The sequence below is a fragment of the Schistocerca piceifrons genome, chromosome 6 (assembly GCF_021461385.2).
Source record: "Schistocerca piceifrons isolate TAMUIC-IGC-003096 chromosome 6, iqSchPice1.1, whole genome shotgun sequence".
Classification (NCBI taxonomy): Eukaryota; Metazoa; Arthropoda; class Insecta; order Orthoptera; family Acrididae; genus Schistocerca; species Schistocerca piceifrons.
In genome coordinates this window covers 489,876,613-490,016,160 of record NC_060143.1, presented here as the reverse complement: position 1 = coordinate 490,016,160, position 139,548 = coordinate 489,876,613, and the positions used below count along the sequence as shown (strand labels likewise).

General features: G+C 39.8%; 2 protein-coding genes across 2 annotated transcripts; one reads left to right on the top strand and one right to left on the bottom strand.

Annotated features, from left to right (window-relative positions):
• Window positions 1–38,064: 38,064 nt before the first annotated feature.
• LOC124802760 (alpha-ketoglutarate-dependent dioxygenase alkB homolog 6) lies at window positions 38,065–55,783 on the top strand. Its single transcript, XM_047263752.1, has 5 exons — window positions 38,065–38,499; window positions 54,707–54,883; window positions 55,036–55,143; window positions 55,227–55,340; window positions 55,430–55,783. Exons 1-5 carry the CDS (start codon window positions 38,470–38,472, stop codon window positions 55,691–55,693), a joined length of 693 nt encoding a protein of 230 aa, XP_047119708.1. The 5' UTR covers window positions 38,065–38,469; the 3' UTR covers window positions 55,694–55,783.
• Window positions 55,784–72,877: 17,094 nt separating this feature from the next.
• LOC124802775 (THO complex subunit 7 homolog) lies at window positions 72,878–129,524 on the bottom strand. Its single transcript, XM_047263771.1, has 4 exons — window positions 129,382–129,524; window positions 107,430–107,553; window positions 77,485–77,797; window positions 72,878–73,526 (listed from the first exon to the last, which is right to left on the bottom strand). The coding sequence occupies exons 1-4, from the start codon at window positions 129,389–129,391 to the stop codon at window positions 73,344–73,346; spliced, it is 630 nt and encodes a 209-aa protein (XP_047119727.1). The 5' UTR covers window positions 129,392–129,524; the 3' UTR covers window positions 72,878–73,343.
• Window positions 129,525–139,548: the final 10,024 nt, after the last annotated feature.

Below are 139,548 nucleotides of genomic sequence, written 5' to 3'. Positions count from 1 at the left end.
AGTGACAATGACATCTGGCTAATAAATTTGCAATAGGTAACAACCTACAGCTCTCCAGCGCCAACATTCACTATACGAACATGCATAAGTGAAACTGGAAGTCTCCTAATGGGTATATTGTCAAATATGTAGCTTAACATTGCTATTCAGAGCTGTTTCGTGAGTAGCAGCACTAATGTCAGAAGTTACGTATCTGAGGACGATGATACATGCACTTTTTAGATTTGGAAATATAGGATAAAAACTTAATGGCGCCAGCAAGCCAGATTTTAGAACAGCTAGATGTTACTAAATTATCCTAAAAATAAAAGTTTAAGCAAAATGTGAAGAGGAAGTAATACATCAACTATTCAAGTAATGACTGCTTAAATACAGCCGTGTGTACTGTAATGAGTTTAATCTTGTCTTCACTGCCTCTCGAGAGAGATACATACGAAGTTGAAGGAGAGATTAGGGTTTAACGTCCGTTCTTCATCGAGGTCGTTAGAGATGGAGCCCACACGTCGAATGTTTCAAGGATGGGGAAGGAAATCGATCGTGTCCTTTCAAACCTACCTGTGAGTTGGTGATGAACTGATAAAGTAATGGTGTTCTGCAGGGTCTGGTGTGATACGTGAGAAACTCTAGTAACGTGTGTGTGTGTGTGTGTGTGTAATTCGAACAATGTTCACAATATAGTGATGTTCAATTAAGTCAGTATGAGAAGACGGATTAAGTCGCAATAGTTGTCACTCACAAGGACGCAAATGCAACACAATACTGAGAATCGATTGACTTGCGGCCAAAACCATCGATTAGAAGAAATACAGGATATTGGCAGAGAATAGTAATTCCGAACTTTGCTCAACTTTATAGATTTTTTGCGAAAAATGTAGTATAGATTTGCAGTGAAAGGGCTAATTAATGAGGATGTCGTTTACCTGTATGAAACATATTACCATATTACCAATAGAGTTAGATCTGAATATATAGAAAGATCTAATACCGATTAGAGGTGATCGAGGTAAGCATTTGTGATCAGATGTCCATGCTGGTAGCGGTTCTGGCAATCTGGAGAGAAATAGAGAGAGAGAGACAGAGAGTATTGCGCATCTACACTAGATAGCTCACTACATGAGTAATTAGAAGTAGGTGAGTTAGCCATTGTTTTAAAGAAATCTGCCGGCCGGGGTGGCCGAGCAGTTCTAGGCGCTACTTTCTGGAACCGCGCGACCGCTACTGTCGCAGGTTCGAATCCTGCCTCGGGCATGGATGTGTGTAATGTCCTTAAGTTAGTTAGGTTTAAGTAGTTCTAAGTTCTAGGGGACTGACGACCTCAGAAGTTAAGTCCCCTAGTGCTCAGAGCCATTTGAACCATTTTTTTTCTTAAGAAATCTAATCTCGCAGCTACTCAGGAACCTACTCGGTCTGCGTCAGTATCTATCAAAAGAGGCTACACTCAGGTCAGTAAATCTGAAAAGGCATAACTATAGGAATAGGGAAAGATGATTCTGAACACTGATGATTAACCTGGGCGCTAACAGAACGTCGGGAAGTGTTTCTGTCGAGAATATGCAGTATTTGACAAACAAAATGAGGTTCAAATTCGAAAGTGGTAAGAACAAGAGATCCACCATGTTATAAATCAAAGTGAGGGAGCAGTTGTTCTTGACATAAGTACACAGATGTACTAAATGGACCGAATGTTGTTAGATTTACACCATGGAACCATGAGCATCTATGCTGTAGCTCTGAAGCAGCATGTGAAGGATAAAGGTGATAAAAGCAACATGTAAAAATCGTGATTATTCGTACATTAACTTTTAATACAGTAGGTAACTACCCCCAAATCTAGTGAGAACAACTTGTTTCTATTTCACTCACACATCTAAATGGCTGCCATATGATCACAACTATTGTGCAACGATACATGTGCATTCGTTTTTCGATATCACAATTCAATAAGAAGATAATGTATGCCACTGTAGTAGTAAGTACTTTTTCAAAGAGATGGAAAATAGCAGTCATTAAATCATTCAGGGGAAGGGAAGTAAAACAACAATCAGAGTGATGCGATTCCTTTAAAGTATTCTAAGCATTAATTCCCTGTTTATTTCAAATGAACGATACGAAATTACACACCCTGTCCAACATCATCAAGTATACTGTCTTACATTTAGTAATACTGAATGTAAAATAAAATGTTTCACTCATAGTAATATTCACTTTATTACAGGAAACCAAATTATATAGCTATGGCTAAGTTTTAGGGGAAGGGACTGTCAGACATTCAGAATCGATACACACAGAATACCATACACCAAAAATACAAAAATGCCAACACAGAGCTCATCAATCTCACACTAGTACAAGTGAAATATATAAAAATAACATGCATTGCCAGTAGCCTGAGCAGCAGTGGGAATGGTTAGCTCACCATTATTAGTTCCAGATCAGCGTTCATTGCTACAGTCTGTTTTCCTATTAGAGTGAAGGTATTAGAAGTGTTTATTCATGTGTGAGATGGTTGGTGCCTTGCCTCACTTAAAAGGATGCGAAATTCAATGCTGCCTCATACGCATCACTACCAAGAAATTGTTATTCTCTTTTTTTTAAATTGTTCACACGTTTTTAATGACTCAGGTAACTCCTCTGAATCACTAATGCTACTGAATTATTGTACAGCTTATCTCATGTGCGAGTACTTCACATACTGTATCTGAATCTTCCGCTGTGTAGTTTCGTTAAGTTTCCTGCTTATGTGCTTCTGATCTACTTGTAGTGATTTATTTTTTGTCGTGGTGCATTGGTGATCTTGGTGAGCGGCAGCAACAGCAGCATATTCTCTGCCGACCTTTCCTTTGATGCTCATGGGTTCTGTTGTAGTGCAGTAGCCAATAATAACATAACAATAACTTTTCAAAAATGTAATATCTTCCTCAGAACGGTATTTAGCAAAACTTGTCATAATTTGTATTAGTTTCCTCTTTTTGTTATAATGGCTGAATGGTATTTGTTGTTTTCGCAACCATACGTATCTGTGTTGGAATAAGTGGTGCTCAAAGGCATGCATGATGGGAGAAGTAGCCAGATTCCTGGTAAGTTATCTGACAGAAGTCCACTTTCCAGCGCTGCCACACACTTGCTTCACAGGTGGTAGCGAGCTCGCTCATAAATTGATTTTTATGGCTGTTTTAACTATGTAAGTTCTTGGACACTAACCTGCACTGTGCAGCAACGGAAGGACATGTGGATGCGGACATACCATATCTACTATATATTCGAGTGGGTTTGCACCATGGGTTTTGCTGTTAGTATCTTGTTGTTAGGTACAAAGTACTTCCTAGCATCATGGTACTAACAGATTACTGATAATTCCTTCAGTGTCATCTTTTGGTCTTAAGGCTCCACTTACATTCATCAGGTTAATATATGATTATACAGGATAGTTTTTAACATTTGAAATTCTTAAATGAATAGTACAGTGCTGCCATAGTGGTATATGGTGAAGCTGTGACGCATTACCCCCGTTGCCAGAGTGCTGGTATGCATAGATCAGCAGTGCCTCACGACACTCCCATGCCAAGTGGTCCATAGCTGCACTCCACTAGCACTTCACTGCACAAACATGAAAAAAATATTTATGATCACGTGGTCATATATCTTGATTATCAAGAAGCACAGAGGCTCACTGCATCACGCGAAAATCGGTTATCATATTCCAAACAATTGTGCATAAATGTATGAAATAAATATTCAATAAAATTAAGGAGGCAATAATTTGTAGTAACTGTGTCTTCACGGTAGGGTATATGGAGATGTCCTTCTGGATGTTCAGGACTCACCAGATTAATATATGAATTGGATTGCTTGAATGTATATCGATCGCCTATCAGAACTATTCCAATTTAAATCTTGAGTATTCACCATGCAGAGGACAGAAAGTCAAAACATCTTATTCTGGGGTGTAGATTTCTCTCTAAAACAACATTAAATGAAAATTTACAAGATGATATTCAGTTTTAAGAACTGTAACAGATTCCATACAAAGTAGGCCTGTAAATATGATCAGGATTTAAATACAACCATAAATTTTATCTAAGGAATTCGAGTGGCATCGACATTTCCACATGAGGTCCAGAGATTGCCCTTTCTTCACACATAACAGGCGAACAAGCAAAAGCTGATAAGATAATGGTCAACTTTACAATAAGGGAACTTATTGGTTCCTTGATGAAACTTTGGTACTAACATTTTCTGAAAAACGCGGTTTCATTCCATTGATTTGTTTTGGCTGTGTCTATGGCTGTTATGGTTGATAGATAAAGCCTTCTGAACCTGCTGGTTTGTCAACAGCTTAGTGCTCTATGAGGGGTCGACGAAGTTAACGACGTTATCACTCTTGTGATAACTTCGTCACCTCATAGGGGCAATGTTCTACTGCGGCACAAACATAGCCCAAACTGTCTACCATAAAATCGAGTTTTTCAAAACATTCGTTACTCAAGACATATGTGTTCTTAACTGAGCTTCTCCCAACGGTTTGTAACAGCTTAAAAATGTTAATAATAAAGGGACAAACAAGATGCAGTCATGTTATAGCGAAATGTTCATCAAAGAATGAATAAATTCTCTTATTGTAAGACAAACATTGGTTATGGGCATTTAAGTAAATTTTGGGCAACAGCATGGAGCTTGAGCCATACTTAGCCTGAACAATTCGAGGATGGGCGTGATTTAATTAGGAAGCGGGCACTACCATAAAATATTACATGGACAATGGGAAATATCTAGGAAGGGCGACAGCATTTACTTCAAAAATTCCTATCCTTACAACATGTTCCACCTTTTGTAATCCTTGTTACAGATATAAAAGATATCGAAAGACATACCTCTTGCAGATGGATCAATGCTAAGGAAGTTGAACACAAATTAAACTAATAGCGTTATGCAAAGGTTTCCTTCAATCATTCGGTCCTGTGAGTTCAGCCCAAGGGAGGGGTCTATAATGGCGCACACCATGTGTCCTGTTCTGGTTGGTGGGGCTGTGACTGGTGGTCACGCCTGGCGGTGACCATCTCCAGCTGTTCAGAGTCCACAGAGTCTGAGTTGTCATATAGGTCTGATGTAAGTCGTGCGATGTCACACTTGTGAGGAATTAAGGCTTTCAAATTGTAGTTTCGCTCATATTTTATAAGAGAATAGTATCAAACTGGTCTTTAGGGCAAATCAAGGTAATCCTATCGTGTAGTGCGTCCCACCAATTGCGTTTCCATTAAGCACTGTACTCATCGCTGGTGAAAACAGAACTTACCTTGGTTGATCATTAATTCATAAAAACAGGTATCACTCATAAACAGATTTATTGTCAAATAGTAGTAAATGTTGCTTATTAAATGTGTAAGAGCCTGTGCAGTACTGAACAGTTCAAGCATAAATTTTTCATGTCTTGTAAGAAGGTCAGCACGACTTCCAACTAACATTTCATAATTTTTTCCTAACCTGTTTAAACAATTGCAGACTTTCTACATGACTTAGTTCCAGTTGTTAACTTCAAATAACTGTTATATTACCCTCTGACCAATACCAGTCAATGTGCCTATTTACTCTAGAGGCAAATGAAACAGACAACATTAACCATAAAACTCTACCAAACATTACCATACAGTTGAAACGTACAGTCTCCATTTAACTGTTTAATTAAATTTCGAAGAACAGCCAATATATCTGCATCATAAAATGATCTCAAGCATGGCATGTGGGAGTGTAAAAGGCATGAAAATTTATTTTTCTATCCCTTTGGAACGATTATGTGTTTAACAAGAACTTCACTAGTCTATCATATAAAAGAAAGCAGCAAATTCTCTGTTTGTGTCTCTCTTGTAATCCTTTCAGGCAAACGTCAGTAAAAAACCTTAGATAAATGATTTACCTACAGTTTTTATGTGTGTGTAAGCACTTGTATGACATTTTAACCAAAAAAAATGTTCTCTCAGACAAAGGTGATCTTCTGTAGCCATCTGAGAGGCACTTTACAACAATTTCAGATGACTACTCTTTGATCGATCTTGTGGTGCAATCGCAATTTGATGGAAAGCATAGTGCATGTCAAGGGCGGTAAAACACCTACAATTCCATAATCCGTCCAGCGTTTTGTCGATACAGGGTATACGATAAGTATTAGGTGATATGACCTCATTTACTACTTGCATATCAGTGCATAGATGATAGGTATTTTTTCCCATTGACTGACTTCTTAGGCACCATGGTTGAATTATCTCTGCAGTCAGCTCTTGTTGAACGGCACCCTAAACAACAGGCTGTAGGCAAAATGGTACTCTGTATGGCTTCTGAGCAACCGTTTTATTATGTCCCTTGGGAATTTCATGCAGTACCAGCTCAGTTGCTGGCAAACACTGACGTTCCTCAAATAACGACATATATTTCTCCAGAAAGATTCCATTTTGACTCAGGCAAGTGCGCTAACTTCTCATCCAACTGATTTCTTAATAAGGGTGCAATGGTGCGAAACTTTCTTACTGGCATCTGCTTCTTTTTGCTTCTTAAAAACAGTTGTTCACACTGAATTATATTTTCATGCAGAATCCCTAAATCTCTTTGGCCAAAGTTATCAACACATGTTGGTTCACAAAACTTTTCTTGTATTAATTTTGGCTTCCTTATACACCTTTTGCCATGAATACGCAACCTGTCAAGAACGTCATTCTGGCTGATCAGATTAACCAGAAAGCCTGATCTCAGCAGTCTCTTCCTGTACCTCTGCTGAGTGTAACAAAGGGCGTTAATTTTTAATGCTCACATAAGCGTTTCCATTGGGGCCTGTAGAGGAAGCCTCACACCACATGTTCCTCATGACTGATGCATGCACTTACAGCTGAAACAGGGAGTTGCTTCACTGAATTGCACAGTTCACATCTTATAATCACTACCTGGAAATGATGGAAAAAGTCGTCCCCTAAAATAACATCAAAATCCTGTCTGCATTGTTGCACATCTTCCGTACCAAACTCATATTTCTTTCAGTTAGTGTGGAGATTTATGGAACAAGTCCCTGCAGGCACAATTATTTCCTCTCCTTATATTATGGTGTAGCGGCTTAAGCCCATACTTATCACTATGAGACAAATAATATTCTAATCCGAGCTCTTGTATATACTAACATTCTGACAGTCTCTCCCCTCAGATTACCTTCTAAAACTACATTTGCCACCTTGTCAACTGCTCCTTTAATTACAGAATTTATTGTTCTTGCAGAAGACGAATGTGGGTGGCAAGGTCTCTCCTCTGCATCATTTTTTTCTGTACACTTTCATCCCATGTGATATTTTGCTTAGAACTCTACTGCTAGTAACTTCATGTCTGGTTTTGCGGGCAGCCATTGCTTGCGTGACCCATTGTATGACATTTCTTGTAGTATGGCGCATGACAGCACTCAGCTGTGTGATTCGGTTTTCCGCAGCGTTGTCTGTCAGGGTCACTCACAGGAGTTCAGCACAGCTCATTCATGAGGGAAGTGAGACAAATCGAGCCACCCACTCATGTAAAACAGGCAATCTTACAGGTTTGGCTAATGGGGTAGGGGAGGCTACCTTACTTCAATAGGAATCTGCGTGGTTTTTTTTCTGCAGATGAATACATCAATAGCTCTCGCTTCAGCTTCTTCAATTAGTATTTCATTGTGCATCGCATCTTTTTCCAGCACACACGTGTGACAAGAGAGGTTCATACACGATCTGCAAAAGTCTCAAAATCTTCAACATTTTTCTGGTGCAAAGTGAACAAACGATCTCTGTAATAACTAACGCCTCTCTTGTCAGAGTAGAGCTCTACTAACCCCTTTGATAGGACAACAAATACTGGCGCATCGCATAGGGCATCCACTAATTCTATATAGGTGTGCCTATCTGCTGAAACTTTTTAGTTTTGTTCTATTTAGCAAAAAACTATTCGGCCAGGAACATAAATTGCTAAGGTAAACAATGTCCCGTAAAAAAGTAGTAATATTCTTACTGTGCTTCCCTGGAAAGGGTGGAACCAGAACAAACACCAGAAAAGTACTGGTTAGCCATATAAATAAATAAATAAATAAATATATATATATATATATATATATATATATATATATATATATATATATATATATTCAAAGGTGGCTACACTGAGTCACAGCGCCAGAGATTGCGCCAAAGATTATTATTCCGCCACCTCCACTGGTGCAGTATTTGTTGAGAGGTAGTCGAAAGCAGTAGTAGTTCAGAGGATGTCGTGGGACTTCTTGTTGAGAGGTTGTTGAAAGCAGTAGTAGTTCAGAGGCTGCCGTGGGAGTTCTTGCTGAGAGGATATCGAGGGCAGTACTAATTCAGAGGATGTCGAGTGCAGTTGTTGCTCTGTTGGGCGAGAGAGTAGACGCTGTTCGGTTGGTGTAATGTATAGATGGAAGATGTTGCAATGATCACAGTGTATTGAGGTAAAAAAAAATTTATTTCACATTTCTTTAATGACAATGCCTCTTGGTCACAGGTTCAGTCAACAAAGCATCTGGCTCATGTTCATGTATTAGACTTGTAATTCTGGTTTCTATGTGCAATTATAGTATTTCTGGTTTTTCAATTAGTTCATTGTAAATGGTGTTTAAAATAACTTGTCGTATTGAGGAAGAACCGTGCCAGATACATGTACATTGAGTCACACTGCCACACACAGAACAGTTACACTTATGCTTTGTTGTTTCGTAGCTTTTACAGTTGCAGGGGACTTAATTAATCAATTGTGTTAACGGAAATTTCTTGTAATTCTTTATTTTCATTTTATGCAGTCAGATTGCGTGATAATACTACTCAGGGCCAACCGGTTACGAGACTTCGTAACCGGACACGCAGCTACTAAAATTATTGCATTTTAATTAAGCCCCCATACACGCGTAACCAGCCGGCTAGACGCCCAGCGGGTAGTGCGGCACTATGCTTTGTTAATTTTTTCAAATTGTTGCATCCTTGAGCCTTTTACTTTGTATACCCGTTCTTGTAGGAAAGTTTCTAATGATGAGAAAATACATGTATGGATGAAAGGACTTGGTGTACTTGCTCAAAATGTAACTGTAACTGGTGATATTACTTTGTATTACAAGTATTAATAAAGTGTTATCCTGTCCACTGTGAGAACGCATCGCTACGTGGACTAGAAACGTTTGCCGACCGAGATGTCATCGCCTACAAGACTTGGCACTGTGGAATCGACACGAAGACGCAAAGTAGAACTAGTTTTGTCTATAGTAATATGCCTTTTACTTTGTATATCTGTTCTTGTAGGAAAGTTTCTAATGATGAGAAAATACATGTATGGATGAAAGGACTTGGTGTACTTGCTCAAAATCTAACTGTAACTGGTGATATTACTTTGTATTACAATTATTAATAAAGTGTTATCCTCGACTCCTGTAACCAGGGACGTCAGCCGAGAACCGCTAGATGTACATCTGGTAATCGGGGGCTCAAGGATGCAACAATATATTTAAGGGCAGCGTTGGAGATTTGTGTTTTAATTTTTGTTGCTCGTCTGTGAGAATGGCAATACGCCCAGGGGATCTCTATTACCTGGTACTTTCTCAACTACTGAATGAGGAAGGGACCAGTAGCTCTTCTTCTGGCACCATTTGGCTATATTTAATAAGCAAAGCCATCTTGCCAGGAAGAGATGCATTCTATGTCTTGAACATTTTGCAAGAAGGTGGCAACATTTTCTGCAGGCTTACCTGAAAAGAAGGGGACAAAAGAGACTGCAAATAGTGTACTAGCAACATTTGGCAGAGTGACGCGCCCTAGGCGCATCTGACTTCAAAGAAATTCAGACTGTTATGTATCCCAGCCCAGTGTAGCCAAGCTCTGAGCAAACAGTGTACAGCCAGCTGTCTCCCATGGGATTAATATGTGGCAACTATCCGCATGAGAATGTGTCAATAACATGGGCCGAACTGTGAGTCCTGACTCCACATTTGACACCAGCTGTACATGAATGTCTGTGATTAGGAAAGGGAATGAAATGATTGTGTGGCACTGTTGGCCGCGAGGCTCCAATCGGGGAAGTTCGGCCGTCGGGTTGCAAGTCTTATTTCACGTAACGCCACATTGGGCGACCTCAGTGTCGGTGATGAGGACAACACAACACACATGGAGAAAATCTCCAACCCAGCCCTGAATCGAACCCTGGCCCTCTGCATGGTAGGCAAATACATTACCAATCAACTAAGCAGCGGACTCCACGATTAGGATTTAGGCAGGATGTAGGTGTTCAATCTAGCTGGGATGACAACTGGTGGACAAGAGAACAAACTTGTCGGTAGTTGTGTACTCTGGCAAGCCAGCTCCATGTTCCACACATGAATATTCCCACTCCTCTGGCTGCGAGAGGGTACTTTGGACACATCCCTCCATCAACGATGCTTTGCAGTCGCATTTCTTTTTGGTAGTGCCCATTGTGAGAACGCTATTTGCATGGGTAGGTGCAGTATCTAGAAGCATCTGACGTAGCCACAGCCCAGGCCCATTCACAGCTTGACCAAAAAACGGAGTAGCCTATGCCAAAACTCCAAAGGAAGGGATAAAATAAAAAGTGCTAATTCCACTAAACCCTTCAATAAACCTTTCCACACAGTCTGTGTGCTCACCATGCACAGAACCAAACATTAGAGAATGCTGTAAGAAAATTGGTAGCCTGAAAAACCACAAGATGAAGCTAAATACCAAGTACTCCAGTGTGAGTCAGAACATACGAATGTGCACTTTAAGACGAGTTATGCCTTTTAGTGTGATTTACGAAATTCCGATGCTCTTGACGTATTCTCTGATGTTTTGCTTTGGTATGTTTTGTTCTGATGTCTTGTGACATAAAGATGACTAAGCTGACGAATTGGTTTAGTAGTATAGAAGAAAACACTTTTCCAAATATATGTTGTCAGCTTTAGCAAAATAAATGATATGTTTTACACAACTTTGTTCCACAAAACACAATGTTTTTCGATCACAGAACATGTTTTGATACCTGTCTATCATCTTCCCTAGGGTTAACGTTATTTCTGGCTTTGTGTTGTTTTCGTCCTACATTTATAGAATGTCATTCTCTGTTAAATTATATACTGATGGCATATTGTAATTTATCAATGTGATTCATTTTCCTTGGTTGATGTGTAATATATTTTTGAACGCTTTTTATATTGTCATATACCTCGCTTTTATTGGTTTCGTTAATACACACTAATAAAAGAACAAAAAAACTTTAGACAACACATTGTAAGTTATTTTGGTACTGTAGGTGCTCTGCATAATTTACTGACATTATATAGGAATGCTGGAAATTTAATAAGGCAGCAGATTAATTTCAACTTGAAACTATGTAGAACCACTTTCCTGAACTTTAATATCCAAGGACAAGGACTAACAGTGATTTAGTCCATAACACAACATGAGACCAGAGCCTGACACTGTACTATGTCTAGTTTAAGAGCATAATACATGTTATGGTTGCTGTCTCCATCTTGCTCAGATATTGTTTTCACTCAGAGAAGAGCAATGATGAGCAGAAAACCAACAGATTTATGTAGAAAGCCTCTTTTTGTAGTATTCTCGTATCTTAACAGTGTCTATTCATTGAGATCATGTTAGTCTGTTGGAATTAACAAGAAAAAATTAAATGTTCATGCTCAAAATACAGGACAAAAACTGACTCACTGTATTCATACAGCAGAAAGCTTGCCATTATAAAAATAATCTTTTTATGAAGGAAGTCAAATACAGGATGTGCCAAAACAAATAAAATACAGGCAACACTTTTCTACTGTTTGAGAACAGTATACTAGTTGTATGTGCTTTCTGGAGGTACTTTGTGACTATTATATAGATGCAAGCGTAGGGCCCATGATGTACAAGATCAAAAAAGTAGCTAAGATCAAAAAAGTAGCTTGAATCGTAACTGTAAACAGAGATAGACTTATGGAAGCTTTGCAGTGGTAAGTATGGAGAATAATATGCACTGATATTGACCAGAATCAATAAACATGGAGAGAGAGACACTTGAGTAACACAAGTATACAGCAAAACAATAACGAGAGAGGAGAACAAAAACAATACAATATTAAAAATTATAAACTCATACACTGTTCTTGGTGTCGATTTTGTACATGCATATCAATATCGGTAGTCAATGTCAGCACATAGCCCCACTCCAGTGCAGAGCACAGGGGATAGGATAGGAAGGGGATCCTACTCCTGTAAGTAATCCTGCGGAAAGGCGAGATGGTGGAGGGGCCTGTTCTAGCGAGAGCGGGATGAATCACGGTCGGCGATACTTGAAGAAGGTGGCTGGGTGCCAAATTACTCGGTGAGGGTAAGATGGTTGGACCAAAGATCAACATCAGTTATAGTGGAAGTAGATGAGGAATCCTCTGGTAGTGGTGGCAGGTTGTTCTCCTCTTCCTGCTCCTCCATTACCCGAGCTGGCTTGAGGAGGTGGACGGAGACCATTGATCATCAACCAGGAAGTAAGATAGAAAACGTTTGTTTGTGTGGCCATCTTTTGCAGCAGCTGTTAACATCTGTTATTATACGTTATCTGTCTTAAGCTGACTTGAATGTAATTAAACAGAATTACACCAGATGCGTTTTGCTTTTATTTACAAATCATCTTCTGTGGTATTCTGTAAATGGGATACACACGTTTGCACATTTATTTTTTTGATTCTTTTAGGTTAAAAACAGAGTTTTCTTTATGAAGTTGGTCTGCAAGCTACTTACAGTGTTTCTTTACATAGTCTGCATCTTCCCCTCTTGCTAGCAGTGGTGACTACACCTCTCCAGTATCCTTCACATGTACAAATCCCTGATCTGCTCCATCCTTTGCTATGCAAATGTTGCATGGATATCTGCCACTACCAACTTCTAGAATTCCTTCCAGATCCTCGAATGCCATGCTTTCCACCTCTCTTACCTTACCTTACAATGATCCTTTACCAACTCATTAAATTCCCAACTCTCCTCACTCACAATGAACATCTCTGAATAACCAACACCATCTGTAAACTCGACTCCAACATTCTAGTTGTGACCCCTCTCCTTCCCAGTACTAGTCTGCTGTTAGATATCTACCTAACATCCCATCAAGCATCCACATGCACACTTTCCATGTCCTCTCCCAAAAAAATTACAACCATCTCTGTCTCCAAGACCACAAACTCTGTCCTAACATATACCCATCCTATGAACTTTGAATTCATCCCACTTTATCCACTCCCCCAAGGGTTCCCTCCTCATCATCTTCCCATGTCTCAACTCCCCCTTTTTGCCTTCCCTCTCGCTCCCACCTCGTTTTCTCTTAAATCTTTAAATCCCAATATCAGCTAGCCCTCTCTCCTCCCCCCCCCCCTTCCCAGCTGCCCCTGTCTTGTCGTCACCTCTTGCCAGTCCTCAGTTCTCATCTTTGTCTTGTCTCCCTCCTCACATACCTTCCCTCCCATCAACAATCTACCTGCCTAATACAGGTCGTTTTCCAGTTTTAGTGAACGTGTATGGTGGACAGTGTATCTTCTGTCGTGCCCAGCATTTTCAAAGTGGTTTTTAAATGTTTTTAAGTGTTTAGTGTCCTTCAAGAGCTTTTCCATGTGTTTTCCACAGTGCTGTCTGTCCACATATTTACCGTTGTTTTTAAACAATTCATGAAGACAGCCTTGTGTTATTTACATTCTCACATTAACCTCGACTTTTAAAATAATTTTAAATTTGTGGTACATATGTCTCTTTGTGTTTTGTTTGAATGTCTAAGTTAGGGACAAGTTCTACTGGCTGAAAATATGGTTGTTTGTACTGCTGCCACCTAATTCCCACCCACATGTTCGAGGGGGGATGAAAAGACAATAAAAAAATGAAACATCTCTGTGGGCTGCATGGATCTCGACCCCACCAAAGTTGTATAAGTCCCTCCAAATCCTCAAATGGTATGCACTCCGTCTCGTTTTCCGCGACCATTTGCCTTCCGCCACATGGATCCTCTACCATCTCATCAAATTCCTACCCCTCCTCACGCAGATCAAACAACTGCACCTCTCCTATACTGTCTGCAGACTAGACTCAAATAACCTCAAAGTCTCCCCTCCGACTACCCACCCTGACATGCGCTTGCGCCTTCACAAACACATCCTGCTGTCCTTGCACGTACACATAGTCCATATCCTATCCCAATGCAACTTCAACCAACACCCTCTCCCACACAATGAGATCCGCCCCAATATTTATCCCTTCTACCACCTTTAACGCTTCTCCAGCGATCCTAGTCGACATCAGGACTTCCCTCACCTTTACTGTCTCCATCCATCCCTATCCCTCTCCTCTTGTAGCAATTACCCCACCCACACAATAAACTGCTCCTCACACTGCGTCTTTTCCACTGACTGTATTTCATACTATCCACCTAATAGACCCCTATCTTTCAACAACACCCCTCAACCCTACAGAACATACTCTGTCCTCTGACAGACTTCTCGCTCAGGGCAGATTCTTTAGATTTTAAGCGAAAGTGCGCCACTTCAGGGTCTACTTTTTTCTTTTAATTAGAAGAATTTCACCTTCCTGTAATGTGTTTCTTAATATGTATATATTTTCGTTTTATAGGGGTAATGCAGGAGTAGGTTTAATCATGAATAAATAAAATAGGAGTGCGGGTAAGCTACTACAAACAGCATAGTGAACGCATTATTGTGGCCAAGATAGACATGAAGCCCACACCTACTACAGTAGTACAAGTTTATATGCCAACTAGCTCTGCAGATGATGAAGTTGATGAAATGTACGATGAGATAAAAGAAATGATTCGGGTAGTGAAGGGAGATGAAAATTTAATAGTCATGGGTGATTGGAATTCGAAAGTAGGAAAAGGAAGAGAAGGAAACGTACAAGGTGAATATGGATTGGGGCTAAGAAATGAAAGAGGAAGGCGACTGGAAGCATTTTGTACAGAGCATAACTTAATCATAGCTAACGTTTGGTTCAAGAATCATGAAAGAAGGTTGTATACATGGAAGAAGCCTGGAGATACTAAAAGGTTTCAGATAGATTATATAATGGTAAGACAGAGATCTAGGAACCAGATTTTAAATTGTAAAACATTTCCAGGGGCAGATGTGGACTCTGACCACAATCTATTGGTTATGAACTGTAGATTAAAACTGAAGAAACTGCAAAAATGTGGGAATTTAAGGAGATCGGACCTGGATAAACTGACTAAACCAGAGGTTGTACAGAGTTTCAGGGAGAGCATAAGGGAACAATTGACAGAAATGGGAGAAAGAAATACAGTAGAAGAAGAATGGATAGCTTTGAGGAATGAAGTAGTGAAGGCAGCAGAGGATCAAGTAGGTAAAAAGACGAGGGCTAGTAGAAATCCTTGGGTAACAGAGGAGATACTGAATTTAATTGATGAAAGGAGAAAATATAAAAATGCAGCAAGTGAAGCAGGCAAAAAGGAATACAAACGTCTCAAAAATGATATCGACAGGAAGTGCAAAATGGCTAAGCACGGATGGCTAGAGGACAAATGTAAGGATGTAGAGGCTTATCTCATGAGGGGTAAGATAGATACAGCCTACAGGAAAATTAAAGAAACCTTTGGAGAAAAGAGAACCACTTGCATGAATAACAAGAGCTCAAATGGAAACCCAGTTCTAAGCAAAGAAGGGAAAGCAGAAAGGTGGAAGGAGTATATAGAGGGTCTATACAGGGGCGATGTTCTTGAGAACAATATTATGGAAATGGAAGAGGATGTAGATGAAGATGAAATGGGATATATGATATTGTGTGAAGAGTTTGACAGAGCATTGCAAGACCTAAGTCGAAACAAGGCCCTGGGAGTAGACAACATTTCATTAGAACTACTGACAGCCCTGGGTGAGCCAGACCTGACAAAACTCTACCATCTGGTGAGCAAGATGTATGAGACAGGCGAAATACCCTCAGACTTCAAGAAGAATATAATAATTCCTATCCCAAAGAAAGCAGGTGTTGACAGATGTGAAAATTACCGGACTATCAGTTTAATGAGTCACAGCTGCAAAATACTAACGCAAAATCTTTAGAGACGAATGGAAAAACTGGTAGAACCTCGGGGAAGATCAGTTTGGATTCCGTAGAAGTGGAACACGTGAGGCAATACTGACCCTACAACTTATCTTAGAAGAAAGATTAAGGAAAGGCAAACATACGTTTCTAGCATTTGTAGACTTAGAGAAAGCTTTTGACAATGTTGACTGGAATACTCTCTTTCAAATTCTGAAGGTGGTGGGGGTAAAAGGCAGGGAGCGAAAGGCTATTTACAATTTGTACAGAAAGCAGATAGCAGTTATAAGAGTCGAGGGACATGAAAGGGAAGCAGTGGTTCATGAAACTATTGGGGTTGAAGTGGGAATATTCCACAAGTCCCATAACAAATTCCACATTTTTTCACCAGAAATTGGTCGAGAAGAATATGTGTTGTTTAACATACTGAACACCCCTCATACACTTCCTTTACCGTTGATGTAATATTGTAACCAAACATTGTACTACTGTGCAGGACAGTAATTACTCAGTGATAGCACAAGCACGAACACTGTTGTATTTATATAGGACTTTGATGAGGATCAGGGGCAGTTTTAAATCTCTAAAGCCACAAAAAATTTCCGTTTCAATGCAATATTGACATGCAATGACTAAAGCAAAAAATCGTTATCATAATACACTTTTACACTACTGGCTTTTCTGCAGTAATATGAGTCTCAGCGCGTTCACACCCTCAGTTACAATACTTCTTAATCTGTTTCATAACTTAAACTGATGATGTGTTACTCTAATACAAATAAGTGGTTACAGCGAGTTGTCCAATGCTGGAATGATATTCCTATCGCACGGTTTAGGAACATTCTGCCGCTGTACAAAGTATTTATTTACTTAGTTAAGACTGGGCCAATTATTTTTGCATGATGCTGACTTTTTATCTACATAAACAAACGATTCTAGGTCTGTGCTGCCGAACGAACCGGGTCAAAATGAGTGCAGACCCACTTATCGGCAGTTGCTTAAGTAACTTAATTAACATTGTGCAAGAAGATTAAACGCCTTTTAACTTTCGTAACTTACGCGTAAGTTGGCATGCAATCAGGGCGTTTCCATATGTAAGTTGACTTACGCAAATATTGCTGTCGGATGCACATGTAAGTAATACATGCCTGTTGGAACCTGGCTTAACACCTTTTATACAACAACGTAGCTTTTCCCAATTTTAAATACATCAAGTGTCCCAGAAACTGAGCCTTTTCATAGATCTTTGGAGCATCAGTCTATCCAAGCATGGAATTTTCTTATTGATACGAAAACTTCCAAAAACGGCATTTACGTTTTGCAATGAAGGCATCCAGCATGATGTAAAAATAAATTTGGGGTTGATAACTAACGTCACAGGTGACCAGACAACGAAATTACAAGCAGAACCTGTACAAGAAGCATCCGAGCAGCATAAACACTGAGCACTCTGTTCATATGACATTGTTGCTGTGCATACGCAGTAACGACTTCTTTCTGGTGCTTGATAGTACAAGCTCTCTGCCAGCTGCTTAAACGGAAGTTCTCTGACCTTTCGAGACTAATCACGACCACCCACCGTCGTCATCAGAAGAAACAAAACTGGTGTTCTAGGGATTGGAGTGTGGAATGTTAGATTAAGGGAAATTAGGCTGGTAATATAAAAAATTTAAAACGGAAAATGGATAGGTTGAAGTTAGATATTCTGGAAATTAGTGAAGTTCAGTGGCAGGAGGAGCAGGACTTCTGGTCAGGTGAATACAGGGTTACAAACACAAAGTGAAATATGGGTAACACAAGAGTGGGTTTAGTAACAAATAAGAAAATAGGAATGCAAGTAAGCTACTATGAACAGCATAGTGAATGCATTATCATAGCTAAGGTAGACACAAAGCCCACACCTACCACAGGAGTAAAAGTTTATATGCCAACCAGCACCGCTGCTGATGAAAATATTGCAGAAATGTATGAAGAGCTAAAAGAAATTATTCAGATAGCTACAGGAGACGAAAACTTAATTGTGATGGGGCACTGGCATTCGACAGTAGGAAAAGGAAGAGAGGGAAAAATATGTCAATATGCCCTAGGGGAAAGCAGTGAGAGAGGAAACTGCCTGGTAGAATTTTGCACTAATCATAATTTAATCATTACTAATACGTGGTTTAAGAATCATGTAAGATGGTTGTATATCTGAAAGTAACCTGGAGACACCGAATGCAGTTGTCTATACCAAAGTAGCAACGCTAGAAGATAGCAAGAATTTGCAGAACTACCTGCAGAGAACTGACGATTGCTGCAGGCTCTATCAGTTGACACTGAATGTAAACAAATTTAACATATTGCACATACATAGGAAAAGGAATCCACTACTGTACAGCTACACTATTCATGACAAACAGCTGGAGACAGCGTCTGCCGTAAAATATCTAGGCGTAACTATCCAGAGCGACCCTAAGTGGAATGACCACATAAAACAGATAGTGGGAAAAGCAGACACCAGACTCAGATTCATCGGAAGAATCTTAAGGAAATGTAGCTCAGCCACCAAAGAAATGGCTTATAAGGCGTTTGTTCGCCAGATTCTTGAGTATTGTTCACCTGTCTGGGATCCCTATCAGCTAGGACTGATAGAGGAGATAGAGAAGATCCAAAAAAGAGCGGCGTGTTTCGTCACAGGATCGTTTAGCTGGCGAGAGAGTGTTACGGAGATGCTAAACAAACTCCTCTGGCAGCCGTTACAAGAGAAGCGTTGTGCATCACAGAGAGATTTCCTATTGAAATTTCGGGACAGCACTTTTCACAAGGAGTCGGACAACATATTACTTCCCCCACATACATCTCGCGTATTGACCACAAGGAGAAAATTCGAGAGATTAGAGCCAATACAGAGGCTTACCGACATTCATTCTTTCCACACACTATTCGCAGGTGGAACAAGGTTGGAGGGATCAGATAGTTGTACCGAAAGTACCCACCGCCACACACCATTACGTGGCTTGCGGAGTATGATGTAGATGTAGATGTAGATGAATGTTTCAGACTGATAACATAAAAGTACGACAGATTTCGGAACCAGATTTTAAATTGTAAGGCATACCCAGGAGCAGACGTGCACTCTGACCGCAATTTATTGATTATGGACTGCAGATTAAAGCTGAAGAAATTGCAAAAAGGTATGAAAGTAAGGAGATGGGGCCTATAGGTGGCTTGCAGAGTATGATGTAGATGTAGATGTAGATGAATGTTTCAGACTGATCACATAAAAGTACGACAGATTTCGGAACCAGATTTTAAATTGTAAGGCATATCCAGGAGCAGACGTGCACTCTCACCGCAATTTATTGATTATGGACTGCAGATTAAAGCTGAAGAAATTGCAAAAAGGTATGAAAGTAAGGAGATGGGGCCTGGTTAAGTTGAAAGAACCGGAGGTTGTCGAGAGTTTCAGTGGGAACATTAGGCAATGGTTGAGAAAAGCAGAAAGGAACACAAGAGAAGATGAATGGTTCGTTTTTAGAGTTAACGTAGTGAAGGCAGCACAGGATCAAATAGATGAAAAGCCAAGGCTAGTAGAAATCCTTGAATAACACAGGAGAGACTGAATTTAATTGATGAAAGGAGATGATATAAAAATGCAGCAAAAGAAGCAGGTGAAAGGGAATATAAAAGTGTAAAAAATGAGATTGACAGTGCAAAATGGCTAAGCAGGAGTGTCTATAGGACAAATGTAAGGATTTAGAATCATATTTCACTAGAAGAAAGATAAATATCATCTGCAGGAAAAGTAAAGAACCTTTGGAGGAAAGAGAAACATCTGTGTGACTATCAAGAGCTCAGGTGGAAAACCAGCCCTAAGCAAAGAAGGCAAGCTGAAAAGGTGGAATGAGTATACAGAGAGGTCCATACAAGGGATATGAACTTGAAGGCAATATTATAGAAATGAAAGAGGGTGTCGATGAAGATGAGATGGGAGTTATGATATTGCCAGAAGAATTTGACACAGAACTGAAAGACCAAAGTCAAAACAAGGCCCCAGAAGTAGACAACATTCCACCAGAACTACTGATATCCTTGGGAGAACCAGCCAAGACAAAACTCTGTCATCGGGCGTGCAAGATGTATGAGACAGGCGAAATATCGTCAAACTTCAAGAAGAACGTAATAATTCCAATTCCAAAGAAAGTACTTGCTCACAAGTATGAAACTTACCGAACTATCAGTTTAAAGTATCATGGTTGCAAAATACTACCCCAAATTCCTTACAGAAGCAAAGAGAAACCGGTAGAAGTCTCCATTGAGTAAGATCAATTTGGATTTCAAAGAAATGTAGGAAACACGATCCTATATTGATCCTAAGACATATCTTAGAAGATACATTAGGGAAGGCAAACTTACAGTTATAGCATTTATACACTCAAAGAAAGCTTTTGACGATGTTGACTGGAGTAGGAGAAAGTGGGGCACATTGATGGACAAAAATTAAAAGGGCTGTACATTTTTAAGTAGCCCCTGTACAGTTTTGCTATCACTAATTTTTTGGAGTATAATTATTATAAATGCAATGATTTATGGAATTAGATGTAAATTTTGCCTGGTTTTCGAAAATTCTTTCCAAATATGAAAGATGTACAATCTCTCACGCTGCCCCACTGGTGGGATATGTTGGGTCATTGTATGGGGAAAGTTGAGACAATATGGGGAAGAATAGGACACTTTACAATTAGATTAGAAACATTGATTTTGTTCCTATTTTTTAATTATTTTGGGATAGTATTTTAAATTAAGTCATAATATATAATAACTCTGAAGAAAATAACACTTAATTGGTTTAAAAAGGCACAAAACAGCTGCAGTAGTGAAACTTTTTACTGTAAGATAAAACATGAAATAGAATGGTAATAGAATTAGAAAGAAAATGTTATGAACTACCTCTATAGAAAACTATTTTAACGAATGTTATACTGCAAAAACGAAACAGGGAAAGAAAGCAGCGATTGCTGGCATTTTGTTGTCTCCATGTTCTTGACGTTGAGGTAACACCATAACTACATCACACATCTGGACACTAGAAATATCTTCAACTACAGGAGAGAAGAAATTATTTTCAGTCTTCTGCGACTTTCTCAGAAAACAAACTTCAAAGTCCCCATCATCACATTTTTTCAAAACCTTCCCTATATAATGGACTACACCTTTCTTGCTGATAAACGTAACGAGAACGTAACGTCCGATTTCAAGGTTTTGTGGAACTGTAACTTCATTTTCACTTAATTGAATCTTCCAAGTCCGATGTTCTATCAATGTGGTGCATTTCGTCTTCAGTCTCAGACCTGGCTTTCTGTTTCTTGAAGAGACTTGTCTTTACATTTGTAACCTGTAGGCCTTCTTTTGTGGACTGAAAGAATTTTACTTTCTGTTTTTCTTCCAGAAGTACCTTTTCTAGCGTATCAGTGATGATTTTGCTTCTCCCCTTTTCTCTAGGTTTCCTAGTCCTATTGTATCTTTATGCTTTTGAGTAGGCACGGAACTGTTCAGGGCTGATGTAACTTGAAGATGGAGGCGAATGGATTTTCTGGTTGTTGTGAAAAATCAGCCTTCCTTCTAGGATCACCACTTTGTTATGGTAGATCGCATTCAAGCGCTGTCTGGTCACTGTTCTGTCCTTCAGTTGTAGGACCCTGGTTTGTTTCGCTCTATTCATCTGGGGGATGGGCCTGCAAACAGGAAAATTGCCAGTTTTCTTAAATGAATCGATTATATTTTCTGGAGTCATTGCACATACATGGGCTATACCTAAACAAGCTGCAACGTTATAGGTGGTGAATGACTGTCCTGGATGTTCACTCATCCACATGTCTACAGCAGCATTATAATAAGCCTGGAATGGCTTCATAATTCCAACATCGAGTGACTGCATTCTATGAGTTGAATGTTGAGGAACAGTTAAGATGTGCTCAGATGACAGTTTGATCCAGCTGGAAACCCGACAAGAATTTAATATACTAATTCGCCAGGAAAGTCTACATAATCACATCAAGTGCCTTTTTGGGGAGCAGATGGTTTAACTCATCAGTAAGTTTGATAAACTTCGCAAGAAGAAAGGGAAGCTGTTGAGTGCCCTCGCCTTTCTACTGAGATGTCGTGACGAAGGTATTATACCAAAATTTGCCAGATTTGTCCATTACATAAATACAAAAGCAGCCAATAGTATTAAGAGGCGAGCTAGTTTGGCCTCAGTTAGAGAACGCAACCGTTTTACTCGTAGACGATTGGATATTATATCCAAAGATTTATTTTAACTTCACTTGGAGATTGCTTCACTGCTATCTACAATATCTTGGGAGTGGGTTGATCTCTCTTCCTGGGCTTTATCAGATTGGGTGCACAGGAGTGCTTCTAGTAGGCAGTGCTATAAATTTCAACGTCTTTGTCGTCAACACTTGATATTGGGAAATGATACTTGTCGACGGACTGTGATTAATCTTACAAGGAAGGAACTGGATGATGTCACGGTTTCAGTGTTGGGAAAAGGTTTAAACTTCACACCCATGCCTAGAACAGGCGGAAGAGATTAGACAGGAAGTTTCTCACCTTTTGCGTCGCGCTCGGCTACAACTCTTTTTGCGCCAGGGAGCAGCAGGAATGATTTAGCGCGTGCTCACTGTATCTAGCGCATGCACTGTTGTACTTCCGATGCATATAATGGTGCAGTCATTTTGCGAGTGGAATCAGTTATCGGCGAAAGCAACGCAGCTTTTCTCACCTGATGATAGCGGCAAGGTGGACCGCTGAAATATTGTGCTCAGATGACAGTTTTATCCGGCTGGAAACCCGACAAGACTTTGATAAGATGTGCACTCCGTTAGCTTTTGCCATATTAATGGCTTCAATGAACGTGTGACTTTTGTGGTTATCAAAAATTAGCAGTGTTTGTCGAGTCATAGAACTCCAGGAATATTTAATAAAATGCTGCATAATGCATACAAAGTTAACTGAAGTTACCCAACCTGCGGAATGAGACAGTCCAAGCGTTACTGCAGATGCACCACAAAGCATGAACTTTTTAAAATGAACTCGTGGGAAAAGCATTACTGGTGGCGTGGTGTTGCCTGCAGCATTGATCACAAGCAGTGTTGTTACTCAAGTCCCCTTTTGCTCTGCTGATAACTTTGGACACTTGTTTGATTCCATTTTGTGCGAATACCTTCGAAGACCGCTGCGTCGTTTCAGTTTTCGTCTCATCCAGGTTGTAGATGCGGTATGGGTCACAGAGTTCTGTATGTTTCTCAAGTAATGTCTCTAAATTATGGAAAAACATATCCACATTGAAGCAATTGAAGGAACTGGGTCTTGCTAGACTGCACCCTTCAGCAGTTCGAAGGGACAGTTGAGGATGACACTTGAGAAAAACATAGAGCCAGTCTTTGCAGCCATACAATGTTTGTTCCATATTTCGAGACATTCTATTTTATAGATTTTTGCTGTCTCATACGCTAACTTACGTGTTTCTAAAGTTGTGAGACCATAGAACACCTTTGCATTAGCTATTAAAAATTTAACAAAGTCCTCTACTTATTCATCTGACAAAACTCTGCAAATATCACAGCGAGCTTTCATTTCTAAAGCCCTGCCAGGATTAGTTCTTAATTTCTTTATGTATCTAGCAAGAGTCTGAAACTTTAGATTCACCTTTTTAGCAGCACTCCTGATAGAATCTCCTTGTAGAACACATTTAACACTTTCCTTCACTGTATCTGCTCAAAGGTGCTCTTAACCTTAGGCTTTTTTCGTTCTCCCACCACTTAGAACCTTCAACAAATAATCTGAAAGAAAGAAGCATTTATTAAAATAACTATATCCATTTCTTTCCCACTTAAAGTGAGTATTTACCCTGTAAATGATGCCTCAATCTAACCCTCTGTGCTTTGTCTCAACATGCCCCATCATAACCTCCCACAGTAAAATTATAGTCTTAACCTCCATAAACAATTTCTAACTAATTTGAACAATTTCAGTTAAGCACAAATGCATATGCAATAAGTTGATGTAAATTACACAAAAACTAATTCCATAACAAATTAAATAAATCAAATTACCTGAGTGTAGAAAAATTTACATCACTAGTGAGAATTCAGGCCTTCCAGTATTTCTTAGATGTTATACAATTGTGCCAAAATAAATGTTCTTTCGCATTCTCCACAGCAAAGGTATACAGCTTTGTCAGAATAGACAACCTAAAGCACAAAATTTTATTCAAAATGATGTTGTCTCAAGGTGCCCGTGTCTCAATGTGCCCCACTCTCCTCTACTCTCTTTGAAATCAGGATGATAGCAGGGCTAAAATACAGGGAGCGAAAGACTGTCTACATCTTGTACAGAAACCAGACGGCAGTTATAAAAGTTGAGAGGCATGAAAAGGAAGCAATTTTTGAGAAGGGACTGAGACAGAGCTGTAGCCCATCCCAAATGTTATTCAATCTGTACACTGAGCAAGCAGTAAAGTAAATCAAAGAATAATTTGTAGAAGGAATTTAAGTTCAGGAAGAAAAAAATAAAAACTTTGACGTTTGTAGGAGACAGAAAAGGTCTTGGAAGAGTGGTTGAATGGACAGAGTTTTTAAAAGAGAGTATAAGATGAACATCAACAGAAGCAAAACAGGGATATTGAAGTGTAGTCGAATTAACTGAGGTGATGCTGAGGGAATTACGTTAGAAGATAAACACTTAAAATAGTAGATGAGGTTTGCTTTTTGGGCAGCAAGATAACTTATGATGGCTGAAGTAGAACGGATATACTACATAGAATGACAATTCCAAGAAAAGCGTTTTTAAAGAAGAGAAATTTCTTAAAACTGAATATAAATTTAATTGCTTAGAAGTCTTTTCCGAAGGCATCTGCCCAGAATGTGACTTTGTACCGAAGGGAAACACAGACCATAAGCAGTCCAGACAAGAAGAGAATAGAAACTTCTGAAATGTGGTGCTACAGAAGAATGCTGAACACCAGATGGGTAGGTCATGTAACTAATGATGAAGTACTGAATATAAATAGGGAGAAAAGAAATCTGTGACACAACCTGACTAGAAGAGGGTGTGGATGTTGGAGAAAACAAGATATTCATTCTCACACATTCACCATAACAGCTTACAGTTAAACAAACAGAAATGCATGCACAACGTAAGGCATCGAATAACAAACAGAAACTAAACCAAACAACATCTATATTAATACAGTTTGAAACTGCCACCACAAGCAACGTTTATGAGCCACTGTACATTTGTGGGAACAGAGAGTCAGAACAGGTCTCTACATGGCTCCCCCCTTTAGTGCTAACGATAGTATAGATTGAATTTCGTATGGTGTCCAAACCTTATAACTATTTCTTTCTTGAAACCAGGTGGTACAGAAAAACCTCTTGTTGCTGAATCTTCTGAGTTCTCTGGTTTGCTTTCTGTGATGGTTGTAATGCCTGTTGCAACCAGAAACGATGGCGTGATATGACCCAGTGTGACTGCTCTAGTGTACCATTGATCATTATGTGAAAAGTATTGATGCCCCTACTGACTACCAGACACTGTCCATCGTATGATGGCTGCAATGGCTTATGCATTGTATCATTTTGTAAGAACATGTATGTGCACTTGTCTAACTCCACAAAACCGAATGAGTGTCTTTCCAACATGTTTCTAGGTATTGCCGGTCTCAATTGACGTATATGTTATCTTAATCAGGAGTTGAAGTCTAAGGCAGTGATTGTGTCATCTGCTATGCTGAGAAAAAACTCTCCAGGTAGGTGTAACGTTTGTCCACATAACATTTCCGCTGCTGTGCTCTTCAGATCACTCTTAAACACGTTTGAAGACCTGAAAGAATGAAAGGTAGTGTCTCTGTTCAGTTTGGTGCTGTATGACATCTCAGCACTGCTTTTAACTGCCGATGAAGATGCTCAACTATGCGGTTTGATGTGGTGATGTTGGGTGGTATGTCATCGCACATATGAACTTCGTACCTAATAATGTGATGAATGCTCTGAAGACATAGCCTTCAAATTGCCGTCACTGATCAGTGGTAATTTTCAGCAGAATTCCAAACCAGGCAATCCAGCAACGAAAAAATGTTTCTGCTATAGTTTCTGCTGTGATGTCCTTCATTGGAAATGCCTCAGGCCACCTGGTGAACCTGCCTATCAGCGCAAGGCAATAACAGTAGTCCTCTGATGTGAATGGGCCTACGATGTGAGCATGCCCATATTCAAAACGCTGAATTGGCGGAGAAAATGCACCTAAAGGTGCTCTGACGTGCTGTGTGATTTTATTTCTCTGGCACATGACGCATCTCTTTACAAATGTTCTTCAGTATGTGTGCATACCTGGCCAACCAAAGTTCTGTCTGACTAATCCGACAATGTCCCTTACTCTGGGGTGTGCCAGATTGTGCATTGATGCTGTTTACTGTGCGCTGAATTGCGGTGGCACAAATGGGCATATCTTTCCCATTGTTACGTCACAATATACTTTACATATGCTTCAGGAAATGTAACATGCTATAAACTTAATCCTTTCGATTGTTGCAATAAATCATGCAACTTATTGTCACTTTGTTGCATGTGCATTTGTCAATGCTTCCACACATATGGTGTCATCTGCTACCACAATTACTTTTTCTGCATACGAAAGTGCGTCGGATGGAACATTTAGTTTCCCATCCATATACACAGCGCTTGTCGTGATCTGACTGATATAAACTACATGTCACAGCTGCCTAGGCGTTGCTTTCTCTCGTTTTACCTTAAAGGTACAGCTAAGTGACTTACGTTCCATATAGATGGTGAACTGTCGCATGTCAAAATTTTTTGATTGAAGCGTAAGTGGCGTCCAGCTCAAGGTCATAAGTTGCCCAACATTACTGAGATGGCGGCAACTTATAACTATAGAATGAAATGGACTGCTAATACTGATCAATCTGTTGCTAAAGTGCAGCACGAATAGCAACAGACGATGCATCAAGCATGAGTGTGAGAAGGGCATGCGAGTCTGGGCATTCTAATTCGGTAGTCTCTGCTGAGGCCACGCTGAATTGGGGTGTCTGCGTCTCTAGTCCAACGCACTCTGTGGTTAGGCTTTGGTGAGCCCTTAAGGACCTCATTCACTGGTGTAGTTATCAGTTTGTGATTGCAAATGAACCGTTGGTAGAAATTTATCACTCCTAGGAACCATCATATTTCTCTGAACATGATGGGCTGGTGGTATCTGCTTATGGCCTCTACTTTTTCGTGTAATGGTCGAATACCCAGTGGATTCATCAGATATCTTAGAAAGTGCACCTCTTTCTCACCAAAAAGACACTTGGCAGGATTAATTGCTAGTGCTTGTCTGTGTAGGCGTCAAACACTTGTGTCAAATGCTGTAAGTGCTGCTCTTCTGATGTGGAAATCACCAATATATAATCTATGTACAAATAGAAAAATCTAAATCTCTTGTCACCTCATCCATAAAGAACTGGAAGGTCTGTGCTGCATTACACAGTCTAAATGGCATTCTGGCGAACTCATATAGGCCGAATGGCGTCGTCACTGGTGTTTTGTGAATGTCTTCCGTAGCTACAGGGATCTGACTGTATGCTAGGACTAGGTCAGTTGTAGAAAATATCGTCTTACTCTGAACATTAGCAGAAAATTCTACTATGTGTGGCACCAGGTATCAGTCTGGAATGTTCCTTGCACTGAGTTGGCAATAGTCACCACGGTGGCGCCATCTATTCTTCTTTTTAGGGACGACGTGAATTGGAGCTGCCCAGTCGCTTCTAGAAACTCTGCAGATACTCTGCGACAGCATGCTGTGAAAATCCTCTTCTACAGCTTTTAGCTTTTCAGGCGTCAAACGTCTAGGCTGATCGTGAGTTAGTGGCCCTGTCGTGGTCAAAATGTGGTGAACAGTTGTGTACTTGAGCGGTGAGAGTTGTGAGGGTTTGTTCATACTGTAAATTATCTCGTTGTGATCTTCAGCTCAGAATAGTCTGCAACCTCCGACTTGTTATATATTCTTTTTATCTGTAGAACAACTTAATTTTTATCAAAAACCAGGACTTGACAACTCTGATCTTTTAAGGCTTTTATTGCGTCTTTAAATATAACACATATTAGATGATTAGTATCTTGTTACAGGAGACCTTCTAGGTAACAAATCACAAGGGTTTTTTCAAAATATACATATATACATTATTGGTATAAACTTCTGGTCATTGATATTCCATGACAGCATGGCTGGTGCAGAAGACCCCTTGCTGCCTTTGACTACTTTACCCATCAAGACTCCAAGTACATCTTCAACTCTCTTGGAATGACATGGAGACCAGGCGGAATACCTCACACAGATAATAAAATACATGTAACACAACTTTTCCCCTAATAAATCTTCTTACCTAATAACTGATATTCTATATTCTGAACAAATATTCTGGATAACACAAATGCATATAATTCTGCAAATAAGGCTTGCTCATTTATATTCAAAAATAGTATGAGCTTTCACTTCCCCTCAACGAAATTATATATTTTCAAACTTTGGCTACAAAATATCTGGAAAATCTCGTACACTCACAGATTGTAGGCAACTGTTGAGTTATCTTGGGGTATCCTTTCAGTAACTATATGGAGAGTGCATCACCTGTGACTGTGTGTACCGCTAGTGGGGTGACAAAACAAACTTTCCCTGGTGTACGCAGATTAGTAGTTAAATCTATTAGATGATGATGTCGCACAGCTGGCAGTATGTAGTAGAAGGACAAAAATTCCGCTCCAATAATGGGCTGTCATATTTCTGCCATTGAAAATTGCTATTCAAACACACGGTGTAGCTCCAGATGAAGGAATAATATTACTGGACCATATGTTCTAATCTCGATTCATTAGTGGCGAACAGATAGCTCTGTTCTCACAGCTCTGGCGTGGAAGCTGGTTTTCTGGATATACCGACACTTCTGTCCCTGTGTCGACCAAGCATTGTAGTTCTGTATCGTGGTCTGTCACAACAAATCGTTGTGTGTTTGAAATAGAAGTTGTTGTTGCTGTTACGGTGTCTGATTCATGCCTTCACTTGCAATGTGGCATACACTTTCGAGCACCATACCAATCTTCTGTGGTACCAACATATGTCCTGTGCTGATGGTGATCGATTACGACCTTGTGAGTGTTGGTAACATGGTCGTTGATGGTTGTGCATTGTTTGTAATGCAACTACCTGTGTGGTCCACTCTGCCAACTGCAATTGCAGAGAGGCTAGCATCATCATGGGCACATTTTCGTGTCGCAGCGTCAATGCTGAGACCCTTGATGCAGGATACATTCAGATATCCTGTCATCCGTTTTTGCCAGTGCGTTGAAATCGACCGCACACTTCTTGAGAAGTTTTTGGATGTCTGACAGCAATTGGGACAACAATATTCTATGTAGCACATCATTGCTTACAGCATCACTTGCCAATGTTCCTAAACAACTTAAGAGGTGTGACGAAGTTTGATCTCCAAGCTTTCCAGTGCGCAATAGCTTATCTAGCAATTTTACTTCTCATTGCCACAAGTGTGTCTTCGATGTGTTTTTAGTTGGTGCATACCGTTTGGTATACAGTGGCGTGGCTAGAATATACTGGACTTCTGCTGCTAATTGCTCCATGAGCGCTTCAACCACATAGCTATATTTAGTCTTGTCTGCTGATATTTGTGCAAGGACGACCTGACATTCTAGCTGGGCAAATCATTGTAGAGGATTACATTTCCACATGGTGGGGGTTTTATTGTCACCATGTTAATCGCGCAGCTGGCTACCAGTTCAATTGTGAATGATGAGTCATTCACTCTCGTGTGAGAATGAGCGTGGCGCAGCTGGCGACCAAGAATCAATGTTGTGAAACTGTGTAAAAAGCTGAAGCTGGCACAGATGTGACAGAATCGGTTGGGGTCACTAAGTATGTGGGTATCAGAGAGAACGAGATGTTTATTCCCACATATACTCGAAAACAGCTTATAGTTATGCAAGCAAGAATGCATGCACAACTTAAACCATAGAGTAACAAACAGAAAGTAAACCAAAGAACAAATACATTAATACAGCTTAAAACTGCCACCACACGAAACATTTATGTGGCACTCTACATTTGCAGGTAAGAACGTCAGAACAGGTCACTACAAAGAGATTGGTTGACGGAACACATTTTGAGACATCAAGGGATCACCAGTTTGGTACTGGGGGGAAGTAGGGTGGGGGGGAGGAGTAAAAATCGTAGAGGAAGACCAAGAGATGAATACATATTCAGAAAAGTGTAGGTTGCAGTAGTTATTTGGAGATCAAGAGGCTTGCACAAGATAAAGTTGCATCAAGCCAGTATTCAGACTGAAGACCACAACACCATCATCCACTGTCCTGAACTTGAAGAACTTTCAGCAAGTCATGACTCATTAGACATAGCCCACTTTACACAAGCTAGAGTCATGAGAAGTGGCAACACTGTGAAGATGGCCTACTGCACTGAAGCAGTTCTGTGTACATCATGAATGTCTGGCTTCGTTTGCTGAGAGATTTGCTACTGTGCTTATGGTAAACTTTTTCTTTTGATCTCGAAAGGCCACTGGTCTGTTTCTAAAGGTGCGGTTTATGACTGATGTGTTCTTATAAAATGAAGTGTAAATATATTGTAGAGAGTGAAGCCACATGGTGAACATGCTAGTGAAGAGTGGTTTGTTATCTATAGGAAAAGTATATTACCATTAATTTAATGATTTTTTCAGATGCCAGAGAAGTGTTGTGTCCCAGGACGCTCAAGCAATTACAGATCCAGTGGCGATAAGAGCTATATCATGGTAATACCCAACAGATACAGGTATGCACCAAAAATGGTTAAAAGCCATTCTGAGAAAAGACAGATTACCTTCCAAGAGATCTGTGCTCTGTGCTAAGTATTTTGAAGAATGGGATGTAATAAACTTTGGTATATTTAAAGATATGCTAGGAAACAAGAAGAAATACCCAAGAGCTTGACTAAAATTGAGAGACGGCGCAATACCAAGAATTTTAGCCAATCTACAGCATTATTTAAACAAACTTTCTAAATCACACTCTAGAAAATATCCAGACAAAAGCAAGAGGAAGATCTTCGTAACAGGAATGAAGAGCGGCTTGCAAAAGACGTTATTGAAAGTCTAATAGTTTTTTGTGTGGAAACAGAATTGTGCGAAATGACATGTGATGCCATGCTGTGGTTAAAGATTCAATATGTTCCTATAGGATATCAGTTGAAGGCATTCCAAAAATCAAATTAGTGTAAAGATTGACAGTTGTATGTGCATTCAGGTGTGTGTTAGCAGGAATACTGTAACTGCACACGATCTGAAATGAATAGTGCCTCTAAACTTGAAAATAACTCTGTGGTCACAGCTAGAGAATATTCGACAGAGGTATGCAACCTCTGAAACATCCAGTGGAAGTTGTGATCATGACTGTGTCAAAAAAATAAAACTGTGTTGTATACTTGGAGCATAATTCTGCTGATGACAACGGAAATAGCATTTGCGTCAATTTCTCGCATGATAAATTATGTTATATGATACGATAAAGAAAAGGCGCTCAGTCAATTTTTTGCTATATGCTTTCTTAATACTTGAACATTCCAGCGCAATATACAGTGCCCTTCATTCAAATTGCCTTTGTATCTACCACATCCAAAGCAAATATTTTCTTAAGACTGTAGCAGCCAGAATGCCTAAAGAGGCCAGCTTCACAGAAGTTGGAGCCTTCAATGTGACAAGATCACACAGTTGTCAAACAGATGACAGGCTTCCCAAAGTGGACGTCTTGTTGCACATTAAAAACAACCCTGTTTTAATTTGTAATACGTGCAGCTGTATCATTATAGCAAGCACAGAAGAATGAATCACTTATATTCTTCATATTGGCAGTCAGAAAACATAGAATATCATTTCAGAGAAGTCTAATGCACTTAGCACAATGTATCGTATGCACAACTACATATACTGGAAAAATACTTTGCTCAAATGGCTCCAACACTTCCCTTTGAACAAAAATTTCTCAGGTACTGAATACTACACATCACAGGTTAGACCATGATGTTTCACTAACATCTGAAACTTGTCCTTATTGAGAGGCTTAGTTATGAGTTGTGACAACATTTCTTCTGTGCATAGACAGTTTATAGTTATATTTCCCTGCACCATGTGGTCTCCAATAAATTGATGGTTTCTGTCAAAATGTTTGGATTTCACACTGGTGACATTATAGTTGGCAACCTTAATAGCTCCCATGTTATGACAAATTATCACAGTTGGTTTTATTTTTGTAAGAGATTTTATTTCTCCCATCAGTGTTCTGACCCAAATAGCTTCCTGTATACTAGATGATAAGGCCATATATTCAGCTTTCACAGTGCTCAAAGCAACTGTCCTATATCTGTTCCATGACCAGGAAATCAAAGAAACTTTCAGTGATGGAGTGTCTGCTTTCCAGCTCATTTCCCCAGACTGCATCACTGTAGCCTCCTAAATTTACATTTGCCGTTTTAGAATGTTTCAGCTTATAATCAGAAGCTCCCTGTATACATCTGAATATTCTCTTCATTGCCATCCAACATATTTCTCTTGGATCACTATAAAACTTGCTTACAGAATTTGCAGTGTCTGGTGTGGAAGTCTGTGCTAAGTGCAGTAGACTTCCTACGACTTCTAAATACCGTACACTTTCATTATATTTCTTGTCCTCATCAGTGATTAAAATCTTTGCACTGCTTTCCATTACATTAGGGTAGAAACAGGCTTCCAATCTTCCATACCAAACTCTTGTAAACATTCTTCCATACCAAACTTTTCTAAGCTTTTTCTTGTATACAGAAATTGATTAATCCATAATTCGTCTCTGTTGGTACTTTTTAGAATCTTCATGCGTAAGTATTGGCTAACTTCACCTAAGTCATGCATATTGAATTCTGACTCTAACAGTTTAAAAAAAGCCATTTTATTTTCACTATTGGTCAAAACAAAAAAAATCGTCTACCTATGTGGACATAACTGTAATTTCATCCTATATATTTGGATCTGCTTTTGTCTGTAACATGCCGAGTTTTTTCAGTTTTATATAAACATTTATTCCAGCAATGGCCACTCTGCTTTAATTCATACACACCTTTCTTCAGAGGCCAAACTTCCCTTTTCCCTTGATAGGTCTTTTAACTTCATCTGCTGGGATCACATACATTTCCTCTTCCAGCTTTCCATTCAGACAGGCTGTTTTCATATCCATTTGATAAATTAATGATGAATATTGCACCAGTGGTCAGAAAGTCTCATAATAATCTATTTGTTTTTTCTGACAATATCCTTTAACTACCAATATGGGCTTGAATTTTGGTATCTCCCTCTCACAGTTTTTAATACTAAATACCAATATTGTTGTTAACAGCTTTTTATTTTCGAGTATGTCAACTCATTCATATGTATCATTATCCAAAATTGATTGTAATTTGATTTCAATTGCTTCTTTCCAACTCTGACCATTGTTACATGCCAAGGCTTCATCAACTGTGATGGGTTCACTGATGAAGGTTTGGGCAACATACATTTCATACTCTGCATATATTTTGATTTTGTTACATGTGTTAGAACGCCTTAAATTGACTTCTTCTATTGAATCTTCTTCTTCAGTTTCATTCTCAAGTAGCATGTCAGTTTGCTCTTTATCCTTATCTTCCTGTGTATCAGTTTGTATCTCTTTTCCAGCACCCTGCATCTTATATTTGATTGAATTACTATATTATTTTGAAGATTTTCATTTACTTTATGTTTAGAATCCCCTAAAAATACTACATCTCTACTGCTTATTATCTTACTACTCAAATGATTACAAAATCTGTATCCTTTTGAATCCTCACAGTAGCCAACAAAAATATATTTCTGAGATTTTACATTCCATTTACCTCTTAATGGTTTTGGAACCATGGCTTCACATTCAAAGACTTTTAAGTGTCTTAGGTCTAGTTTCTTCCCAGGCCATGCTTCATAAGGTGTCTTGTTTCTCATAGCTTTGGTAGGTGATGTGTTAATTAAGTACACCACAGTTGACAGGACCTCTGACTTAAAACACTTACATAGCTCTGTGTCACTTACCATACTTCTTGCCTCCTCTCTGAGAGGGATTATTACAAATGGTAGTCTGATGCTTGGTACCCATTTCATTCAACCAAACTGTTTGTATATTCTGGTCCATTGTGTGATGTAATAATTTTAATTTTCTTCTCCATTTGTCTTTCAACCATTTGACAATAAGCAGCAAATACATCAGTCATTTGAGCCTTGGTATTTGCAAAGTAAACATGAATGTATCTAGAAAAATCATCTATGAAGTTAGGAAATAGTAGTTACCTCATAAGGATTTATTCTCCAGAGGTCCACAGAGATCTGTATGAATGAATTGCAAGACCTCTGTAGATCTTCTTTGACTTGATTTGACAGTCTGGCCTGCTTCTCTTGCAAACGCACCTCACATTGTAAATTATTATTTCTGTAATTTTCCATCCCAATTGCCATATTCTCCAATAAGACCATACTTTTTCTTTTTAAATGTCCAAGTCTCCTATTCCTCAAGAAACCATTTGCAGCACAAACAGCATGATTTCAAGTTTCAGCAATATTTTGAATTGTGTTTAATTTGTAAATACCTCTTACATTAGTTGCAGTAGCTACAAATCGCCACTAGAGTCGATTATTTTGGCATTCTCTGTATCAAAGATAACCTTGTTACCCTTCATTACTATTACGCTTACTGAAAGCAAATTAGTTCTTCATACCATGTGCATCATTAACAATGACAATTTGTTTTTCCCTTTTCGTTAGTAAGTTAAGATCGACTTATCCTGCAAGTTCACACTTTAACTTAGACAACTTAACATATCATTCTAATGTCAGTCCTTCAAATGAAGATCATACGAAACTGATGTAGCTTCAATAATATGCACAGATGATCATGAATCTAGAAATCATTCTGCTTGGTCTTCAGTCGGTTCACTACAAGAATAAAACTCGGAAAGTGCTTTATCTTTACGAGTAGTATTCCTCTCAGGACTGCTAGAATTAACATGATCCTCTTCATTGCTACTTAACCTTTCGTTGCACTGTGATGAAAAATGCCCAGTTTTCTGGCATTTGAAGCATTTTATTGGCTTCTTCTTCTTGTACTTAAGAGTATAAGACCACCACTGTTTCTACCTTTGGCTCATTTTTCACGTCCTGTAGAATCTTTGCCTTCACGCTATCGCCCTGTAATGGGTATGCCCGAATTTTCCAATCATATGTGAATGTTTCTCTGGCAATCCAGCTAACAATAAAGTGCCAATCCATTCTTCTGCAATTTCAAAACAAATGTTCTTCAGACGATTTGAGATTGAAATCATTTTATTGACATATTCTTCCACGTGCTCAACCTTGTAGTTATCAGCTTACGAAGTAATCCTGCTTTTCTGGTTAAGCCTCTATCTTCAAATGTGTTTTTCAGTTTGTCCCATTCCTCCTTTGTTGATGTAGCCTTTCCTGTATGAACATAATTAACTTTATCAATCAAAAGGATTAGTTTTGATTTCGCTTTCCAGTCCTTAGCAGAAAAAATTGATTCCATAGGTTTCAATATACTATTTACAATGTCCCACAGGTCATCCAAATGCAAGTACATGTCAGCAGCAAATTTTCAGTTTGCAAATTCTTGCGACCTACGAGCTGCTCGATTTGTGGTATCTGTGTTTTACTCCTATTAATAGCCACTTTTATTCAGTGTACACACAAAGTAGCTTTATACAAAGTTCTGCGCCCTTTTATATAAAAGCATGTCAGCATAAAATTTATTATTTCACTTTAACTCAGTGCTGGGCGCATACAGCGCAGCGAAATGATGTGGAAAAACTACTTAGGGACAAAATAAAACTTACGTTTTACTAACACATGAACACATTTTACATATAGACTACACTCAAGAGCACACTGCCAATCAATAATCATAGAATATAATTTCAGGGAGGTCTAATCACTCAGCACTATGTATCCTATGCACAACTATACACACTGTAAAATACTTTGTTCATGTAGCTCCAACAATTACAAGTTGTAAAACTGCAAGTGCTTGTGCCCAGACATGTTTTTCACTGGATGCAATGAAAGAATGTTTCTCACTCTGCCAACCGAGTGAGGTGGCGCAGTGGTTAGACACTGGACTCGCATTCGGGAGGACGAGGTTCAATCCCGCGTCCGGCCATCCTGATTTAGGTTTTCTGTGATTTCCCTAAATCGCTCCAGGCAAATGCCAGGATGGTTCCTTTCAAAGGGCACGGCCGACTTCCTTCCCCGTCCTTCCCTAATCCGATGAGACCGATGACCTCGCAGTCTGGTCTCTTCCCTTAAAACAACCAACCACTCTGCCAAATGCAGGTGCCACTAGAATGCTAGAACTGTTGTAGCTTCAGTTACTTATGAATTCTCAGTAACACCAGTTATAACGCCTCCCTTGAAACGAAATGTTGGATTAATATAAATATTATCCAACTGTAAAATACATTTTCTTTCCTCTTTGGGCAATCTGGCTGCTACAGCCTTAAGAAAACGACAATACTTGACTTATTTTCTGCTGAAATGTTTATAGAAGCAATAAGTTTTTGGATTTGGTTTGGATGTTGTAGATACAGAAGACAGTTTGAACAAAGAGCACTGTATGCTGCACTGGAGTGTTCAAATATTTTAAGATAGAGTATAGAAAGATATTGGCCTAGAACCTCTTCTTTTTCATACAACATAGCATAATTTTTTCACACAGAAATTTACACAAATGCCGTTTCTGTTGTCATCAGCAAAATTTTGCTCTACATATACAACACAGTCTCTTACTTTTATGACACAATCATGCTCACAACTTTCACCAGATGTTTCAATGGTTACATACCTCTACTTAATGTTCTCTAATTGTGACCACAGAGTTATTTTCAGGTTTAGAGACACTGTCCATTTCAAATCGTGGGTACTTACAGTATTATTGCCAACACACACCTGAATACACATACAATTGTCAATCTTTATACTAATTACATTTTTGAAATGCCTTCCACTGATACCCTATAGAAACATACAGAATCTTTAATCACAGCACGGCATCACAAGTCACTTTGCACAATTCTACCTATAGTTTTACACAAATATGTAAAACTTTTAATAGGCCCTAACATCTTCTGCAAGCCACTCTTCATTCCTGTTACGAAGATCTTCCTCTTGCTTTCGTCTGGATATTTTCTAGAGTCAGATTTGGACAGTTTGTTTAAACACTGCTGTAGATTGGCGAAAATTCTTGGTATTGCGCCGTCTCTTAATTTTAGTGGAGCTCTTGGGCATTTCTTCTTGTTTCCTAGCACATCTTTAAATATACCGTATCAATGTTTATTACATCCATTTCTTCGAAATACTTAGCACAGACCACAGATCTCTTGGAAGGTAATCAGTCTTTTCTCAGAATGGCTTTTAACCGTTCTTGATGCATACCTGTATCTGTAGGAAATCGGAATACCGTTATATAGCTTTTATCGCCACTGGATCTGTAATTGCTTGAGCATCCTGGGACACAACACTTGTCTATCATTTAAAAAATACCATTAAATTAATGGTAATTCAATAATTCACATTTCCTGTAGATAACAAACTACTCTTCACTAACATGTTTACCATGTGACTTTACTCTTACATTACATTTACACTTCGTTTCTATAAGAACATACCAGTCATAAAACTCACCTTTATAAACAGACCAGCGCTCTATGGACGCCTAGAGTAAAAGTTTTTACAAAAGTAGAAGATTTCATAGCAAACGAAGCCAAACCTTCACAATGCGCGCAGAACTGCACAGTTCAGTAGACCGCCTTCACAGCGTTGTCACTTCTCAGTTCTCATTCCTCCGGTTTGCGTAATCTGTAAAGAGAGCTATGGCTATGCGGTATGGACTGGAATGTCTCGATCTAACGCATTCGTGTGATCACGACCAGTCCTGGCCGTAACTCAAACGAAGCTACTCTTCCCGGGAAACTAGCGTGAAGTCATGAAGTGAATTGATGCTGAAGTTCCGTGAAGTGTGAATCGACCTTAATTTGGCGTTTTGGATAAAATCTCTGCCTTGTTTGTAAAATATAAACACCAAACACGTCTGCCACAATGTTACACATGTTTGTTGTTTGTATTAAGAAACAAAAGGAAGGATGACATATAGGATTAGATACATATTGACGCCCTGGTATCGCACTGGATCTTGTACATGATAATGCATGTTTTGAGATAGCAAGGAACTGAGGTGAAATGGACTATCAGAAATACAAGATTGAGAAGGTACAGAACTTGAATCAGTCAGTATTGCATTAGATGACTTGGAATAGCCCAGTGATAAACAAACCGAGTAGCTAAGTTTTGTTTTTGACAACTTGTGATATATATTGTTGGTGTAAAGTTTCGTAGTGTGCACGTAAGCCACTGGACTCGTCTTAAATGAGGAAACAAAGTAATTCTATAGATTTAGAATTTTCGATTGTTAACATTACGGAGTTACAGTTACACATTTCAGAAATATCTGCAATTCTGTCAAATTATGGGACTTGTTCTTATTATTTAGCCGTTCCCTTACCGTAATTTCGCAGTACTGATTGCCGTTGTTAGAGGTTACTATTTGAAATTACAATTTATTTTGCTTCAGACATATTGCACAAGTATAGGGGAAGTAATACCTATGCTTTCATTGATGTACAGATCTCGCCTCTGTAATCTAAATACGCTATTGAAACTTTAAACTTCGGTAACCATGTGGATCAAATTAGGCGCGGTAGGCTACGCCAAGTTAATAAGGCTTTGCATGGTTTTGTTGATTGTTTATTTGTATGTGTTGCATTGCACATATTTTCTAACAACTAGAATTTTTAGTGGATGAGGATGCGTTGCACATTAAAAGCATAAAAGCCAATTCACATGTGTACATGGAAAAAGTATAGATAAAAATATAAATTCTTAAAAAGTTGCTACGGCTAAAAAAGTAAAGCAAAAACGGAAACAGCTCACATTGTGAGATATATTTCCCCTTCTATTAATGATTAGTGCACAGAAAGAACAACTGTCAGTGAGCCTCCCAATGTATTCACCAATCTTCAGAATTTTAACAGCATTATCGTCGTCGTGCAGCCGGCTGTTTTGGCTGAGCGGTTCTAGGTGCTTGAGTCCGGAACCGCGCGACCACTACGGTCGCAGGTTCGAATCCTGCTTTGGGCATGGATGTGTGTGATGTCCTTAGGTTACTTAGGTATAAGTAGTTCCAAGTGCTAGGGGACTGATGACCTCAGATGTTTAGTCCCATAGTGCTCAGAGCCATTTGAACGTCATGGTGCACATCATCTCTGTTCTATCATCTGACTTCACTGAAGCTGGATGGCCAACCCATGACACTTGTGCTAACTAAACTAAACTGCAAATACACAGCTGATCGTCCTTTTGATAATTCTATCACAAATGGAAAAAAACACAATATCCTATGACTATAATATCAATTAATCACTATTGGAATAGGCCAACTCCTGCAAATACCTGGGTGTAAAGATTTGTAGGCATGTGAAATGGACTGATCACATAGGCTCAGTCATGTGTAAAACAGCCAGTAGATTTCAGTTTATTGGTGGAATGCAAAGGAGATTGCTTACATATCACTCATGTGACCCATTATGGAATTTTGCCCAAGTGTGTGAGAACCATACCAGATATGACTAACTGGGGATATAGAACGTTTGCAGAGAATAGCAGCACAAATGGTCACATATTTGTTTGACACATGGGAGAGGGCCACAGAGATGCTGAAGAAACAGCGCTGACAGACTGATGAAGGTAGATGTAAACTGTCCTGAGAAAGTCTGCTTCCAAAGTTCACGAACAGCTTTAAATGATGATTCTAGAATATACTACAACCATGTACTTATCACTCACATAGGGATCATGAGCACAATATTAATTACAGCACACACAGAGACATTTGAACAATAATTCTTCCTGCTCTCATTATGTAAATGGCATGAGAAGAAACCCTAATAACTGGTACCATAGGGTGTATCCTCTGCCACACACTTCACAGTGGTTTGCAGGGATTAGATGTAGATGTAAGGAACACAGCCAAATTAGTGATCCCCAAGAACATGCTAAACTACTGTTCTGTAAGCTACCTCTGGATTCTTTCAATGAACCTCACTTCTGGTATATGTTTTATTTGCAGTGAGTTTTATGCGGACAGTCTCCTTAAATCGCTCCAAATGCCTTTTTACAAATAGTTAATAGTTTTGTAATCAGACTAAAAGGGATCGCTCCACCTGTTTAGACATAGCACTTGATACTTGTTTTTGCTGAGCATCACCTGTGAGACCTTGCACTAAGCACAGACAGCATAACATAAGACCAACACACGAGACATTTCATATAAGGCCCCACACCATGTTGTCTGCTTCCACCATGCAGTAGCACTACCCAAGTGCTGCTGAAGTACTGGGTATCATTCATGTTTTTCTTTCGCCGTTAAAATATCTTTAAGCCAAATATCTCACTACACAAATTTGGGACCACTTTATTACAATGTAAAAACCATTTTATTTGTAATGATAAGCAATACCAACAATTTCTGTTGCCACTAGGCATCATATAAAACATGCACTGAGCAGTATGTTTTTAAGCTTACTCCATTGATAACATTACAAAATAATTTAGCATTTATCTGCTGAAACACCGGATGAAATGTGCCTGATGCCTCATAGTAGGGACTCTCTCTTGCATTACTACCCATAGCTACTTTCCCATGTGATGATTTTTCCCCTGTTATGATGAACATCCTGCATTCGACAAAGCAGGTCGAATTATGTGTGAATGTACTTTGTTTAATTGACAACAGGGTTATTCCATGTCAAGTGGCCCAAGGGCCCCCGCTCGACCGTCTCAAATTTCGATGAAATTTTTACAGGATGTACATATAGACCTTACACGAAGCACTGCCAAATTACAGCTTCATAAGTAGTATGGTGGGGCCACCAGCCACCTTTTCGCAAAGGCTCGTTTTTTTGACATTGCGACTGAAATGAATAAATGATCAGCTTTGTTTTACCATTGTTCAGGATCTAAGAGACCTGTCTTGCTGAAACTCTGTGATCCTGTTCAACTTTTTGGGTACAATAGCTTAGTTGTAGTACAAAAGGCGAAGCTATGGTAAATTCATCATAGTGTGCTATCAAAGTGGCTCATAAATCTTGTTGTACCAAATTTTGACTATACTTAATTGCGTGTTATCTACTGAAAGAATAACTTTCTGAAGATGACTGCAAGCTGTCAGCATGTCATAAAGCTCTGCAAGTGGCATCCAGATTACTCAAATAATAACTGAGTTATCTGAGCTCACCTTGTCTGATCAGAAAAAGTTGTTTTTATTTTGGAGACAGACCAGTTTAGTGTCAACAGTGTTTAGTGTCAACAATGGAGTTTAGTAACAAGCTTCAACAATCAGTCTGAAGCACACTATTGTGTAGTGAAGAGTGTTCAGATGTTGTGTGTGCCTATTTAAATGATGTAAAGTGTGTTGTCATTACTGGATAAACATCTTTTTTCAGTAAGTAAAAATTATTTCAAGGTGCGGGGTGACTCTTTAGAAATGTTTGTGAGGTTATTTATTTTTTTCTATTGTATTCTCAAGGAATTTCCCATTATCTGTGATTGTTTAATATTTTTCAGTTGAAAATATACACCACTTCCACTTTATCTAATATTGAAACAACGGCAATTGGAAGCATAAATGTAATTGTAGTGTAATGGATATCAGTGGGGTTTCAGTACCATGTGTCATTGGTTCTTCAGATAATTCTACATGTCATCTGAAAACATACACACATCAACAAGGCTTCATTCTACTCAAAGAATTTTCAGTAGAGCAAAAGGAATTAATAAACTAAAGAAGTGAGATATGTCTTACTGAAAATGCACAAACATGTTTTCATCACAAAGCAATACTTTTGGACAAATATGACTTTCTACAGAGGTCTGTTAATCCTTTTGGTGCAAAGAACCATTCTGTTAAAAAGGGTTGACGGATTGTCAATGTGGAAACAGCAAAACAATTGCAAGCTGTGACTAAGAGCTAATGTGAAACCTGGTCAGATACCTGTCCAACTTGCAGAAAACAATTTTTAGCAGTGAAGGCAGAAAAACAACAGTCAACTTCAAACCAGTCAGAGTATGAAGCATATCCAGAAGTATCAATCAACTCAAGTCTAACTGCTTTGGGATCTCCCCTCTAAAATTTCAGAGTGTATCAAAAAGGGATGTGAAAGGTTATGTAAAATGAAAAATAAGGCTCAAGAGGCAATTGCGAATAACATTGCTGCTGCTGGAGGATTTGCCCCAAAAGATCTTCAAACACCTAGTACAAGCAAGACAAGTCCTGATTGTGCAGATTATAAGCAGCTGATTAAAGAATTGAGAGAGAAGTTGCAATTGTCAAGGCAGCCTGAAAAATTGCAAATACTGACATAAATACCACAATGCTGGACTATAAAAGAGACAATGCAAGAATCTGGTGTTTGAGAGAGGATGGTAAAAACAGCTAGGAAGTTGCAGGCAGAAAAGGATACATTAGCTCTGCCAAAGAACAAGTTTGGCAAGAAGATGCCGTAAAAAAAAGAGTTGTAACATTTTTTTTTCAGAATGAAGAGTTAAGCCGAATTTGTCCAGGCAAAAAAGATTGTGTATCAATTAGAATAGAAGGAAAGAAAGTTTTGATGCAAAAATACCTTCTTCTGAATAATTCGAAAGAAATGTTTGCTGCATATTGATTTCAGCATGGGCCTGAAATTGGATTTTCCAAATTTTGTGAATTGAGGCCATATTGGTGCATCACTGTGGGTGCTGCAGGGACCCACTCAGTCTTTGTTTGCACTTTGCATCAAAATGTGAAACTGATGCTTGCAAGCACTCCAATTAAAGAAGATTATAAGAGTCTGACTGCTAAAACAGTGCGTGATTTGGAATCCAAAGACTGCATGCTTAATTACTGTGAAATCTGTCTGGGAAAAGAACTACTGGAACAGTTTTTAGAAAGTAGTTTTGAAGACAGTGATCCAGATGGTACCATTGAGTTCAAACAGTGGGTGCCCACTGACAGAGGTACATTAGAAACCAAGCAGATGACCACCGAGGATTTTATTGAAGATCAGATTTCAAAAATTTACAGGGTTATTACAAATGATTGAAGCGATTTCACAGCTCTACAATAACTTTATTATTTGAGATATTTTCACAATGCTTTGCACACACATGCAAAAACTCAAAAAGTTTTTTTAGGCATTCACAAATGTTCGATATGTGCCCCTTTAGTGATTCGGCAGACATCAAGCCGATAATCAAGTTTCTCCCACACTCGGCGCAGCATGTCCCCATCAATGAGTTCGAAAGCATCGTTGATGCGAGCTCGCAGTTCTGGCATGTTCTTGGTAGAGGAGGTTTAAACACTGAATCTTTCACATAACCCCACAGAAAGAAATTGCATGGGGTTAAGTCGGGAGAGTGTGGAGGCCATGACATGAATTGTTGATCATGATCTCCACCATGACCGATCCATCGGTTTTCCAATCTCCTGTTTAAGAAATGCTTCTGCTTTAGCCTTTTCCATAAGATTTTCCAAACCTTCGGCTGTGGTACGTTTAGCTCCCTGCTTGCTTTATTCGTCGACTTCCGCGGCTACGCGTGAAACTTGCCCACGCGCGTTCAACCGTTTCTTCGCTCACTGCAGGACGACCCGTTGATTTCCCCTTACAGAGGCATCCAGAAGCTTTAAACTGCGCATACCATCACCGAATGAAGTTAGCAGTTGGTGGATCTTTGTTGAACTTCATCCTGAAGTGTCGTTGCACTGTTATGACTGACTGATGTGAGTGCATTTCAAGCACGACATACGCTTTCTCGGCTCCTGTCGCCATTTTGTCTCACTGCGCTCTCGAGCACTCTGGCGGCAGAAATCTGAAGTGCGGCTTCAGCCGAACAAAACTTTATGAGTTTTTCTACGTATCTGTAATGTGTCGTGACCATATGTCAATGAATGGAGCTACAGTGAATTTATGAAATCGCTTCAATCATTTGTAATAGCCCTGTACAAACTTTCCACTTATCATTATGTTGCAAAGCACCAGAGCAAGCACCTAAAATGCATAAAAGAAAGCTGTAAGCTAACTGAACCGATATTATTAATGGACTTCGCTAAAATTTTTTCCTTCATTGTCCAGGATGCAGCTCAAGGTTTTCACTGGAATAACAACCAAGCAATTTTGCACCCATTCGTTGTGTACTTCAGAAATAACTCGGACATCAGCTGCTGTATAATAAGTGAACTCCTGAAACATGATGCAGTTGCTGTTCATGCTTTAATAGTGAAATTAATAGAAGATCTAAAGTGTCTCCTTGGAAAAATCACACACATTTACTACTTCAGTGATGAGTCAGCAGCGCAGTACAAAAACTTCAAAAATTTTCTGAACCTCTGCCACCATCAAAATGACTGGAATGTCAGCTGAGTGGAACTTTTTTGCTACAAGCCATGGAAAATCTCCATGTGATGGAACTGGAGGAACTGCAAAGCACCTGGCAGCAAGAGCAAGTCTTCAAAGACCAACTGAGGACCAGATTTTGACACCAACTGATTTGTTTAAATACTGTACAAAGAATATCAGAGGAATCCAATTCATTTTTGTTTCAAAAGAAGAAATTGAAACATTAAAAACTGAGCAGGAAGCAAGATTCAAAAATGGCTGCACAGTATCAGGAACAAGAGAGAATCACCATTTTGTGCCATTAAATGAAAAGCAAGTGTGTATTAGAAGAGTATCCAAAGAAACAAATTTTTTTGTGGCAAATGTTGACCAAAGTCAAGCAACAATTTCATTCAGAAATATTTCAGCCTTACAACCGGCCCAATATATTGCCTGTATGTATGATGGAAAATGGTGGATTGGTAATGTGTCTGAAGTTTCAGAAGAAGAAAATGATGTTTTAGTCAGTTTCATGCACACCAATGGACCTGCACATTCGTTCTATTGGTCAGCTAGGCAGGATGCTTGTTGGATTCCAAACCAACACATTATTTCTGTCTTTCCAGCTCCATCAGCAACAAGAATAGGCTGACATTATAGCTTGTTAGAATCAACTGTAATTGCTATTAGTAACAAATTTCAGCAAATGAATTAAAAAGAACTGAAATATTTGGCTTGTGAACCATAAAGAGTATGACTGGTATATGTATTTTTTAATGTAATATAAATGTAAGTTTATTTGTTATGACAAGATTTATGGGCCACTTTGATAGCACACTATGATGAATTTACCATAGTCTGACCTTTTGTTTTACAGCTAAGATATTTTACCCATAAAGTCGAACAGGATCACAAAGTTTCAGTATGGCAGGTCTCTTAGATTCCAAGTAATGGTAAATCGAAGTTGAACGTTTATTCATTTAAGTCGCAATGTTGAGAAATGTAATGTAATGAAAATATAAGTTTATTTGTTCTCAAATGCAAAGTCACCAAAAGAAAAACAACTATTTCTGATCAAACAAGGTGAGCTTTTTTCAATGGTGCCGAGAAAAATCAAATTTGAGTGATCTGATTTGAGATATGACCGTTTGAAAGTGAGCCAAAATTGACTGATTAAATTTTTTAGCACACTTTGAACTTCGGTAACTCATTTATTATTTGAGCAATCTGGGTGCCACTTGCAAAGCTTTGTCACATGCTGGCAGGTTGCGGATAACTAAAGTATTAGCTTCATAAAGGTACTCTTTCAGTAGATACAAGGCAATAAAATATAGCCAAAATTTGGTATGAAAGATTTATGAGCCACTTTGATAGCATACTATGATGAATTTATCATAGTTTGACTTTTTGTACTACTACTCAGTTATTGTGCCCAAAAAGTTGAACAGGATCACAGAGTTTCAGCAAGACAGGTCTCTCAGATCCTGAACAATGGTAAAACAAAGTTTATCATTTATTCATTTCAGTCACAATGTCAAAAAACGAGCCTTTACAAAAAGGTGGCTAGTGGCCCTACCATAATACTTATGAAGCTGTAATTTGGCAGTGCTTCGTGTAAGGTCTGTATGTACATCCTGCAAAAATTTCATCTAAATTGGAGATGGTCAAGTGGGGAGCTTGCCTAAATTTAGGCCACTTGATGTGGAATGACCCAACAGTGAGGAATTATATAAAATGTCTTCCAGAAGTTCTGGAATGCATCATTAACCTGAGCACTGCTAACGTCTGTAATTCTTACTGGAAAGCTATAATGATGTGTATTCTATGTCACAGTGTGCCAGTCTGTATATGGCAAGCATATTCATGTAATGTGATGTCGTGCAATTTGTAGAGTTGCCTCTTTCGCTGTGAGTTAAAATTCTTAAAACTACCCTGCTTTTAACTACACAGTATTAAAATTCACTGTCTTACCAAAAGAAGAGAAGCACCCAGAAGAGGAGGAGAATTGAAATCAAACTGCATGGGTTGAGAGGTTGTGATGTTACTTCAGTTACACGCATCAAAAAAAGTTTTGCATCACCCCAGTTCCCAGAAATCCTGAAGATAGATGTTGACTGTGGGTATTGTATCACAGACACAGTCCCTTTGACTGGTTAGAGCTGTCACTAAACCCACACAAAAATGTGAACAGCCATGCATGAGCAGCGCCTATTACACGGAGAGGGTCCGACAGCCTATCAGTTCCAGTCATTCCACCAGGAAGGAGGTACACGGCTCATAATGTCTGTAGTTCAACCATGGCTAGACGGTCAATAATGTGGTTTGATCGAATCCGCATTGTTATTTTGTGCCAGAAAGGGTTCTCAACAAGGGAGGTGCCCAGGCATCTCGGAGTGAACCAAAGTGATGTTCGGACATGGAGGAGATACAGAGAGACAGGAACTGTTGATGACATGCCTCGCTCAGGCCGCCTAAGGGCTACTACTGCATTGGATGACCACTACCTACAAATTATGGCTCAGAGGAACCCTGACAGCAATGCCACCATGTTCAGTAATGCCTTTCATGCAGCCACAGGATGTCGTGTTATGACTCAAACTGTGCACATAGGCTGCATGATATGCAACTTCGCTCCCAACGTCCATAGCGAGTTTCATCTTTGCAACCACAACACCATGCAGCGCGGTACAGATTGTCGGAGATGTGTTTGGAGGCAGCCTTATCAGGCTGAACACATTAGACACACTGCCCAGTGAGTGCAGCAAGGTGGAGGTTCCCTGCTGTTTTGGGGTGGTATTATGTGGGGCTGACATGCGCCGCTGGTGGTCATGGAAGGTCCCGTAACGGCTTTACGATACGTGAATGCCATCCTCCGACTGATAGTGCAACCACATCGGCAGCATATTGGCGATGCATTCATCTCCATGGATGACAATTTGCACCCCCATTGTGCACATCTTGTGAATGACGTCCTTCAGGATAATGAGATTGCCCAACTAGAGTGGCCAGCATGTTCTCCAGACATGAACCCTATCGAACATGCCTGTGATTGAAAAGGGCTGTTTATGGATGACGTGATCCACCAACCACTCTGAGGGATCAGTCTCAAATCGCCATTGAGGAGTTGGACAGTCTGGACCAACAGTGCCTTGATGTACTTGTAGATAGTATGCCATGACAATTATAGGCATGCATCGATGCAAGAGGATGTGCTACTGGGTATTAGAGGTACCAGTGTGTACAGCAATCTGGACCACCACCTCTGAATGGTGGTACAACATGCAATGTGTGGTTTTCATGAGCAATAAAAAGGGGCGGAAATGATGTTTATGATGATCTCTATTCCAATTTTCTGTACAGGTTCTGGAACTCTCGGAACCAAGGTGATGCAAAATGATTTTTGAGGTGTGTATTATAAAACTGAGTCAAATTTGCAAAGAACTTGGCAGTATCAGTCCACTTGTCGGTATGACGCTGCACCTCCTCTGGTGTGTATGATTGCACTGATTCGGCTGGAAAGGCTGTTATAATACACTGTATCCTCTCCTGAGCCACCTGGCCCGCAACTGTTGTAACTAGTTGTTGATATTCTGGACACTGGCAATGGGACAGATTTTATGTCCGAGCTGGTCCCACACATTCTATCAAGGACAGATCTGGGGTCTTGATGGCCATGGAAGTACCGCGATGTCACACATACAGTTAATACAGTCGTGCCATTTGTGGATGAGCGTCATCATGTCAAGAAAGTCACTATCATACCATCGCACAAGAGGTAACTCTTGAGGGTGAAGGATAGCCATGATGTACTATCAGAGATCCCTCATTGACCATTAGTAGTGACCTAAAGTGGTATTCAATGGCTCTTTGCTCTGTGACACCAGGAGTAACACTGCTAGGCATCTCCAAAACACTGGAGAATGGGACTTTACCAATGCTGCCACCATTCTCATCAGTAATGATTATTCAGAGTAGTGCAGAACTGCAATTCCATTGATGAACACAGTGTGACTCCATTCATCAGCAGCTGTTTGTGTTTTGGTGGTAACGGCAGTGTATGCAAGGGGGCCTAATTCCCTAGCCTAGCTCTTCTAGTCTATGACCAATTGTGCAAGATTGCACAGAATGTTGCAGGGAGTCCATTAGATGTTCTTGGGTGGCAGGTGCAAATGTGAAGGACTTAGAATGTGCTTGGTGCACAGTATGGTAATACATGGTTGACTGGAATCTTGACAATGAGTATACCTGCCCTCATATTCGGGTGCAGTCCAGCTTTGGGCCAGTCACATCCTCGTGCTCACAAATATGGTTGTTGTGAGATTCAACGTGCCAGTCAAACGGAGATTGACAAAGAGGCCCCTTTTGAAGTCTGTCAGGTGCTAATAACTCTGTCCCACACAAGTACATGACATCTCCATGTCGCTGGCAGTGATCATTCAACATCGTACACTGTTAATGCCCCTTATATACCCTACAGGTCCGAAACAACACTGATGCACTCTGATGATTGTTCTAGCTGTCACAGGAATTGCAGCTCTAGTCATTTATCTATGTACTGATGGTATGTAAGTTACAATTACATCCTACTATATCTTCTGGAGGTAATTCTGTGTCAATTCAACACAGCACTCAACCCAACATACTCGGATTTCTTTCAGATTTAGTGATCCAGATAAGAGATAGAAAACTACCAATTTGCAGAGTTATATGACAATTGTGAAGAAAGCTACAGGTCTGCAAAGTTGAAAATTGTGTGACATTTGCATGCATATCTCAAAACACCCTATCTCCAGCTTTTCTGAAAAAAATATATTGTATTGCTCCAGTATGTTACTATAAACATGGTAAACAATAAGATGGCACGCCAGTGGCATCATACCCAAAAACTTATTTCATCTACATTAATACACTAGCAAAATGCAGTAAGTGTTTGTGTATCAATTCTTTTTATTTTTTTATTTTTATTTATTTATTTATTTTTTTCCAGAACAGCATCCAATTGCAGCTACTGTTATTCTGACCAATTGGTGAACATTTCTTGTGGTCGACAGCCAATTAGAGACTTTTATTTCAACCCAATCATCATTAGCTTGTTTCATGGATGTATTCAACCTGCAGTCTATAGTTGTTTTAGTATTTAGTAGCAGTTTGCAAAAAAAGTGGATTTCACATCAAAATTGTATTGTTGCAATCCACTTAAAGAAGAAGGCACACAAGAACACAGAAGAATTTGAGGAATGTTCAGGAGTGGATGGTAAAAAAGTGTACCAATGTATTGGTAAATGGAAAAATTTGCAGCAGATGTAGAAACCAAATATCAAAAAACTAATCCGTACCTGCAAGTGATGTCTCAGCTGTGCTAGGTATTCCACAGAAAATTTAAGTGAGGGTGAAACAGCATCATATCTGGCACATGATTCTTTAAATACTACCCTTCAGTATATAGGTGAATCTGCTGTGAAGAAAAGAGGCTTCAGAGTGAGGTAAAGTACTCATAGCAAAAACTGTAAAAGGTTGCCTCAATGTTGGAGCATATTTACGTGACACAACTGGAAAAAAAAGAGTAGGAAAGAAATGAAGAAAGAGAAATCTCATAGCCTGGCTGAAAGATAAGTTTCACAATTCAGACTCTGTGTGACAAAATACAAATTTTGACAGTACTTCCAAAGATCTGGAGTATAGGGAAAACCTTCAAAGAATTTTCCACTTTGGATTACACAGTTTGAAGAGAGAAACAGTAGGTAGCAGAACATGATACGCTAATGACACAAGACCAAAGCCACGTAAGACATTGTGTGGGAAAACTGTTCAATGTTTAAGTAATTTTTGCTGTGATCATCATGTGTGCTGTGTGATACCAGGAAGAAAAGACTTATGTGTCTGTAAAAGAAAATTGAATTAGAGAACACAAGCAGAAGCAGCTAGTGTTGCACAGTCTGGAGGAATTATATGCATATTTCACATATACATGCCCAGATGTAAATACTGGATTCTCAAAATTTTGTGAGTTGCAACCAAAAATCACTGTGTTCTTACAAATGCCAGTGTGATCCATACTGTTTGTCTCTGTGCTTCACACCAGAATTTTAAGTTAAATGTTAGCACACTGGACTTGCATTCGGGAGGACGACGATTCAATCCCGTCTCCAGCCATCCTGATTTAGGTTTTCCGTGATTTCCCTAAATCGCTTCAGGCAAATGCCGGAATGGTTCCTTTGAAAGGGAACGGCCGATTTCCTTACCCATCCTTTCCTAACCCGAGCTTGTGCTCCGTCTCTAATGACCTCGTTGTCGACGGTACGTTAAAAAACACTAACCTAACCTTTAAGTTAATGACTGGAGGGTGTAGCCGGTTGGAGTGGTCGAGCGGTTCTAGGCGCTACAGTCTGAAACCGTGCGACCGCTACGGTCGCAGGTTCGAATCCTGCTTCAGGCATGGATGTGTGTGATGTCCTTAGGTTAGTTAGGTTTAAGTAGTTCTAAGTTCTAGGGGACTGATGACCACAGCAGTTAAGTCCCATAGTGCTCAGAGCCATTTGAACTGGAGGATGTAAAGTGAAAGAACTAACAAAGTGTGAAGGACACAAATTACCAACATACAAGCACTGTGCAGCATTTGTTTAATGGAATCCTGCACTTGCAGCATGTTTCTTAGGTGCATGTCCCTACTGTCCAAGTGTGACAAGACTGACTGATTATCTGTTTGGTACAAACAGCATTAATGAAATTACATATAAGTGTTGTTTAAGAACAGGCAGGGAAGTTCTAGAGATTGTAACAAAATCAGTGTATGATTTCAAGAAGTTTTTTTGCATCAAGTTTACAACAGCTTCTACCACATTCATTTAATCACCCAGCAGCAGTCACATTTCTTTAAAATCACTAAAGAACTCAAAGCAAGTGACTATCTTGTTGTTTGTGATTTTGAACAGAATTACACCTTCGCCATTCAGGATGAAGTATAAAGATTTCATGGGAATAATTCAGAGGTTACAATTCACCTATTTGTTGCTTACTACAGAGAGACACATACTAATGAAATATACCACGTGTTATATGTGGAAGTATCTGACTACCTCCAGCATGATACATTGTGTTTGTACCGGGTCTGTTCGAAAAATTCCAGAACTGTGTTGTCAGAATTTTTCTGCACTTATGTTCTATTTATTGTGCATGGTCTCCTTCAAAATACTCTCCTTCACAATTGGTACACCGCTTCCAGAGCCGTTCCCACTTCTGGAAGCAGTCTTGGTATGCCTCTTGCTGGAATGCATGAAGTGCCATCTGTGAACTTTCTATTTTGTCTGTTGTTGCAAATCTTCGTTCTTTCAACAGGTTTTTCAACTGTGGAAATAAAAGAAAAAGTCCACAGGGGTCAGGTCTGGAGAGTACGGAGGATGAGGCAGCACAGTGATTTCATTGTTTGTGCAATAGTCATGCACCAACAGCAATGAATGTGTGGATGCAGTGTCGTGATGCAAGAGCCATGAATTGTCTTGCCACATTTTGGGCTGTTTCCTTCTCACATTTTCTTGTAGGTGTCGCAACACATTCCAATATTACCACTGATTAACAATTTATCCCTGTGGCACGAATTTGTGATGAACTAATCCTTCAAAGTCAAAGAAAACTATCAGTATGGCTGTGGCATTTGACGTGACCTGATGAGCTTTTTTCTGATCATGGAGAACCTTTCCCGACTCAATGTGAAGATTAAACCTTGGTCTCAGTATGACTTAAGTACTCATACTGTAGGCTTCCTGCATCATTTGGTGTGTTTCTGTAAAGGTTTTCTTGAATTTCACGCAAAATTTAAGGCAGACATGTTGTTCCTCTAACTCTGCCATTTCGAAATTAACAAACTGTGTGACACAACTTTCTACTCAATACAGCACTAACAATAACTAACAGACATACAACAATGAAACTTCTGGCAGTTACACATCAAACACAGGTCTGAGCAGGGATGCAAACCACATTTCGCTCCAGCACACCGTTGGCGCAAAATTACGAATGTTACAGAATTTTTTGGACAGACCTCGTATTCTGTCTAGTGTAATTTTATTAATTTCTTAAAATGTCACTTTCCAACTCCAATGCACATTTATTACTTTTTGGATAGATATGCTGCTCAGTACAAAAACAGAAAGAATTTCAAGAATCTGTCATACCATCAGGAAGATTTTTATGTTTCAGCAGAATGGCAGGACGCTTTGATGTTTCAGCAGAATTTGGTACAGAACACAGTGTAGGACCTTGTGAGAGGGTTGCAGGGATTTTAAAGAGATTAGCCACACTTGCCAGCCTCTTGCGACCTCATGAAAACCATACTTTGATACCACATAGTTGTTTCAGTGGTGCAAAGAAAATATTCCTTCATGTGTCTTCCAATATACATCAGCTTCCCATCATGATGAAGATATTGTCAAGATGAAGCAAAATTTCAAGTATATAAGAACAATTCCAGGCACCCAGAAGCTTCATTGTGTAATACCTATTAACAAAAGTGTAGTAAAAACAAAGGGATATTCTGCTTCTTTAACAAGCAGAAAAGAGAGTCAGTGATTGCTGTGGTGACTGAAATGCTGTAAGACATATATGGATTTGTTGCCTGTATGTTTGAAAGTCACTGGTGAGTTGTGTATGTATTGCAAACTTATGAAGTATAGGCCAGTTTCTTGCATCTGCATGGACCACCTCCATCATTTGTGTTTCCTGCCAAACTTGACACTTGTGTTATCAGAAGATGTGACATTCTCACAAAAGTGGATCCAGTGACACCAACTAGAAGGATGTACAGTCTCTCTGCATCAGATGAGGTGAACATTAACAATTTAAATGGAGACTTGTGAGAGGAGATTTTACCACATTTCATTGCCTTTTCATTCAAACTACACTGTAAAAGATTCATAACAACACTAAATAATATAAACATATTTTTACATAACATTATGTATAAATTGCACTTTTTAATAATTTGGGTTTCATATTTATGTGCTACCTCCTGCATTTTGATAGTGTACTTATGCTGACAACATAAATTTTTGAGTATGATACCTTTAGTTGAAATCTTGATATATGCTGTGTTTATAGTAACACATTGGAGCAGTACATTATATGTTTTTCAAAAAAATTGAAAATGGGGTGTTTTGAGCTATTCAGTGTTAAAGGTTAAGGTCAATGACCTTGAATGTGAAAACGCTTAGAAACCTGTGTTGCATATCAGCAAATCATGTTTACTCATTAGCTTTTCAATAATACAAGTTTCATTGCTGTATCTCGAATAGAACCAGAATTATACTCATTTATGTTGAGACAGATGCATATAAATTTCACACAATTTTCAAACTCTGGAGACCTGTAACTTTCTTCACAATTGTTGCGTACCTCTAAAAACTGCTAATTTTCCATCTTTTATCTGGGCCATTGAATGCACCAAATTTGAAAGAAATCTGAGATGGTCAGATTGAAAATGTCACTTTTCTGCATGGAATTGACATGGTATTACCCCTCGATGCTTCACTTTTTTGTCAGGCAGTGTACCTCCTCACTCTTGCATGCGAGAGTATACGGTTAATGCCATCTAGCAATTCAGCATTTAACTGCAATTCCGTACCACAATTTAAAATTAATAACACTTTGCATTTTAAATAGTATTATTATGTTACCTATCACTTCTACATCTGTATCAGACATTTTCTTATCCTGAACAGTTACACCCAAAATGCAAGCTACAAAGGAAATGTGCCTTTCCAATTAGGCAGTAGAATGACCCCTGCAGGGCTCTATGTCAGCAGTGCCACACTATCTTACTTTGCAACATTTTTTTTCCATGAAATTACTGTAAATTTAGAGCTTAATGTGCCAAAGGGATTTACTGCTAGTAAATGAATAAACAAATTAACTTCACATTGCTCTTAAATTGCTGTCAATGAAAGTGGGACATCTACAGCTGTGTTCATGATAAATACACAGCATTTAAGTAACATTCAACATTCTGATATTTGTAGATTCCAGGCACAGTATACTACATTCCTCAGTTCATAACAGAGGAGGAGGAGAGGTACATTATAGAACATGTTGATTCTGTACCAAAACCAAAGTGGACCCAGTTGTCACACCGTAGACTTCAGAACTGGGGTGGTGTTCCTCATCCGAAAGGAATGATTGCTGAGAAGATACCAGATGTAAGTAGGCAAGATTGGAGTGGTTTCTTTTTCCAGAGTAGTATGGAATTTATTTAGACAGTTAACTCAAACCATTAATGGAGCTGGTATCATACTGTTAACAGTGTTGAAGTAAGTTACAAACTTTGTTAATGCTGTTGATCACTTTTCAGTGGTTAAAGAAATATATTGATAAGATAGCCACCCTGGGAATCTTTGAAACTGAGAAGTGTCCAAATCATGTCCTAATAAACGAGTATCTCCCTGGACAGGGGATAATGGTAATGTATGACACATTTAATTTTGCACTGTAGGATACCTTATAATTTGTGAACATAACATTGTACTTAACATCTTTCCTCAGCCCCATACTGATGGTCCTCTGTTCTATCCAACGGTTACAACAATAAGCTGTGGCTCTCACACCCTTCTGGAATTTCAGCCTTCTAAGAGTGAAGACTGCCAGGGAGCATCTGTGGTAAGTCCATTTAGAGGAAATCAATATTTCTTCTCTAATAGAGTTTGAAGTCAACAATTACAGAGAAAATTTTCTGTGTATTTCTGTAGCAGGATGATGCATCAAAGGGTCCAACATTCTCTCTTCTTTTGGAACAAAGGAGTTTACTCATCCTGCAGGATGAATTATATCACAATTACCTTCACTCAATAGCAGAAGTTATGGATGATCATGTGACAAACAATATTGCAAATCTCCATGTGTGTTCAGGAAATTATGTTTTGGGAGAGAAACTTACTAGGGGCCGAAGAGTTTCTCTGACTATTCGTCATGTTCCCAAGACAACGAAGTTAAAGATCTCAGTAGGCAAGTGACACTGGATTCAATATAAGCTGAAGTGTGCTCAAAAAATATTTGTATTACATTTACTTTACCAAAATAAATGTTTGTACATTTTTTTATGATGTAATGCCTCCCAGATCATTCACCCACCTCATTCCTACATGTTTGCTGGTTTAAATATTTACCTGCTGCAGAAATTCTGTTTTGTGTTATGCAAGGGGAAAATATTGCCAGATATTTCATTAAAATAATTTTTGTAAAGATTTTTTAGATAAAGTAGATTAAGGTTTAATGTCCCTTTGACAATGAGGTTGCTGTAGTGAAGCACAAGATCGGATGTGTAAGGAAATCATCCATACCATTTTTGAAGGAACCATCCTGGCATTTACTTAAAGTGATTTGTGGAAACCATGAGAAACCTAAATTAAAATTGTCAGATGGGATTTGAATGATCATAATAGGAAACGTTAGTCCAGTGTCCTAAGTAGTGCGTCACTGGACTGTGTAACTTGTGAGGATTTTTTAACATTAGGAAAAGCCATCATCTTTTACAACTCCATCTATTGCACTTGCTGGCAACATTCTGTCTCTTGGAGATATTTACAGCATCTTTAGAGATATTTTCATACTAAGTCCACCTGAAAAATTAAACTGTCAACCTTTGGAAAGTCACACAATGTAAATCTGGTTTAGGCTTGGTAACTAATTGGTTATGGCAGCTCTTAGGAACTAAACTGGTTAATCCTATTTGCAATTATCAAGATGAGAAAGAGTAGTGGTGTAATATTATTGCAATAGTAGTTGGGCTGCTTGTTTATCTGTTGTTTTATTGCAAGCACAGTTTGGTACACAATAACAATCGATGTATTCGTTTAAAGAGGAACAGTATTCCCTGAAACAGCTTTTAATTCCCCTTATTTTTCCCGCCAACCATTTATTAAATATTTAGCTTAGAGGAGGAGCCCTGTGAATTGCTGAAACAGGAAAAACTGGAGAGCAGCGCATATCCATACAAAATAAAAATAAAATCACGAATAATACCTGTAAGAAGCTGTTGACAACAGACCAGTGGAAAAATAAAAAACTGAACTCAGGAGAAAAGTGTGTGAAAAGAAATAAAAGATACTTCATGAGATGGTGATAGGAGAAAATAATAAAAATAAATTCACCGAAGATATATGTACAGTGAGTCAATTTTCTCAAAGTATGACCCCCCCTACTCAAATACACAACAACACTGCTTTTTTCAGTCTTCTTAGGGCCCTGGAAGGCAGCAATCATGAGGCTGATCAGGCACCCTGTTGAAATCACTAGGACTGCCTTTGTTGTGTCAAAGCAACATGTTCCAGTCTTCTTCTCATCCAAGGAACAAAAAGAAATTGGTCGAAGCCAAATCTGGACAGTAGAATGGTTAGGAACAGCATTATCAAGTTGTGACTGGGAACTGCCTGTGTGACTTGTTTTTACAACTGAAAGTCTTCTACAATTTGTGACAAAATGGGATTCCCCCTCCCTGCAATTTTTGTGTAGGAGATTCTTGCATAGTGAGAAGTAGGAGTTTAACAGTTATGAAAACTGTTGTGAATACAATTTTTATGTCTTTCTTTACATGCTGTGTGGTTCTTTACTGGACACAGAAATGAGGAACAGATGTCATTCATGGATAGAGACTTCAGATATTAATTTATTGTACATCTAATATCCAGTAGTAAAAGTAATATATAACTTTGTCACTGTATTGGCAGAATCAGTTGCTAACAGTAGCTTGGAATGTTGAAACACATACAGATACAAAATATTTATAAATCTGTCAATATTCAAAACAATGTCTGTTCAGAAGATGCTGAGACCTGGCCACTACGAAAGCCCGTAAAAGTTATTCAGCTGGCAAATACACAAAATGGTGGTTGTGCATGAATGTCTAATATAAGTTCGCCAGCCACTGGAGCTTCGGATAGGGGATGCTTGCCTCTCACTGGCAGCATCCTCATGCCACGTTGATGGCTGTAGGAAATGCGACAGCATAAGTGCCGGCATGCATATTTGAAAGTGCAGCCCATCAGATAACGGCCGATACCACAATAATAATATAAGGGGCAACCAGAAAGTTTCCGTTCAAAGGGCGTGCAGTCCAGAATTGGTATGCCAATCAGGCAAAATCACTGTGAGCATTGAGCAATCATCCCACTGATGCAAAAGGGTTAAGATACCCATTTGATAAAACACCATGTCCTGCGCTGTGTGTAGAAGTCTACAACTGCTTACTGCACATCCTTGTCCGACAGGAATCATCGACCCTTCAAGGCTTTTTTTAAGAAACCGAAGGCATAATAATCACACAGGGGCTTCTGTGTTACGACATTTGCGATACGTGGATGTGTGCAATCATTTTCACACAGTTTTTCTGGATGTTTTGTCTTAATTACATGACATAATTTTACCAGTGTTGCACAGTACCACTACCCAGCGATAGAGACACCAGGTTCCTTGAAATTGAGAAGCAATGGGCCCCTGTAATCAAAGAGCAGGGTGATCATTACCTTACGAGCAGAGGGCTGGTTGTGGAACTTCTTGGGAGGAGAGGAGGATGGGTGACTTTTTTGACTCCTGTTCCCAGTGGTGGCACCAGCATTCGTAGCCTGCAGCAGTGCACTCAAGGAATGAGTTTCATACAAAACTGAAATGCACCAGATGCTTCTGGCAAACAGCCATCCTGTTTGCTATTTCAGCATACACCGCCTGGAGTATCTGCTTGCTGCAGACCTTACGGTAGCCTACCTCCTGCTGGATAGTGTGTCGCATGCTACCAAAGCTGATGTCTAGATCTTTCACTAGTGCACGAGTGGTTATGCTCTGGTTCGCCGTAATTGCATCAACTGCCCACTTGTTTTTGTCCATAATGGAAGAGGCTGGCCTCCCAGATCAACTGGCATCTTGTGTCAAATTGTGACCTGCATGGTACTTGGCATGTGAGTCCACAGTGGTGGTTTTTGTCACACACGTTGCCCCTTATACATTCTTCATTCTGTGATGAATGTCTACTAGCATTCATTCTTTGGCATCCAAGAAAAGAATAACAGCATGTTGGTTCTGTTTGGTGATGATGTCACCATAGTTCATGTTTCCATATTTACTGCACACACATTGCAAAGACACGAATGCGACACTAATCCCTTGCCTACATGCCAATGCTTATATACCTGCATCAGAGTTGTGCTATGTTGGATATACGCTCAGCAGTTCCCTCAAACGGTACTTTTTGATCACCTCTTGTACTTTCTCAGCATGCTAATTCTGCATTCGTTACCGTGAGCTGTTGAAAATATGAGCGTGATACCTGCTATGGTAACGTGTACCAGTATTTCATAATGCCTCATTACTTCTGCACTAAAACTGTTAAAAACATCAAAGTATCATTAAATTTGTATTGAAGACCAATTTATGTTTAGAAGTTGCATACAACAAGCAGAATGTTTGTTACTGATAATTCAGAATGTGGAAAATGGCACAGCAGGAATGGCCCAAAGGAAAATGCAAAGCTGTAAAGTGTGCAAAACTCTAAGGCAGAAGAGGCATACGCTTTGGAGAAAAGAAAACCATCTATAAGAACATCAACAGTTTAGATGGCAAGCCAGTACTAAACAAAAAAGAAAAAGCTGGAAGGTGGCAGGAATATATAGAAAGTTTACATCATGGTGAGAAACTGGAGTAGAGGAAATTCTGTCAAAATTGTTAAGATTCTTGATATACATATAAAACAGGAAAAATAGCTTCAAACTTCAAGAAGAATATAATAATCATGTAGAAAAGTTGGTTGGTTGGTTGGATTGGAGAGAAAGTGACCAAACTACAGGGTCATCAGTACTGTAGGAAAGTTCCAGCAAAATGTAAGTACTTAGGAGTAAAGGGGATCCCTCTCCAAATAGCATGGATCCTAAAGAGGTAGAGAGAGAGAGAATCTCTTCTCAAAAGATTTCTTCCGAAAGATGGCAAACTTTTCATTCTCTTTTGTATGTGCCTCTCAGTGTATGTGCTATTCGGAGTACGTAATGTAATAATCCCTATGCCAAAAAAGGTGGGTGCTGACAAGTGTGAATAATTACCAAACCATCAGCTTGTTAAGGCATGCCTGCAAAACGTTTACAGAGAAGTGGAATGATTGGTACAAGCTGATATGGGGGAATGTGTAATGTGCTGCGAATACATAGAAAGAAAGATCCCGTATCATTTAGCTACAATATAGCAGGTCGGCAACTGGAAGCAGTTAATTCCATAAATTATCTGGGAGTACGCATTAGGAGTGATTTAAAATGGAATGATCATATAAAGCTGATCGTTGGTAAAGCAGATGCCAGACTGAGATTCATTTGAAGAATCCTAAGGAAATGCAATCCGAAAACAAAGGAAATAGGTTACAGTACGCTTGTTCGCCCACTGCTTGAATACTGCTCAGCAGTGTGGGATCTGTACCAGAGAGGGTTGATAGAAGAGATAGAGAAGATCCCAAGGAGAGCAGCGCGCTTCGTTACAGGATCATTTAGTAATCGCGAAAGCGTTATGGAGATGATAGATAAACTCCAGGAGAGACGCTCAGTAGCTCGGTACGGGCTTGTGTTGAAGTTTTGAGAACATACCTTCACCGAGGAGTCTTGCAGTATATTGCTCCCTCCTACGTATATCTCGCGAAGAGACCATGAGGATAAAATCAGAGAGATTAGAGCCCACACAGATGCATACCGACAATCCTTCTTTCCACGAACAATACGAGACTGGAATAGAAGGGAGAACCGATAGAGGTACTCAAGGAACCCTCCACCACACACCGTCAGGTGGCTTGCGAAGTATGGATGTAGATCAGTTTGTGCTCTGGAGAAGTGAAAGACGTGAGGCATTACCGACCCTATAACTTATCTTAAAAGACAGTTTGAAGAAAGATGAGTCTATCTTTATAGCATTTGTAGATATAGAAAATAAATTTGTCTTTTTTAACTGGAATACACCCTCAGAAAATTTGAAATTATCAGGTTCCAAAAAAATGTATGCATAGGATGGACAGAAGCAGCCTGAAAAGCTTGTGAGGGTGTTGGATGTAGGTTGTGCTGAGAAATAATTGTTAAGAAAAAAATGCAATATGTCCAAGTTAATTACCGTTGACACCAGCCAATCAGTCTGTTGGTTGTGCAAATTCAAGTGGCCCACCAGATACAATCAGTGGCAGTTGTTCTCATAGCATAGACAACAGCACACAAGACTGCTCAGCCTTTGGCTCGGGTTTGATCCTTGCTGTTATCCTGTGTCCAATTTTTGTATTGCTCTCTTGTTCGGTTTGAGGAAAACAAATGTAGAACACATTTGGTGACACTGTCTGGCAGACCACTGGAATTTTTGTGTGCAACGGCCCGATTGGCTAATTTCAATGCTAATTAACTCAGAAATGGCACAACGTATCAAATTTTTTCCTTGACAATTATTTCTCAGTACAACCTACCCTGCAGTACCCTTATAAGCTTTTCAGACTGTTTCTGACCAACCTGTGTATAACTTGTACAGAAAGCAGACTGTAAATATAATAGTTGGAGGACATCAACAGAAGGTATTGGTTAAGAAGGAAGTGAGACAAGAATGCAGCTTATCCCCCATGTTATTCAATCTGAACGTAGAACAAGCAGTAAAGGAAAGCAAGGAGAATTTTCAGGAAGTAGAAATAAAAATTTGAAGGTTGGCCAATGACTGTTATTTCATCAGAGAGAACAAATGACTTGGAATATTAGCTGAACAATGTGGATAGTAATCTTGAGAAGCATTTACAGTATTAAAATCAACTAAAGTAAAGCAAGGGAACCAAAGTGTAGAAAATTCAATCATGTGATGCCAAGGGTCTTAGATTACGAGATGATACACTAAAAGTAGTGGAGGAGTTTTGCTATTTGGGTTGCAAAATGTTGATGATAGCCGAAGCAAAAAGGATATACAATGCAGACAGGTAACAAGAAGAACAGTTTTTCTTAAAAAACAAAAAAAAAAAAGAGTAATTTGTTAAGAACAGATATAAATTTCAGTGTTAGCAGATTTTTTTTCCACAAAGTATTTGCTTACAGTATGGGAAGAATAGAAGCCTTTGAAATAGTTTGCTAGAGAAGAATCAAATGGATTACAGGGCTATCTTATGACAAAGTACTTAATCAAGTTGGGGAGGAAAGATATTTGTGGCACAACCTGACTAACAGATGGGTAGGTTGACAGGACACATCCAGAGCGACCAAGGAGAAGTTAAGTGTTAGTGGAAGAAGTATGGGGTAGCAATTGTAGAGGGGATACCGTGACATATTCAAGTTTATGTATTTTGCAGTAGTAATGCAGACATGACTAGATAGGGTAGAATGTGGAGAGATACATGAAACCAGATTTCTGACTCGCAACCAGAACAGATATTGTCACAGAAGAAGCTGAGTAGCACCGTGGTGTAGAGGATGTGATACTAAACTGTTGCGTTGAAGGTCGTAAGTTCAAAACTCACCAAGACTGTACAATTTTAATTTCTATATTCGGTTTGAGTACATTTTAGAAGTATCCACAAATGGCAAGAATCATTGTACTGGAATGTTCTGTAGCTGTATACATACACTGTATGTGTTCTGGCGGAGGCAGTTCGCACCGTGCTCTTGTATGTGCAAGTGCTGAATAAACCTTCATTAAGTGGAGTTAGTGTTCGTCATTCATCTACTTACACCTTCCTCTACGTGACGTTACTCTGGTGCAGGCGCTGGGTATTGGAACTTGTGATACTGCACATTATCGACAACTCAGTGGCTCCCATCAGGCCAAGACAGAGCCGCCGTTTACGTGGCTAGAAACCCGAGTTCGAGCCCTATTCAACAGATCGCATTCTATCGGAGACAGAAGAAGAAGTGGACATTACGATGACAACAACTGTGTGCCATCGCATGAGACATCCTTCCGGGTTCTCTGATGATGATGGCCAAGATCCAAACAAGTGGCTGAAGGTATATGAGCGTGTAGACAGATTTAACAAATGGGATGACACTGTGTGTTTGGCCAATGTATTTTTCTACTTGGAGGGCACTGCCAAACAATGGTATGAGAACAACGAGGAGAAGTTCACAAGCTGGCAAGTATTCTAGGTGGAACTGCTCAAGTATTTCGGCAACACACGACGACAGAAGTGCAAGGCTGAAGATAAATTAAAGTGCAGGGCACAGTGTCCAGGAGAAACAAAAGGTTGCACATCTCATGAAGGGTGTTACTGAGGACATGTATCCAGCCCTACTCCCGAAGGAGGTTTCGACAGTAGACAACTTCATAAAATGGTGCCAGTATGTCGAGACAATGCATCAAAAAAGAATTACACGCAAGAAGTTTGAACGGCTTCCAAACATCGTATCAATGTCTGTGATGGAGGAAGAAATTGATTTCACAAGTGTTCATCATCAGATAGTGAGAGAGTAAGTTCAGAAGGCACTTGGATTGCATGGCGAGCAAACAACCAAGACCCTTCAAGAGGTTATAAGGGAAGGAGTGGAACAGACATTGAACCCAATCTCTCGTCCTTCATTTCCTTTTAAAATGGTAAAAAAGTCGAGACCCAGGCAAAGTTACGTTCCTACAATGCCGCATGAGGAACCTGCTTGGGCACCAAGGAAGACTGACGTCTGGAGGACCCAAGATAACTAACCAGTATGTTTCCACTGTGGACGATCGGGACATGTGGTGTGCTGTTGTCGAGAAACGCGGCAGATATTTGATGACGCCCACACCAGAAGAGAGCGGACCGATCTTAGCCGACTCCAGTTACAAGACGATGAAGATGAACAAGAAGATGTGGGTGCAGGTCGACATACGTCACCATTGCCGGAAGCTAGCCGCTGGAGAGGACGCTCCCCAACACGCCAATCAAGGTCTCCATCGCCGTGTAGAAGCTACAGCCAATCACGTAGCCGCCACAACCTGGAAAACTAAAGGATGCAACCTTCCTTGGAGGTGAGGCTGCCAAAGAGAAAAATCCTCCACCATCGATCACTACAAAAATGATAGGAAACTACGTCGATGTCCTCATGATGGATGGCTGACCAGCCCAAGCTCTTGTGGACTCTGGAGCATTATATTCAGTCATTTTGGAAAAGTACCATTGTCAGTTGCAGAAAACCATATTCATCGACAACAAAACATCTTTGGCTTATGAGAAATATGTAAAACCCTCAGGAAGATATGTCATTCGTGTCGGTATAAGTGGCCATACACAGCCCTTGGAATTAATTGTCTTACAAGATTGTAGTCATGACGTCATTCTCGGATGGGACTTTTTGAAACCTAATGAAGCAATTGTAGATTGTGGTCACTTGTGTGGAGACTGTGTGCTGGGTGAAGTGATCTTTCCTGCAGTCAGTGCTTGAAAGGTAGCTGTCATGTGTCATGCCATGCATCAACCAATGGATCTTGTAGTGGAATGTAAGAGAAGCATACCACTGAAGAATAACTTGGTCATCCCAGCCTCTGTTGTCTTGTTTAAGAACGGATTCGGTGAATTGTGGATAGTTAACTGTCGCTGAGAACCACAGGTCCTTCCAAGACGCGTGTGCATAGCAAATACTGAGCTGTTAACTGCAGAACAGCTGAGCATCATAGAAACCTCCCATGCTGAGTCTGTGGGCAAAATTAGTGCTACCAGTATGAGACAATATCTTCTAGCTCAACTATCACCAGACCACACTAAGGAACAACAGAAGAAGCTACTTGCCATTCTTCAAGAGTTCTCTGAACGCTTCAATCCACAGGTGAAGAGCAAATTAGACAAATGGACGGTGAAGCACTGGATTAGCACTGGAGACCATCAACCAGTAAGCCAGAGAGCGTACCGTGTGTCAGCAACGGAATGTCAAATAATTCGTGACAAGGTAGAGAAAATGATGAAGAATGACATCATTCAGCTTTCACAGAGCCCATGGTCGTCACCAGTGGTTCTCGTCACGAAGAAGGATGGCAGTTGATGCTTTTGTGTTGATTACAGGAAGCTTAATAAGGTAACTAAAAAGGAAGGTTACCCTCTTCCACGAATTGACGACACACAAGATTGTTTGACAGGGCCAAGTTTTTCTCAACCATAGACATGTACTCGGGATACTGGCAAATCAAAGTAGATGAGGCTGATCATGAGAAAACTGCATTCGTCACCCCTGAGGGCCTCTATGAGTTTAAGGTAATGCCGTTCGGTTTGTGTAATGCACTAGCAACTTTTGAACGAATGATGGATAATCTTCTGAGGCACCTGAAATGGACAATGTGTCTTTGTTATTTAGCTGACATTATAGTGTTCTCAGAGACATTTGATGAACACAAAAAAAGACTGAGGGCCATTCTTAAGTGTCTCCAACAAGCCGGACAGAAACTTAATCCAAGAAGTGTCTCTTTGGAGCCAAAGAAATCAAAATACTTGGGCACCTTGTGTCAAATAAAGGTGTGCAGCCAGACCCAGTAAAGGTAAGAGCTACAATGGAATTTTCTATTCCTAGAAGTATTAGAGATGCGAGAAGCTTCCTCGGATTGTGTTCTTATTACCGTCATTTTATCAAAGACTTTTGTATCAAAGCCAGGCCACTCCAAGAGTTATTAAAAGCTGATGCCAAATTTATCTGGGGTGGTGCTGAACAAGATTCTTTCGATATGCTGCGAATAGCTCTGATGACAGACCCTGTACTTGGTCTGTATGATGAGAGAGCACCACAGAACTACACACAGATGCCAGTGGGTATGGGATCAGAGTTGTTCTGGTGCAGATTTCGGATGGAAAGGAGAAGGTTATAGCCTGTGCTTCCAGGACACTTACAAAAGCCAAGAGAAAGTACTTAACTACAGAAAGAGAATGTCCTGTTGTGATCTGGGCCATGTGCAAATTTCAACAGTATCTCTATGGAAGGCACAGTTGTTACAGACCAAAATTCACTTTGTTGGTTGACAGGTCTTACGGATCCAATAGGACGACTTGCCAGGTGGGTGCTACGTCTTCAAGAGTATGACATTACCATAGTGTACAAAAGTGGAAGAACACACCAAGATGCCGACTGTCTCTCAAGAAAACCCTGTGCAAGACCATCAAGACTTTGATGAATATAGTGACTGTCTCGCTGCACTCCAGGATCTCTCTGCTGAGCAGAAGAAGGACGCCAAGATATCTCAAATTATACTTGACATAAATCAGTCAGAGGATGTGAAAGGGCAATTTAAGGTAGTTAATGGATTACTTTGCAAGAAAAACTTTGATCTGTTTGGAAAGAGTTGGCTACCAGTGATTCCTAAACACATACGCTTAGATGTTCTACAAAAATTCCATGACACACCTGAGGCCAGACATTTATGATTTATTAAGACATACAATAGGATGCACAAGAGATTTTTCTGGCCAGGTTCATTTAGAGTGTCCATCACTATGTGTTGCACTGTTGAGAGTGCCAGAGGAGAAAGGCAGTTCCTCAGAAACCACGTGGCCGACTCATATCAATTCCACCAGCCGAAACACTTTTCCAGCATGTTGGGATTGACCTCCTCGGACGATTTCCAATGTCTGCTAGTGGCAATAGATGGATTATTGTTCGCATTAATTATCTGACACACTATGCCATTACAAAAGCCATGAAAACAGCCAAAGCATTCGAGGTAGCCAAATTCATCGTAGAAGACGTTGTATTAAAACACGGTGCCCCAAGGTCGTTAATTATGGATCGAGGGTAAGTTTTTCAATCGAATCTTGTGACAAACATAAACTGTCGGTGCAACATTACTCATCACATGATGACTGCCTACCATCCGCAAACTAACAGGCTTACTGAATGCCTTAATAAGACCTTGGCTGACATGCTATCAATGCTTGTCATTGTTGAGCAGAGCAACTGGGATGAGGTGCTACCTTTCATGACGTTTTCCTACAACACCGCCAAACAAGACGCCACAGGATTTACGCCATTTTTCCTGGTGCATGGGCGTGCGACTACGACGATGGACACTATGTTTCCATTACATCCTGATGATGACTATATTGGCCAGGTGTTAACCAGAGCTGAGGAAGGTCGGAAGTTAGCTCGGCTCTTCATTCTGCAGGCTCAAGAAAACAATCGCCGAAGGTTGACACGAGCCACCGCCCTGTTGTCTACCAGCCCGGTGACCTCGTCTGGATCTTCACTCCTGTTTGGAAGGTTGGTCTCTGTGAGGAGCTCCTCAGGTGCTAATTTGGACCTTATAAGGTTGTAAGACAGTTGTCTGATGTTACTTATGAAGTTGAAGATTTTGACCCCAACACAAGACGACGAAAGATCAGAGAGACGGTCCATGTCCTTCGAATGAAGCCCTATAAGGATTCTGCAACCCAGGGTAAATTCGAAGCTCCAGCGACAGGCAACAAGCGGAAAGGCAACGAAGAATGTAGCAGCAAGGGAAGATCACCGCCAGGGCGAACATCAATAATCGGGAGTCGGAGTATGCAGGACTGATGACTCGTTCCTGGACTAGGAGGACGTAACACCAAGATGCTGTTCTCTCAAGGAGGGAGCAATGTCACAGAAGAAGCTGAGTAGCACTGTGTTGTAGTGGATATGATATTAAACTGTTGCATCGAACATCGTGAGTTCAAAACCCAACTGAACTGTGAAATTTCAATTTATATATATTCGGTTCGAGTACATTCTATAAGTATCCACAAATGGAAAGAATCATTGTACTGGAATGTTCTGTACCTGTATATATACAGTATGTGTTCTGGCTGGAGGCAGTTTGCTCCGTGCTCTTGTATGTGCAAGTGCTGAATAAACCTTCATTAAGTGAAGTTAGTGTTCATCATTCATCTACTTACACCGTCCTCTATGTGACAATATTATTTACAATCTTTAGTTTTCTGACATGTTCCTGTATATAAGACTCTTCCAATTTATTGGTATCTCAGAGCATTATTTACATAATGAAGAAATAGTAAGACTTTGGTTGGTATATCATAAATGATTACTTTGCAAGGAATTCATTGCAGTGAGGAGGACTGGCCATTTATGCCAGATCTAAGGTCGCATTAAAACGAGTTGATTGATCAAAATATTATAAAAATGAAGTGCCTGAAGGTTGTGTGGGCAGTTTGAATTTCCAAGTGGAAAAAACTTCATTACAGGCTTGTACAGATCCGCCCACCCAGTGCAAAATACAAGTTTTCCTCTCCAGGCTTTACTATGCCCAGTTATTAAGAAAAACATGAGGGTGATTTTGTGCGGGGACTTAAATATAAACTTTCAGACTAATTCTTCAACAGAAATCATGTTAGTGGATTTATTCCATTGTTACAGCTTGGTACAATATAATTTTCAATTAGAGTACAGGCAAATAGCAGTACAATCTCAGACAGTTCTTTGTAGATTATTCTCTGGTTGATGGGCACAGTGGGAGAAAAATTAGTTTGGCCTGTCAGACCATGACACACAGATAGTGATACTGAAGAGAATCAGTGAGAGTCATGGCCCACAGTAGTAAACAAAAGATTTAGAGTTTTGAGTTCACTAACAACGCAGACATTTAATGCCAGTCTCGAAAGGCTAACTTGGCAAAAAGTCTACAATCCAGACAACTTGAATGGCAAATATAACACATTTCTTCCAACTTTATCACCTCCCGGCCAACAATGCTATACTATCATTTCATTTCATCACTTTCTTTAATAGCTCTTTCCCATTAAAAAAAGTGCAGGCACATATACAGTATTAATAAGCAACTGCTTTGGGTAACTAATGGCATTAGAATACCACATAGGAGGAAATGGGAGCTGTGTCATAATATGGACAGTCAAGACTCCAGTAACAGAATTTTATTACAGACAATAATGCAAAGTGCTGCAGAATATCATTAGACAGACTAGGCGCAAGACCTGTCCCATACATCCTCCCACCACCACCACCACCAACTCCAGTCAGGTCACAAACATCACCTATCCCATCAAAGGCAGGGCTACCTGTGAAACCAGTTATGTGATCTGCAAGCTAAGCTGCAACCACTGTGCTGCATTCTATGCAGGCATGACAACCAACAAGCTGTCTGTTCACATAAATGGCCACCGACCAACTGTAGCCGAGAAACAAGTGGACCACCCTGTTGCTGAGCACGCTGCCAAACATGACATCCTTCTTTTCAATGCCTGCTTCACAGCCTGTGCCATATGGATCCTTCCCTCCAACTCTAGCTTTTCCGAATAGCACAAGTGGGAACTTTCCCTGCAATGTATCCTTCATTCCTGTAATCCTGGCCTCAACCTTCATTAGTCATTGTCCTCTCCCATCGAGCCCCTTCCCTGCTCCCATTCCAGCATTACGCAGCCCTCATTCCACCATTGCATCCAGTATTTTTACTTCTCTCCTTTTCCACTCTCATAGACCTTCACCCTATTACTGGAAACTACCCTCCTATACAAAAAATACCAACCATATCCTCCACACTCCCCACAGTTCCTGTCCCTTTACCACACAGTGCCCTGCTTGTCACTATTGATGCCACCTCCCTGTGCACTAACATCCCTAATGCCCATGTCCTTATCACTATTGAACACTAACTTTCCCAACGCCTGATGGATTCCAACCAATAACCTCCTCTCCCACAATTACTTCTCCTTTGAAGACATTACCTACAAACAAATCTGGGGTACAGCTATGGGCATCCATGTGGCACTATCCTATACGAACCTAGTCATGGGCCATCTAGAGGAATCCTTCCTAAACACCCAGAATACTAAACACCTCACCTGGATCTGATTCATTGATGACATCTTTGCCATCTGAATGGAGGGTGAGGACACCCTTTCCACATTCCTCCAGAACCTCAACAGCTTCGCCCCATTTGCTTCACCTGGTCCTACTCAACCCAACAATCCACCTTGTTACATGTTGACCTTCCTAGATGGCTACATCAGTACCTCTGTCCATATCAAACCTACTAACCACCAGCAATACCTCCACTTCGACAGCTGCCAGCATTTCCATACCCCTTCCATACAGCCTAGCCAACCTTGGTTGTCGCATGTGCAGTGACTAGCAGTTCGTCTCAAAATACACTGAGGGTCTCACTGAAGCCTTCACAGACCGTAATTATCCTCCCAGTCTTGTACAAAATCAGATCTCTTAACCTTATCTTTCCAGTCGCCCACCACCTCCCAGAGTCTCACCGTCTGGCATAGAGGAGCATTCCCCTCATAACTCAGTATCACCCAGAACTGCAGCATCTGAATTACATTATCTGCCAGGGTTTCGACTACCTCTCATCATGCCCTGAAATGAGAAATGTCCTACCCTCCTACAGTGGTATTCCACTGTCCACTGAACCTACACAAAATACCCATCCATTCCTACGCAACCCCTGCTTCCAACCCCGTACCTCATGGCTCATATCCCTGTAATAGACCTAAATGCAAGACCTGACCCACACGTCCTCCCACCACCACCTACTTTAGTCTGGTCACAAACATCACCTATCCCATCAAAGGCAGGGCTACCTGTGAAACCAGGCTGCAAGCACTGTGCTGCATCCTATGCTGGCGTGACAACCAACAAGCTGTCTGTCCGCATGAATGGCCACCGACAAACTGTGGCCGAGAAACAAGTGGACAATCCTGTTGTTGAGCACACTGCCAAACATGACAGCCTTCATTTCAGTGAGTGCTTCACAGCCTGTGTCATATGGATCCTTCCCTCCAACACCAGCTTTTCTGAATTGCACAAGTGGGAACTTTACCTGCAATGTATCCTTCGTTCCCGTAACCCTCCTGTCCTCAACCTTCGTTAGTCATTGTCCTTTCCCATCCAGCCTCTTCCCTGTTCCCATTCCAGCACTACACAGCTCTCATTCCACCATTGCACCCAGTATTTTTACTTCTCTCCTTTTCTGCTAAGCCCCCCCCCCCTCCTCCATGCCCTCTGTCTAACCTCCTGACTGCACGTGGCCGCCCTACCCTTCTCCACCTTGTCCCTGCGTGCTCCCCAGCAGCACGTCATTGTCCACCGCCCCCACCCCAGCCTCCTCCTTACCCCACCCAGTCACCACTCCCATCATGCACTGGTGCTGCTGCTCAGGTTTGTGACAGTCTTTTTGTTGTGCCTACCTGTTCTTGGCTATATGGTGAGTAGCAACTTTTTTTTGATATTATTATTTTTATGATCCATCACAATTGTGCAAAATATTTAATTATTGCTTCTCGTCTTTAGTTGGCAAGTTAAATTAATTTTTTATTGGTTCAGGGAAATATATAGAACTCCCGAAAGCTGCTGTTCTGAGACAACTACGTAATGCAGCTCCAAGGAACAGGTAAAGATTAAATTGAATAAATTATTACATGATTAGAGAGTAAAGGCTCCCATGTGTAGTGATGAAATTTCAGAGATTATGAAGACAAGTGCACCATTGATTAGTTCTCTCTTGTCACCTGTGCCATGTATCTTTCAGGTGTGGTCAGTTTCCTGAATGACTGAAATACTGATTAGTGAAGCTACTTTATAAAATGTGGTAACATCGGTAACAAAGGCAATACATTTCTTTGCTACAACTGTTTTCAAAGTTATTTAAGAAAGCAATGAATACGAGAATCTCAGTACATAAAAAGGAAGTGCCCACAGAAAACACTATCCTTTTGTGTGAGGTGCACTAGTAGAGTTAATTGATGGGTTGAGGATAGTAGGTATTTTGTTTGATTTCATAAAAGCATTTCCTTGTGTGAATTACATGATATTTTTGTGTAAATTGGAACATTGCGTGATTAGGGGAAAAACTCAACAGTGGTTCACTTCATACATGGAACATAAGAAGCATAAGGTTGCCCTTCGGTGTTAAGAAACAGGGAAGAAGTTTGAATCTGGTGGGGTCATGTAGAGTGGAAGAGGGGTGGGGTTCTTGGTTCACTGCTTTTCGTGATATATATCAATGATCTGGCACTAAATATGACAAATGACTCTAAAGTTGTCATCTTTGTAGATGAATCAAGTGGTGGTGTGAATAATGTGGAATGGAATATAAATGAAGTAGCTAACAGGGTAGAACTAACTTCGGCATGTGGCTTTCAGAAAACAGATTAACAGTTCACTGTAACAAAATGCAGTGCTTACTGTTTCTGATGCAAGAGCTCTCTTGGGAGTGTCACATTCTATATCTTGTGCTGCTGTCTTCACTGTAAGAATGATCTTAGCTCTCTCTGATACTGATACTTGAAGGCTTGTTAACTTTACTTAGTTTCACTCTATTACCTCGGATGGTTATATTTTGAGACAACTCTGTTCACTCACAGAGTATTATTAGCCCAGAAACAGGCGGTCGGGCTGATCTGCAGTGTCAGTTCATAAACTTCATCTAGGCCACTGTGCAGGTGTCTTGGAATTCTAACCCTGCCATCCCTGTACATATATTACCTTATGGGATTTGTTGTTGGCAATACTGACTCACTCGTAAGAAACTGCTACATTCGGCCACTGAACTCTAGATGTAACAATTATTTACCCTTGGATAACATTTTCTTAGACATTGTACAGAAAGGTGTAAACTCTTCAGAAGGTTTTGTTTTCAATAGGCTTCCAGCAGAAATGGACAAAAAAGAGTGGTACATCCCCAAGTATTCAAATACAAGTTGAAAGTTTTTTATTCTGTACAGGAGTTCCAAGCAGTAGTTGATAACCCTTCTGTGCAATGTGTTATTTATTCATATACTCTGTTTTTGTGTTTTATTAATTTAGATTTGTTGCAGCGAGAGCCAGTCTTTTAAAAATATTTTCAGCTCATCATAGCTGGTGTCTTTTGACACTTTCGCACCTCATGGCTTTCCGTCAATACCTTGGTAATTCACTGGCTCAAATCTGTCTTGGGGAAAAAAAATTGGAAATTTGAGGTAAGGTCTTAAGGGACCAAACTGCAGAGGTCATTGGCCCCTAAGCCTATACACTACTTAATCTAACTTACACTATGAACAACAAACACACCCATGTCCGAGGGAGGACTCAAACCTCCGACGAGGGCAGCCGCATGGACCGTGACAAGGCGCCTCAGACCGTGCAGCTTGTCTTGGGAAAAGGTCTGACTACTTTCAGTGTAGATGTGAGGTAGATCATGCTAGTTACCACCGATCTTTTGTAGATTTGTGTGTTAATCTAAATTAGGATTCCAAGCATGTATATTGGGATATGTGTAACAATAAAACTACATTCTACGATAACTCTCATAAAATTTATTTCTATCTTTTTCCTTTGTGGCACACAGTTGGTACAAAGTTGAAATCTGACACTGGATTAGTAGGTGCCCAGCCATATTCTCTCTCTCTCTCTCTCTCTCTCTCTCTCTCTCTCTCTCTCTCTCTCTCTCTCTATTATCACATGCTTCAAGTGTACTGGGATTTCTGCACCTCTGAAATCACAAACTGCTGTCAGTGCTAATGTCAGTAACATATCTGCATAGCATTTCACCCTAAACATAAATCTTTAACACTTTGTTCTCCTGAACATAGTTAGCTATGTCATAATACATATCAGCCAACCAAATAAGAGTTCAGTCTTTCATACAATAATATCTTTGATACACTCTGCTTCACTGATATATATTTAGTATAAATGTTCACAAAATACAAAACTTAAATTTACAATTTGAACACAAAATACAGGATAGAACTGTGCACACTTATTCCACCATTGGCTCTGCTCTAATTTCTAGTTCATCATCAAATGGATCTTCTAATGCTACATCCATTATATCCTCAGCATCTTCATCCAGCATTGCCTGAAGCTGATGAATGGAAGCAACTAGCACATGGAATTGTTTCCTTCTCATATCAAGTTTCCTTTCCAGCTGTTCCTCTGTTTCCTAAATTGGAAGGCAACATCAATAGCTGGCTGATAAAAATAAAAGTACAGATGATAAAAATATGGACACAATGTTCTAATAAAGACATGACTGAGAAACAGATTATAGTATGCACAAACAGCCTCTAATTTGTCAGCTCAGCAAGTATATAGCAACAATAAATGCAAATTTGGCCTTCTTTGAAATACTTGTTTTTTCCTCTTTTTTTCTTGAATTCTCCATGATCAGTTGTTTTTTTTTTCTTTTTTTCTTTCTTTTCAACATCACCGTCTACTACATGTTTCTGACATTTCATTGTTAATATGCGGCCCTGCCTATCCTAGCCTGTGCTCATTGGTGATTATTCTGTCTAACCCTTGGAAAAGTTCCACACTGTCCACACCTCTTCCTCCTTTTTCTAAGCTAGAGAATCCTACGTGTTGTAATCAAGAGCATCAATCCATGGCTGAGTGTACTGATGTATGAATGCCACAGACCTGCACAGTGATGGCCTTTTTAGTGCTCGAGGAGCTTCATACCTTTATCTCACAGATGCTGTACAGCTCCAACTACTATCATTGCATAATAATTGACCCCTGACTTTGACCTGTATTTTGGTTACATCCGGACACGTAGAAATGTTTACTTTTATTTGTTGTATGACCATTACATTTTAATTGAAAAGGGAGTTGTAATATTTTACAATAAGTGTGCTTTTTTGAACTTTTTTTGGTGAGTAACAGCTCTGAAGAGATACAGAAGCCAGACTGCAATTGTGTTGACAAATTTCCTTTGTACAGTTTAAACACACAACCATTCCTTTCTAAATCGTCATTTTGTCGTAATAATGGTGGATGTAGATGGCTGCAATTTGCCTAACGGTGATATGTATGGTCAAGACAAAAGATGCAAATGCAAGCTCTGTTGTTGCCTTTCACAAATGTGAACAGACTAGTGATATTTTAGGGCCAGTAGAAAGACTGCCTACACAGCCGAATGGTTAGTGTCACTAACACAGGGGTGAAGAAGGACCCAGATTCAATTTCCTGTACCTCCTGGATTTTTCTCAGGCACAGAGGTCTCTAAAAGAAACCACTCAGCCCCATGAGGCTGAGTGAGGAACTGCTTGAATAAAGAAGCAGCAGCATCATAAGGATTTAACACTGCTGGAGAGATTGGTGACATGATCACTTCCCAAAATCACAGATCGCTCCCTGTACTGCCTTGTAGGCAGAAGTCAGTCAGAACAGGCCTAAGGTCTAATTTGGGAATGGTGTTTATGTTTAAAAACTTAGATTGAGACAATATATTTTTAGCTATCTACCCCAGTACAATTAATCTGCACCTTGAGGAAGGCCACTCCAAAACAGCCAAAATGTTGATTGTCTGATATGATGAGGTGGCATCACATCATGAGGTATTTTAAGAGAGTTTCTTTTTTACAGTAACTTCATAATACAATTTCAGAAAAAGACATCATGTGAAGCACATTAATTTACTTTTTTTCCTTTCTGGAAGTTCCAGTGATAAGTGCGAAAGTGGCAGAACGTACTAGGTTGGTACATAAGTTTGTAGTGTTTTTGTTTTGCATGATGGTATTCTGGTTGCTGTGGGTTTATTTATCAACTGTCACTGTTTATTTGTAGTTCTCTGCTGCTTTCTGAGTTGTCATTTTGAGAAGGTTAGTGGAGCTGTGGATGATAGACGATGGAATGCCAAGAGGAGAAATTTGAAAATTTTTGACATTCTTCTGTTTGAATTCAATAGAGGGGTGACAGCTGCACAGGCAGTATTAAACATTTGCGCCATGTACGGGGATAATGCCATTGAACAGAGCACTGCAAGAAAATGGTTTTCTTGCTTTAAGCAGGATCATTTTGACCTTAGTGACTCTCCACATTCAGGAAGACCTACAGGGTTTGATGAAGATCATTTAAACACATTAATCCACAATGATCCATATCACTATACTTGAGAACGGGCAATTGTGATGCACTGTGATCATTCCACCATCATGTGATATTTGCATACAATGGGGAAGGTTGAAAAATTGGGTTTATGCGGACCACTTGCTCTAAGTCAAAATCACAAAAATCAGTGGGTGGCCATATGTGCATCTCTGCTTATTCATCATTAACTGGCTCATGAACAACACCAAACATTCCTATCTTGCAGTGTTATTGGTGACGAGAAACGGCATTTCTATGCTAACATAAGGAAAAGAAAGGAATGTTTGAGCCCAAACAAAGCAGCAACTCCCAGTACAAGGAACTGCGCGCATCCACAAAAGACAGTATTAAACATCTGGTGGAACAGTGATGGTGTGGTACACTATGAATTGCTTCCCCGAGGTTAAACTATCAATGCTGACATTTACTGTCAACAACTGAGATGTTTTGCACACACAATCTGAGAACAATGATTAGCAAGATTGTGTGAAGTGATGCTACACCTGCCTGCACTCCACTATACTAACGAAAAACACTATACAGGAAATGGGTTAGGAATTCATTCCACACCCACCTTATTCACTCAATCTTGCACCCTCAGACTGTTCACCTTTCCGCTCTCTATCGAAAAGCTACCCCAGCATTGACAAGCTGTTGTAACTAGTGCAGGAAAATATATTACTGATGACTAAAGTCTCTGTTATGCGTATCTGTTGTGTTTATTACAATTATGGAAGAAAGCTATGAACTTCAGCACCGTCTCAAGAGTTTAACCCTTTCCACTCCAATGTCGAGTGGCACTCAACATCGTGAAATTTGTTTCTGCTCCGATGTCGAGCCTCATTCAACACGACTTTTCGATGCTCTCAGACGTATTTTGAGTCTACTAGGCATTATTGATGCAGTGTGCTGCCATCTAGAAGAACTAGTGTTAACTCGGTGTCAAACAGTAGCAGCTGTGTTAAGCCAAAGATTGTAATTATTACGTTCAAGTCCACGCGCTCGAAATGGCTAGTTCTTCACGTACAGTCCTTTCTGAGGAAGAGATTTTAGATATTTTAGATCTTTTAGAGCAATCTCTAAGTGAAAACGAGAGTGAAAATGATTTTGATTATGATAGTGATCCATTTCAAAACAATTCGTGTGATAATGACGAAGAAAACAGTGACAATGTGCATGTTTCTAGTGATTCAGCGGAGGATTCGTGGCGAATGTGGAGCGACACTGACACTAACTTCACAGATTTTCCTTCTGACGAATCAATACCACACAATGGAAAGTTTTGTACTGTAAAAGATTACGTAAATATATGAATGAAAGCATACATTTTGTTTTAATGTATACCCCAATTGTTGGCCAGCGGCCACATTGTTTCCACAAAGAGATCCGCGCAAATATCTGCGGTGCACTGCCGCCCAGGCGGCGGCGATTTAAATAAGAGCATGCAGAGCAGCCCTGTGTCTGCCTTACGGAGTGCAAAGGGTTAAAAATTTCAAAATATGGCTTTTGTAGTATATAATTAACATTATATTTAATATCTAAATCAAATAGATTTTATAGACTCTGCTTAGTTACTAGCTCCTGTTAATGTACTAAATGCTTTACTCATGTTCTGATCTTTTGTGAGATGGGCTGTTTTTTTAGCTACACCTTTAATTCCATATATATCTGTTTTTGTAACTAAATGTGATTTACATACTAAAATTCCTTGGATAGGTAAAAAAATACCAAATGAGATATTCCTATAAAATATGGTGCATAAATGGTATTATCAGTTGAGCAAACTTGAGAAATGCAAGCTGTGCTTTAATTGGATACTGTTATTTCAGCAGGGTTAGGATTGGAAAACATTATTGAAAATTATTTTTCCTTTTAAATAATTAGTAAGTTAATACCAAAATATAAAAAAACTAAATTCATTTTTACCACAAAGCGTCTATGTTTCCATACAATTAATCATATTTTCTATGATTCCTACTACTTTGAGCAGTCAAATTTAAAGTTTAAGTAGTCTACTTTGATTTACATACCTTGAGAGATCCCAGTTCTTTCCTTAATGTTGATAGTTTCTCATCAGTCTCCCTACGGTCTGGTTGTTCGTTTATGACTTTAGCCAAAACGTCATATTCTATACGGTTTTTCCTCACAGTTTTTGCTTCTTGAAGTTCTTGCTTTGTGCTTTCTATTTCTTCTTTTGCATTCTGTATACGCCTTTCTATTTCTTCAGCTAAACTTTCATAATTTCGTAGTTCAGCTGCACTCATTTCAGCTGAGAGGCGTGATTTTGTCATTGCAAATTCACACTGTGAAAGCTGTGCCAGCATTCTATCATGAGCCAAGGCACTGAAACAATGAGAACACTAACATCAATTACTGTGCAAAATTAAGTAAATTTTCTATAGCTTTCATAAAACAAGCACAGTTAAGACAGCATTATGCTAATAACCATCTAGCCTGTTTCCTTACACCTATGGTCTTTTACCTTCCCCAAATATGTGAAAATAGCAAAACAAATAAATATGAATAAAGGCGGTCCTAATAAAGCTTTTTAATATGAGGCTTCCTGTAAAAAAGGAACATGGCTGGCTTGTAATTAAAGGCTCAGAGGTGGAGTTACCCAGAAGATGTATTTCACTATATTTTTCAATAATATATTACAAAATTTAATTACCAGTAAGCATTTTGAACATTTCTCACTGGCATTTAAATAATGGTGGTCAACTTTTTAGAACTGTTGATATCAAGTGATGTTATGTCAATGGGTGGTATATAGTCTTACGGCTGCACAGTGAAATGCAGAGAGCTTCATCCAGCAGAGATTTGTGAATGCGGCTTCTGCTGAGCACAGCTCTTATGGGCTTCTACAACACTCAACTAGCAGAGCCTAAGGGTGGTGTACAAACCCCAAATTTACGGTTAATATAAGTTTCACTACCTAGTGAGAGTTTCATGAATGATTAGACTAAATAAAGGCGTGAGAGGTGTTATTACTTTCAGTTGCTAACAAATTTATTACTTATGAACAGTGTATGCATGATAAAGTGTGTATCATTTAAGACAGTTGTTACTGCTATTATTGAGGTGCATTCTGACAGTTTTCACAGTGTGACCATTAGATAGAACTAAAGACGAAAAAAAAAAAAAGTACAACTCGCTAGCAATCAAGAATCTGAGGACATTGGTAACAGATTTGCAACCTTCCTCTGTATAGAAACCACAAATTTCTTTGACAGAAAACTAATACATCTGTACATGTTTAGAACTGTCAAGACATGAACTTTTCTATTGTTTGCTCTCATTGATCAGCCAATGACAAAGGTCATTATATTACAAGACGGAAGGCTGGAAAACATTTTCGAGGTACACCTTTTATTGGTGGACTAAGTGCATCAGTGCTCGGAGGGAATGTCCACAGTGTTTGGACAAGACTGAGCACATAACATGGTTCAAATTGTGTTAAAAAATCAGTGGTTTCCCGTTAAAGATGAAGTAAGTCATCAGCAAGCAGAAAATAATGTTGAAACTTCCTGGCAGATTAAAACTATGTGCCGGACTGAGACTTGAACTCGGGACCTTTGCCTTTCACGGGCAGGTGCTCTACCATCTGAGCTACTCAGCCCCATCCTCACAGCTTTACTTCTGCCAGTATCTCGTCTCCTACCTTCCAAACTTTACAGAAGCTCTCCTGCGAACCTTGTAGAACTAGCACTCCTGAAAGAAGGAATATTGCGGAGACATGGCTTAGCCACAGCCTGAGGTATGTTTCCAGAATGAGATTTTCTGGAAACATCCCCCAGGCTGTGGCTGTGGCTCCTTCACAGGAGAGCTTCTGTAAAGTTTGGAAGGTAAGGATTGAGATACTGGCAGAAGTAAAGCTTTGAGGACAGGGCGTCAGTTGTGCTTGGGTAGCTCAGATGGTAGAGCACTTGCCCGCGAAAGGCAAAGGTCCCGAGTTCGAGTCTCGGTCCGGCATACAGTTTTAATCTGCCAGGAAGTTTCATATCAGCGCACACTCCGCTGCAAAGTGAAAATCTCATTTCAGAAAATAATGTTGTAGTATGCAAATAGGTAAGGAGAAACAGTTAATGTGATACCACCAGGTACAGGCATCTTCTTGCCTGCCTTCATCTGCAATTCTCACCATTTTACAAGACCACATTCAGGCAAGAAACTTTTTTTCTCCGCAGAGAAAATGGCACATTGTCTCTCATGGTGTACAAAGACTCAAAAAATCTGAAAAGTGTTGTACCTCACTATGTGAGTAGCACTTTTACACAGCCAAGTTGTAATTTGCAGCTTCTTGTTTTCAAGCCACTACTATCCAACACATTCTTTATATGGTGTCTGTCTCCACTAATACTGGTATTTATATTAAAACAAGAGATGGAACATAACTGAAGTCAAAATAGTGTCTCATAAGTAATTGTTGATAGATTTTGCTGTGAGGAGTGTGTGCTAAGCATACTATTGTCTTTATACTAATTAGGACAAGAATATAAATAAAAGTTTCAGAGATTTAAACTTGTTCTAGAATGCATACAACCTTTCTTTCTCATTGCACAGCAGTGTCTATTGTAGAAGTTGAGATTTATTACCAAGTACAATATACTTAACATTTTGTTCCGATGGCAAAGCAGACATTCAACCTATGACTATTGTGTACAAGTTGCCATTTGTGAAGTCTGCATCAATGTCTCTGTAATCCTATCAATTAAGTCCCAGAATTGGGCATGCTTTACTTCCCTGCAATATGAGGTAAATAATTCCAGTCAAATATGAGCATTTTACTGAAATCAGTGTTAAAAACAAGCCTATTATTAAGATACTGAAATGCGCGTGAGAAATACAAAATGCATCTACTGATTCAAAATGAGATTGTTGCTGGACTTAGTCAACATATGAAATATGTCTTGAGAGTATTGGTGCAACATAATTTATAATAAAACATAAGGAAAAGAGAGAAAAGGAGTGTGGGAATGCTCAAAGGAAGGGACAGACAATATGGACAAGAAAACACGACAGGCAATTTAATGTTTGGGATTTGTGTGTGTGTGGTTATTTTTCAAAACTTGTGGAAATTACAGTTCTCAAGCTACCTTTTTTCCAATTTATGTGCCACCCCTCCTTACACACAGAGTGCACTTACTGCCATGGGTGTCCATGCGACACGTGTCAAACTTTAACGAGAGTTGTTGCCTTTCCACATTTATGTTTAGGTTTCAATTGTAGAATTTCAGTAAAGGATACATCACTCACACTTTAAAGCGTATAGGAGAACAATAACAGCGAATTCTAAAACAAATTTTAGTTCTCTTCAGTCACATTGCACAACAGATAGGTAATTGTAAGATGTAGTTCTCTTCCTGCAGAGTTATGAACCTAGTTAATTTACTTATTTAACAGAGAATTACAGTAACAAACTAAATACTTTATATAGAATATTATTGTTTTCTACTATGTAACTGATGTATTTAAACCAAACATGTGTATCAGTTTAAATCATATTTCTGTCAATTTTGGTTAGGCAGCTAGAAATGTTCAAAGTTTTAGGGAAGGATGTAACATGCTGTATGTAACTGGCTGTGTTCAGATGGTTGTTCTGGTGGTGGAATCTACATTTAAGTGAGTTGAGGACGCGATAAGTTGTAACACCATATTTTGAAAATGTCTTCTGGAAACTGGACACATCCACACACACCTGCAGCAAATCTTTACCCAATGAATATCATCTTCCATTCAGTTCAGACAACACAGAGCCACCTGAGATAAGGTCTGAACTACTGGACAGAAGCTTGAGAATTTTGAAGTCTGCTGTAATCATTGCCCTGTGTAACAAATGTGAAGAAGTGTGTATTCTTAAGGGATGGTGTTAATTGCAGAAACAAACCCACTAAAACCATCTTAATTATTTCAATATGGTAAAGAGTGAAGTGGATAGTCACTTTAAAGCACCGATGACCTTTCGTCAAAGCAATGATAAACAAAAACTGTACTTTAAAACTACTCATTTGTGTACTTCCTTGTACAGTGACTGTGAAGTTAATTAATTAATTAACACATATGGCCAAGCTAACAGGAACTTGAACTTGTAACTACAGTGGATATACGGTGGGAAGCAGACTATGTCTTGTGGACTTGAATCCTAGACAAACTTTCCCAGTTCCTACTGATGTTTAATAATTAAACACCATTTAGAGAAAAAAAATGAAAACATTTAGGAAAAAAACCCTTATGGACATAAAGACATATTAAATGACCAACATAACAAATAATTAAATAACTAGTGTAATGTGGTCCTGCATAAGGTGCCTGGGAGCGATGTTTAAGAGTACGGGGGATAGTAACCATTTGAAACAAACGTGTTAATATGTGGACCCAATACATCCTGTGAAAGACAATGAAAATACCTATCACAAAGCATACATAAACTTATGCATAACGTATTTTGTGAGCTAATGAAGATGCATGCCTGTGCTATTACAGTACGTCTCTCCCAAAAAGGGATATTGTCATTACATTTGGATTGCAACATGAACTGTGGTATTTTTGCATAGTGTGCAATGTTTGGCCAATAATATCATAGATCCAGGGCACATATAAAATGGACGTAGAAACTATGCACAAGTAGTTATAGAGACATTGTTTTTGAGGGCAACTTAAAAGTCATTTCAGAAGGGCAGAAAAAATCTCATAAGTCAACAATTTTATCAAAGAAATTTACAATTCCTGGACACACATCTTGAACACTTTGATATTATTTCATCTTCCTTTCCCACACTTTTTTTCATCACTGCAGTTTAGCCTTCACCCCTTTATTCATATCTTGTCTGTACAGTCATATCCTTTTGTCTGCATGTTTACTAAGTTCATGTATCTCCTTCGTTTGTCTCTATTTGTAGCTATAGATTCTAGAAGTCAGTTTGAAAATTTTTTACGGTTCCTGACACCACTTATCCAGCTAGTTATGTGTCTTTATTTCGTTGATAATTTCCTTCCCTTGTTTAAAAATCTCCTTGTTCTTACTTTTCATCACAAATGCCTTTACTGACTGGTCCAATGTTGTTCGTTATTACCAACTTCCAATGAGGATTTATTCTGAGCACTTTATTACATACAGAGGGGTCCAGAAAAATATAGACACTCTTTGATATCTTTGGAACAAAATGACACATAGTTACAATTTTGTGCAGTAGCGTAGGCCATCATTTTCTCAACAGACCTCGGTGTGCATTTTCCAGCAGATGACAGCACACCAATGAATGGAGAAAGATTGTCACTTGAGCAACGTGAGCCAGTATTTAAGTGGTACTGGAAGTACAAAAAGATGATGGAGGTCCAACGGCAATGGCATAATCTTTACGGAACTCAGCCACCAATGCATACAACAATTTATCATATTTGGGGTAAATTTGAAGCCAACATTACTGTTCAGGATTTGCATAAGGGACGGTCTGGCTAACCATAAACATCAACAAAACCAGCTTCCAGCAGTGCTGCGTTGCAACATTTTACTCCGTCTGTCCCAAATCTGTGAGGCAGGATGCACGTGAAAGTGGGGTAAGCTGCTCAAACGTACAGTGAATTCTGAGGAAACATACAACAAATTCTGAAGGCTGCAAACTGGAAAGTGTACACACCAAGATCGCTGCACGCTATGAACAAGGACAACCCGGATCAAAGGATGGAGTACTGCAAATGGTTTGATGGCATGCTTTGTGAGGATTAACGGTTTGCAGGGATCGTTATTTTGTCTAACGAGGTGCAAAACAAACTGCACACTGTAAACCGCCACAGCTACATGTACTGGGCTCCTGAAAATCCTTATGTTCACACTGACAAACACGTTATCTACCACATGTTAATGTATGACGTGATCTGTCATTCTGCAGTTTGACAGGCACATTTTTCTTTGATGGAATCATAACTAGTGAGGTGTATTTTCATATGCTGCAAACACTGATGTTACCTGCTACCCACAAGGTGTATGGAAATGAAAGATTTTATCTACAACAAGATGGCGCTCTGCCTCAATACTACAGAGATGTCAGAGCCAACTTGGATGAAAATCAACCTGGACTATGACAGGAGCTGTTGAGTACCCACAACGGTCTCCAGAACTTATACCTCTTGACTTTTGCCTAATGAAGTTTATCTACAGAAGCCAGCTACATTGAACTAGCTATGAGAAACCATTGAAGTGTCTGTTTGGCTAGCACACTAGCAACACTGACAGCTGTACTTCGGGCAACAGTTCATTAGCATCAATGTTGTTTGGCTGCTAATGGGGGTCACTTTGAATGCATAAAATAACCTCCCCCCTCTCAGTGAAAGAATGGTAATGATATGTCATTTTGTTCTATTAATACTGAATATAAAAGAGTGCCTACATTTTTCTTCATGCCCCTGTATTTAAACTGTGAATCTCAGCAGTCATGTTTCATTGCTATTTCCATTGCATCAATCATCATGCCACAATCAAAATCCTTTGTATCATTTCATTATAGATAAAATTGTAAGGTTTCAATAGCAATATTAGAAGTGGCTAAGAACATGAACCCCATCAAAAGGACACAAGATTCCTCGGAATTAAATCAAGGTACATGGCTAAAAGAGGAATGTGATGAAATTGAAGAACTGGACAGGAAGGGAAGATACGACTTACTATACAACAGAGTAAAGACTATGACATGGGAACAAAACAGAGCAGGAAGTGCTACTATGGAAATTTTGAGTAAAGACGAAGAGGTAGTGTACAAAGATCGTGACGATGTCCTCCAGAGATGGGAAGAATATATAAAAGAGCTATATGACACAAATAGCAAACCAGAAACTCTGGAACTTGAATCACACAACAGTGTAAGTGATGAAGAGAAAGGACCGACCATCATAATGGAAGAAGTAAAGTCTGCCACTGCTGCAGTGAAAAATGGCAAAGCTGTAGGTACAGATACAATACCGGGAGAAATACTAAAATGCTTGAACCACAATGGAATAAGAGAAATATTGAGGTTATGTAATAAAATATATGACAGTGGTGAATGGCCTGAGGACTTTTTGACAACAGTTCAAATGGTTCAAATGGCTCTGAGCACTATGGGACTCAACTGCGGAGATAATTAGTCCCCTAGAACTTAGAACTAGTTAAACCTAACTAACCTAAGGACATCACAAACATCCATGCCCGAGGCAGGATTCGAACCTGCGACCGTAGCGGCCTTGCGGTTCCAGACTGCAGCGCCTTTAACCGCACGGCCACTTCGGCCGGCTTTGACAACAGTAATGATTCCACGAGCAAAGGACAATCAGCCTCATTTCACATGCAGCCAAAGTGATGTTAAGAATAATTAATAAAAGACTTGAAAAAGTAATAGAGGAGAATCTCGGCGAGGAGCAGTTTGGCTTTAGATGGAATATGGGCACCAGAGATGCAATAGGGCTCCTATGAATCTTGGGAGAAAGGTTTATTGAAAAAGGAAGAGACCTATATATGTGCTTCATCGATTTAGAAAAGGCATTTGACAATGTGGTTTGGGACAAGCTGGCGACTATTACGAGGGAAAAGAGAGTGGACTGGAAAACCAGAAGACTTATAAACTCATTGTACCTTAATCAAAAAGTTTCAGTTAAAGTGAGAGGAGAAAGTACAAACTGGATCAGACTAGGGAAAGGAGTAAGACAAGGATGCTGTTTATCACCTACTCTTTTCAACCTGTACTTGGAAAATATGATTGACCAATGCTCATTAGATGACAAAGGAGTAGAAATTGGAGGAAGAAGAGTAGGGTGCTTGAGATTTGCTGATGACATGGTCCTTCTAGCCACAGGGGAAAAAGAATTACAGGATTTGGTGGACACCATTGCAACTAACGGAAAAAAATATGGAATGAAAATTAACACAAATAAAACAAAAGTATTGGCAATAGGAGGAAATAAGGAAATAAAAATTGTGCTGAATGGAGAAACACTAGAACAGGTGCAAAATTTTAAGTATCTTGGAAGCAGGATAGACACCGACTGGAAGTGCACCACAGAAATTAAAACAAGGATAGCAATGGCAAAAGAGGTGTTTTATAAGAAAAGGAGAATCTTCTGCAGCAACCAGGACAGAGAACTCAGAAAGAGACTCATAAAATGTCTTGTATGGAGCGTTCTTCTACATGGCGCTGAAACATGGACTATGAGGAAGAAAAACAGAGAAAGGCTGGAGGCTTTTGAGATCTGGACATGGCGGAAGATGGAAAGAATAAGTTGGATGGACAGAGTAAAAAATGAAGAAGTACTGAGAAGAGTGGGAGAGAAAAGGCAGTTACTAGATGTAATAAAGAGAAGAAAAAGAAATTGGATTGGGCATATATTAAGAAAGAATGACGGACTGATAAAAACAGTTTTAGAAGGTTATGTAGAAGGGAAAAGGAAGCAAGGAAGGAAGAGATTCCAGATACTGGATGACATGATGGACGGTACAACATACAGCAGCCTTAAGAAGGAAGCAATGGATCGCAGAAAATGGAGAGGCAAAGGACCTGCTAATATAGCAGATAACTGATGATGATGACATGATATCAATGTTATGGCATAGTTATAAAGGTCAAGATACAAACTCATTGAAGTGGGAAAATCAAATTGTCCTTAAAATTACACAAATATGCAAAAACTTCAATATCTACATTTTGCAGGTAAACGGGAAAACAATTCGTTTCGTAGTACCCAATGCAAGAGTTACTAAAGAACAGATTTTTAAGGGAATCACAGGAGTGGACAAATGGCAAACAAAATTGGGGCAGTTACTGAATATGCAGTGTAATGAATCATATGTCTATAATCAAATGCCAATGATGTTTTATTCACTTAGTTCCTTATATAATACATTCTTACAAGCCTGTGTTCCCATACACTCAAAATTAGTGAAACCTCTGCACAAGGGGGGTTAAGTAGATGAATTCAACAGATACTGGTACCATTATGATTTGTGCTTTTGAATTATTATTATTATTATTATTATTATTATTATTATTATTATTACTATTTTCTTTATGCACAATAAAATAACCATGACTGATCAACAGACTCAACAACATTCTCAGACTTCTTGCCATGTCAGTCAGTTGCTCCTGACAAAGACGATGGTGGAAATCGCTGAAAGCTTGACGTTTTATCATGAACTGAGGTGACAAGAAGACCGAGAATGTTTTATACAACAGTGTCGTCAAGGAAGACTTTGTTCTCAGACTCAAAATTACGGAATAATTAAACAAAGACATTTTTTCCTTACAGGAAAAACAGAAATAAATAACTGTGATCATAAAACAGCCACAGTGGAAAATGGAATTGTCTTTTATGTACAAGGTGTACAACTTTGCTTCCACCGTTCTTTTTCCCAACATTTGAGGCTTTAATGAAACATATTGGTTACACAGTTACCATTCAAAGTGTTTTCCATTGCTGGCAACAACTTTCTCCCATCTTTCGGGCAGTGTACGAATCCCGCGTAAAAAAAATTGTTCATCTTTTGAAGCGATCCACGAATCGATCCAATTTGTGACTTTTTCATGAGATCGGAAGTGTTGGTCAGCCAGGCCATGCGCCATTGATCTAAATAGGTGGTAGTCAGAGGGAGCAATGTATGGAGACTATGGCAGGTGGGATAGGACTTCCCATTTTAATGTTTCCAAGTGCGTTTTGACCTCTTTTGCAACGTGGGGGTCAACCATGGTCGTGCTGCAAAATCACTTTATCGTGCCTCTCGCTGTATTGTGACCATTTGTCTTTTAATGCTCTGCTCAAACACATTAATTGTGTTCAATAACGAGCACCTGTGATTCTGTCACTTGGTTTTAACACCTCACAGTACATGACGCTGAGCTGGTATCACCAAAAAGCACAATCCTGGAGCTGTGGGTATTCGGTTTGGCAGTTGACATGGAAGCATGGCCGGGATATCTCCATGATTTTTTGCATTTAAGATTATCGTAATGAACCCATTTTTTATCCCTGGTCATAACGCGATGCAGAAATCCCTTCCATTTTTGCCTCTGAAGCAACTGTTCACAAACACTCAAACATCGTTCAACGTCTCTTGGTTTCAGCTCACACAGGACCCAAGTTATTTCTTTCTGAATCATGCCCATAGCCTTGAGATGTTTTGAAATGGCTTGCTGTGTCACTCCCAATAATCATGCCAATTATTCTTGAGTTTGACGCGAATCTTCGCTCAGCAATGTCCCCAATTCTGCATCTTCAAAAACATTCTCTCTTCCACCACTATGCCGGTCTATGACGTTAAAATCACCATTCTTGAAGCGTTGAAACCAGTCACCACACGTTCTTTCACTAATAGCGTCCTTACCATAAGTACTTAAGAGCATTCAATGAGACTCAGCCATTGTTTTCTTCATATTGAAACAAAACAGTAACACCTCCCGCAAATGACGAGAATTAAGCTCGTAAACTGACATTTTCAACCAAGAACAACTTTATGATGCAGACAATGATCGACCAATGTTTGAATAAGGTTATGATGACCGAGGTCCAAGCTAACTGCTTAATGTCTGCGATCTGTTTCTTTCAACCACTACTTACCCTTGTCGCCACCTATCAACAAATGGCCGAAGCAAAGTTGTACACCTTGTATAAGACTCAAAAAGTTGCACCACAATGACATATAACATGACACAGGCTTACATTTGATTAGGGCCCTGTACTCGAGGCTTTCTGAGGTTTCTTGAATTCACAAGTGTTTGTGTTGTCACTTTATTTTCAGTAAGTAGCTGGGATACGGACCATATCCCAACAGGTAGTGTATAGCTTCCTAGGTTGGCAGAAAGTATGAAATTCCTGATCCTTCTTTTGTGTTAGGAAAGAACTGCAAGTTCTTCCCCCTGTTTCTGCCCTGTCCCAGATTTCTTGCCATTCTCTATCAATGCAAGCCTTTATTTCCTTATTTGATGTCGCTCTTGTGCACAGTATCTCCTGTACCTTATCATATTCATCCTTTCTGAGCCAAAATTGTGCACCTCTCTTTCTTATGTCTAGGTCTAGAGGTATTAAACCTCATTATCAACAGCAGCATCTCAGTCAGTATTGTAAAATATGCATCTGTGACATGCACGAATACAATTCTCGCCATTGCGAGTTCCTGGCTCTCTCAGCCCAAATGCGGTCGCCCACAATAGCAATTGACAATTTGTTGTGGTATGTTCTTATTGCACTTAGTGGCAGCTGAGAACATCTTTGACCAATTGTTGCTATTTTGTTTAGGATTTTAATACTTCTTTGCCAGATGATTTCAACAAGTGCATGAAAGTCTTGTTTCTTGTCGATGTTTATAGCTAGTTACCTATATACTTCCTTTCTTTTCACAGGTTGGTCATTTATTCCGATTGTGGGGTTTCTTGTTCCCGATAATGTTCCTTTTAGAAACCGTTTTGTGTGCAGATATAGTTAGTTTTTTTTCTACACAACAGCTACTTAGTCTTTCAAGAACTACCCCATTTTTTCCCCTCTAATTTAGCCTTGAGTTGGCAGATATTATAATTAGCAGATCGTCTGTATAGGTAATGCAGTCTCTAGTGTTCGTTACACTCTGGAGCTGATTTATTAACGGCTCTACACCAACATCCCAGAATGCTGCATCCCAGAACGCTGCATCACAGAGCTCTGTGGGCAGCCTTTCGTGATCTTTTTAACAATTTTCTTTCCAGGGTTTTGTAATTGGAACTGTCTGTCTGTGCAATAATCTCATCGGCTGTTACAGAGACACTTGGGACAATCCACCTTTTACAATATATTGGACAGGGCAGGCCACCACAAATTACAAACACTCTAGCTTTATCACTCATTATGTCTATAACATGTTTGTTATGTGAGGTGTTCACAGTGTCTACTGCATGATTTATCGCATCATCTGTGGATTTCCCTTTCCTGAAACTGTACTGCTGAGGCTCATGCCTACTATCTGTCTTTGGTCCTTCAAGCAATGGCACAGAATCTTTTCCTGTACTTTGACAAAAGCATTTACCAAACAAATTGACCTGCAAGATTTCAAGTCTGGTCTTTGTCTTCCCCTCTTTTTAGTATAATGATATTCAATATTTTCCATATTCTGTGCACCTATCTCTGCATAAAACAATTGTTTTAATAACTTTGTTATATATGGTACAATTTGGTCCACTGGCTGATGCAACACACCTGCCATAATTCTCTCAGTCCCTGGCACTTTTTTCTTCTTTCAGAGTCTGTGCACCCATCTCTGAAAAAGACAGTTGTTTATAACACTATTATATATGGTATAATTTGGTCCACTAGCTGATGCAACACTTCTGCCATAATACTATCAGTCTCTGGTGCTTTCCTATTCTTTCATTATAGCTGGCCTTACTTCCTTCAGGGCAAATATAATCACAACACTATTATTCATATGCTGCTCTAATAATTCAGAGCGAAGTGTCTGATGGTTTGCTGTGTCATCCATCGTAGTATCATTGTAGTGCCTCAAGAATTTCCGTGTAAATTCTAGAGACACTCAGCTTTCCACAGTCTCAAACACCCGATATTTTAAGTATGAGGATGAGAGAGTGGATATGTGTCTACCTCGCCACCGGTTTCTGTGTGTGCAGGATGGACATGTATCGGGAGAATACAGCAATAGTGACAGTCAATCGGCGTGAACAAGTGTTTGCAGCATGTGCCTGAGAAGTTGTATGTCCAGTAGAAAGAGCAAACACGCTCTATTTCTTGATGGTGTAACGACTGTATTGTTGTGAACAAATGAATTATGTTTTGAACAAAAAGACACTTACATTTGACTTGAACAAAAAGACACTTACATTTGACTTTCTGGTGTTGAACTTGAGCGAAACAAGAACTGGCTTTATAGTGGTTATTAAACCAAACACATTATAACTGTATCTGTTAGTTTCTAATGATCCAAGAAGGGGTTGACTCCCAAGAGTTGAACGCTTGTGTGAATCTTGTGAAGTTGTTTTATCGTGGAGATGAAAATAAAACAGAGCTGAACAAAAATATCCTGAGAGTACAGAATCATTTCAAGAGTAGAAAAGAAGTCTATTTTGAAATTCCCTTAACCAGTTACAGTCTTTGGAGAAGAAGAGTTCGTGAAGATCAGCCATCTGACCCCAGAAGAAGATACGCTGCACACAATACATGAGTCAACTGCGAGAGAGGTGAGAGTCTTGCATCGAGTACCACACTGTCTCTCCTGACGTCCGAAAACCGTTAGATCATGGCGATAGTGACAGGACTCGAAGAAAACAAGAATTTTATGACAGAAATGTAGAGGAGATATTACGCATTGCCATAGCAACCAAGCCTAACAACATACGAGAACTGTTTCCAGAAATCGTATCGAGTCCAATGAACGAATGGAAGAAAGTTGTGAGGGCAACGCTGTAAAAGATGTGAGAAAGTAATAGTGGACAAAACTGGAGAGAATACCTCAACTTTTTGACTAAGACAATCGGGTGTGGGAAGCAAGCAGTCTTCACACACATACACCACGCCGACGCAGTAACCAGCCACTGATGCCGACTGCACCAGCTGCTGCTCACTGGTGTTGACTCCGCGTCCGCTCACCGGCAACGATGCTGAAACCAAGGTCCAACACCACCAGTGCTGGTGCTGTCTCCACCATCGCCGATTACACATCTGCTCACCACCGCAGCTGGAACTCTACGCTGGGTGAGTGAAAAACAATAATTTTTCGGTAAAGTTGAGGGGACGATTGCATGATAAACTGTCATTATGTTGTTGTTGTTGTGGTCTTCAGTCCTGAGACTGGTTTGATGCAGCTCTCCATGCTACTCTATCCTGTGCAAGCTGCTTCATCTCCCAGTACCTACTGCAACCTACAACCTTCTGAATCTGCTTAGTCTATTGATCTCTAGGTCTCCCTCTACGATTTTTACCCTCCACGGTGCCCTCCAATGCTAAATTTGTGATCCCTTGATGCCTCAAAACATGTCCTACCAACCGATCCCTTCTTCTAGTCAAGTTGTGCCACAAACTTCTCTTCTCCCCAATCCTATTCAATACCTCCTCATTAGTTACGTGATCTACTCACCTTATCTTCAGCATTCTTCTGTAGCACCACATTTCGAAAGCTTCTATTCTCTTCCTGTCCAAACAGGTTATCGTCCATGTTTCACTTCCATACATGGCTACACTCCATACAAATACTTTCAGAAACGACTTCCTGACACTTAAATCTATACTCGATGTTAACAAATTTCTCTTCTTCAGAAACGATTTCCTTGCCATTGCCAGTCTACAATTTATATCCTCTCTACTTCGACCATTATCACTTATTTTGCTCCCCAAATAGCAAAACTCCTTTACTGCTTTAAGTGTCTCATTTCCTAATCTAATCCCCTCAGCATCACCCGATTTAATTTGACTACATTCCATTATCCTCGTTTTGCTTTTGTTGATGTTCATCTTATCTCCCCCTTTCAAGACACTGTCCATTCCGTTCAACTGCTCTTCCAAGTCCTTTGCTGTCTCTGACAGAACTACAATGTCATCGGCGAACCTCAAAGTTTTTATTTCTTCTCCATGGATTTTAATACCTACTCCGAATTTTTCTTTTGTTTCCTTTACTGCTTGCTCAATATACAGATTGAATAACATCGGGGAGAGGCTACAACCATGTCTCACTCCTTTCCCAACCACCGCTTCCCTTTCATGCCCCTTGACTCTTATAACTGCCATCTGGTTTCTGTACAAATTGTAAATAGCCTTTCGCTCCCTGTATTTTACCCCTGCCACCTTCAGAATTTGAAAGAGAGTATTCCAGTTAACATTGTCAAAAGCTTTCTCTAAGTCTACAAATGCTAGAAACGTAGGTTTGCCTTTTCTTAATCTTTCTTCTAAGATAAGTCGTAAGGTTAGTATTGCCTCACATGTTCCAACATTTCTACGGAATCCAAACTGATCTTCCCCGAGGTCCGCTTCTACCAGTTTTTCCATTCGTCTGTAAAGAATTCATGTTAGTATTTTGCAGCTGTGACTTATTAAACTGATAGTTCGGTAATTTTCACATCTGTCAATACCTGCTTTCTTTGGGATTGGAATTATTATATTCTTCTTGAAGTCTGTGGGTATTTCGCCTGTCTCATACATCTTGCTGACCAGATGGTAGAGTTTTGTCATGACTGGCTCTCCCAAGGCCATCAGTAGTTCTAATGGAATGTTATCTACTCCCGGGGCCTTGTTTCGACTCAGGTCTTTCAGTGTTCTGTCAAACTCTTCACACAGTATCTTATCTCCCATTTCATCTTCATCTACATCCTCTTCCATTTCCATAATATTGTCCTCAAGTACATCGCCCTTGTATAAACCCTCTATATACTCCTTCCACCTTTCTGCCTTCCCTTCTTTGCTTAGAACTGGGTTGCCATCTGAGCTCTTGATATTCATACAAGTGGTTCTCTTCTCTCCAAAGATCTCTTTAATTTTCCTGTAGGCAGTATCTATCTTACCCCTAGTGAGACAAGCCTCTACATCCTTACATTTGTCCTCTAGCCATCCTTGCTTAGCCATTTTGCACTTCCTGTCGATATCATTTTTGAGACGTTTGTATTCCTTTTTGCCTGCTTCATTTACTGCATTTTTATATTTTCTCCTTTCATCAATTAAATTCAATATTTCTTCTGTTACCCGAGGATTTCTATTAGCCCTCGTCTTTTTACCTACTTGATCCTCTGCTGCCTTCACTACTTCATCCCTCAGAGCTACCCATTCTTCTTCTACTGTATTTCTTTCCCCCATTCCTGTCAATTGTTCCCCTATGCTTTCCCTGAAACTCTGTACAACCTCTGGTTCTTTCAGTTTATCAAGGTCCCATCTCCTTAAATTCCCGTCTTTTTGCGGTTTCTTCAGTTTCAATCTGCAGTTCATAACCAATAGATTGTGGCCAGAATCCACATCTGCCCCAGGAAATGTCTTACATTTTAAAACCTGGTTCCTAAATCCCTGTCTTACCATTATGTAATCTATCTGATACCTTTTAGTATCTCCAGGATTCTTCCAGGTATACAACCTTCTTTTATGATTCTTGAACCAAGTGTTAGCTATGATTAAGTTATGCTCTGTGCAAAATTCTACAAGGCAGCTTCCTCTCTCATTCCTTCCCCCCAATCCATATTCACCTACTATGTTTCCTTCTCTCCCTTTTCCTACTGACGAATTCCAGTCACCCATGACTATTAAATTTTCGCCTTCCTTCACTACCTGAATAATTTCTTTTATCTCGTCATACATTTCATCTATATCTAGGATACAGACAAAAAATAGGAATAGATAATACAAATATTAAAGAAGAACTGAAAGAAAAATATAGACAAAGACTAACAAAAATACTGAAAACAGAATTGACAGCAAGAAACAAGACAAAAGCTATAAATACTTATGCTATACCAATATTGACCTACTCATTAGGAGTAGTGAAATGGAGTAACACAGACCTAGAAGCACTCGATACACTTACACGATCACAATGCCACAAATGTAGAATACATCACATACATTCAGCAAGCGAAAGATTCACATTAAGCAGAAAGGAAGGAGGAAGGGGATTTATCGACATAAAAAACCTACATTATGGGCAGGTAGACAATTTAAGAAAATTCTTTATAGAACGAGCAGAAACTAGCAAAATACACAAAGCAATCACTCATATAAATACATCGGCTACACCACTGCAATTTCATAACCACTTCTACAACCCTTTAGATCACATAACATCAACAGATACGAAGAAAGTAAATTGGAAAAAGAAAACACTACATGGCAAGCACCCGTATCATCTAACACGGCCACACATCGATTAAGACGCATCCAACACATGGCTAAGAAAAGGCAATATATACAGTGAGACGGAAGGATTCATGATTGCAATACAGGATCAAACAATAAACACCAGATACTACAGCAAACATATTATTAAAGATTCCAATACCACAACAGATAAATGCTGACTCTGTAAACAACAAATAGAAACAATAGATCACATCACAAGCGGATGTACAATACTAGCAAATACAGAATACCCCAGAAGACATGACAATGTAGCAAAAATAATACATCAACAGCTTGCCTTACAACATAAACTTATAAAACAACATGTTCCCACATACAAGTATGCACCACAAAATGTACTGGAGAACGATGAATACAAATTATACTGGAACAGAACCATTATAACAGATAAAACAACACCACATAACAAACCTGACATCATATTCACCAATAAAAAGAAGAAATTAACACAACTAATAGAAATATCCATACCCAATACAACAAATATACAAAAGAAAAAAGGGAGAAAAAATTGAAAAATACACCCACCTGGCTGAGAAGTCAAGGACATGTGGCATCAGGATAAAGTTGACATTATACCAATTATACTATCAACTGCAGGAGTCATACCACACAATATCCACCAGTACATCAATGCAATACAGCTACATCCAAACTTAATTATACAACTACAGAAATCTGTAATTATTGACACTTGTTCAATTACCCGAAAGTTCCTAAATGCAATGTAACATATACCGTACAGTTAAAAGGATGTCACGCTTGATCACGGTCCGCGTCACCTTCCATTTTTAACCAGACATAACGTCTGAGACAAGAAAGAAATAATAATAATAATAATAATAATGTAAGATCTGAATTTATTAGAAAATCAAAATTTTGTGAAAATGTATGTAATGTTAGATGTAAGTCCATAAGACAGAAAATGAATATCATGAAAGAGAGCACAGATCGAGCTATGGAATTAATATCGATTATGCAATCGAAAATTCCAGGTGTTAGTATACGAGCTGTTACTACACGAGATGTTGGTTCACGAGTAAATAATGTAGAGCAAAATTTCAAAGAAAATATAGTCAGCTTTGACATTAAAAATGTGAGTAGTCTGGTGGAACGTTTCGAGCTAACTACAGATCGAGAAATTTCCGTGAGTATAATCTCTGGAAACATTGTGACTGTTGCTTTTTCCAAACCTAATGATACTAACAAGGTTTTAGACGACTTGGGCGAGGAATTCAAACTTGTCCATGACAAGGTAGAAAACAGAACAACTTTACCTGCTGTGGTGTTATGTAGTGAAGTGGTGGTTTTTTTTGTCCCCCAGGGACGTTAACGTTCTGTGTTAACGGGCGGAGTGATGACCGCCAGCTCCCGAGTTGTTTTTGGTGTTTCTTCGAACTTAGTTTTTCTGCACAGAATTCCCTTCAATTTTTAAACTATTCTGTAATCTATTCTTGAATTCTTAAACTATTCTATGATTTCAGTATGTAGGAAACCAGATATGACTACAAGATTAGGACCAATTTAAGAGAATCACAAACGAACAGTGATCTCTAGACATGAAATGAAACATATAGAATAAGTACTTTATGTGTGTATGAAAAATAGTATAAACTGAATGACTAAACAGCTGTTATTGTAGTGTATAATTTTCTACTTTTATAGAATATTTTATACCTTTTGTGAGATGTAATGTAAATGGGAGGGTTTGTATAACTTTTGGAAAGGGGGGGGGGGGGGGGTGTAGTGTAAGCACAAGCATAACTAACACTAATCACACACTCCACCTTTCCGATAACCCTCACAGACAACTGTGACTGATTCTTCACCATATGTGTTGCTAAGATTTTTCTTCGGGGGCTTCAAAGGTGAAAGTGAGAATGTTCGTTCTGTAGGAGACGTTTAACATCATACCTCCTCCGGCTTCTCACTCAAGTACCGGCGAAGTAGGGATCCTGGGGAAGGGGGGTGGGAAGGGTTTTCCTGTCTTTGGGGCTATCTTCTTTCTCTTCTTCAATCTTAGCAGTCATCTCTAGTTTTTCCTTTCTTACTCCTCTATTGAGTACCTATCTATCTTTCCCTCTTTCCACATGCATCTACTTCTATCGTTGGAAGTCCTCAATTTCTGTGCTTCATCATAACCTTCAACTTACTTCACATAAATCGGACAAAGAATCAGGAAACACGAACACACATCTACATACACGCAAAAATACACTTAAAACACAAACAGGAGAATTACGAATTAGGAACCTGAAATGATGCCAAGGGATGTAGGGAAATAAAGATATATGTACATCTGAGTCGATGCACATATTACATTGTTGATACGTGATGGTTCTGCATCGTTATTTTTTGTCGCTCTCAAACATATATTTACATGTGCCGTGCTAGTCCTTGGAGAAAAGGCATAGTATCTACGGGGAGTTGGTAAATACAGGTAGACATAGCATCTACTATGTATGTGCATGACATCTGTTTATATGGTAGAAGAGAGGAGTGAAAGAGGACTCTAGGGTATTAGATAGAGTATTGGAAAGTGGAGTTAAGTTGTAAAGTAGAGTGTAATTTTACCAGAGAGTATTTAAGAATAGTATTCATAAAGATACATGCTCAGGCAACGAACCAGGAGGTCTTCTCAGGAAGGAGAAGGAGGGTGCACCCAGCATTTATTGGATGAAAAGGGCAGATAGGCAGGCCCAAGACCAAGAGAGGCTGACCTACACTGTGCGAACAGGGGCACCAAGAAGGGGATCGACCTGAACCGTAGATTTGGGAAAGGATACTCCTAGGATCAAGCCATGTACCATACCTAAAGGGAAAAAGGGCAGTATCATGACAGAAGTCACACATTTAAAGGGATGAGTCTGGTAAGTTTGAATTCTATGCATAAATAGCCTCATTAAGTTTCAGATTTACAAATATCCAAGAAGGGAAAACTTTTATTCTACCCAGAGTTCCTCCAGATTACAATAGGTAATGAATAAGTACATACTTAGAAAAAGTAGTACACAAAGTAAGAACGAAGCAGCAGAGTATTAATGAGTTATGTGAACCTGGAATTTATGGCTGGAAGAGGAATAAAAAACATAGGTTGTGGTTGTTTTTCTTGGAAATTAAAAAGAGCTAACTCGCAACATGGACTGAAAGGTTCACAGTTTGTAATTGTGGTAATATATGCTCAGTACTGTTAAAAGATGAAGAATTATCATCTTGTGTAATATTAGTGTACATAATGAATGTGTATAAAATATCGCATGTTCGAGTTAAGGGGAGCGATACGGAGTGTCTCGAGAATTTTGATGTAAATTCTAGAGATACTCAGTTTTTCACCATCTCAAACACCCGATATTTTAAGTACAAGGGTGAGAAAGTGGAGATGTGTCTACCTCGCCACCGGTTTCTGTGTGTGCAGGATGGACATGTATCGGGATAATACGGCAATAGTGACGGTCGATCGGCATGGACAAGTGTTTGCAGTGCGTGCCTGAGAAGCTGTATGTCCAGTACAAAGAACAAGCATGCTCTATTCTATAATGATGTAACGACCATATTGTTCTGAACAAATGAAATATGTCTTGAACTAACGACACTTACATTTGACTTTCTGGTGTTGGACTTGAGAGAAGCAAGAACTGGTTTTATAGTGGTTATAACACCAAACACATTATAACTGTATCTGTTAGTTTCTAATGATCCAAGAAGGGGTTGACTTGCAAGAGTTGAACGCTTGTGTGAATCTTGTGAAGTTGTTTTATTGTGGAGATGGAAATATAACAGAGTTGAACAAAAGTATCCTGAGAGTACAGAATCATTTCAAGAGTAGAAAAGAAGTCTATTTTGAAATTCCCTTAACCAGTTATAGCCTTCGGAGAAGAAGAGTTCGTGAAGATTGACAACGCCGTCTGACCCAAGAATAAGATAGGCTGCACAACACGTGAGTCAACTGCGAGAGACCTGTGAGTCTTGCACCCAATACCACACTGTCTCTCCTGTCATCCGAAGACCGTTAGATCGTCTGGCAACAGAGTTCTGAGTAGATACTGCACTGACATCTACCAGTCTGATGTCACTGTAATATTGGATCATCTCAGGGTTGATAATACTATGGGTGATTGAATATTGTTGGTTGCAAGTTTGTATGGAAATCCCCAAACATTGATAGAAAATTAGCCTTCTTTGTCGTCCTGGCACCCCTAAGGATCTTTGTTGGGATCTTCTTGCCTGCCTTGCTCTGCATCTTAAAAGACTGTAGGGCAGGACTCCAGGGAATTTTAAACCCTTTTGACTTCCTAATAAACGCTGAGATCGCCTTCTCTTGTGTCCTCTTCAAGGCTCGCACCAATTCGTCGACTTTGGAATCAACATCAAATCCACTTCACAGCAGTGGTTGTAACTTGAATTCTGTCTTTAAAAATATCCCAATTAACTCCGCATCGATTGTACAGTTGCTTGTACTGGATGTTAGCGTTTAAGTCATTATTTACATGTGTAATTGTGAAGAAAAGAGAATATGGTCACTTGTTGCAAGTCCATTACATACCTCCATTCTGCAATGCACACACTGACTTTCGTATTCGCAAGGCTTATATACATATTTGTTGCCATACCTGCACAATTCTTGAAAGCAGATGGGTTGAGAGGCCTGTTCATCACATGAAAGCCGCCAAGATTTTGTGTAGTGTTCTGCAGGCAGAGTCATCTTTCATCAGTTACTCTGCTATGACACAATACTGATTTCGCATTTGCATCCATTACAAAGACATGTCTGTCATGTCAACCCAGTATTGCTGCTGTTTTTAAATTTGCTATATGTGGTTTTATCTCCACACTGTATTGAAAATATTGATTAGTTATGTAAAATTTTCCTAAGGCTGTCATAATTTCTATTGTCACCACTTGTTCGTCACCGAGTTCAAGTATCTTCGTCACTGTTCTGTCACTATCCAGCACCACAATGATGGCCATTGTGTGGTATCGATAGTAACGATGCCACATAGTTTCAAAGGTTGGCACTACCACGAAGCACCAACGGCAGCGCCCTCTAGCTGGTGCTGTGCAGCTCTACGAGCTCCGCTACAGATTGTGCCCATTTCATCAGGTGCAGTCAGCCAGAACGCTTCGCACTTCATTCCAAGTTATGTATGCTTATTGCTGAGTAGAGGGGATTTAAATTCATACAGCAGTACCAACGTGTTTTACCTTTTCCTAATCCAACCCAAGTGCCGCCTTCCAGGCGGGATACAAAAGATGGTGATGATCAGGGACTAAAGTTTTTTTGCCTTTCCTATCATTTACTTTTTGCTCAGTACTGCTTTAGCTTTTTTGTGTTTTCACCATGTAACCATGGCTTCACCATGTAACCATGGCTTCGCCACGGGAACAGACTCCGCTGTCCAATCTTGTACGTTTTCAGGCTCAGCAAATGACGCAGCTGCTTCCTGCCATAAATGGACTGGTCACACTACAAACTGCAGCTACTTCGGTGCCTCCGACGCCACTGCCTGTACCAACGCCATCGCCGCCATTTCATGCCTTCAATCCTGATGTTGAACGCTGGCCGGAATACATCGCCCAGCTCGAGGCACACTTCACAGCTTACAACGTACCAGGTACAGAGCCGTTTGCTTTTTTCATTGCCACCACGGGTGTTGTGTTGTACCGTGTGCTCGTGAAATTGTTTCCCACCACCCGCCCAGAAACTAAAACGTACGACAAAGTGATTGATGCTTTGAACTTCCACTTCCGTGACAGTGTAAATGTGGTAGCTGCATGTTACAAATTCTTTCGTCTCCGGCATGGCCCTACTCAGTCTAATGAGTCTTGGTTAGCGGACCTTGAGGGACTAATTTCTGATTGTGATTTCAATTGCTCATGTGGACGCTCATATGCAGATATAATGATCAGAAACGCTATTGCACATAATGTGACGGATCACCGCAACCGCGAACAAATCCTCCGATTTAAAAACCTATCTTTGAAGGAAGTTGTGGACTTGCTAGACTGACAAGATACTTTAGACATGGCTACTTCCGCGTTCGACGTGACCCCGGGTGTGTGGACTGTTAGTGCGTCACAACACGTGCCCTCTCGCCCGCTAGCACGGCCAGCCACGCCACGCCGCTCGCGCGCTTGTAAACATGGTTCAAACCAGGCACCCTCTAAGAAACTGAAATCCTGTCCGAACTGTTTTTGTGCCTACCTATGGGACAGTTGCCCATTCCATCAAGCACAGTGTTATTTTTGTAATAAGAAAGGACACATGCAAGCTGTGTGCAGGCAGAGAAACTCTGATTCACAACATGTCTCCCGTTCACGTGACTCACGTGGGCGTCACCGCAACAGCAATGCCATAATCTGGTTTCCCATCAGCCTGTGGACGTTAATGCCATTTATTCAAAGCCTTCTGCTTCACATGCGTCAACAGCTCATCGTGTGAATCAAGTTTTGCCAGGCACTTCCTCTCGCACTCAGCGCAATACAAGGAAACTTTTTGTGACTTTGCACATTTGAGGGCGTTCTGTTCGCTTGCAGCTGCACACTGGTGCGTCAGGTTCTTTACTGAACAGATCAACATATGACTTGCTTGGTTCACCTCTGCTTCGTTGTTCGCATTCCACGCTGACTGCGTTTCATGGACAGGAAATCTCAATGCTCAGTGTGTGTAGTTTGCTAGCCACGTATGGTGCAATGACCCGTACAGTGTCTTTCCATGTGCTCCGCTCTAGTGATGCTACAAACATTTTTGGCATGGACGCATTTGAACCTTTTGGCCTCGCCATTCAGGACAATGTACTTTGCATCAGCACTAGTGAACATGCAGACAGTGTTACCGCATTATGCGATGATTTTGTTGAACTCTTTTCTGATGGCCTTGGTTGTGCCACAGACTTTGCAGCACATGTTGTAGTTAAAGGCAATGCCTTGCTTATTTTCCAGCGCGCACGCCCGGTACCACACGCACTGCGCGACGCCATAGCTTCTGAACTTACGCATTTGCAAGACAGTGATGTCATTGAACTTGCTTCTGCTTCGCCATGGGCTTCGCCTATAATGTGTGTGTGAAGAAACCAAACGGTTGTCTCCGTATTTGTGCTAACTTTAAGTCAACAGTGGTAGCTACATTTCCCTTACCATGTCCTGAAGACATTTCTGATAAGCTTGGTGAGGGAAAATTCTTTTCCACGATTGACTTGTGGGATGCCTACTTTCAGATTCCGCTTGACATACAGTCACAGCACTATTTTGTGAGCTACATCTACATTTATACTCCGCAAGCCACCCAACGGTGTGTGGAGGAGTGCCCTTTACGTGCCACTGTAATTACCTCCCTTTTCTGTTCTAGTCGCGTATGGTTCGTGGGAAGAACGACTGTCTGAAAGCCTCCGTGTGCACTCGAATCTCTCTAATTTTACATTCGTGATCTCCTCGGGAGGTATAAGTAGGGGGAAGCAATATATTCGATACCTCATCCAGAAACACACCCTCTCGAAACCTGGCGAGCAAGCTACACCGCGATGCAGAGCGCCTCTCTTGCAGAGTCTGCCACTTGAGTTTGCTAAACATCTCCGAAACGCTATAATGGTTACCAAATAACCCTGTGACAAAACGCGCCACTCTTCTTTGGATCTTCTCTATCTCCTCCGTCAACCCGATCTGGTACGGATCCCACACTGATGAGCAATACTCAAGTATAGGTCGAACGAGTGTTTTGTAAGCCACCTCCTTTGTTGATGGACTACATTTTCTAAGGACTCTCCCAATGAATCTCAACCTGGTACCCGCCTTACCAACAATTAATTTTATATGATCATTCCACAATGAGGAAATCAAAGAAAAACTGGGAATGAACTCTATAGATGTAGCAGTCAGGGCGAACAGGCTTAGATGGTGGGGTCATGTTACACGCATGGGAGAAGCAAGGTTACCCAAGAGACTCATGGATTCAGCAGTAGAGGATAGGAGGAGTCGGGGCAGACCGAGGAGAAGGTACCTGGATTCGGTTAAGAATGATTTTGAAGTAATAGGTTTAACATCAGAAGAGGCATCAATGTTAGCACTGAATAGGGGATCATGGAGGAACTGTATAAGGGGGGCTATGCTCCAGACTGAACGCTGAAAGGCATAATCAGTCTTAAATGATGATGATGATGATGATGATGATGATGATGATGATTCCACTTCAAATCGTTCTGCACACATACTCCCAGATATTTTACAGAAGTAACTGCTACCAGTGTTTGTTCTGCTATCATATAATCTTACAATAAAGGATCCTTCTTTCTATGTATTCGCAATACAGTACATTTGTCTATGTCAAGGGTCAGTTGCCACCCCCTGCACCAAGTGCCTATCCGCTGCAGATCTTCCTGCATTTCACTACAATTTTCTAATGCTGCAACTTCTCTGTATACTACAGCATCATCCGCGAAAAGTCGCATGGAACTTCTGACACTATCTACTAGGTCATTTATATATATTGTGAAAAGCAATGGTCCCATAACACTCCCCTGTGGCACGCCAGAGGTCACCCTAACGTCTGTAGACGTCTCTCCATTGATAACAACATGCTGTGTTCTGTTTGCTAAAAACTCTTCAATCCAGCCACACAGCTGGTCTGATATTCTGTAGGCTCTTACTTTGTTTATCAGGCGACAGTGCGGAACTGTATCAAACGCCTTCCGGAAGTCAAGGAAAATAACATCTACCTGGGAGCCTGTATTTAATATTTTCTGGGTCTCATGAACAAATAAAGCGAGTTGGGTCTCACACGATCGCTGTTTCTGGAATCCAGGTTGATTCCTACAGAGTAGATTCTGGGTTTCCAAAAACGACATGATACTCGAGCAAAAAACATGTTCTAAAATTCTACAACAGATCGACGTCAGAGATATAGGTCTATAGTCTTGCACATCTGCTCGACGACCCTTCCTGAAGACTGGGACTACCTGTGCTCTTTACCAATCATTTGGAACCTTCCGTTCCTCTAGAGAGTCTGTGGCACAACTAAGGCCATCAGAAAAGAGTTAAGCAAAATCATCGCATAATGCGGTAACACTGTCTGCATGGTTACTAGCGCTGATGCACCCACCTTGGATTGCTCAAGTTTTGCCGCCTTCCATTTGGTTGTGCTTTGGCTCCTGCTATTTTTCAATCTTATTTGCAGCAGTTGTGTGCCACTGTCCCTGGTTGTGCCAATTATCTGGATGATACAGATGTATCAGATCGCACCCCTGACGAACATTTGCAGAATTTGAATGCCTTATTTACTGTACTTTTGCAGGCAGGACTAAAGTGTAACAGAGACTGTGATACAGTATTTAGGACATATGATTAATGGACAGGGTATCCACCCCTCACCGTCACATCTCAATGTGATTAGAGACTTGCCAGCGCCCAGGAACTTGAAAGAACTTCAGTCTGTTTTGGGCAAAATCACTTACTATATTCGGTTTTTGGCGTAAGAACATTCCTTTTGTTTGGTCTTCGGAATGTGATGCTGCTTTCCACAATCTCAGATCTGCTTTGTTGAGTGATCGCTGTTTGATTCCTTTTGATCCCTCCAAACCAGTTGTTTTGGCTGTCGATGCATTTTCTCACGGCTTTGGAGCGGTTCTCTCGCACCGCATTAATTCTGTCGATTGGCCAATCGCTTTTGCGTCGAAATTGCTCAATTCTGCCCAGCAAAACTATTCTCAAATCGAGAAAGAAGCTTTAGCTATTGTATATGGTGTAACTAAGTTTCATGATTTTTTGTACTGTCAAAAGTTCTATTTTGTCACCGACCATAAGCCTTTGATGTCATTGTTTCACCCCTCAAAGTCAGTTCCAGCCTGTACTGCACAAAAGTTGCAATATTGGTCTTCGTTTTTGTCCGACTACAATGACGAAATTTTGTTACGGCCTACGGCCGAGCATGGCAATGCTGATGCTCTGTCTCATCTGCCTATCGGTCCTGACGAAGTGTTTCATTCTTCCGAACTGTCATGTATGTTTATTGATTCGCAAGATAAGGACTTAGCTGATGGTTTTCTGGTGGATTTTCATCGCATTGCTGCCGTGACAGCCGCTGATGCTTCTTTGCAGATTCTTTTGCAATATATTTGTACTCAATGGCCTACATCTGCTACGCAGATTCGAGATCCACTTGTTCAACGTTACTTTGCGCAACGTCACAACTTGTCTGTACACCACGGTGTTATCTTGTTACGAACTGACAATGATCAGTCTCGTGTGGTTGTACCTCGTTCGTTGCAGCTGAAAATCCTCTTATTGCTGCACACTGGTCATTGGGGTATCGTGCGGACGAAGCAATTAGTGCGTCGTCACTGCACTTTGGTCGGCATTGATAGACAAATTGAGAATTTGCTTGCTAATCGTCGATCTTGTGCGGAGTATCAATCTGCTCCCTGCCAGCACTTCTTCACGTGGCCGACTCCCACTGCGCCTTGGCAGCGCGTTCATATTTATTTTGTGGGTCCTTTCTGGGACACCCATTTGTTGATTGTCATTGATGCATACAGCAACTTTCCTCTTCTTGTGCCTGTGTCTTCTACTACATCTGCGAGTACTATTCGGGCTTTGACATCTATTTTTTGCATTGAGGGCCTTTCGGAAGTTATTGTGTCCAACAATGGCCCCCATTTCGTGTCCTCAGAGTTTGAAGCGTTTTGTGCTGCTAATGGCATTCGCCATCTGACCTCAGCCCCGTTCCACCCCCAGTTGAACGGCGAGGCTGAATGCTTTGTGCGTACGTTTAAAAAGTCGCAAATGAGCAAGTTGCACGCCATGCACTCACGCGAGCTCTGGACTTTCCTTGCTTCCTATAGCTCTGAGCCGCGCGGCACCCATTCCCCAGTGGAATTGTTACATGGCCACGGCCGCCCATCCGTCGCTCCTGTAGCTATTGCACCCGTCGCTGCAAGCTCCCACTGCTTCGCATCATTCTGCCTTGGCGCCGCATGATTTGGTGTTCTATCGCGTTTTCTCTGGCAGGCAGCACTGAGAGCATGGGCGCATTCTTCACCAGCTTGGCCGCGCCTTATTTGTCATTTCTGGTCCCTCCGGCACTGTCAAGTGACACCGGAACGAGATTCGTTTGTGCCGTCCTCAGTTTTCTGCCACTGGTTGTTTTCCGGCAGAATTGGAGGCTTCGAAGCTTCCGCCGCCACGGCCCATGATGCCACCGAGGGCACCTCCGCAGTGGGCACGCCTCTGGTCGTCGCCGCTGCCGGTCTGGTCACCTGCTCCGGACGGATGCCTCCCACCGCCGCCGCACATGGAGGTCGTTGCTCCATCTCCTCCTCCGAACATACCCAGTAGCGGTGCGCGGCCTGGGCAGGTTTTCCATGGGGCGTTTTCCTCACCCCTTCGCAAGCAATTTGGGGTCGCGGGTGGACAGCGCCCCGGCAGTTCCGCTGTCCGCCCCCTCCGCTGCACTGCCCCTGGGTCCCTCCAGCCTCTGTCGGAAACCATACTCAATGACGGTCCGTCATTTCAGGGGGGGGGGGGGGGATGTGATATCAATAGTAACGATGCCACATAGTTTCAAAGGTTGGCACTACCACAAAACACTGACGGTAGCGCCCTCTAGCTGGTGCAGTGCAGCTCTACGAGCTCCACTACAGATTCTGCCCATTTCATCAGGTGTAGTCAGCTAGGACACTTCGCTTCAGCTTCGCACTTCATTCCAAGTTATGTATTCTTATTGCTTGAGTAAAGGGGATTTAAATTCATACAGCAGTACCGACGTGTTTTACCTTTTCCTCATCCAACCCAAGCACTGCCTTCCAGGCGGGATACAAAACATTGGATGATGACTCTATGCTATGATCTGTGCTGTTACTGGCAAGGAGGATAATGCCCCATTATTGGATTATGGCTCCTGCTTCTGGTTTTTGCTAGCTCATTCTCCTTAATTTTTCATTACTATATTTTTTTCGAACCTTATCCACAGTTTTGCCCTTAAAAAGTGCAGCTATCCCATCCTCATCCCCCTCCTGCTCCTCCTCCTCCTCCTCCTCAACTGCTTCAAGAACATTCTTCAAGACCACTTTGGGCCTAAGGCCAACACTTTTCTCCCATAGTCCAGTACAGCTTCACACAGGACACACTTCTCACTTGAACTCATTATGTATGACAATTTTATACAATTAAACTGAATTTACCAACTGCAGAAATATTCTAAGTGAATATTTGAGGGTGAACTCAAAAACAACAGCCTGCACTGGAGAACAACGCACAAGACTGACATTCCCACATACCAAGCATTCCAATAACATTGTGACACCTGGCGGACGAAACTCTGATACAGATGTGCAACAAAGTACAGTCAGGGCGCAGACGGGATTGGGGGGGGGGGGGGGGGGGGGTGAGTAGGTCCTGATATGGCCAATCTTTTCAGCTTTGAAATCGCACTTACTTCACCACACACTACACGCTGTACAGTTGGTCTGACAAAAAGGTCACATGGACCTACTTTGTGGAAATTTTACCCTATTTTCTTTCACGAATAGGCAGCTTAAACCAAAAATACTTCCATTTTTTCATGGATCTATCTATTTTCCACCCATTTCCTTGCCAAAATTTTGGTGGGACTTTAAAAATTCAGATTCGGCACCCATGAAAACATATAGAACATTTGTCAAAAAAACTTCTACTAAACTTTCCACTACTTGGCATTTTGGAGCACCATTTGACTGTTCTATTATTTCATGCAACAATGTTTACAGATTTAGATTACAGCACATGGAGGTTTCATACCATACTGAATTCTAAATCTCAGAAATCATACGCAGATCTTTAGTCCTAATGATTGCCACAAATAATTGAAGGAGAAAGATAACAACTCACCAAATTGTTGAGGTGCTGAGCCATCAACTGACTGACACTGACACTGACACACCACACACACACACACACACACACAAAAACTACTAAAAGGTGTTAGCACAAAAAAAGCAAGTGTTCCCACAAGTGAGGAATCCTTTTTGTCTAAGTCATTTTTAGGGCAAAACAGATTTAAAATAAAGGAACAGCACAATAAAAGTATTGCATTTTTCATTCATGTCATGAGCATTGTAAACATCTCTGTATTTGGATCAACTTTGGAGAGATTTTTCCTTGTCCTGTTAGAACTGACCTTTCTTGTGGAGTTTCATTTGTAGAATTACACCACTTTATGAATGATTTTAGCAAAACATTGAGTCTACGGTCATCCCCTGTACCATCACCATCAATCAGGAGCCTCCGTCGAATAACATCCTCTGAAAATTAGAACAAATTGTTTACATTTTAGTACTGAGCAATCACATTTTATAGTTTTGCAATAAAATTATGATTGAGGACACATTATTATTAGAAAATAAACAATACAATGACCAAATGTGAACTACTATACAGACAGACATCCATCTTGAAGTGCTGCGCTGCTGTTACTAAAAGTGGAGGGACATGTTTCTTTTATGAAGTACCAAACATACAAGAAGCTACATGTGTGTGCGTTAATGGAATAGTTTCTCACTGATGTAATAAAGAAAAGATGTGGTTGATGACTGTCATATAACATCAGACATCTACATTCTTTAAGAATTAAGACCTGTTTACAATGAAGGCTGTTATTTACCATGGTACTAACAGTGATTTTCAATGGTCTAACCCAGTAAAAAAAAAATTGTTTGCAAGATAGTGTAATAAGAAGGCAGCTTACTTTCTGCACAGCAAAAGCTGAGAAAATGCCTCTTGTAAATTTGTAGGTAAGGAATAGAGTCCTGGTGGTGTTTAATGTTCATGCACGTAAGTGTGAATAGCTGTGTGCCAGTACGAATTATATGTACTGCACAAGATGTGATAGTAAAATTGCAATGATATCAATAACTGACAATGGCAAATCAACAGTCAACCACAACATACATACTAGACACCCACAGCATCACTAAGCACCACTCAGGAAGACAGTAAGCGACATCTCCGGTAGTTGCGAGCCACCGCCTCATGGTCTTCAAATACTGCCATACAGGACAAGAGCAGCCAGTTCTATTCTGTTCTGTCTCTGAGTTGTATCTACAGTTCTGTCTTGAGTGCAGTCACGTCTCGAAGTTCTATTTCTGCCTCCAGAGGACAGTGTCATCATATCGTCAAGCCTAGTTCAGTCTTAAATGTGCAGTGTGCTGAGTGCCATCCACAGACTCATTTTCATCACAGTTGTAGAAACATTTAGAGTTCATTAACTGCAGACTTGAACTTTTAACACAGCTCAGTGTCTATAGCTGACTCTTGTGTATTTCGAAAGCAAGTTCCACACATATTCACACAGTCACAGCAGTTGAGAGCTAAAGGTAAGTATATTTTTTGCATCAATACAGCGTGCTGTTATTTGATTGCTCATACAACCAACTCTATCTTTTGTTCACTTGTATGTGTGTTTGAAGCACAATATAACAAAACCACACTTTTTTCTCTTTTCTTTCAGTGTTTAACCAGTGGCACTAAACGCTAACAATTAGCAATCGCTACTCTATGATTTGGCAATAATTTTTATATGTCTTCTGTAGCCGGAAGCTTTTATTTTAGAACAAATGTCACAATACTAACAACATGAAGTAGATCAACATAACGAAGAACACTGCTGTTTCTACCAAGTGTGAGTTTCTCTTTTATATTGCATAAAATTTTGCAGTGGATTCTTTTTCTATTTTTACTCATCTTGACAGCCTGTTTTGTTTATATTTTATTTACCGTAATGCATATAAGCAACTCAAACATAAAGAAAGAATTTTACACATTTACAACATATATACATATACTGCAAAGGGATGGCATCATAATGCCTTTAGATCAAGCACCTCTGTCCACTCAATTGCACAGACCAACTAAGAAGCTTGTGCTTCATATGAATGAGCTACGTAAATGCAAAAGTATTGTATTGGGTAAGCTGAAAACTAGTGTCACTACCTTACATGAAGGTTAAGATTTCTCTTCGTTTGAAGAGAGATTCAGTATGGTCTCTCAATGATGCAGATCCTGTAAAAAGATTTTCACAACCTTGAAGGAAGTGCAAACTGATGACTGCCGTTGGAGGTCAATTCCTCCTTCCAATAGTCATTTACAAAATGACTCCATGGAAAGGCAGGCTCCAGGATACCACAATTTTGTGATATTTCTGCACCAAAGCAACTTCTCTTTGTAGGTATGATCACTAAAGAGTGGAAGCCAGTAAACAGATGTAGGTCTGAAGACATCAGCAATCTGTCTAAGTGCCCCATTAAGTTGGGTGTGGATTAGCCTCATGTGAGGGTGATTCAATCACATTAGTGCTCAGTATAAAGCTGCAGAGAAGGTGATTTTATACTAGCGCACCTCAAGGTGGCTGTAGTAGCTCCCCTACTGAACAAACAATGCTATGGATTTTATCCGCTATATTTCATTTGTGATATTTGAATGAGTGTGCATTGCTAATGTTATTCTCAAGTATTTTGAAAGCTTTGTATTTGTTAATACTATATCCTTCAGTGCCTCATGAATTTTGCTATCGGACAGTTAACTGTTCAAGCAAATGAAATCCAACTTCAATGCTGGCTATCAATATAACAGAACTTCTGAGACTCTGTTTAATACAAGTCACATTTCTATGCTTTAAATGGCAGGAAAGATAGCACTGCACCCTGTGGGGCTCTATTGTTTATCTACCTGTATCCTACACAGCTGTCATTTCAAGGAATAGAATAGAAACCACTCACTGGAACCATTTCCAGTGTTACGGCCAAAAACAAGTAAGCATATTTATATTATTGTTGTTGTTATATATCGTATGACATGCCAGCAGCATATATATATACAAAAACTGTCATTACAATGCAAAGGAATATACAGGGTGATTATAATTAAAGCTTAACTTTCAAAACACTGTAGAAATAATACTACTGGTCAGAATGATGTCAAATTGCAACAGAATATTATTGGAGAAGGGGGAAAACTTATGGCAGAAGAAAAAAAAGTGTAAAATTGATCAATAGATGGCACTGTATGTGTCAGAATACGTAAATAAAAACACCTGTCATGTGCACATCCCACTGAAGTTGGTATAAACAAGCTGGGTACACGGCTTTTCCTCCTTTGGCGTCTGCGATGTTCGCCATGACTGTCTCAATGCAGGATTGTGCTCTGCTTGTAAAGCTGTATTACAAGAATGATGAATGTGCTCACTTCGCTCTGCAGAAGTTCTGGACACTGAAGGGTTTGAAAAAAGGCGATGGTCCGATAACTGCCGACGGTCTGGAGAAAATTGTTCGAAATTCGAAAAGATGGGGTCTTTTGCTGTGCAACCTGGTAGAGGGAGGAAACAAATTGATTCAACATCAGTGGAAGCAGTGGCCGCAGCAATGCAGGAGGAGATGAGTGGTGGTGTGCAAATGTGTAGTGCACAGAGACTTGCCCGAACACTGGACGTTCGCGTGAGCGCGGTGCATAAAATCCTATGAAACATCCTTCTTTGCTATCCATTCAAAATTACCCATGTGTACGGGCTGCTTCCTGTTGACCTGCCAGCATGAGAGACCTTTGCTTTAGAATTTCTTGCTCGCATGGAAATGGATATGATTGGCCACGAAAGATTCTGTGGACAGACGAAGCCCACTTACATCTGACAGGATATTTCAATACACAGAATTGTCGAATATGGGCAATGGAAAATCCACACGTAAATCAACCAATACCACTTCATCCTGAAAAGGTCACTGTGTGGTGCGGGTTTACGGCATTATTACCATAGGACCATATTTTTCGAAGAAACAGATGCTTCCGGTCCTGTTACCTGTACTGTCACTGGTAAGCGCTATGAGCGTCTTTTGCGCAACCACATCATTCTGTCTCTCCAACAGCATGGATGTGTGGATGGGATAATTTTTATGCAAGATGGCGCACCTCCACACACTGCAAATCCAGTTAAGCAGCTGCTGAAGTGCCATCTTAATCCGTGTGACTTCTGGCTATGGGGCTATCTAAAAGATGTTGGCTTCAGTGTTCCAACTGCAAACTTAGCTGCACTGAAGGCACATGCATTGCGCAACACATTCTGAATGTGACCCCAGAAACACTGCAATAAATTGTGGAACATGCTGTTTCTCAATTTCAACTTGCAGAAAACAGTGGACAGCGCTTTGAACATGTTTTGCCCCAGTCACACGGAAATTAATAATCCAATTTGATCGATGCTTTTTATGCAGTTATTAGTCTCAGGACAATTAATAACTGATGTGATTGATGCTTTTTATGCAGTTTTTGGCCTCAAGACAGTTAAAAACCGATATGTGATGCTTTTTATGCGATTTCTGGCCTCAGTATAATTACAAACCGATGTGAGTGATGTTTTTTATGCAGTTTTAGGCTTCAGTATGATTAAAATCTGATTTTTTCCATCCGATGTGATACGACCTTGCTGTGGTGGATGGGCTTATGTAACTAACAGTATTGCACCTGTACACCCTGCACACTGAGTAGTACAGTTTGTTTAACGTCAAACATACACCTTAGGCATTGTTGTATGATTCATTCGTCATTTATAGTCGACCACTATTAACCCTTTCCACTCCAATGTCGAGTGCCACTCGACATCGCGAAATTTGTTTTCCGCTCCGATGTCGAGCCTCATTCGACACGACTTTTCGAGGCTCTCAGACGTATTTTGGGTCTACTAGGCATTATTGCTGCAGTGTGCTGCCATCTAGGAGAACTAGTGTTAACTCGGTGTCGAACAGTAGCAGCTGTGTTAAGTCAAAGGTTGTAATTATTCCGTTCAAGTCCACGCGCTCGAAATGGCTAGTTCTTCACGTACAGTACTTTCTGAGGAAGAGATTTTAGATCTTTTAGAGCAATCTCTAAGTGAAAACGAGAATGAAAATGATTTTGATTATGATAGTGATTCATTTCAAAACAATTAGAGTGACAATGGCGAATAAAACAGTGACAATGTGCATGTTTCTAGTGTCTCAGCAGAGGATTTGTGGCGAATGTGGAGCAACACTGGCTCTGACTTCACAGATTTTCCCTTTGATGAATCAAAGTGTGGTTTTATAACAGAAAGGCAGAAAGTAGTTCTGTTCCATCATTGCCCTTCGGATTCTTTCAATTAATTTTTACAGATAACCTATTTCAACGAATAGCAGATGAAACGATTAGGTATGCTACATCGAAAATACGTAAAGTGACACCACTTCCACAACATTCTGCATGGTGGGACTGGAGAAATGTTACCATGGAAGAAATGAAACGCTTCCATGGTGTGCTACTGAATATGGCAGGACTTTTTTTTTCAAGAGAATGGTTACAATCATTCAACTTCTTTCCAGACTGTTTTAGTCGCCGACGATTTATGCAAATTTTCTGGGCACTTCATGTTTCTAATTCGACGAGTGCTACACATGTCAACAGTCAGGCTGTCACGTCCAAGTAAAGTGACAAATGTACTGAATTACTTGACTGGCACGTTTCTCGAAATTTATCAACCATATCAGTATTTAGCTGCTGATGAATCTACAGTATCGTTCAAGGGTCGTGTATTATTCAAAATGTACAATCCTCAAAAACAAAAAAAATGGGGACTCAGAGTTTATGTCATTTCGGATTCATCAAATGGTTATATCTGCAGTTTGATACCCTATTTTGGCGCTGTAACAACTGAGTCATTGATTTGTCCACACTTGAACTTTTCTGAGAGAATAGTTCTTCAGCTGCTAGCTAATATCAGAAATGCTACAGGGCAATCAATGTATCATTTGTACACTGACTGTTTTTATACAAGTGTTGAATTAGCTGATGAGCTGTTGAAACAGAACATGCATCTAACAGGAACGATTCAGGCCAATCGCAAAAACCTTCCAGCTGCAATCAAGAAAGGAGCTCTGCGTCTAAGGAAGCACAAAATAAAATGCCTCCGCAACAACAAAATGATGGTTCTGGCATGGCAAGATAAACGAACAGTTCTCATGCTTTCTACAAAAGCCAATAACTCAGTGTCACTTATAGAAAGGATAAACAGAAAGGAAACGGGAGAAATAAAGAAACCAAATGTGATTATTGATTATACTTCAAAGACGGGTGGAGTTGATCGATCTGACAACTTTGTGTCCAGTTACAGTTTTCTAATGAAAAGTCTCAAGTGATGGCGAAAACTATACTTCTGGCTGTTGGAGGTAGGACTTGTAAACAGCTATTTACTATACAAGAACCACTGTGAGAAAAACAACTAGACAATACCGTCTCACAAAGCATTCCATAAAAGTGTTATAAGAGGATTAGTTGCCAAAGAAAGAACTCAAGGACAGAAACGAGGACGTCGTTCAACTTCTGATGACGAGGAACGCTTGAATGGAAAGTTGCACATTATCAACGAGCATCCTGGGAACAAGCATAAGGATTGTGCAGTGTGCTCAGACAGAAAAAAGAAAGGTGGCAGGCGTGAAACTGTATTACTGCGAAACATGCTCACGAAACCCATCTCTCCACCATGAAGAGTGTTTCAAAAAATACCACACAATGGAAAGTATTGTACTGCAAAAGCTTACGTAAATATATGAATGAAAGCACACATTATGTTTTAATGTATACCCCAAGTGTTGGCCAGCGGCCACATTGTTTCCACAAAGACATCCGCGGAAATCTCTGCGGTGCACTGCCGCCCAGGTGGCGGCGATTTAAATAAGAGCGCGCGGAGCCACCCTGTGTCTGCCATACGGAATGCAAAGGGTTAAATTATGATGCTTACAGCACCATCTTTTGCTACATTTTGTAACCATTTATTTTTCTTCTGCCATATGTCTTCCCCCTTCTCCAGGAATATCCCATTGCGACTTGACATCATTCTGACCAATGATGTTATTTCTAAAGCGGTTTCAAAGTTTAACTTTAATTATAATCACCTTGTATATACAAATATATTTAAAATAATGAATAAAATATTTCTTATACATGCAAGTGGTCAATGTGATATGATATACAGAAACATGACAGGTATTAGGTGAGACTAGAAGCTATTGGTTACACATCGACATACAGGTCTTGGATCCACTTCATAGCTCGAGGAGTGGCTTCTGTGAAGTCCTCTTCTGATCCACTGAATTTCCTAGTAGGGTACACTTTTGTGATGTGGTCCAGAGTTTGCTCACATGCTCCACAGCCACAGCTTAGGTTATCTATGAATCCCCAGTTTTAAAGCATGGCCTTGCATCTAGAGTCGCCACTTCCGATAAGGTTGAGCTTAACCCAGTCTGACGTAGCAAAGCCGAACCCTTTTAGTGCTTTTGAGGGGTCAGTTATAAGGTGATAGTTACTGACTGAGTTCACCTTCAACTCTATGAACAGCAGCAACATCAATAGTCTACACCACTGTAGAATACTTTGTTCCTGTCTGGCAGAGAAGTCACCACACCAACATGGTAGATGTGCAACTCCACGATACCATGCGTATTACCACTGGGACATTAAAATCTACCCCAATACCATGGCTCTCTGTCATTGCCAATATAGCACCACCGAAACTAAGATGGTAGAAAACATCTATTAAAGAATGGGAAAAAATAACACAAATAGATGACACAAAATGCCTACCTATTCAAGATGTCATTAAAAATTTACCAAATCACCGATTGAAGTTACAAAATTTGATATGGAATAACAACTACATAAGAGGAGAGGACAGCTTCAATCTTACAGACACTTGGAAAAAGTGAGAACATGATTATAAACTACAGGTTCTACATAAACCAACATTCAACTTTCTGACAATCTGGTATTTTTCTGTTGGCGCTATGTCACCTCCTATAATCTAAATAAATTTACATATGGTATGTGGCTGTAATCTCTAATCTGTTTGCCTTCATATTTTAACTACTGACACATTGTGTGTTCGATATACAATTGATGAAATAATCCAGTATTTATATGAACCACAATGAAAAACTAGCCAAAGACCACAAAACAAAACATGCACAGTGTACCACACCACTGACCACTAATTTATCATGTGGATTCAGTCTATATCAGGCTTGGCTCATGGTTTCCATGCTGGGATAGACTAATGCATTTACCAGTCAGAACTATGGTGCCAGGGTTCTCTACACAGTTACACATTATAAAAATGTTTATAGAATGTAACTAATTTCCTTTTTGTAATAAAGTACTAAATAACAGTAAAAGACAAGAATTATATGTAACATGTTTAGATGCTAACATCACATTTCCTGACACTTTACTGCAACAAACCATGTTAAAAATGATGTATTTTGGAAAGATCTACAATGCGGTGTGTTGGTTGATATGGTGGAGGGGACCAAACAGCAAGGTCATCGGTCTCATCAGATTACGGAAGGATGGACAAGGAAGTCAGCCGTGCCCTTTCAAAGGAACCATCCCAGCATTTGCCTGAAGTGATTTAGGGAAATCACGGAAAACCTGAATCAGGAAGGCTGGACACGGGTTTGAACCGTCATCCTCCTGAACGCAAGTCTAGTGTGCTAACCACTACGCCACCTGACTCAGTACAATGCGGTGTGTGTTAGCTTTTTTGCATGCAAAGTTTTTTTCATATTTTAAATTCCAAACTTTAAATGTGTGTTGTGATGGTTGACAGAAGCAAAGCTTCACAAACATGCTGCATTTACAGGTATTCTTATTTATATTTATGCATTATGAAAATATGCAATTTCAATTAAACACCACAGTAAAGGTCTCACCAACATCTAAATTGCTGGGAAATGTAACTAAATATGTTACCCCATTTTGTGCTATTTTCAGGCTCATGGTATGCTGTGATTATTCACAAGAAAATACAATTCACAAGAAGTGAGGCACAATAAATTTAGAAAAAGAAACTTGCTATAAGGCACATTATCCGGAAAACATTACCAGCAAGTAAGGAAATTCTTAGCAACTGAAGGTAATAGCACATGGTTCACCCCATTATTTTCTCTAATTATACATGTAGGTCTCACAAACTTGTGACAGTTATGCTACTGTAAAATAGGGTGCTCTGGTGAGACATTTTAAAAATTTCACATGCTTTTCCTGCAGAGGATAGATTATCAATGCCAGAAACAAAAAACTAATGGTAGGACACTGTTAGGCAGTATGAGCTGAGCCTTCAGTAGGCCCATAAGATCTGTACTCTGCAGAGGGCACATCTGTAAACCTCTACTACACAGAGCTAACTGCCATTTCAAGGTGAAGCCTTATGATTGATTGAGAAACGTCACCCAATAGCAACTGTTACAAAAACGTTGACAGTCATTATTTAAATCCATGTGGCAAATATTCAGAATGTGGCATGACAATTTAAATTCTGCAATACATGATAGAGAAATATATTTTAATACATATTTTGAGGTGGCTCTGCCTCAGAGCCTTTAACTATGAGCTACACCAGATCTAGATATATCTTACATCATTGCCTCCAGAGCCAAATTGAACATGATACCATAAGTGACAAATAAGAATCACTGATCAGCACAGAAGCCATTTTACCAATACTGAACAGATAATAATCATTATAGGGCAATAACAAAGTGGTATACGTAATGCCTCTAATCTCTCATACTGGACATTTCACTGAACAACTTACTGAAGTGTATGAGTTAAAGTGAACAACTAACATGAACAACATAAACTGTGAAACGTATCCAGGAGTGGACTCTGACCATCATTAGTTAGGCAATGTTAGAAATTACAAAAAGGTAGGAAATTAAGATGATGGGACTCAGGTGAGTTGAAACAGAGATGGTTGCAGGTTTGAAAGTGAGCGTTAGGTAATGACTGACCAAAATAAGCAAAAGAAATGCAACAGAAAAAGAATGACTAGCTTTGAGGAATAAAATTGTCATGCCAGCAGAGGGATAAAATGGCAAGGCCCTGTAGCAGTGCTTAGATAACACACGAGAATTTATGAAAGGAGAAAACACAAATGCAGCAAATGATGCAGGCTAGACTTAATACAGACTTCTACAAAGTGAAACTGACAGAAAGTCCAAAAAAGGAAAGTGCAAAAGGTTTGAATATAAATGCACAGCTTTACAGCACCCAGGTATAGGAAAGTTATAGAAGCATTTTGAAGCTTTTGCTACAGGAAAAGATTTTCATGGTAATACAGACTTCTACAAAGTGAAACTGACAGAAAGTCCAAAAAAAGAAAATGCAAAAGGTTTGAATATAAATGCACAGCTTTACAGCACCCAGGTATAGGAAAGTTATAGAAGCATTTTGAAGCTTTTGCTACAGGAAAAGATTTTCATGGTATGTTAATAACACTCCCAATAAACAGGGTTTCATCTCGTAATTCTGAATTATTTATGAAGCAACTTGAAGTGTTAAACTTCGTGCCTTACACGCAGAATGAGGTAATATGAAGTAGAGATTTGAATTTTATAGAGCACACCTGTTCTAGAAGTGGATTCAAGCTGTTTCTTATAATATAGATCTACTTGCATAATTTGCAAAGAGAGATATAGAATGCACCATCATTGGTACTGGTGGGATTTTTATGGACACACAAACATTGTAAAATCATAGCATAATTCACACAGTTAATGGCCTCTCACATCATGGTGGTCAACTGTTGACATTCAATATCAAAGAGCATGGCGCAAAAAAAAGAACTGTAGCTGTAATACCTGAAAAAGGAAGTACAGAATTCAAGAAGAATTTGCAAAATACAGAGTGGAAGGTACCAACAATACCCTTGGTGTAAATGAAAATAAAATGTATTCTGTAACATAGTCATATGCTACTTCCTAAGAAATTAACCATAGGAAGCAGATTAAATGCACCTCAACACTGGATTGGAATCAGAATATCATGCATGACTAAGAGATGATTACGTGTCATAAAGTCAGGATGAAACCAGGGTTAAACCACGTTACATCCGTACTGTAAAATTCTTAGCAATGTCACTGGAGAATCAAAATGTATGGACTGTTGAGGAAGCATAAGCCCGTCCAGCAAAAATACATAATGGACAAAAGTACTACAGTAAAATCCATTTGGAACATAGTAAAAATGAGACAAGAAAAATGAAAAAAGAGAATGAGGAAATTTCATTGAAAGTAGATTACGAACAGATCAAAGGTAGCCCCCAAATTGAAGACTCTCTTAATAACTTCTTTTTTATCAATAGCAGATGATTTATGTTTGAACATTTCCTTATAACACAATCTATAATTCCTAAAAAAAAAGGGGGGGGGGGGGGCATCTTCCAAACCAGGTTCGATAAAACTCAACTTCATCCTACATCTCCCAAAGTAGTTTTCAGTGTTGTCAAGCTTCTTAAAAATACACGTTCCAGTGGTCACGATGAAACCAGTAGTAAAATAATGAAATGTCATTCAGCTGAACTTAGTAATATATTAAATTACTTCTACAATGAATCTTTATGCAGTGGCACTTTCCCAGACAATCTTAAGGAAGCTGTTTTCAAGACCATGATATAAGATACATATTACGCACACTCAGTACAAGCAAGAACACTCAGCAGCAAATAGTTTGGATTTCAAAGAGGACTTTAAACTGAAGAACCATTATTTATGTTGGTAGATGATACTTGAGAACCAATAAATCCGAAATTACTACCACTGGGAATATTTTGTGACGTGGCTACGGCATCTGAATTTGTTGTAGATGGATGTTGGATGAGGATGGGCTGTCAGGATGCACCATATTAAAACTCATCCGAGTTTCCCAAGTGGTTTATTATTTCCAGCTACAGTGACCCCATTCCTCTCGATCTGTGTCACTGGGCCCCGCAATGCTGAGGGCACCACTTGGCTGTTTGCAAAGCGGCTTGGCGGCGGAATGGTTGCGTCAGTGACCCGTGCATCGCACTGCTGTGTGTCGGCCTTGTACAGCCGCGGAGTTGTGACGATATCAGGCTGCGCCGGCAGTTGACTCGGTGGTCTCTGTCCCTGCCGCCCAGGAGAGCTGTAAGGTGACCCACAGCATGCTTTCTCCGAGTCATGTACTCATAACACCTGGGTTGGGCCAGTGGGCCCCTTCTGCTTGTAACTTGCGCCATGCACACCGTTACGTTTACTCTTTTCAGCAGGTCTACAGCCCTGTGGCCTCCATTCTACTTTGCAACCACTGATAGCATAACTTACTGTCAACAGGCCCGCATCTGGCTGCAACTTGTGGGCTCCGAAATATTGCACCGAAGTTAACCTTTTCCCATCTTAAGCAGTGGTGCCGTTACAGTGTAAACCATGATAACTTAGTACAAAAGTTCAAATATTATGAAACTGTAGATGCAGAAAGTTCATGGTTTTTTAATCTTATCTGAATGACAGAAAGTTATGTGTAACAACATAATGAAGGGCACTCAGAATATGAAGCAATCAGATATGGTGCACAACAAAAAATATGATCCATTTGTAGTTTCAGAAGATGCAAATTTTGTACATTTTGCAGATGATACAAATATAGGAATAAAAAATAGTACCAGTCCCCTTACTGAAAAAGCAGTTAATGAAATAATTGAGAACAGCAACAGGCAATTCAAGGCAAATGGATTATCACAGAATTTTGACAATACTTAATACATACAATTCAGTACTTCTCATGGAACTCCGTATGCCATAACAATATGTTTCTCAAAACAAAGAAATGCAAGCAGTAGAAAGTGTTAAGTCTTTGGGATTACAGTTAGTTCACAACCTCAGCTGGAAAAGCTAATGCCTGAAATTAATGAAGTGCCTTGTTTCAGCTATGTTTAGAGTACACATGATTAATGTTACAAGTGATTTAAAAAGGAAAAACAAATAGTTTATTCTACATACTTCCATTCACCAATGAGTTACTGAAACATTGTTTTGGGAAATTCAAGTTACAGGGATAGTATTTTCAGAATGATATTTTGTACATCCATTTGTACTTATCATAGACTGACATGGCTAACATGCTCATCAAATATGAAAACAGCACTTTGATTGGGTAACTGGTGATTTGTACAACATTTTTGCATGTGAGGTATAAAAGCTGTACTTATAGTGAACCACTGATAAAACTTAGGCTCCTCAGTACAGCCATTTGTTGAAGCAGCACAAAGTGTCCCTGGGTAGATGTTATTTGAAGTTCATCGACTCTGAACTGCAGCACCCTTCTACACTCGGATGACAAAAGCAGATGTACAGTAGGTATAAAAGGGCAGTGGGTTGATGGAACTGTCATTTGTACTCTGGTGATTCATGTGAAAAGTTTTCTGAGTTGATTATGGCCACAAAACAGTAATTAACAGACTTTGAATGTGGAATGACAGTTAGGACTATACGCGTGGGACATTACATTTCAGAAATCGTTAGGGAATTCAACATTCCGAGATCCACAGTGTCAAGAGTGTGATGAGAAACCAAAATTCAGGCATTCAGACCATGGACAATGTAGTGCCAACACCCTTCACTCAATGACTGATAGCATCACCATTTGCATAGAGTTGTCAGTGTTAACAGACAAGTGACACTGCAAGAAATAACGTAGAAATCAGTGTGGGACACACGATGAATGTACCTGTGAGGAGAGCGAGGTGAAATTTGACATTAATGGGCCATGGCAGTAGATGACAGGCACAAGTGCCTTGGCCTACACTGCCTGTTCTGGGCTCATGACCATATCGGTTGGCCCCTGTACATGTGTTCTGGGCAGATGGCTTCTGAATTCAGATGGTAAGAGCTGGTGGTAGGGTTTAAGTGTGGCATGGACCCAGATTGTCAACAAGGTATGTTGCAAGCTGGTGGTAGCTCCACAATGGTTTACGTGGAATGGACTAGGTCCTCTGGTCCAATTGAACTGATCATTGACAGGAATTGGTTATGTTCAGCTACTTGGAGACCATTTTCAGCCTTTCATGGACTTCATGTTCCCAAACAACAATGGAATTTTTATGGATGACAATGTGATGTCACTAGGTCACAGTTGTATGTGATTGGTTTGAAGAACATTCTAGACAGCTCAAGCGAATGTTTTGGCCACGCAGATCACCCGACATGAATCCCATCAAACATTTATGGAACATAACTGAGAGGTCATTTTGTGCACAAAATCATGCATCAGGAATTATGGACAGATATAGAGGCAGCATGGCTAGTTATTTCTGCAGGAAACTTCCAACAACTTGATAAGTAAAGTCAAGTTGCTGTAGTACACCAGGCAAAAGGAGGTCCAATATAATATTAAGAGGTATCCAGTGAATTTTATCACCTCAGTGTGTATGATCAATGGTAGCAGGTGAGTGTCTTGTGCACCAACACAGCCCAAAACAGTTGTTGATTCCCTACCTGACCAACCAGAGACCCTATTCAGTGGCATTCCCTGTTCCTCAAAAGCTCTTACCCTTGTTGGGTAATTGCCAAACCCAGATGCACCATAGTTGTAGACAAAGCATGATTTCTCATTAGCTTTTAGTCCACATCTTCTTTTTGTGTCTTTACAACCCTGTGTTGACCTTTGCCTTCTTAACAGTTTCTTTCCTTTCTGCACTCTCATTTGCTTCCCTTCTCCATCCTTAGATTCCCAGGGCTCTGGTGTTTCTTCCACATTTTACAGCCATCATTTATGTGGTCTTCCATTTAATTTTATTCCTATCAATTTCCATTTGAAGACCTTTGTAGTTTATGTGTCCTGCATCCTTAGATCACACTCTAGCCAGGTTATTCTTTTACTTTTAATTGGACCTACAGCTCCTTGTATAAGACAATCCAACATAATTGCTCCATGCACTCCAGGTACCATCATTATTTTTGGATCCCTCCATAATTTTTCCATAGTATTCATTGTTCAAATTTTTGAGTTATTCATCAGAGCTGGTTAGTGCCCATGCTTCACATCCATATGTAACCAGTGGCCTATCATAGCCATATACACAGGGTGTTGCAAAAAGGTACGACCAAACTTTCAGGAAACATTCCTCACACACAAAGAAAGAAAATATGTTATGTGGACATTTGTCCGGAAGCGCTTACTTTCCATGTTAGAGCTCATTTTATTACTTCTCTTCAAATCACATTAATCATGGAATGGAAACACACAGCAACAGAATGTACCAGCATGACTTCAAACACTTTGTTACAGGAAATGTTCAAAATGTCCTCCGTTAGCGAGGATACATGCATCCACCCTCCGTCGCATGGAATCCCTGATGCGCTGATGCAGCCCTGGAGAATGGCGTATTGTATCACAGCCGTCCACAATACGAGCAGAAAGAGTCTCTACATTTGGTACCGGGGTTGCATAGACAAGAGCTTTCAAATGCCCCCATAAATGAAAGTCAAGAGGGTTGAGGTCAGGAGAGCGTGGAAGCCATAGAATTGGTCCGCCTCTACCAATCCATCGGTCACCAAATCTGTTGTTGAAAGCGTACGAACGCTTCGACTGAAATGTACAGGAGCTCCATCGTGCATGAACCACATGTTGTGTCGTACTTGTAAAGGCACATGTTCTAGCAGCACAGGTAGAGTATCCAGTATGAAATCATGATAACGTGCTCCATTGAGCGTAGGTGGACGAAACTAAAATGAGCTCTAACATGGTAATTAAGTGTTTCCGGACACATGTCCACTTAACGTCTTTTCTTTATTTGTGTGTGAGGAATGTTTCCTGAAAGTTTGGCTGTACCTTTTTGTAACACACTGTATAGCCATTTGAGCTGTCAGTTTACCATCTACACTATTGCATCTCCTATGGTGTACGGCTTCTTTCAGTTCCACCAAACGGACAGTTAATTCCCTATCCACTCTCACCACTGGCATGGAATCTGCCAAGGTTACCTTAAAAACAAAAATATATTTGGATGGTATGTACAGCAGTTTTATATCTAACACCTCTTCCCTTTCCAGACTATTGAAGGCCTGCTTGAAGTCCTCATAGGTACTGTTGAGCTTATTATTATATTCATATGCATTTTCCTGTATTTGTATCAGTATGAAAATTTGGTCCACAGTTGATCTATTAACCCTAAAACCACACTGATAATCTCCCACTATGGAACTAGCCTAATGTATAGGATTCTGGATAAAACCTATTATGCCACATTCAACAGAGTGATCCCTCCACAATTAGAACAACATGCCTTGTCACATTTCTTATGTTTGGACTGGATCACTCATATAGTCCATTCTTCTGGAATTCTTTCTTGATTCAAGAGTAAACAGAGAATATTATATATCTGGCTGTGATATTTGCAGCAATGCAGGCCAAAACAGTTGTTGGTTCCCTACCTAATACAGTGGAGACCTTTTCAGTGGCATTCCTTTTCCCCAAGGGCTCTTACCCTAGTTGGATCAATGACAAGCCCAAACTCATTGCAACTGTAAACTAAGCATGATGTCTCAGTATCTCTTAGCCAACATATTTAATACAAATTATTCAGTTCATTGTAGGAAGTATAAACTACAAATGGATATCCAGCATTCTTTTGGGACTTCTGAAGGGACTTGTAGGTTTATGACTGGAGACGCCGCAGCTATGTACTGGGAAGTATCTTCAGAATAATGCGGAAGATTTATGTATGATCAATGCTTGGTACATCTTTTGAGTGTTTGTGGTCTACATTTTGCCACCTCAAGAAGACAGTTTCATAAAGGCCTGCCTGATACCAATTCTCATCAGGGTGACCATCTTTAGATGGAGTTTTCAATGAAAAATTGTTGTAACATTGATTTAAGTTCATTTTTCTCAGATGATACCCCATTTCTGAATGAGCAATTAAATAAATGGCCAGTATGTGGGGAAAAAAGCATGAAGATGCCTATGTGGGGAAAAAAAGCTTGAGGATGCCCAAGGCCTAATTTAACCAATATCCTCTGCCTAAAGAAGAAATTAGAATGAAATGATGCAAATCCTGTATAAAGGGTCAGATTTAATTTCTTCTTTATTCTTTAATTCTAGACACCCAGAGAAATATAATTTTCACCTTTTAATTCCATAGTATGGGCTATGACTGATTTTGGGACACCATAAGCTGCTTTTGCCTCTCTAAAGGTTTTAACTTGATTGACACCATCATGCATGCCCCTTGACACACTTAATTTACAATGTAACTGCAATCTAGACTAGTTGTAGATCCTTGACATTTTTCAAAACCTGATACGAAATAACATCGTCATATAGTTTTTCCATCTCCACTCAGTATCTGTTCCTAATACCCCACTTTGCAATTTTTTAGCAGGTAAATGTAAACAAGCAGTGGTTCTTATTTAACTTGAAAGTAGGTAATTTCATTATTATAATCTCATTTTGGAATGATGAAATAACTTAATAAGCCATAAATGTATTTTAACTTACCAGTAGATAAAGGAGAAAATACAATTTTCTTTCTTTCAAAACCGGGAGCTATCAGACTGCTAGACACATCAGCATGAAAATCTCAATAATTAAAAAAATTTACACAATAAAAAAGAAAGGGTAGTGATGTAAGTTTTTTTAAGAGGTCTCTGCATAATGATCTAGAATTAACACCAGATGTAATTATTACAACACACCAAATGCAGTCATTTAGTGGGCTAGCCGAGCCATTTAGTTGACAGACCACAATCTATTGACAAATTTGTATTTGGACCTGTTAAAATCAAATGGTGAATAGAGCTGAGCTGAATATTTTTATGCTTAATGTTATGTGATAAATTCCTTTGGAAAATGGCCCATTTTGTAATTTTCATAACATGCTGTTTGAGATGGTTATAAACACGGTTATAACCACTCAAGAAGGTCATAGAATGGTGTTGGTTTACTGTTACCCCTGCTGGTAAACCCATACCCAGTCCACACTTCGGGACTGCAGTTTTCACTTACCCCTGACCTAATCAGGGAAATATGAACACTTGGGGTAAATGTAAACTTCTCATGATGTCAAGTTCGAATCAACAGATTAATGAATCCAAGAGCACAGTTTATATTTTGGGCCTATTATGTCTTAAAATTACAAAAATAACTTGTTGAAAAGTCCGATTAAAATACTAGGACCAAAAACAACCTCTATGAAGACCTCAAGGGGTTTAACATTAATACAGAAAGGAATCAGACACATGGGTACGCATGTATTATACAACCTAATGGAGTACATTAAATATTATGTTGATAATATAACAGAGTATATGTCTGAAATAAAGAATTTTATGTTGTGGAACTTGTTCAACTCCATTAGAAGTATTTCACAGAAACTTTTAAATTTAATATTTTTAAGTTAATGTATAATTAGAATTAGGCTAGCACTCTAAGACACCATAAAAGTTATTTTACTGCAACATTTTACAATGGAATGCTTTGACCCATGACGCAGTGGTGTGTGACGTCACTACGGTGCGGAGTCTTTGAATTGGTTGTGTTTTGCAGATGTCGCATTGTTGTATCTGATCGTGCCCACTGGTGGTGGATGTGCTGTTGTATTTGATCATGCCCTCTGGTGGCGGATGTAGATGTGCTGAGTTTAACGTTTGGTATTGGGTTAATTTGAGTTTTGGTTGTCATCGTGCTAACATGGTCTAGAGTTTAGGACATTTGTGTAGTAAAGTGGGCCGTGGAAGTGTTTTCAGTACGTTATTAAGGTCTTTTGTGTTTATGTGTTTGGCATTTTTGTTAGGTCTGATTAATTTGGTGTTTCTTGTGCAGGATGAAGTCTATTTTTTTTATTGTGCTTTGTTACGCATGGATATGACAGTGAAGATCACGAGTTCATCATTACATTCTGAGATGGGTGATGATATGTCTGACACACAGGTTCTGTAGATATTTTCTATCTTATTGCTGAATATATTAGGTTTCTAGTTCGTGTGGTGCTAACGAGAATTCCGGTGGCTTGGACCAGGGACTTGTACATGTGGCATTGTCGGTGCAAATGTATGTGTGTGTGTGTGTGTGTGTGTGGGGGGGGGGGGGGGGCGGCAACCTAGGTGGTATTGCCAGAGGCTTTTGTTGTTAAGTAATTTCGTTTTGGTTTGATTCTATATGAACTGTGTTGTTCTGTGTGTTGTATATTTATGGTAGGTCAATTGTGTTTTAATTGATGTAGGCTAGTGAATATGGAATATTTGGGTTTTTGAGTTGTTGGGGATTTGGTCCCACTTTTCGGGGTTGTAGGTGCTGGTTTTTTGGGATCAATAGCTGCGGTTGAGCTACGTAGGTCAAGGGAAATGCCTGAATCCATTTTTCGGTGTTGTACATTTTGGTTGTATCAGTATCTGTGGCTGAGCTATATAGGTCAAGGGAAACGTCTGCACTTTTAGATATATACCTCAAGGGAAATTCCTGTGGTGTTGTTGGTGTAGCGGAATGTTGTAACTTAATTTTGTTTATATTATTTGTTTTGGGACGGTGTAGTGTTTTTTTATTGTTGTATATTTAGTTTGTCCCCGCCCTAAACTCCTAATTTTCCGCAGTTGTCCTGTTAGTCTCATTTTATTTTTGGAGTGAGACGTTATTGTGGCATTTTTATTTTTGTTCACATTTGTTGGCGTGTGTGCGTAGTGATGGCATTGTCTTCATTTCGTAAATGCTGGAAGCAGTTGTTTCCACCATACTGATGACATCATGGGCCAAAGCAGATGGACACTTCTGTAACGCCCTTAAGTAAATGTACATTTTTGACGGCTTTCGACATTCCACAGAACACACCACGTGAGATCCACGGGACACAACTAACATAATGCAAAAAAAGTTGGTTGGTTGGTTGTTTGGGGAAAGAGACCAACCTGCGAGTTCATCGGTCTCATCCGATTAGGGAAGGACGGGGAAGGAAGCCGGCCGTGCCCTTTCAAAGGAACCATCCCGGCATTTGCCTGGAGTGATTTAGGGAAACCACTGCAAAAAAGTAACAGAAACCTTTGGATAATAGAAAGGCATCCATTCTAAGCAAATAGGAGGAGGCTGAAAAGTGGAAGGAAAATACAGAATAAAGGAAACACACTTGAATACAATATTAGACAAGAAATCAGGTAAGTGGAAGAAAATGTGATGGGGGGCTACATTAAGGTGAAAGGAAATTGACAAGGCACTAAAAAGAATCAAGTTAAACAAGGCACAAATGTTAGACAGCATTCCCTCCGAACTGTAAAATGCTTTGGGAAACCAACCATGACTAAACTGCTCCAGCTGGTATGGAGATATGTGACAGAGGTGAAACACCCTCAGACTTCAAGAACAACGTGTACTCTGATTAAAATAATCTTGTGAGTAAAGTTACAGTGAGTAGAGCAGAAGGGGCCAATCACCAGCCAATCATAGTTCTTTCTCACATGTCACATGCTCGTTCTGTTGTCTGTTTTGTAGGTACATGCAGAACTTGGCTAGTGTGGCTGGCTGCACACTGGTAACAGTATCCCTACCATTGCTATCTGCCAACCACAAGGTTATTTTAATGGGAGAATCATAATCACAACACAAAAGAAAGTAGTTGTGGGCAGGTGTATTACTGAACCATCGGTTTAATAACTCATTACGGCAAAATATTAACACAAATTTGTTTAGAGAAGTATGGAACAAACGATTAAAGCTGGCCTAGGCTAAGATCAATGTGGGTTCACGAGGCAAAACTGGCCAACAAATTATGTTAAAGGATCATTTGAACAATGCCAAAAGGCTTTTGACAACATTGACAGAAAAACACTCTGAAAAATTATGGTGATACCAGGCACAAAATATAGTGATCGACAATTTACCTACGACACCTACAGAAACCAGGATGTATTGTAACAGTCCAAGGACAAAAAAGGGAGATAGGAGATGCGATGGGAATGAGACTGAGACAGGACTGCAGCATATCCCCAAACAATTACTTACAAACGGCAGTTTATTGCTTCGGCGCTATTTAAAATATTGTATTTTCGTAATGAAATCTTCTCCTAAAGAAGTCTTCCTCATGTGGCCTATGAAACTTACGGCCTAATCATACAAGCTGTGAAAATAATAATAATAATAATAAATATTTAGGTGAAACAATCTCAGAGACTGGTCTAGAAAAAATTGGAAATGAAATTCGTTGTCAAAAGATGGAGACAGCTTTTAGACTTACAAAAGACATCTACAACAAAAAATGTCTCTCGAGGTACTCTAAATTGAGACATTACAACACGGTCATAAAACCAGAGTGCCTTTATGGGGCTGAAACGCTAATTTTAAACAGAAAAAAGGACATTCAAGAAATCCAAAAAAGAGAAAGAAAAGTAATCAGAAAAATTCTAGGTCCAAAATATACTGAAGAAGGAACATACAGGCTAAGAGCAAATAGTGAAATTCAACAATACACCAGCATATATTCGGATATGAAAAAACGCAGATTAAAATTTTATGGGCATATTAAAAGAATGGATGCTACCAGACTAACTAAACAAGTAGTGGAATTCTACGAAAATCGAAGTAAAGCTAAATTTGAGACAATAAAATGGATTGCTGCTATAAAAGAGGACATGAAAGAGGCAGATATAAAACAAGATGAAATTCAAGACAGAAAATTATTTAGGCAAAAAATTCATGACTGGGTAGTTGGTCAAGCTGAAAAACCAAAGAAAACTGGAACCACATGGTCTGATGAAAGGAAAAGAGCTCATTCCGAGAGAATGAAAACAATTTGGGCAGAGAGAAAGCCTAAAAGAAAATAACTGAATGCCCCGTGATTGTACTTCGCGTGGTCCAGTAGGGCCCAAACGTGAATAATAATAATAATAATAATAACGTGGGTTTCAGAAACATAAAAAACAATTTTTCAGAGGTTAACATGTGTGTCCAAGCAAAAAAAATATAACTGTTAGTGGCTCCCCAATATTGCATTCTACTACCAGGTAGAAATAAGCGGCTGTAATATCTTAGTAAAGTACCCATAAGCTTATCACAAGTACCACTTACATCTTGAAAAGAAAATTTCTATTCATGATTTATTTTATTTCATAACACGTCGTACGAAAATCTTATTTTTCACCGTGCCATTTCCCAGTTTTTTAAATCACGAACAGTTTAACTTTACCAATATCGCTATTTCTTTACTTGGTATCTAACATTATTTAAGAACAGGACTTAATAAAAGAACGGATGCCGCACAACAGGAAATACAATGGTTTTCCATAGTTTGCCTTACATACCATCACTCATAGCACTTGTTTTTCGCTGCAGCGTCACTCTGCAGTTTACTGCCGCACCAATAGCAACAACAATAACGACAACACCCACGCTCGCAAGAAACGCTGTAAACAAAATCAAAGGTAACACGCAAAGAATCAGAGGTAATTCGGCGGCATTCTCGTATATCGACTTCTGGGGCAGTTCAACACACATCGATATCACGCGAAATATGAATTCAAAAAAGGTAGAATTAGATTAATACCACAAAATTTAAAGATATTTCGCCACTTTACATACTGTTTATTTATACAGCTGAAAACAAAGCTCCCCTCCCCCTCGCTTTTGTTTACTATTCAGACACAAAAGCAAATGACTCGAACTAGGACGCCACATCAGTGTCTTCAAGTCAACACAGTAGTGGGATTGGTCACACAATTGCAAGGTCGCCCTTGACTCAGAGAACTAGCCCACAGGAAGCACCAGAGACGCCGGCAGTCTGTTCATGAGAAGGCCGTCAAGTGCGCCATAAATAATCGCACATCCCAGAAGCTCTCCTCTATCACCAGGGGGTCAGATGCCGGGTACCACGAAAAACGTATTTCATCCTACAGGCTTACTAATAGTTGTGATCTAATTTGTGCATTATACACTTCTGAGAGACGTATCATCGCCCAAGCAATCATTCCCCCTATTTCAGTGCGAACAGAATTATATTTTTGAGAATTTTCAGACTTTTACGAGTGTCGTACATGTCGTATTTTGTGGTAAGTCGACGTTCACGAGTTACTGTTGAGAATCCAACAAACTTCAATAGCGACATCTGGTTTGAGAAATCACTTTCCCGTTAATTGCAGTGTAGCTATTTAAGCAAACAGGGCAATATTTAAGCAGAGAAATATGTTCACCTTTTCCCTCTCGTCAGCCAGTTTCTTTTAAGGAAACATTTGAAACTTTCAAGGTGTATGACCACGATGTACAGCTCTTACGAAGGTGATTGCTGTGGCGCAAGAGTGTAGAGAATTCTTCCATCATTCAAACAGTAATTATTCAGGGATAGACATGTGCTATAACCATCTGGTTTTATTCACATATTTAACGAAATACAATTTGACAACGGAAACTAAACAAAGATCTGTCAAACTGAAAAACAGCGAGAAAACATAACTTCGGCAGAGTTAGATCAGAAAACCAAAGAATAATATACACTTTTAATCCCCATCCGAATTCAATGCTTTCCACACAGTGCCCCCTGGTGGTAGAGAAGAGCTTCTGGGATGTGCGATTATTTATGGCGCACTTGACGGCCTTCTCATGAACAGACTGCCGGCGTCTCTGGTGCTTCCTGTGGGCTAGTTCTCTGAGTCAAGGGCGACCTTGCAATTGTGTGACCAATCCCACTACTGTGTTGACTTGAAGACACTGATGTGGCGTCCTAGTTTATGTTTCCACAAGGGAATGTCAGGAAATACGTAAGTCTGACCCGTCTCAGTAACATCGTTAGCAGCTTATCACTGCATATTATTTGACTGTACAGCCATCACATTTTAGTATCTGTAAAGGTCCGGAGTATGGTGGTTGTAATGATGGGTGCACTACATCTGTCCTTAACATCATGGGCGAGTATGTCTGTTCTCCAAGGCGGTACGCTGTTGAAGGGTGTAACACAGAAATTTGAAGCTTTACTTGTTGCAGCAAATATGATAGTTCTGACTCCACTGATCGCTGTTGTTCTGAGAAAAACTCGTCCTGCAGATATAATATCTCCCCATAAACCACCTCTGCTTTTGGTGCTCCGACCTCTGACTTGGCATTGGCCCATTAAGACCTTTCGCAATGTGGTGGTCCAGGTGTTCTTGTAACATTTAGCGCAGCTTTTAATGCTCTTTGTCACTACTCTGCCATCCCATTCCTTTTGATATGATATATGATTGTATAATGGTGATTAAACCCACATAACTTGGAAAGGTGTTGACTCAAATAACCACCCCTGATCCATAGTGACATGAGTTGGACTGCTGAAACAAGAAAGCCAAGCCATTAGGAAGGTTCTTGCTGTTGTTCCTGCCGATATTTCACTGATTGGCTTTCCCTCCGCCCACTGAGCGTATCTGTTAAGAGCGGTAAATATGTAACGACGCCCCTCAGATGGTGGGAGTGGGCCCATGAGATCTATGTAAACATGGGAGAAACGATCTGTCATTTGTGTAAATTCTCCCACTGACATGTGTATGTGTTTGCCAATTTTGCATTGTTCTCATGTTACACATTTTCTTGTCAATTGACGGCAGTCTTTTTATATACTGGGCCACACATACTTCTATATCATTAGTTTAATGCTGGCTTTGGGATTTGGATGGACGAAATTTTGAATGCTGTCAAAAACCACTCTTCATAGCACTATGGGCATGAATGGCCTGGGCAAGGGTCTATACACATCACACCAGATCAAGTCCTAGGTACCTAATAACTGCAGTTGTCTGAGGTAGAGAGCTTTCTGTTGTTTTACGAATACTCCTGCAGCTGCTTGTCTGTAGTTAGCACTGTGTTGAGGTGACTTTAATTTCTTGTATCAGAGATAGCACCGATTCTGGAGAAAAAAAAATCAAGTGTTACATTTCCTGCCCCTCTTATCTGACTTACAGCTGTTGTAAACTGAGCAATATATTGTAACTGGTGAAACTGTCGGTGAGAACAACCCTCCTTAAAATGGTTCAAAGGCTCTAAGCACCATGGGACTTAACATCTGAGGTCATCAGTCCCCTAGACTTAGAACTACTTAAACCTGACTAACCTAAGGACATCACACACATCCATGCCCGAGGCAGGATTCGAACCTGCGACTGTAGCAGCAGCGCGGTTCCGGACTGAAGCGCCTAGAACCGCTCGGTCACAAGGCCGGCCAACCCTCCTTATGCTTGTTAAAAGTGAATGTCATTGGTTTGTGCTCTGTATAGACTACAAATGGTCTAGCTTCTACAAAGAGCGAATTTGCTGCACAGCTTTATAAAAGGCCAGTAGCTCTTTGCCATATGCACTCCAGTTGGCTTGAACCTCTGTCAGTTTATGGGGAAAAAGCCTAAAGCCTTCCACCTTTTCTCAACATATTGCTGGAAAATTGTCCTGATAGTCTGTTGGTTAGCGTTCACAACTACTGCGAATAGCGAATCATGGATAGGGCGGGACAAAGGACTGCTTGTAGCAAGCTGCCTTTTACCTTTTCGAAAAATGGAAGGAAGATCGCATTTAGTGTCCCGTCGGCATCGAGGTTGTTAGAGATGGAGCACAAGCTAGGACTTTGTCAAGGATGAGGAAGGAAATTGGTCATGCCTTTGCAAGGAACCATCCTAGTATTTGTCTGAAGCAATATAAGGAATTCATGGAAAACTCGAATGCAAGTCCAGTGTGCTAACCATTGCGTCATTTCACTCAGTCACCTTTTCGAAGGCCCCACTGCATCGAGGTTGTTAGAGATGGAGCACAAGCTAGGAATTTGTCAAGGATGAGGAAGGAAATTGGTCATGCCTTTGCAAGGAACCATCCTGGTATTTGTCTGAAGCAATTTAAGGAATTCATGGAAAACTCGAATGCAAGTCCATTGTGCTAACCATTGCGTCATTTCACTCAGTCACCTTTTCAAAGGCCCCACTGCATCTCTGGCGTCCATGGCAGGGAGCATCAGCACATGATGTTACTTGACAGTGCTGCATATATCTCTGCTGCTACAGGTAGGTGACAGTAGTAGAAGTTAAATATTCTCAGGAATCTTCTTAAATGCTGAATGAGGAATGTTCTTAACGAACTCTGTCTTCTATTTGAGCAGACAAATACTGGCAGCTGAAACTGTATGACTGAGGAATGTTACAGCTTTTGTCACAGAATCAGCAGTTATTTATGTATCCCGTCAAAAGCTGCACTGAGGTGGCTCTCACGTAATGCAGCTGTTCTGGAAATTAGCAAAATATCATCTAGACAGATGAAACAGTAATTTAGCCCTTTAGCACTTCATCTACAGAATATGCCATGACTGGATGCCATTTTTGTAGACCAAAAGTCATGCGTAGATACTCGAAAAGACCAAAAGTGTTTTAGGGGTGTCATCTACTGCCATAAGAATCTAGTTATACGCCTTTTTGCAGTCAGTCACGCTGAAGATTGTATCTCCAACTAGCACATTCATGAAATATCTTATATTGGGGACTGGGTAGTAGTCTGGAATGGTTCATGTGTTTAAGGCATGGTAATTTCCTCAGTATCTCCAGGTGCTGTCTTTCTTTTTCACTAAATGTAACGGTGATGCCCACAGGTTGTCAAATCTATGTGTGATGGCTGCTTGTAAGATTTCATCAAATTCTCCCTTGCTGCAGAAAAATGGTCAGATCCTAGTTTCTGTGACCCTTGAGAGAATGGTCGTCCAGGTGTTGATATGGTGCACCATGGAAAGAAGAACCGTACCTAAGTGGTTGGCGTTTATCCGTCTACCCTCTAGTACTGAATTATGGGATGAAGTGAAGGTGTTGGTAACACTTCTGTCTATAGTACCTGTGACCACCTGACTGCCCATTTTAACCTGTACCATACAGAGATTTATTTCCATTCCTTGGTTGTGAGTGAAATCTGCTTCCAGTATTGGCTCAATAACATTAGCAAGCTTGAACCTCCATTCGAACTTTTTACTGAAACCCAGGTCAGCTGTCACTTCACAATGGCCATATGTAATGGGCAATATGCTGACTGCTGTAAGGTGGAGAGGTGTGCCCCTTGGTGCGGTTTCGCTCTGTCTGTATGATTGCATACTTACATCTAAACTTGAGTAGATAAGGTGGCAGCAGATAGCTTTCTTGTCCTTTACAAACAAACGATGCAGTGATGTAAATAAGCATGCTTGATTCGCTGTGTATGTGATCGTGGTCGATTTGTCGCTAATAACTTGGCCAATCTTGAGTTGTGTGCCTTGGCTGTATGGATTATGTCATTAACGATGCTTCCAGGACTAGTAACAGCTACTTCGTTTACTATTTGGTATTCTTGTGGAACAGTGCGGGCTGCTGTGCCTTTTGCAAGTCACTGAGGCTGTTTGGGAATGCACATGGAGACATGCACCTTGTGGCCTGATAAACTAAACACCCGTGGTCCAGAACTCTGGGTGACGTTGTTACCCTTGTACTGTTTGGCCGTCTGTTTGATTTTGCCAGTAGGGTGGATGCCTGTCTTCCTTATTTTGTCCAGTGCAGTTCTGCTTATTTACCGTCAGTGTTGTTAATTGCTTCTGTAATATGTCCATTTAGCATTTAAAACTTCTGAGCTGTTCGTTAACGTTGGTTTGTTGATCCTGTCGTACAGCCTTGGTCTCCCATGAGCTGATGTAATAAGCTACTTGCGTCACCAGTGAAGTATTCACTTCCCTTTCTACAGTGTGCGCTTTATCTGTCATTGAAAGAAAGGAATTAATCTCGATTTTCTCACATACTGCCATGGCTGCCTTTACTGGTGGTAGACGTATGTGTTGCCGACGATGGGCGAGGCATGGCAGAGTCTCTGACCAGAGTTGTTGCTTTGTCGTGAGTCGGCAGTAGTCTGTGCTAGTATGCGGTAGTCCGTGCTAGTCGGCGCGTGCCAGCGCGTGTCGGCTGTCTGCTCTGGTCGGGACTCTGCAGGATGAGTATTGTTGTAGAAGGTAAAGAAGCAGCCTTGCTCATATCTAATAATGTATGTTAATTGTCATTTAATTTGTTCCAAAAAATGCCCCAATAATAATTTTCATAATATAAAGTAATTTTTTTAAAGAAAAGCATTCATTTCAATTTTAAGAAAATTTCCAATGCATAATCATTCCTTCCAAGAATAAAAAAAAATACACCAGCATTGCACGAAGCTGTGTCAAAAAATTTCTACATAAGAGCAGATATGTTCGCAGTTTTTATTGAGGTAAGAATTTTTCCTTTTTTATTCAGAATACAGGGCCGAAGGGTAGCGCTGCTGTCCTCATAAAATTTATCAGGTTACTAATTTGTTTTTTTTATTATTATTTCTGGATTTACGAATTGAATTTTGTGGAAACATTAAATATGAATGCATTTCTGCACACAGATTATAAATGGGAGCTAATTTTGTTCAGAGATTACATTAAAATCAATTTTGTTCAGAGGTTACAATACTTTAAAAATTCATTTTAATTAATATTTCGTAGGGAGGTTACACTTGGCTCATGGTTCATCATTTAATTAATAAAAATATTTTCGTGTGGGGAGGTTACACTTGGCGACATCCGGCCAGGATCGTATTTCTTTGTGAATCTTCTGAGAAGTAGTCATATATCTGCTCTTATTTACTTAAATGTAGTTTGCATCTGGCGCAACGACGCATTTACTAATTTGTCACTCTTGCTTTCACAGATCATCGGCAATTTGTTGCTCTTTGTTGTAATTGTGTTTGTTGCATTTTCGATTTGTCCTTGTTTCATTTGTGCTTGATTTTGTTTTGTGAAAAATCCCGCGAAAAACTGTTAACAGTACATCGCGATGTATAATGAGTGAAATAGCCGACTCGAATAATTTGACCAATAGCACTTGCAATACTCAGTGTAATAGTGACAGTCCTCCATTTGCAGACAATCAGTGTGTATCGACCACTAGTAATGATTTTGATCCTAATGATGAACAAATAAATTCAATTGTGTCTTTTGTTAATTTAACGACAATTGATGACGCGGCACGTTCCGATACAATGAACGCTGCCCAGTTTGAAACACCCGGTTTGCAAAATTTACGTAACAAACAGACAAATTTTTCTAATGAAAATGAACAGTGTAATCAGAATACGTCAGATTTATTTAATTCCGATTTAGTGACCAACAGTGCACATTCGATTGGCAAACCTTTTCAAGAATTACAGAATGACCAAATGGTTACAGAAAACGTGACAATTGCAGGTATGCCATCAAACAGCACACAGAAGAGAGTATGTAATATTGGGTTGGATCAAATTATGGCACTACTGCTACAACATAGTGAAAATTTCAAACAACTTAATGAAAATTCCAAACAGTCGAATGAAAAACAAGACAACCTTAATGAAAAACTAGACAACTGTTCCAAACAGTTGAATGAAAAATTAGACAACAATTCCAGACAGCTTAGTGAACAGATTACAGCCATTGCCGCGCAATGTCATGATACTAAAGAACAATTACGTGAGGAAATTAAGGCTTGTGCTACGAAAAGTAGTGAAGAAATTAGATCTGTTGCTCAAGAATTAAGGAATACGCAAACAGCTGCAATAGTATCACTTAGAGACGAAATTAGTGCAGTCGGTAAACAATGCTCTGAAAAAGCAACGCAGTTACGCGACGAGTTTAAATTAATGTCAGCAGAACTTTCACGCACACTGGAGGCAAAAGTAGATGCGAAATTCGACCAACAGAACAGTCAAATTGACGAACGCTTTAATCACCACCTACAAAACAGTGAAACGCGTTACCGTAAATTCATACAGGAACAGAATAAAGTAAAGCAACAAGTCATGGAAACAATTACCGCACAGAGACAGGAAGATAAACGTAAATTGTTTACGAAAGCAAAAACATACGTAGACAACAATATTGGTACAGTATCAGGCGAAATTAATATCAAACAGTTGAACACCGAATGCGTGATGAAATTTCCGATCTTAAAACAAAAACAGATACACATACAGTAGACTTTCAGACAGTGACCGACAGACTCGAACAATTAGAACTAACACAGGATTCCGATGTCATCAAAGCTGACGTTAAAAAATTGAACGAAACCATACGTAAAATACAAATTAATGCTTGTGACACTAAAAACGATGATCAGGTAAAAATGCTGACTGAAAAATATTATGAATTGGCCAGTCGTATTGACGTTATTGAAAGTAATAATGACAGCAAATCAGACGATACTCCACCGATTTCGTTTAATCAAACACCCGAATTCCAAAATTTACAGCAAACGATCAGTGAGATAGATTCGTCCAATAACGCATTACGTAGAAAATTGTCAACTCTACAGCAAGAAGTGACAGAGTTAAAAAATGTTTCGGTCAATAACACGTCACAGCATACGCCACATTCCGAACATTTCTCACACTCACACAGCCTGTATAATTTAGGTAATTTACAGAGAGTACGTGACTTAGATTCCGAACAATCACAGACAAATAGATTCTTATACAATCCGGAACCTGTTCAGACATACAGAGACGATAATTTTGATTACAAACATTTTCTATCAGTGAGAAAATTTAAAGTATTTAAAAATGACAGAACATAGATTCACCCATTGGATTGGATACAACAATTTAGCTTTGCTTTTCCACCGACTTGGCCCGTAACACATAAACTTGAATTTATTTGCAGTTTTTTGGAAGGCGAACCGGCAAATCGTATGAGACCGATCGCGAGACAATGCTACTCGGTAGAAGAATTTCAGAATGCTTTTCTGTCTGCATATTGGTCAAAGACGACACAGCGCAGAATCAAGGATCAATTAATTAGTTTACCAAATTATGAGAACTCAAATTTTTCCACTGTCACGCAATTTTTTGAACACATGGTCCAACAAAACCAGTACTTAAGTGAACCATACAGTGAATCTGCACTTATTCATTTATGCATTTCTAAATTACCACGATCATTAAGAGTGTCACTTTTAACGGGTCAGCAGAAAGAAAATATTTCGGCATTCAGAGATCTGTTACAGGTTTTGGAAGTGCAGCAATCAGATTATTCCTTTATAATGAAAAACTTTTCATAGAATAACCAAGGTCCACAAACATACAGCAATTACGCTCAGCCACGCAATTTCAATAGCAAAGTTAATAGACGCTTCAGGAACGACAACCACCAGAACTTTAATAACAGACAAAATTTTAATTATCAGTATCGTCAAGATTATCAGCAACAGCAAACACATTTTGGTAACAATAGAGGTTTTTCTCCACAACAGCAACAAAACCACCCGGTTAGCATACCTAACCAACAGTGTAATGGACAAGGTCAACCAAGCTTTAATGTTTCACCGCCTACACGTATAGCGTCGGCCCCAACAAATAGTAATGCACAGCAACAAGGGAATCAGTACGTACAGAAAACACACTATTTCAATTCTTATCGCAATGCACCGTATAGAAATGACTATCATGACAGACGTGAAAGTAATGAACACAATTTTCAGCGTACATTTAATAACAGTTGGTCTTATCAGCAGCAAAATCATCAGCAACAACATATTATCATGAATGAACCAGACAGTACATCCCGAACGTAATACGTCAGGAAGAAGTAACAGAACCGTACAAGTAGTTGAAATGCCACAGCATCCTCCTGAAAATAATAACACGTCGGATAGAATTTGACTAGATACAGTACAGGTTGCATCTTCCAGTAATGCAAGCAATACTTTTGACACAAAGAATCTTGTAAACGAAAATGTTATAACTTTTGACGACATCTGAGACATACTTTTACATGAAAAACCAATAGTCTGAATTTATGAACCTGAAACATGCTTTGTTGAATGCACCACTTTTATCACACCGAGATCTTACTAGAAATTTTTCCATTGCCACTGACAGTTCTAACACCGCTTTAGGCGTACACATTTTTCAGGAAATTGAAGAAGATGGTTCTACAGTAATTAAAAACATCCCCTTTGCGAGTCGCATTCTGTCACCTGCTGAACGTAATTATTCTGCTACAGAACTTGAAACATTATGTGTTGTATGGGCATTTACGAGATTTCGACATTTTCTTTATGGAAGACATACCACCGTTTGCACAGACCATAGAGCTACACAGTTTTTACTTTCGGCTAAATTTACACACGACAGATTAAGTAGATGGAAACTTTATTTACAAGAATTTAATTTTACAGTTGTTCACATTCCCGGCACACAAAATATTGTAGCAGACGCACTATCCCGTTCTCTCAGCAACAATCAGCAAGACATTGCAACCAACTTCTGCAAAGCAAATTATAGCGTCATGTATATTCAACAAGTTGCATTTGAAAATTTCATTTCGTCGTCATTACGAGACATAGCACAAGAGCAAAGCAAAGGCAATGTATGGAAAGAAATTAAACACCTTTGGCAAGATAGGAATAATGTTACCATTAGAAACCATTACACTGTACGCAATGACATTCTGTTTCGCCGCTCTCACCCTG

Excerpts from the sequence above, each read along its gene's own strand:
- LOC124802760 (XM_047263752.1), top strand. The coding sequence starts at position 38,470 with ATGGACTATCAGAAATACAAGATTGAGAAG. Across the intron at positions 38,500-54,706 it reads AGAAATACAAGATTGAGAAG|ATTCCAGGCACAGTATACTA; the intron begins GTACAGAACTTG and ends TGATATTTGTAG. Across the intron at positions 55,144-55,226 it reads TCCCTGGACAGGGGATAATG|CCCCATACTGATGGTCCTCT; the intron begins GTAATGTATGAC and ends ATCTTTCCTCAG.
- LOC124802775 (XM_047263771.1), bottom strand. Across the intron at positions 77,798-107,429 it reads AATGAAACTCCACAAGAAAG|TGCCTTGGCTCATGATAGAA; the intron begins GTCAGTTCTAAC and ends TCATTGTTTCAG. Across the intron at positions 73,527-77,484 it reads AAGAACTGGGATCTCTCAAG|GAAACAGAGGAACAGCTGGA; the intron begins GTATGTAAATCA and ends CTTCCAATTTAG.